Source organism: Sphaeramia orbicularis, chromosome 7 (genome assembly GCF_902148855.1).
Source record: "Sphaeramia orbicularis chromosome 7, fSphaOr1.1, whole genome shotgun sequence".
Lineage (NCBI taxonomy): Eukaryota > Metazoa > Chordata > Actinopteri > Kurtiformes > Apogonidae > Sphaeramia > Sphaeramia orbicularis.
In genome coordinates this window covers 32,805,657-32,927,552 of record NC_043963.1, presented here as the reverse complement: position 1 = coordinate 32,927,552, position 121,896 = coordinate 32,805,657, and the positions used below count along the sequence as shown (strand labels likewise).

At 38.3% G+C, this 121,896-nt stretch overlaps 5 protein-coding genes across 9 annotated transcripts; 1 reads left to right on the top strand and 4 right to left on the bottom strand.

The window, feature by feature from the left end:
* Positions 1-1,023: 1,023 nt before the first annotated feature.
* tlr9 (toll-like receptor 9) lies at positions 1,024-5,723 on the bottom strand. The gene is made up of 3 exons (XM_030138099.1): positions 5,470-5,723; positions 2,231-5,185; positions 1,024-2,124 (listed from the first exon to the last, which is right to left on the bottom strand). Exons 1-3 carry the CDS (start codon positions 5,470-5,472, stop codon positions 1,918-1,920), a joined length of 3,165 nt encoding a protein of 1,054 aa, XP_029993959.1. The 5' UTR covers positions 5,473-5,723; the 3' UTR covers positions 1,024-1,917.
* Positions 5,724-6,037: 314 nt separating this feature from the next.
* Positions 6,038-16,205, bottom strand: LOC115422057 (acylamino-acid-releasing enzyme). 3 transcript variants are annotated; one of them, XM_030138101.1, is made up of 23 exons: positions 16,102-16,205; positions 15,538-15,667; positions 15,334-15,460; positions 15,138-15,225; positions 14,885-14,960; positions 14,706-14,797; positions 14,175-14,249; positions 13,914-14,051; positions 13,713-13,804; positions 13,591-13,631; positions 13,354-13,475; positions 13,177-13,237; positions 12,990-13,087; positions 12,804-12,855; positions 12,552-12,640; positions 12,245-12,383; positions 11,780-11,863; positions 10,852-10,932; positions 10,570-10,658; positions 8,875-9,065; positions 6,871-6,973; positions 6,674-6,780; positions 6,038-6,567 (listed from the first exon to the last, which is right to left on the bottom strand). In XM_030138101.1, the coding sequence occupies exons 1-23, from the start codon at positions 16,111-16,113 to the stop codon at positions 6,462-6,464; spliced, it is 2,193 nt and encodes a 730-aa protein (XP_029993961.1). In that variant the 5' UTR covers positions 16,114-16,205; the 3' UTR covers positions 6,038-6,461. The 3 variants fall into 3 exon arrangements, with proteins under 3 accessions (XP_029993961.1, XP_029993962.1, XP_029993960.1); XM_030138102.1 differs by having other exon boundaries at positions 15,538-15,664; positions 16,102-16,181; XM_030138100.1 differs by lacking the exon at positions 16,102-16,205 and having other exon boundaries at positions 15,538-15,881.
* A 422-nt stretch (positions 16,206-16,627) lies between these two features.
* Positions 16,628-22,231, top strand: capza1b (capping actin protein of muscle Z-line subunit alpha 1b). The gene is made up of 10 exons (XM_030138721.1): positions 16,628-16,743; positions 17,934-17,997; positions 18,089-18,140; positions 19,340-19,403; positions 19,502-19,708; positions 19,799-19,878; positions 20,042-20,120; positions 20,231-20,302; positions 20,487-20,549; positions 20,711-22,231. The coding sequence occupies exons 1-10, from the start codon at positions 16,705-16,707 to the stop codon at positions 20,849-20,851; spliced, it is 861 nt and encodes a 286-aa protein (XP_029994581.1). The 5' UTR covers positions 16,628-16,704; the 3' UTR covers positions 20,852-22,231.
* A 694-nt stretch (positions 22,232-22,925) lies between these two features.
* Positions 22,926-42,306, bottom strand: cttnbp2nlb (CTTNBP2 N-terminal like b). The gene is made up of 5 exons (XM_030138719.1): positions 42,184-42,306; positions 39,072-39,176; positions 29,468-29,719; positions 27,582-27,692; positions 22,926-24,562 (listed from the first exon to the last, which is right to left on the bottom strand). The coding sequence occupies exons 1-5, from the start codon at positions 42,187-42,189 to the stop codon at positions 23,285-23,287; spliced, it is 1,752 nt and encodes a 583-aa protein (XP_029994579.1). The 5' UTR covers positions 42,190-42,306; the 3' UTR covers positions 22,926-23,284.
* Positions 42,307-43,736: 1,430 nt separating this feature from the next.
* Positions 43,737-62,274, bottom strand: LOC115422959 (cytochrome P450 3A27-like). 3 transcript variants are annotated; one of them, XM_030139616.1, is made up of 13 exons: positions 48,259-48,528; positions 47,558-47,651; positions 47,398-47,450; positions 47,191-47,290; positions 46,977-47,090; positions 46,760-46,848; positions 46,517-46,665; positions 46,294-46,421; positions 46,071-46,143; positions 45,022-45,182; positions 44,703-44,929; positions 44,454-44,616; positions 43,737-44,370 (listed from the first exon to the last, which is right to left on the bottom strand). In XM_030139616.1, exons 1-13 carry the CDS (start codon positions 48,327-48,329, stop codon positions 44,296-44,298), a joined length of 1,497 nt encoding a protein of 498 aa, XP_029995476.1. In that variant the 5' UTR covers positions 48,330-48,528; the 3' UTR covers positions 43,737-44,295. The 3 variants fall into 3 exon arrangements, with proteins under 3 accessions (XP_029995476.1, XP_029995475.1, XP_029995474.1); XM_030139615.1 differs by lacking the exons at positions 44,454-44,616; positions 44,703-44,929; positions 45,022-45,182; ... (7 more) ...; positions 47,558-47,651; positions 48,259-48,528 and adding exons at positions 54,016-54,178; positions 54,271-54,497; positions 56,241-56,401; ... (7 more) ...; positions 58,949-59,042; positions 62,130-62,274 and having other exon boundaries at positions 43,738-44,370; XM_030139614.1 differs by lacking the exons at positions 43,737-44,370; positions 44,454-44,616; positions 44,703-44,929; ... (8 more) ...; positions 47,558-47,651; positions 48,259-48,528 and adding exons at positions 52,417-53,933; positions 54,016-54,178; positions 54,271-54,497; ... (8 more) ...; positions 58,949-59,042; positions 62,130-62,274.
* Positions 62,275-121,896: the final 59,622 nt, after the last annotated feature.

The window sequence follows — 121,896 nt, the reverse complement described above, 5'->3', positions numbered from 1 at the left end:
ATTTTTGAAACCAAGAAACGTGTATTTACTGATCTACTCTGTGAAAACTATGAAATAAAAACACTTTTAATGCTGCTAATCTGATGTTTTCTCATATTTAAACATAATCTAATACTAGTTATTACTCACTTAATGGAGATAATATCCAAAAAAACCCAAACATTTTGTTAAAGAAAAAATAATTCCAGTCTATTAACAATCAGCAATTGATTTACACTCAAACATCTCACTGCATATCAGGTTTATCAAGAAAAGTTAAGTTACACGATGCGTAAGTGTCCACTGTGTTGACTGATATGGAACTAAAACAACAAAACCCATGAATATACAAGAGAACAGCTGTAGAATAACTGTCCACTGTAGTGACCACTATGCATGAAAGGGTTAATTTTTATTGATATTTTCAACATTTATAAACAATAATAACAACACTGTCTGGGACACACATTATTAATAGTCCATCCATTCTGTGCTTTTCTGTTATCCCTCTTTTGCTTTGTTTTTGTATATGGGTTCTGTATAAAGTCTGTTTTCCCCATTTTTCTTCAAACTGTGCCTCTTGTAATCTCAGACGGTGAGTTTACAGACATTTTTAATTTACCCCTTAAACTTTTGCAGGTAACCTAACAGAAATAGATCCATGCCAAGAGCTATCACACCAGAGAAAAGACGATAATTTGCTAAATCACTTCATTATCAGTTTGCAAGGCGTCATTTCCACAGGTGTCCAGTCAGGGATGAGGATTTTACATGGGTAGCACGCAGGAAGGTGTGGGAGGACGGTCTATGGGAATCCCCTAATATATAGTATGTAAATGGATTAAACAGAAGATTATAAAAATATTCATATTGTGCCCTGTATCAACACATCGCCCAAGTGTTGTTAACACCCAACACAAACAAAACCAGCATTTAAACAAAACTGTGCAGCTTGTAAATATAAAAGTATTTATAGTAAAATGAAAGTGTTCCACTACAAGCAAAAATTGTGCTCTTTAAAAAATGACAGTGGTCTCTAAGATATGGTGGAATACAAGAATAAAACACATTTTAATTACTTTTCATCAGATAATTTGTAATTTCAAGGAGTTTGTTTTTACAAGTACAGTTGTGAAAACGTTAAAGTTCTCAAATGTAACGTATAATAACTCACCACTGTGTCACTTCACTTACACCTGATAGTTATTAATAATAATGGCTACAGGTTTCATTCTCTGTCAATTTTTTGTCAGAATAGGATCCACAGCACAGGGTAAACTAGAAGTACAGGTGTTACTTTCTATTTTTTTGCATTAACTTGTGTAATGAGATCACATTTTAAACAACCGAAGTCTCAGAACAGTTGCCGACATCCTTATTTAGAATTTTCAGTTGACTTTCTCTTTACCTAAAAGCTGTGCGTCCCTCAGACGTGTAAAGAATAGATATCACTTTCATTTCCTCTAAACGTCTTACAAAAAAAGAAGTGAAATTAGAGGTAAGGGTGTTTACGGTACAAAACATCCTTATAATACATTTGAAATCATACTACTCAAGTGAAACCAAGTAAAACATATTTGAATAGTACAATATCAGTGTCAATATCAATAGTTCTTCAAACTCTGAAAAGACATTAGATGTTAAAATTAAATCCTGAAGATGTTTTTGTGGACATATATTATAAAAAGAAAAATACAGATTATATTTCAAACAGTCAAAATGACAGATTATGCATGAGAACATATGGGAATCTTTCAGGATAAATCCTTTACACAGTCAAGTTAAAAAAACAAACACTTTACCTCAATAAAACATTATCCAAACATTTCCATATTTTGGAGGACATTATTAATCAGATTCTAAGTGTGTCACAAGGTTATCAATTAAATAAAAACTGAATCCCTACCAATGTTATTCCCTCATTGACCACTGTAGAGGTCATAGAAAGCTTTCACTCATGTTGTTGTCATAAAACTTCAGGTTGTCTAATGACAGTGCCATTCTCATTTGGTTCCAGAAAAGAGGCTGGGCCCGTGGGTTTTTCGGCCAGGACAACACAGACTTTCTGCACAGTCTCTTCCTCAGCTGAAGATATTTCAGCTTCGGAAACATCTCATCCAACAGCACCATCACAGCGACATCCGCCTATAATTGGACATAATCAGCAATAGTTATGAGTGTCCAAAATTAGACAAAACCTCAAATTTGGATTTAAAAGTAACCCACATAAAAGCAAATATATTTGGCAAACCTTCTCATCCAGAAGCCTCTGCTGCACCATGAAAAAAGCCTGGCGAATGACACCATTCACTGTCTCTCCTCCACTGGACAGCACAAACACTGTCTTGGCACTCCTGGAGACGGCGTTATGTAGATTCTCAATACACGAAAGCCCAGGAATCCAATCCCTCTCTTCCAAGCAGACGCAAAACCTTCTGTGACCTGAGTTCTCCAGATGGATGATTAACTCATTGTAAACCCAGTCTCTCACAGCCTGGTTTTTGGTGTTAAATACAACAAAAGCGTCGTAGTCATATTCTGAATCACTACCAGCCAGCTGGGAGTAGCCCTTGTGTCCTGCCCAAAGCACCTGTAAACAGTACCACAGATCCCAGCCGTAGAGATGCTTCAAAAGGGGAAGAACAGTAAACATCACTGCAAATAAGGAACTCACAAAAAAGGCTAAGCTGCCGTCTATGTCCTGGCAGGAACGCTGATCCACTGATAGGATATTCCGGCCCCCTAGGGACACTGGGAATACACATTTCACGTTGGTAGTGAGATGAGGAATCTCTATAAGAGTGGTGCGCAGGAAGTTGGCGAACCAAGATGTATCACAGTCACATTTAAAGGGGTTGTCGTGCAGGGTGAGAGTATGAAGGGCACTGCTGTTTGATAAAAGGACAGGGAGCAACTGTTGGTTCAACTCTTTGATTTGATTGTTGTTTAGATACAGATATTTCAAAGATTTTGCTTTACTGAATAAATTTTTAGGCAGAAAACTTATCCGATTGTGGCTGAGATCCAAAAGTGAAAAATTGCCTCCGAATTCCAATACTTTATCAGGCAAATAATGGAGGTGGTTTTGACTGAGATTCAGGTGTTGTAAAGCTCTCAGTGCTGTGATGTTTTGCCATGGGAAATAAGTCATCTCATTGTCACTGATGCTGAGCACTTTGATGCTTCCCGGGAGGTTACAAAGCACCTCTGGCGAGATTGACTTCAGCCTATTATTAGAGATGTCCAGGAAGATTAAGTTTGTCAGATTCTGAAAGAAATGAATGTACTTGTTGTTATCAGAATCCCACATGATGTTTAGGTGATTACCGCTGAAGTACAGGTATTTCAAAGAAGTGCTATACAGCCTTTGGCTTATTCTCATACCGATGTTGTTGTTTGCCAAGCTTAGGACGACCAAGTTAGTCAGATTTGTGATGAACCCAAAACGATGACCCATCCCCTTCATGGCAAAATGAAACTCATTGTTACTAAGGTCTAGCACCTTAAGAGTGTTATTAAGCTCACTGAAAATACCTCCATAATAAAGATCAAGCCTATTGTACGACAAATTAAGATAAGCTAAATTTGTCATGATGGTAAATTCCTTACCCTTCAGTGACTGGCTCATGTAATTGAAGGAAAGGTCTAAGCAAACAGCCTTTTCCATGCCTTCAAACATGTTCGCGTCAATATGCACAATGTCATTTTGAGATAGGTCAAATGTCACATTATACCTACAATAATCATCTTTAAAGTCCCATACCTTTGGAATTCGTGTCACATTGACCTCAAATGTCTTAGTGACATTTGATTGGCCATGTCTGCAGAGGTCACTTGTAGATGTTACTTGTGTCTCAACAAACATTACAGGTGTATCAGCTAAATCATTTGTAAATGAGTTCTGGTTTTGAGCATCTTGTGATACAAATGAATGTTTTGAGCAGCTTGGAAGAAAGTTTAGCATGTTTTGGGATAGGTCAATATCTATGAGAGAGGGTAACTTGTTCAGAGCTGTGAAGTTAAACGTTTCAATGAAGTTCATTCTCAGCTCCAATCTCTTAAGACGCTGAAGTTTGGACAGAACTGCATAGCTGTGATTTGAAAGTTTCCTGAAAAAATTACCAGAAAGAAGAAGAGTTTCTAGACCAGACATATTTGGAAAATGTGGTGAAAGAACCAGGGATCTAGTTGTTTTGCCTGGTTGATAGTTGTAGAGCAGGCTAATCCAAGTCAAGCCTTTCAGCTCTGAAAAAAATGTGCCCTTATGTATAGCATTTCCCAAGAAGTTGTCAGACAGGTCCAATATCTTTAAATTTACCAGAGGTTTGAAAAGACCTTCTGGAAATGCTTCCAGAGAATTTCCTCTCAAGCTGAGATAGGTGATTTTGCTGTTTTTAGAATAGAATGAGTTTGGATACAAATAGAGAGGGTGATTTTTCCAACATGGAAAACAGGGTCTGGCTGCATGGTCACAACGCTGGCAGTTCCATTCCAAATTCAAAGATGTGAGGTTAGGCATATTAGAAAATGTGTCACTAAAGACCTTCGAGATGGTATTTTCTTTTAAATCCAGGTACTTCAGTGACTGTGGCAATCCTTTTGGAACTGCCGTCAAATTGTTATACCCCAAGTAAAGAACTTCAAGGTTATGGAGCTCCTTGAAAACCTTCGGAGTTATGTTAAATGACTGGTTGCAGGGGTTTACATAGAAGCAGTTTTTGGTGAGGAGGAGAGTCTTAAGGTTTGGCGTATTCAGAGGCTGGACAATGTTAAAGATCTGGTTATTCTGCAGATCAAGGACCTCTAGGCTTTCAGGCAGCCAGGGTATAGAAGTGAGGCTGTTTCCTGACAGATACAGATGACGAAGATTTAACAGGCTCTTGAAGGCATGACGGTGGATCTCCATTCTGCATGAGTAGCCTTCCGCAGCTCTCACAGGACCAGGTTGGCAGTTTCCCATCATTTTCAGAGTCTGAAGGTTTGGAAGACCGGAGAAATCTTGCTGGCCCACATGACGTATTTTAGTCTGACTTAAATCAATTGATTTTACAGTGGTAGACTTGATCAAGGGAACATGTCTGAGTCGTCTGTTGGAACAGTCTACTGCAGTTTCATTAATATCAGTGTCACATGGAAAGAAGATTGTATTTATGGTCCTCACCAATGGAAGAAGCTGGGCAAGGATCAATATGCTTTTCAACAGAGCCTGAAAAAGTGAAAGAACTGCATTGTAATTATTTGCTATTTGTTATAAATAACTAAATTTGAGTATAGACAATTTACTTTTGCCTTAGAAACCGGCAACAGTGCATCACCCTCATCACCACTGTGCATAATACAACTGTGGTTGCTAATAGTAACAACATAATCAGCTATTTATAGCTTTTGAAGGTAATAAGGGACATTCATATCTTGCATTTTTTTGAAAGATGTGAATGTTCAGTTAAAAATGTATTCAATTCAAATGCACAATAAAATTTTCTTACTTACCATATTAGGTGTATGTGTAATAAAAAAATAATTGAAAACCAGGTAAAGAAGTCTTCCATCCAACTGAGAGGAGAGATTAGAGCGAGAATCTACACATCTGTGCAGCAACAAGAAAGTAATCCATCAAAGCAGAAGTGAAAACTAACACATACACAGCAATCTCATGCAAACAACGTGACTTTGTGAGGATAGTTTTCAGATCCTCAGGTAAAATATAAAGAACGTAGAATGCACAAACTGCATTAGTCTTAAATAAAGCATAGAAAAAATTAATTTAATGACTTTTAAACAAAATATCACTGCCTCAGGACCTCCACCATTACTCATTCACACTAAATAGATCCTCACGACATTCATCCAAAATAGGTGGCATTGATCACTTTATTAAATACAGATTAATTAAAGAAAATCAACAGTTTAATTTATTTTAAAGTAACCCATGTGGAAAAAAAAAAGACTCAATGTGGAATTCTTATTATAATCTGACATAAAATGCTATTAACACACCTAAAAGCCCTTTTAGTATATGAAGGAAAAGGGAAAAAAAAAAAAAAAAAAAAAAAATTTCTTTGCCATTTCAATGTAGGGTATTTATGGATGTTGTCATCAAAAGTGTCTTTAATGAATTTCTGCAATAAAAAAACTTACTTCCCCATTCACCAATTGGAAATAGTGATGTCCAAGAGTACCAGTGACTTTTACTATGTGTATGTATTTCTGAGGAACTCAGCATCAAATGCATCTGCATTTAAGTAACATTTTGAAACTGTTAGTTCTCCATTGACTTGGAAGTAATTATGGTGAGAGTTTATAAAGGAAGAACAATTATTTACATAAAGCATGTTCTAGTTTTCCAGTACAGAGAGTACTTTGGCTTTGGACAGGACCTCACATTGTCCTGGAAACAGAATATTCCTTACATATAGAGCGTCCTCTAGCTTTTGCTAATAGCAATAACATGAGCACACAATCTTTATTTGTCAAAAACACATTCACTGACTCAAATGTTGAATTATCCACAGTGCGATGTTCATAAAACCATCAGACTCAGCATCCACCTTAGAGAGTGAGTGGTTGTTCCCTGGGTACCACAGCAACCTAAACAACAAACATCAGAGCATTAGTGAATGAATCATAAAACCCCTGTTATGCAGAGCATATCTGACATAACCAATAAAACTTGCTGCTCAGACAAGCCGCTTACCGGACTGGAACCTGCTTTGCTTTTAGAGCTCTGTAATACTCAATTCCTTGCTTGCTGGGCACACGTTTATCATCTTCGCCTAATGTAAGCAAAACAGGCGTCCGCACCTAGAAGAGGTTTGAATAAATTCATTATCTAATAACAAACATGAACTTAAACACACATAGTAAAGAAAAAACAAAAAAACAAAACTATACCTGTGTGACGTGTTTAATAGGCGATACGTTCAACATCTGTTCCAAAACAGCAGGGTCAGGTAGACAATCTGTACTGTAGGCAAAACCAGCCTCCACCATACACCTGTAATAAATGAGCAGGATACAAAACACTGAATAGGTTTAAATTCTGCAGTAGTGTGCATCTTTTCCAGAGACAGCGTCAATGTTTGCACCTGTGACATTTTGCATGGATGTACAGGGTGGGGAAGCAAAATTTACAATGAACATTTAGTTGTTTTTTCTCAGCAGGCACTACGTCAATTGTTTTGAAACCAAACATATATTGATGTCATAATCATACCTAACACTATTATACATACCTTTTCAGAAACTTTTGCCCATATGAGTAATCAGGAAAGCAAACGTCAAAGAGTGTGTGATTTGCTGAATGCACTCGTCACACCAAAGGAGATTTCAAAAATAGCTGGAGTGTCCATAAAGACTGTTTATAATGTAAAGAAGAGAACGACTATGAGCAAAACTATTACGAGAAAGTCTGGAAGATACTATTAAAGAAGAATGGGAGAAGTTGTCACCCAAATATTTGAGGAACACTTGCGCAAGTTTCAGGAAGCGTGTGAAGGCAGTTATTGAGAAAGAAGGAGGACACATAGAATAAAAACATTTTCTATTATGAAAATTTTCTTGTGGCAAATAAATTCTCGTGACTTTCAATAAAATAATTGGTCATACACTGTCTTTTAATCCCTGCCTCAAAATATTGTAAATTTTGCTTCCCCACCCTGTAAATTAAAGAATATTTATCCATTTGATGCTAAATCTCTACTCTAGTCAATGAAGCCTTGTTCCAAGAATGGTGTAATTCACAGAAGACCAGCACAAACTACCATACACAGTTCAGCTGGTGGGATCTACACCTGCAGACAAGTGGAGTTAAATACACATAAACTCACCTCTGACACACCGTTTCACTCCACACACTTTCTTTCACATAATCTCCAAGTTTTTGAGGCTAGAGCAGTGGAGATTGTTCTCTGGGGTAATTAATCCACTTTCTTTCACATAATCTTCAAGTTTTTGAGGCTTGAATGATACTGAATTTATGTTTAATGACACTTAGCACAATCTTAAGTCGGATATTGAGGGATAAGGTTTTCATGCGTGGTATCTCTGAGTTTAGGGTCCAAAATGTAAAAAGTGGGTATTTAAATCTAAAAACCACTGACAGAGATCAGACTGTCTTGCTACGGACACTTCACTTCATTATCCTACAGTCCTGCTGTATAACATCAAAACACATTAATTGCGGTCAGACTGTGACTGATCTAGTGTTAATGACGTTACTGCTTCTGCATCACGCGAGTAAATGAACACAGTCTCTTGAAGTACGTAGATACCGTGATGCCAAAAAGATCAGTCCTTGTGTTTCTGTGAAATCTCAGAAATATTCAGTGACACATAATATTATTTTAAGACGCAGACATTATTCAGACCTGCCTGAAGTACATTAATAACTGGAGCCTATTTTGATGGACTTCCCAATGCACTGTGTTATACAAACAAAGGAGCATGTAAGTTGGTTTGTGTTTGTGGAGACCTCCGAGTGTGTGCAACATTGCTCATTAAAAAACATACAACTTAATGGATTTTGAAGTTTATATTATGGGTCGATGTGTAATGAAAAATGGACGCATAACACAAGCAAGTCTGATGCAAAAAAAGGGCAAATTTAACTCAAGGGTAAAACTTTATGGAGCTGTTTGCACCATATCATTAGCACAAACTCTTGTGAACAGGCGGTGATTGGTTGTACAATTTCCTGTAAAATTTGTGGGTGAATCTATTCTTTGTGGATTTGACTCACAGAATCTATCCCATTAAGTTGCTTGCACCAGTAATTTATGCTGATCAAAATCAGGTCTGGAAATAATAAACATTCTAAATATTTAGTTATGTCATAACATAACACAAAAATGAGCAAGTGCGTGAGATATGCATGTGTGCATACCAGGATGTACATACCAGTCTGGAATATCTGTGCTGCCAATCATAGAGACAAAATTGATGACAGGATTGCGAGCTACACAGGCCTTGTAGAACCCTGGGTACTGGCCAATCAAATGACAAGCCAGGAAGCCACCATGTGAACCACCACAAACTGCCACCTTCAGCGCATCAAAGTCACTGCTTTTCAGCACACTTTCCACAGCAAACTGGTTGACACAAAAGCACAAGAGCAAACTTAAGTGGCAGAGAATGAAGCAAGATATGCATGTAGATTAAAACTACCTTCATTGATATACATACACTAAACTGCCAAAAGTATCGGGACACCTCTCCAAATCACTGAATAAAAGTGTTCAGATCACTACCATGGCCACAGGTGTATAAAATCAGGCACCTTGTCATGTAGACTGCTTCTACAATCATTTGTGAAAGACAGGGTCAGCTGTAAGTGGTATTACAACAACATAGATGTAATTTGGAACAACAGTAACTCAACCAAAATTGGGGCAGAATCAGTGCACGCTGAGGCACTCGTGTGCAGAAGATGTCAACTTTCTGCAGTCATCAGCTACAGAACTCCAAACTTAATGTGGGCTTCAGATTAGCTCAAGAACAGTGTGTAGAGAGTTTCATGGAATGGATTTTCACGGGCAAGCAGCTGTATCACAGCCTTACATCACCAAATGCAATGCAAAGTATCAGATGCAGTGGTGTAAAGCTATTGCCACTGGACTCTAGAGCAGTGGAGACTGTTCTCTGGGGTAATTAATCATGCCTTTCTATCTGGCAATCCCATGGATGATTGCCAGGAGAACGCTACTTGCCTGACTGCCTTGTGCCAAATGTAAGATCTATCCTGTGCATTATTAAAACAAAGACGTTTTAAGGATTAAAAAATTATTAATTTGTAAGAAAAAATCTGGAATGATTGTTATCAGAGGTCATTTAAACCTTTGGTGAAATAAAATCTTGGCTATGTTTTATAATGAAAGCAGGAGAAATTCCACACAAACAAAGTGAAAAGAACTCAAGGGAGTGGGGTTAAACAAAAGTATAGCCCTGAGAAAACACAAATAAAATTTAGGCTAGCATCCATTTACCAGGAATCATAAATACTGATGTCTTGAGCAATGAGGCAATGATATGATCTGGGGATGCTTCAGTTGGTCAGGTCCAGGTTCAGCAATGTATCCAAAAAAAGGTCAGCTGACTACCGGAATATACTGACATTTTGCCATCATCATTAATGCCTGTGCCATTATGGATTTTTTTGGTATTTAAAGATGCCATTGTCAGGATTCATCAGGCTCAAATTGCGACAGAGTGGTTCAGGGAGCATAAGATAAAATCTTCATACATGGATTGGCCACTACAGAGTCCAGACCCGAACCCATTGACAATCTTTTGACATGCTGTGAAAAAGTTTACACACTGCTCCAACTTTCCCATCAACACTACAAGATCTATAATATATAAATGTTGTAACATTGCATTACCTTATTGAAATGATGCCTCAGTGAATGCATGCCATAATCACAGCTAAAGGTCATCTACTGGAATACTAGCGTGTGACTTCTATTTTTGCAAGGCACTGTGTTATAAATTAACTCAGAATAAGTATATTGAAAACTAGAATCTGTTTTAACCAGTAGTACCAAGAGCAGAAGATATTTTTAGAATGACAAACACGTTGTCACTAGAAAATCTTACGTGAACATCTTTGACATCTTGGGTGCCAACATTGCCCGGTAATGAGAGGATACTGTCCTGGCCGTAGCCAATAGAGCCACGATAGTTCACTATGAAAAGCAAACACAAACATATATTCATACAGATAAACACAAAGCATTTTAACTGTTATTTAAACACTATTTACTACACTTGGCAAGAAAAAGGTGCTCAGATTTACATCCTTGGTCATTCATTAAATTGTTCAAATAAATTGAGGCAGTGTTTGATATACTAAAATCATTACTTTACATCTTAACTCACCTAGAAATATAGCAAAGCCCATCCTACTCAACACAGAGCAGGACAGAAGCCATTCAGCTACAGTCACTGAGTGAGGACCTCCTAAATATAAGAGAAGATTTCATCAAATACAGAATGTCAAATTTACAATCTGTTACGGTGTGCTTTATTCTATTAGGCATACAGTAAATGGTGCAGCTAATGGTATTAACCCATTAAGGCCCAAACAGCCACTGGTGACCAAAACCATCTACTAATGTGAAATGTTTAATACCTGTTGATCCACTAATCCTATCAATACATGTAAATAATTGGTGTAAAATGCAGTTTGTCATCTTTTCATGGTCATCAGATATGACTCATTTGGATGTTGAGAGGCTCTGTAGTGAACGTAGAAATATATCATCTACTACAACACTGATTCACCAATAAAACCCATGGAGTTTGATAAATGAAAGTGGATGGAGACACTGGGTTTATGTTCAGATAACAACATATCTTACTGAAAATGTCACTTATTGTTCAGTTTTCTCTGTTTTGATATAATACCCTTTGAATTTACTCAGAGCTTTAATGAACACCTACATGATCAGTGAATTCAATATAGGAAAATAGATAATTTACACTGAAAAAACCCAAAATAAAGAGGATAATATTACAATAAATGGTCATAAATCACTTAAGAAATGTTAAATATAGAGAAAAATTAATTTGGGAACTGACACCAAAGTGCCACTGGGTCTTTATGGGTTCAAAAGTACAATGTCACAGGATTATGACAAAACATCTTGATTATAAGACTATGATACGCCATTTTGTACAGTCTTATCTCTAGCAGTGGCTTTTAGCAAACAATGACAAATTCAGACAAGTTCAATCACAAAAATGTAGTAAATTCACTGTGTGTAAATAGTTATATATCAATTTAAACTTTTTGAGAGTAACTAACCATGAGGGATGACAACAAGAGGCAGCTTCACTCCGTCCTTCACTTCCTTTGGTTTGATCAGAACAGCTTCAAAATTAAGGCCAGCTTTAAATAAATAAATAAATGACAATTCATTAGTCCTGTCAAAAGTATATGCAGCAACTTCTTTCTTCATGTGCTCCTATCAGTATATACACTACAACACTACTTTTGTATAAAACCCATTACTGGGGTAGTCGTAGCACATGTAAAAGGATTCATCTGTCCATCAGCTTTGCAATAAATCCTGTTAGATATGCATCAACTCTAATGACATGTTGTATTTCTTAATCCATTCTTCCCCTTCAATGCATGGTAACACAATAAAATATTTATAATGTGTATTTCTTGATGTTAATAGACTATATATTAAATATGAATGCATTTGAGACCTTTATGCTACAACTCCTGTCTAGACATTGCTGAGGTTAAAATCTTTACTCTTACGATATTGACTGTTGTCTTGCTCTGGGGGAGGCGTAAAGGTCAAGATGTTCCAGTCGATATCTGCCATTATCTCAGAGTCTTCCAGAGTAACCCAGACCACTTCCTCATTGGAACCCATGGCTGGAAGGAAGCCCACCCTCTGGAAACAAGATTTGACACAGCAGAACAAGATACACAAAGTCCTTCATCATAACATATTAGTTTTTACCTTTTCCACTTGTCACTTCTCAAAATACAACTCCAAAAACTGTTACTGTATAATATGATATGACTTTAGTCCCTCCACATTTTAAAACACTGATCCTACCAGACATGGAGGACGATTTGGAGAAGAGTAGCCGACCACCATCAGATCTCTCACTATGTTCAGCAGACACCAGCTACCAGCATCAGACTCTGCAGACAAAGAACTTCAATAGACCCTCACAGAAATATAAAGCTGTCCTGGAAAATGTATACCCTTACATGATATCCGTTAAATATCTGTAAACAAGACTGACTAGACCTGAGAACAAGTATGAGTAATTCCGGGGATGAAAAAGTGTTAAGTGTGACTCACTTGAAGTCAGAGAAGTGACGCAACCTGAGCTTATGTCCACCATCAGTAGATCCTAAAGAAGACATCAAAATGATTTTTTCAGTGTTCATTCTTCAGGTGTTTTTGATATTTTTTACATATCAATTAAAAAAAAAGTCCCACTGCATTTTTTTGTCCATAATGTAGTATTTCACAGGACAGTCTTACCTTGCGGCTGTATTGAGGACATGAAACAATAATACGTTGACTGTCAGCAGACCAGCACTGAGGGGACAGCTGAGTGCTATAGATACCAGCAAAGCCATCTGTAAAACAATATTATTAAACTCAAACAAACCGTACAATAACGATGATATACTGACAAGAAAAGACACTTAGAAACAAAATTTCTTACCTTCACCAGGCCTCTTCACTATATCCACAACCACTGAGGTCTTCTTAGTATACCAATCATACTAGAAATAGGACAAGCAAAGAGTAAAACACTGGTTGTCAGATGTGTCTACCAGCTTGAAAAGTACTGAGTGCACTTTGAAAAGAAGAATAAAATATGCCATTAAAAGCAGCATACCATAGAGAGCCTGCTGCACTGCATGTGTGGTCCATAGACAGAACATTCCAAGTACACAATCCGACATTGGTCTGGACTCAGCCTGGGGGAGTACACAGCACTGGTACCCGATGACAGCTGCTCTGAGGGCCACAAACACATACGACATTGGTAAGAATGAGAATAATAGCAAAAGAAAAAACATGGGGTCAAATTCTGGCAAAGCATTACATATTTTATACACTGGTGGTGACTTACCACACTTCCCACCAGTGAGATCCACATAGAACAAAGAGGACCTGACAGACAAACAGAGAAACAAATATTAATGCACTATGCCTAGAGACTCTCTAATTCTGATTTGCATGATAAATAATCACCTCCTGTTGGGGCAGTATTTGAGGCCAAGTCTGAAAGGATCGTGCCACCAGCCTACAAACACCACACCTGTGTCTCCTGGAGCCCAGAATGCCTGCAGAATAATAAATAAAAGTAACAGCAAGACAAAGTAAGAATGGCCATCCTAGTCAACAGCGGTAAATAATAGACCCAAACATCACTTAATAAACTTTAGCGCAGACCTGTCCAGGTGAAATATCTTCAGGCACACCCTCCAACACAGAGACATTGTCACCCTCGATGTCCAAAACACATAGCACTGGACAGCTCTTACCAACAAGTGTCTCTCCCCAGTCTTCATTGAAGATAAACTGCTCCCCCTGCAGGTGAAAAAAAGGAAAACACTACAACTTCAAGCAAAATGACCAGAAACTTAAGAATGCAGAGTTTAAAATTAAACAGTAAAAATGTTTTGATTTGCAAAAGTTTTAAACTGCATTTACTTTCACAGCCTCCTTTTTCTCCACTCTCAGAACGTCTTCTTCATCTCCAATAGAAGACAACTCCGGTGACTCAGTCTACAAACCAAAAGTGAAACAAAGAAAAAAAATCAGTTTAACTAAACTGAGCAAAAAAAAGAGCAGAGAACTAATTCTTAGTCTTGTCCAAATCAGTGATCTAGTATGTGGTGATATTTTGCTCTTGAAGGCTTAAAAAAATACCTAGGTTGTGATCAAAATTCACCTATTTACAGCGGCTGTGTAATATCCTTGGGGATATTTCTGATTTAGCATTAAATAGTCAATGACTCACTTAGGTAACTTCACCTCATTAAGTATGTTTAAACAACTGCAATATTAACTAGTCTATGCAATACAGAATGTGATGCCTATTTATACAAAAAACACAAAAAAATTTATGAACCTCAGGGACAGGGTACTGGACACTTCAACAATGCACAACAGTACAGTATGACTTTGACTCTAGTGATTTGGTGGTGATTACTGTCCTTTAAACCAGTGTTGCCTACAGACCTGAAAAAATGACTCTGCTTTTGGTTTTTTCTTCTCTGCCACGTACAAAAGGTGGGTTTCTGAATGGGACCAAACCAGGCAGCCAAACTGCTCTAAAGGAGGCAAAATACAGTTCATTTTAATGGAATGCGAACACAAATAAAAACAAAACGTGGCTGTAAGAAGTGTGAATAACTCACCATCATCATACACTTTGCCATGCTTCTTTAAGGCTGTTAGATTGATACTTTTCATTTTAATGTTCTTACTCCAGATCTGAATGACAGTGTAATGAGTCAAAATACAACCATAAGTGAGTTTTACTGCATAAGCTACAGGTAGAAAAGTTCAAATAATAGAGACATAGACGTTCAGAGTTAGGTAAAAGTTAAGCAGTAATACACACACATTTTTACAGGACTACTGAGAGACATAATGAAGACAATCACACACCTCCAAAAACTGTTTGTCCTCTCCCTTGACAGTGCACTCTCTGACAACAGCCTTCATATCTCCCGAAGGAGAATCTTTACTCAATACCCTGACAAAAAAAAGCAGGAATGCATAAGATTTTGCTTAGTTTCCCCCAGGTGAGGACAATGACAAATTTTAAACCCCAGTCTAAGGTTTTGAGTCAATGTTTACATACTCTCCTTTGATTTCAGTGCAGTTTCCAGAGGCCCCAGAGTACACCACAGATTTGTCATCGTGGAATACAATGTACTGCCTGCAAAACCTGACATTTTCATTCCTTTCAAAGTCACGCTGGCTCCATTCTGTGAGGAAAATGCAACACTTGAGTTTTGATATGAAAACAGTAATAGGAAATTCTTCTTGTGTGACAGCTACTCACCTGTGTAGATGTTGCTGTATTTGCCCCCATACTGAGAGGTGATAACAGGTCCCACATCAGCTCTACTCAAGGAAGGGAAGAGACTGAACTGTTTGTAGAGTTTGGCAATCTCCTCAGGATGGGTCATCACCTGACAACACGCAGCAGAAAAACTCACATTACGTCTGAGTGACACAAACTGTTTTACAACGAACAATGCTCTATTCATTTCCAAGCCACTAATGCTAGCCAGCCACGCATGAATAGTTTAACGTGAAAAATAAGTATGTTAGCAGTAGCTGAACCCTAAACAAACCATGCGTTTGCTGTTTGATATGAAGCGCCGAAAGTAAAACTGACTGTATGGCGGATTTAACGATACCAGGAAGTTCCTGTGCCAACAATCGGTAGCTATATAACCAGACCCAAAGTCTGCTAGCTTGACTTGACTGGCTAGCGCTCATTCAGTTAGGAGTGACAACGTAATTAGCACTAGCTACATTAGCGTCAAACTCAAGTAAAGTTAAGTTATATACCTATTCTGATAATAAGTAGGTAGTTAATTTAGTCTGATAAGGACCATACCTGTGACTCCATGTTTATGACAGAGTGTGTCGCTTGTCTGCTATTGTCAAGCGACAGTGGGCACAGAGGAGTGGACAGTTCAGTACAAAGGTAACACTAGCTAGAGTGACCAGTTAGAGCTTCCGTTCACTACCAAAAATAAAATAATCTCTATTAAACAAAGGCGATAATGAGAAAACAAACGAACAAATAAATGCTAATGAATAATAATGAAAAGAGCATATACAGGGAGATAAATCAGGATTTAGATGATGTATAAAACTTCCTACTGCATAAAACGAGGTTATTAATATTTGATATACATGATGGGGCTTTTATTTTGTAAGAAACCTCTGCAACACCCAGCAGGAAAAGCCAGACAATGAAATTAAAAAGCTGTGAACGCCCTCTTGTGTTACAAAAAAGATTTTCTTCTGAATATGTTACCAGAATGCTATTTAGATTGACCCTTTTATCTGTTTAAGCACAATAAAACATGTTTTTTGACACATGCGTTTGTGAACCTCGTTAGATATGAATATTAATGTGGATTGGTATGTGTGTGAGAGGAGCAGCAGCGGTGGTGTCAGTCAGCTGGGGTAGGTGGGGTCACAAAGAGCCAAGATGGCTGACTTTGAGGAGCCGCTGTCAGATGAAGAGAAGGTTTGTGGACTGTTAAATGCCTAGTTTTACTCTGTTTCACCGAAATGTGAATTACTCATTGTGTTACACAATGATGCAATTTAACAGTTAAGTTTTGGAAATGTAATGCCAGTCTTTATCCTGGTGCAAAACTTGTGTTTTTGAGCTACCTTTTGCTAACCACTTAGTTAGCCAATGCTAGTTAGGCTTATTATAGTTTGCTAGCGGAACATAACGCTGGTAGATATATTTAACGATTGGACATTTGTGGGCAAAACTTTCCAGTTATTGTATTTAGTTTAAATTAAAAGGGAACATCGATACCTGTTCTCAGAAGTCTTATTGTTACGTTAAGCGCATTTAATACTGTGTTGGGTACGTACTCTTCCCATACAGCTAACGTTAGCAGCTAACGTTACTTTGCTTTGGATTTCTGGGTCAAACAGATTCAGTTGCAGCTCAAATACTTGTTAACCTCACATGGCTTGAGGTCAAAATGTGGGTGCACACAGTTTAAATGACTACTGATAGTGACACCCTCCATAGTACCGCTGCTACTGGGCACAGTAGTTGAAGGAAATGCTCAAATGATTTATTATGACATACAGGTAACGCTGAGTGACTATGTTCCTGGTATGACTACTGTGTTGTTATTCTAAATCACATTCTCAAAACTTGAAACAGGAATAACCTAATTCTTTTGATAAAAATCAAGAACATGTGAGGTTACAGTAGGTGAAAGCAGTGAGGGAATCTCAAGTGGCGTTTATGGTTTGATTTCATAAAACGCGCCTTCGCAGGATTTACATAAAATGGTAATTTACCACCTATAGGAACATAACATTTCTATGTAAACCTTACTATAGATTTATGGTGGAGTTCACCTAAATTACAACATGTGGAATACTATATGTGGAATATGAAAGCTGTAGAATTCTTTTACTTTCAATTGGGCCACATGTGACAATAGTAATAATTACACCTTATCTTTAAAAAAAAAAAAATATTATTATCATTATTTGTAGTAGTAGGAGTATTAGAGATGTGAAAATATGTTACTTAAAAAATGATTGAAACTTTATAAATGATAGAGCCGGTATGAGCTTTGTCCAGGTAGAACTCTAAATTTTGTATTTTAAAGCATGGAAATCCTGTAAATTCTAGATAAAATATTCCTTTGTTGTGGCTGTTGTCTTATGTTGACTCAATAGGTCCGCATAGCGGCAAACTTTGTGACTCATGCCCCACCAGGAGAGTTCAATGAGGTCTTCAATGGTAAGAACCTGTTTATTGCAGAAATCTGGGATACGAAATTGGTGCTTTTAATGCTTTGATAATAACTTCAGTCTTTTTTTTTTTTTGATAGATGTGCGGCTTCTCCTCAACAATGACAACCTCCTTAGGGAAGGGGCATCACAGTGAGTGAACAGTACCAGTTATAACAAACCTCAGAGGATTCACATACTCTTGCTCACAATTTTAAAGTCTGAATTTTGACATTGTTAAATATGCTGTATTTGTAAAGTGATTTATTAATTTCTGATCACTTAAAGCTATACCGTATGATGTGGCATTTTTACACTTTTCTTTTGTATCCTTAAAATGTGTGTCAAAAAAAAGTGTGTCAAACTAAAATGTAAAAAAAAAAAAAAAAAAAAAAAAGACACGAGGTTTTGAAACTCAAAAATGTTTAATTCTCATATATTTCTGATAAGTCTGACCAATCATTTTATTCTGTCCGAATGAAATAATTGGCTGAGCCTCCTGTCAGTCATCCATTACCGCTGTCTCGCATCCGATACTGGTACCTCTGAATCTGACGTTTCACTCGCACTGCTCTTCCTGTCACTGACCACAGTCTCCTGTCCAGGCTGTGAATGGATAGGATTTAAATGCACAATGTTGACGGAAAAAACTGATTTATTAACAGAAACAACCAAGGGGAACAAACAGAACAACCCGACTGCAGCAGTCAGTCTGGTGCATGAAGGATGGAGATAAAATCCGGGAGTCGGGTGTACTTGACTCCACAGATATGTCTGCACAAAGGTCAGCTTTTATGACCACATACTGTACACCTACATGGTGTCAGACAATGTAGGATTTGTAGGATGATAAAAGCATGGACTATAAAACCTCAAATGTCCATGGAAAATTCACAGAGTTTCCGCGCTCATAGTATGCGCGCCCATCGCCTGGGCATCTCATCGCCCAGGTGATGAGGTGCAGTGAAGACAATGAGTAAGTGCTGCACAGACCAGACCCTTAAATACAGGGTCTCCAAATGAAACAAGAGCCACGGCAGGTGGGTGATGTGTCTGATTGCTGAGGGAGGGGTCCACGGCCACGCCGAAGCGGAACAGACCTCCACCTCCACTTCCACCGTACGCATCAGGTGAGAGGAGGGGAGCATCAGAGCTCAGGCAGGAGGAAGCAGGCGGTGCTTTGGAGGGAGGCAGGTTGTTCATGTTCAAATTTTTACTAAGTGCATGTAAAATGCCAGATCGGTAGGTATAGCTTTAAGCACAGCAAATATTTTTGCGTGCAAGCATATGTTGATGGCTTTACATTGTCACACTATTGCTGCTATAATGTTGTACTACTTCCATTTGTCTAGCTCTTTTGCCCAGTACAACATGGATCAGTTTACTCCTGCCAAACTAGAGGGATATGATGAGCCGGTATGTTTCATCTAATTTTTTTTTATATTATCTATATCAGTATGTGTCAAAGCCCCATGTTCTTCATTTTACCTTTTGCATTTGATCCTGTGCAATAGGTCTTGATCACAGAGCATGGGGACTTGGGTCAGGGACGTTTCCTGGATCCCCGCAATTGCTTGTCGTTCCGCTTCGACCACCTTAGGAAAGAGGTGAGCGATGTGCAGCCATATGAAGGAGACACAGCGCTGAGAAGCTGGAGAGATGCCTGCGATACTGCCCTCAGTGCCTATGTTAAAGAGCACTATCCTACTGGAGTCTGCACAGTAAGACCCATTAAAAATTGTTACGCTAAAAACCCAAGCTTTACAGATTAAGATGTATGCATTATACCCATTTCTGTGTGTCTGTCACAGGTATATGGCAAAATGGTTGATGGTCAGCAAACAATCATAGCCTGTATTGAAGGACATCAATTTCAGCCCAAAAACTTCTGGTATAGTGTCCTCCTTTTGAATATATTATAAATACTTGTATATAGAATATGCTGTCACCAAGGGTATAAATAAACCATTTTGTTTCAGTTAGTAAAGTCAAACACATATTCTGTTGGTTCCAGAATAGTGTGTGATATAATTGTCTCCAATTCTTGAGCACAGGAATGGCCGCTGTAGGTCAGAGTGGAAGCTTACCATTGGTCAGCCCACTGCTCAAGTAGTGGGTGTGCTGAAAATTCAGGTGAGTAAAATTCTGTCCATTCAAGTACTGTGTATGCGTGCTAATAAAGTGCAGACAGAATGTACAATGAAAGCACAAATTTGCAAGTTGAAATTCATCCCTGTCTGTAGGTACACTATTATGAAGATGGGAATGTGCAGCTGGTTAGCCATAAGGAGGTGGAAGAGTCAATACCAGTGAATGTAAGTTGAATGAAGCACAACAGCCACAATCACAAAATAAGGGAATGTTTTTCAGTTTTGTTTATAAAACACTGTGTTGCATAGAAACCATAGGAACATTTTGTTAGCTTATGATACTGCATACTGTATAACTCAGCTCTGTTAGTGGAGGATAAGGTGTATTATATATATGTTTCTGAAACAGAATGAAAGCCAGACAGCCAAGGAATTTGTTGACATCATTGAGAATGCTGAAAATGACTACCAGGTAAGCTGCCATTGAGTGATAACACATTTTTTGTCCTCATGTCCACAAAAAAAGATTTTATTTTTACCAAAACACAAAAGAGACATTTTGAGAGAAGAGCCTTTATATTAATAAAAATGTCAGTATTAGGCAACCTTGGTTACTCTTTCTTTTATCCTCAGACTGCAATCAGTGAGAACTACCAGACCATGTCTGACACCACCTTTAAGGCCCTGCGTCGCCAGCTGCCTGTCACACGCACTAAAATCGACTGGAACAAGATCCTAAGCTACAAAATTGGAAAGGAGATGCAGAACGCCTAGATGGAAGGTCAGGGACTGACCAAGGAGACACACACTCCCCTGGGCTGATGAACCACCTATAAATGCTCAAGGACTAACCAAAGCAAAACTAAATCAGTATGGGGCAAGGAAATATAAAAAAAAAAAAAACCACAACAAAACTCAAACATACAAAAACAAAAAAGAAACTGAAGATTTACAGACTGTTAGGCACAAGTTTCCAGCTGCTGTAATGAAGCTGTGGTTGTGGAGATAATTCTGGTTTGGAGAGAGTGGTTACTTCTGGATGTGTGCTGTGACAAATATGTGTTGGGTCAGTGTGCAGGGCTGTGCTCAGGACCGCTACATTAAAGGGTTACATCTTTCTTATGTCATCTTGAAGGAGCTGGTATATGATTCTGGTATCAGGAATTACTATAGGATACAATTTGAGACTGAAGATCTCAGCAGACGGACAAGAGGCAGGACTGTCCAGGGCAGCTAATGGGAGAAATGAAGCACACTATCACATATCAGGGTTCATTTTAGGCAGATATAAAGGTTTTGTTTAATTGTTTGGCTGGTATGATGGAATTACAAATGAGGCGCATCAATTGGGACAGTAGCAGGAAAAATGTCAAACATTGTATCTAGTCCCGAACTAATAATATAATTGAACTGACATGGAGTTATACTTTACTAATACATTTGATGGGATTTGTACCTCTGAACATTTAGCAGTAGCACAATCCTTAGCATAGCTCTGTTCCTGCACTGTTGACCTGTATGATTGTCGGTGTTTGTCAGGGGTAAGGGAATGTTTACTCGTGTTCTGTTGTACTCCACTGATGTACTTGTCTCCACCCATGCAAGCTATGACGACTGAAACAAGACAAAGCGACTTATGCGCTTCTGCATCTATATTGTATTCTCTGTTCTCTTACTTTGGCAACAACACCTCCATTGCTGTACAGCTTTTCCTTTGTGAAAGGAAAACATATTCATATTAACCAAGATTTATTTGCCAAAATCTCTTTCCTATGGTAAAGAACTCCATCCTCCCACCCATGTATGCAAATTTCTATTTTAATACGCTGTTATTATAATTTTTTTTGTTGGAGTCTTAGAATATTGCACTCTTAACTGTAACAAACTGTTTGTGCATTGGTCAATGCCAAGTGGACACAACGCAGTTGCCATGTAAGGCAAGATCATATACAGTATGTGTTACATGACGTCTGTAAGGCCAGGTCATATGTGTTACATGACTTCTTAGTAGGCTGACTCTGGATCAGTTACTTGTTAGCTGTACTACGTGCTGTGTTCAACCCTCACACTATACTACAACTGTGTGCTGATCAGTTATAAAGTTCAAAACTGTACTGCCCCATTCTGTTGTATGAATAAATGGATTCAACTTCATGGCTGGGTATTTACCTTTTATGTTGTCAGATATATGTAGTTACCAAGTATCGGATGTGATTCAGCAGAAAACACTCAAGTTTTAAGGCAGAGGCAATTTATTTAAAATAGCACTAGTTTGTAGAAGTGTTATGCAAAGTTAGTAAGAGACAGCTGGGAGAAATTGTCCCATAAACAAACATTGTATGATTGACTTAAATATACATTTCTTACAATTATTCCATGGTATTTAAAGACAGTTAGCCAATGTAAAATAGCCATCTAAAACACAATACTAAGTAAATTATTTGACAGATAATATGAAAAGATACAGTAGCAAGATTCTTAAGTCTCCATTATGTTCATGGATGGAATATCCCAAAGAGTCGTTGTCGTAAACATGACACATGGTCCCTCTTGGTTTGGATGGAACAGTTTTTAACCTTCCCTGAATAAAAAAAACAAATCTGAAACTGTAGACATACAGTATCTTACATTAATGTAGTGCAAAGTGTGCTTTCCCTTTACAGTGTATTTGTGACAAGTATAGCAGACAAAACTGCACATGCATGTGATCTTTATTTTCAGTTCTTTAGTCTTTTATACAGTACTGTTTTCATGGACCACATCCAAAAACAACTGCAGATGAATAATTCAAGATACTACATATTCACTATTGAATGTGGACTGGTGCACAAAACATTTGTTATCCTCATTTTTTTTACTCACCTACTATAGTTTTGTGTCTTACTAATGACTTCTCTATGGAGTCGAACAGTAAACATTGAGCTTTGAAGGGAAGTATACTGTCAGTGATACATGGATTCTTTCTGAAATTTTAAGATTAAAAAATCTCTAGAGACATGAAGATGGGAATGTGTGTCAAAGAAATATTGAATTATTTTAAATAGTAATTTGAGATTGTGGAGTGTGGTCTTAAATGTGACTGTCTAGCTTTGCGGTGTTTAATTGTTTTCTACATATCTAAATATGACTGCTACAAGTGGGTTTAGGGGCTAGTGTCATTAAACAATTACAGTAACTGTGGACATCTGGTCTGTATTGTTGTAACTGTTAGCTGCTGGATGATAGAACCAGGTCTGGCTCCTTGGCTCCTTCCTGTCCACTGTGCCCACAGTTCCCAGTCACCTCTGGGAAGAGCATGGTCCGGACAGAGTGACTCGGGGAACCTGGAGTTGGACTCATGCCTGGCTTTTTAGGGGGTACTGGAGGGGGAGGGTGGGTCCGCTCAGAGCGCGGAGTGAGTGGGGAGCGGATCCCTGGAGATAAAGGCCCCGAAGACGGTGACCTCCCTCCAGGAGGGGATGCTGCTAGACTGCGGTAATCTGTACCAAATGGAGAGCTGCTGATGGGTGCCAGCTTGACCCCGGCCTGTTGGCTAGTGAACCTGGACAGCACCTGAGTGACAGTGTTGCGGGCCAGCTGCTTCGCTGTGCTGTTCTCTGGTGGGGGAGGAATAGAGGAGGTGGTGGGGGAGAGGTCCCTGGGAGACAAAGGACCTCCACTGCCATGCTGTTGCTCCAGCTCAGCCTGGGTCTGGAATTTGTGTCGTGCAGCCTGGAAGCGCTGGTTGACTCCGGCCTGGTAAGAGGACTGATGGAAGCCTGGACTACCAAGACGCTTGACAAGAACTGGGGAGGAAATGGGGGAGGAGGACAGTGATGAAGAGGCTGTACTGGAGGGAGAGTGAGGATGAGGGTGAGGGTGAGGATGAGTAGAATGCAAAGCTGCTCCATTTTCCACCATCGCTCCATTTTCTTGTGCTGTTGTTTCTGCTTCTTTGAGTGTGTGAAGACCGTTGACCTTTGACAGAGAGGCTGCTTTAGGTGTGATCTTCCCATCAGGCTCAGTCTGAACAGAGGTGGACTCAACCATCACTTTAGAAGGTGACTCTTTCACCTCTGTGACAGCCTCATTTGCTTCATGTTTACATTCTCCACTGGTAGCCAGCCTCCTCTTCAGCTCCTCCACCTGCCTCTCCAGCTCCCTACTCCTCTCCATTTCTTTGCTGATTTTGGCTTTCATCTGCTCTCGTTCTGTATCAAACTCAGCCAGCTGTCTCTCCGAGCTGGCCTCTAGCTGGGCTGCCCGGTTCTTCTCCTCTTCAAGAACACTCTGGAGCTTATCCAGAGCACAGGTTTCTTCTTGGAGCCTGGCGCGGAGCTGCGAGACCTTTTGAGCCTCCTCTTGTGCTTGGCTGCTGGCTTTCTGGAGCTCCAGAGTCAGAGTGGAGTAGAGCTGCTGCTGCTCAGACAATGACTCCTCTGCCTGGCTCATTGTCTGGACCTGTTCCTTCTCTAACCTCTGCACAGTTGCACGCTCCATTTCCAACTAGACAGAGACAGAGAAGAGAGAGACATGCTAATGTCAGGCAGTTTTTCACAGTTTGACCACAAGGAGGCAGACATGGCTAATGCTGAAAAAGAAATTGCTCTTTTCTGTTAAAACGTTAAAACATCTGTTTTTATGAAATGTATTGAAAACTATACCTGTATAAGATGGCAGTGAACATTCAGATGAATCTAACAACTTTCTAATAAAGTCAACTGTAGATATTATACAGGCTCAAATGAACAAAAATCAACATTAAACACTACTTGCCTATAAACTGTATGGTACAGCATCTCATTCATTCATTCATCTTCTGAAAAGTTTTGTCCTTGAGAGGGTCATGGGGTGCTGGAGCCTATCCCAGCTACCTACAGGCGAAGGTGGGGTACACTTTGGACGTGGTACAGCATCTCATCCCATTGATTTTCCATTTCAGCGGCACATTCAAAGTAAGATATTGGCAGGAAAAGAGTTGGATTTAAATGATAGTCTGTAATTTTTATCTCCCAAGTTTGTTGACACACACACAGACATCCACGTGGGTCATACTAAATTAAGAAAAGAAGTGTGGTGTGCATTTTTTACTCAGCAGGAAGCAGTTGTTCCTTGTGTCATCTTAAAGAATTATTTGCTTGCTTATGGGAAAGGTCTGTTTATCATGAGGTTATTACGGGGTAACTACGCTGCTTAAAAGGCTTTGATAGATGGAAATGGGAGGTGATGAAATGTAGTTCAGTGTGTGTGATTACTGTACAACAACAACACAGGCAGGAAAGCTTGAGGAAGACTGGGAGACACTCAGGAAGACTCTTACATAAGGCTCCTGCACAAAGTTTGTATAGTGCCTCATGGAGTGTTCACAGTGTGTGTGCGCAGGCTGACCTTACATTAGTCATGGACATCCATTATCTCACGTTTCCTGAGGCCATAACGCCCCATGGCTGCTGGACAACTGAACAATGGACTCTTCCTCCTCTGTTTCCTATGGAACAGCCCTGTACTTGTGCGCATGGTTCATGTGAGTTGTGTGTACTTTCATAGTCCGAGCCCTCTCCTCCCTGCTGAGTCACACAATGGAGCTCCACTGATGCTTCCCTACTCTTTCTCTGGGTTTTAAATCACAGCAGTCAGGTATACTAGATTTACTGCCTAAAGGTTGAATTCCTCCACCAAGCAGTCAAGTGTCAGTTTACATCCACGTCTGTCCACACAGTGAAATTCAGACTGACCGTCCCAATGTTTGGTCAATAAAGCTGTTTCTGACGGAACACAAAGATATAGCCATAACCAGAGATAATACTTCCAATATGGCTGCTATGAATTCTAAAATGTGGATGTTAAAGATTTGTGTTACCAATTCCGCATCTGACCAAATGTGAAATATGGTCACATTCTTCCCTTCTGTTCCTGAGTTATGGTGTTTATTAATGGCACAGTGTTGACCTTTGACCTTCTGAACTTCAAGTGCCAGGTTTACAAACGCTGTAAAAAATGTGTGAGGTTGCAATCCAGAAACACTGCAGAAGGGAACAGCCAGTTTTCACAGAAGATCTACAAACAGTACAAATAATGATGAGCACTGATGCAGCCAGTTCATTTCAATAATGACCTGCTGCTACTTTACAGATACCAGTGCCAGTGAACAGAGCAGATTACATATAGACACATTTAATCAGGGCATAGTTGTTCTATTGACTTAACAAGCACAGTTGTAGGTTTTATGTATGTGCTTCTGTCTCATGAAACAACAACACAGACCAAGCACAGACAGCAGAGGGAGTTTTCTGCAAAAGAACTGGTAGGGTTAGTAGATGAATGTAGCTTAATCTAAAATAGGCAATTAAATGCTTTAAAATGGTAAAGTCTAGCCTGTTTGTAAAGAGGTATCAGTATCACCATTGTGATACAGGAGGGGGAAGTTCATTTCACAGAGGAAATTAAACACGAAAGCACCGTAAACATGCAGAGAAATGACATTTTTAAGAGTCCACTGCTTTTATGATTAATCATCAAACCTGAGCCTATATTTCTTCTATATCATGGGTAGGCTATAATTTCTGTTTTGTTCTTTTTACACAATAAGACAAAGGAAATGTGCACTATCTGTATCAACTGCAGAAACAGGAAAAAACTTGGAAATTACTCTTGAAAAATATATATATATATTTTTGTTTTGTACAAAATTTTAGCACTTTCTGTCAAAGTTAAACCTTTCCTTGACTTCTTGTTGAACCTCCTTAAGATTGATAACTTTATGTCAGTGGTTTTTTTCTTGTAATGTTCTCTAAACCAGGAGCGACGCATGTAAAAACATGGACTGTTTCACCGTTAACATCTTTCTCTGTCATTAGAAATAAATGCGCAGATTAAGGTCTCTTTTATGGACCCTCATTGGTCCATAAGTGTTATAGTCAAATCAGCTCCAAATGGGTAAAGACATACTTTTTTTGGTGTAAAATAATACCACAATTGACTTAAATCAACAACTGCAATAATAATCTCAATAAATCATGTTACGCGCTCATTTAAATACCTTCCTCTCCTCTGTAATGGAATTGCAACAGTGGTTTTAATGGCAAATGAGAGTGGTGCAAAACAGGAAAAAAGGAAACCTGGCCCCAAATTTCGTACGTCTATCCTAATTGAGCCACAGTGACCTTGTCCTTTTGACGTCTGACCAGAAAACCCTAATGATTTCATCTATAACTCCCAGCTCCAAATTTAATTAAATTCCCTCATAACATTCCTGAGATATTGCATCCACCAGAATGGGACGGACAACCCAAAAAATTAACGCCCCTGGCCATAGCTGTGGTTGGCACAGAGGTATAATAAAAGGATACAGAGGGAAAGAAAGGGAAAAAAATCTCTTCTACCACATGAGCTGATCTTTCACTGTGAGTTTACTGTGAGTTTGCCATCCTCACTACTGTACACATACAAATACAATCAATAACATAATAATAATACAACAGTTTGAATCATTTGGACCATTATCTCTTTTCATGTCAGTACATACCTGTTGCAGCAGATTGTCTCTTTCTCTTTGCAACATGAAGGTGACATCATCATCATTTCTGGCAGAGCACTGAGCATGGCGCCGTTTTTCCTCCTCCAGATCAGCTATCATCTGTGAAATATGCAGCCAAATAAAACAGATGACATGATACATAAAATGTCTTTATCAAGCACAGGATTTTACATCTTTTCACGCTTAGAATGATAAACGATCATGTGTTGCCACTATGCATCTTCTAACTGTGTTCATCATTCTGCATAACAGAACATCGTCTGGAATACAATGTTTATTTTATTAATTTATTTACATAGGATCACCATAAGTTATTATTGCGGTAACAGCTATTCTTCCTGGGATCAACACAAAAACAAGCGAAACATTCAAAGATCACTGACAACAACTGACAAAGAATGAAAAAAATCCAATGTTTAGTTCACACACCAATAAAAAAATTAAACAAGACATTCAAATATCTCGTCATCGACAATAAAAAAAAATCATTTTTCCATCATGGTCATATGTGGCTTAAACTGATTTCTTCCTGAAAAACAGGCCATTCTGCTGTTCTTGCTTCTAAACTGAGTTAAATATATTCCTGGGACCCAGTAACTAAAAGTTTGGGCTTTTTCACATTAAATAATTGCCGTGATTGGGAACACCATAATGCAACAGCTCATTTCAGATATATTATTTATTTATATTATATTATATTTAGATATTCTATTTATTTGTATGGAATTTTCTTTGCCGTGGACCTTTTTTTTTTAATCCATAAGGACCCAGTGTGACATTTGTTGCAATTCCAAAATGAATTTTTCTCTATATTTAACCATCCTTAAGTTGTTTATCATCATTTATTGTAATATTATCTTCTGTATTTTCTGAAAATCAGGTATTTTCCGATATTTAATGTACTAAACAGTTAGATGTTCATATAAGGTCAGAATAAAGTTGAGGATTATTATATCAAAAATCAAGAAAACTGAAGAAAAAAGTGAATTTTTCTGTCAAATCTATCACTAACTGAACATAAAACAAGTGTCTCCATCCACTGTTATTGATCCAACTCCATGGATTTTACTGGTGAATCAATGTTGTAGAAGATGACGGTGTTTCTACGTTCACTACGGAGCCTCTGAACGTCCAAATGGGTCATATCTGATGATTATGAAAAGATGAATAACTATATTTTACACCAATTATTAACATGTATCGATAGGATTAGTGGATCAACAGGTATTAAACAGTTTAGATCAGTGATGATTTTAGTAGATGGTAGATGTTTGGGTCTTTATGGGTTAAAATAAATAAAGCTGTGAAACTCTTGTCCACTACAGAGGACTAAAATACATTACTGTGTCTCAGGTGGATATGGTGGTGGGTTGTTCCAGGTTACCACAGCCATACACTGTACAATTCTTTAAATCATTCATTTTTGGTAAAGGTAACATAAAACACCCCATATAACCATATCTTGCATTATTACTGTGTCTATCAATGTGTTTTAATAGTTTTCAAGAACTTCATCAACTGAGGCTCATTCCGATGGATTTATTCCAATGCATTATACTCCCACCCCAGACTTTGAACTTTGCTGAGCTCCATATCAACCCTCTAAGCCTTGGGTGCGGCTGTCTGCCTGCCATACTCCCCTAAGCCATGTCTAGAGTGGCAGAAACATGCAGACAAATTGATACACAAGTACAACAAGCCTATTGTGCAGAGAAGTGTGAGCCCCGATGTGACAGTAGCTTGATAGTTGGGTGGTTGCAACACTGTCTCACACACATACACACATCTAAACTCCAGACAAGTGAGCTGGACATCACAATGTGACTGTGTGTGTGTGTGTGTGTGTTTATGACAATGAAAGTACTGACTCTTACCCGCCTGTGTCTGCTCTCAGCAGCTGCCAGCTGTCCCATCATCCTCTCCTGCATCTTCTTGCAGTGAGCCATGACCAGCTTCAGCACAGCCAGAGGGTTCGGACCCACTGCCCGTCCCTGCAGGTGAGTGTGAGGCTGGCTGAGGCTGTTCTGACGTTCCACTGCTTCACTGTCCCTTTGCAGAGCCAGGAAGGGATCGCTGAGGTCATACTGGCCATAGCGCTCTTGGACGAATGCATCCCTGTGCTGAGCCTATGTACAAAACAAACAACATACATTAACCCTTAACCCTTTCATGCATAGTGGTCACTACAGTGGACAATTATTCTACAGCTGATCTCTTGTATATTCATGGATTTTGTTTTAGTTTCATATCTGCCAACACAGGCATCATCCCATACACCACAACTGATAAGATTACTGTAACTTTGCTGTTCTTGATAAACCTGATCTAACATGTTTGAGTATAAATCAACTGCTTGTTACCGTTATTAGACTGTAATTAACAACAAAAAGATGTTTTTTTTGCATATTATCTCCATGAAGTGAGTAATGACTCATATTAGAGTTTGTTAAAATGTGAGAAAACATCAGATTAAGAGCAATAAAATGTTTTTATTTCATAATTTTCACACAGTATATCAGTAAGTGGGACCTTTGTCCCTGGCAAACCTGTGACGAGGAAAGGTCAAGACATATAAAAAGGAGGATATGCTCTGAATTTATGGTTGTAGGCTACAGGAGGAAGACATATTCAGAATATTCAGTGGCACAGAGTCCTGACTGAGCAGAAAACACACTCCTAAATGGATCTGATTGAATGATGTATCTACTCTACTTAACCACACAGGAAAAATGTGTAAGAAGATAACACAGGACCAAAAAAACACACATTAACTCATCAGAAACATATTCATAAGGCGATCGCATGTTCACTGAATGAGAGAGAAAAGTGTGTGCGTGTGTGTGTGTGTGTGTGTGTGTGTGTACAGGAAATCTGCGTGGAGTGATGTTATTGTCAGTGTGAGCACAAGCAGATGGTCCTTCCTCTCAACCCAAACACAAAGAGGTGAGGGGTACGGCTGTCCAACCCCCACCAGGGGCAAATGTTAATTCCTCCCAAGGGACAGCCAGGGGTGAAGGACCGGGCCACGAAATTTGACACATACAGAGCCATTTGTAATGAAGTGGTTAAATTATACCTACTCTTGTTCATGTGGGGTTGTATACATGATCCAGAAGTGTGGAACTTACACTAGCAGCAAAGGCAATTTGTCTTTACCTCAAATGAGTCAAACTTAAGTGAGTGAAACAGGTTTTGTGACAAATAAATTAAACGGAATGTAATAAGACCCCATTACCCAGAATCACCCTGATATCACTAGGAGGTCTCATTAGCTACATACGTAAGGCGCGTAAGGCCGGGCACCAGCGGCATGCGGGGTCAGCTGGCAGTGCTGGTGATGTAAGCACATGCCAGTGAGTCCATTCCACATGCCTTTAGGACACTCATCACTGTCTCCCCTCATGCAGTCCTCAACCGATACCCCGGTCCTCTGGCCCCCGTCGGCCCCTGCCCAAACACGCATGGCACTGCATTCCTCTGCCTGTTCATCATTTCTCAGAAAATGCCTGTCTTTACTTCCGCCTTTCTGTCATCCTCTGTTTCTCACACCCTCTTAGACTGTGCACACAAACACACACACACACACATGTGCAAACCCTGAGGGCATCAGTAAGGAGGCTGTATTGGAGGCTCTTTCTATGGCTGAACAAAGAATGTGACCCTCAGTGAAGAGATTACAGGACTCACACAAAGACACTGTCTCAATGCCTTCAGTCTCAGGCATTGTCTCAGTGTCTGACCCAGAAGGCTTCAATATGAGAGTGGGTGCAAGTGTACAGCTAACTATGTCTCTCTTCCTCCTGGATGTATTTGGGAAAGCGATTCTGTGTGTAAGCTACGGTGTGTAAGTTTTTCTGAAGCTTTGTGCGTGTGTTTTTATGTAGGCGAGGAGACAGTAGTGTGGCTTCGGGAGTTAAATAACTGTTTAAACAGACCATTAAGGGCTGGGCTGAGATTGGACTGCGTGTGTGTGTGTGTGTGTGTGTGTGTGTGTGTGTGTGTGTGTGTGTGTGTGTGTGTGTGTGTGTGTGTGTGTGTGTGTGTGTGTGTGTGTGTGTGTGTGTGTGTGTGTGTGTGTGTGTAGCGGTCCTAGCCCAGGGCCTGAGCTCACATGGTTTTCTTGGGATAGCCCTGATCATAATGACAGAGTGTGGTTTCCTTTATGAGAGGGAACAACAAGTAAACCATCTCTGCTGCAAACCTTCAGTGCTTCCCTAAAGTTTCTCTGCAACTAAGCTGTAGGAGGAAATTTTCTAATACTGTGACATTTTACTATTACAGTTGGGTTTTTAGAATTTGCAATAAAACATATGAGTGCCTTTACATATTTTGCACAAGTTTGTTTTTCTTTTTAGTTTAGTTTACTTCGAATATGCAACAAGACAAAGTAATCTTTCTTAGTCCTTAGAATAAAACAGGTAGTAAGAAGTTATGGAAGAAAACAAAAAAAAACAAAAACAAAACTTATAGATTTACATGACTTCATCTGCACATTCGAAAAGGAGTGGGAGGAAGTATAACTTATTTAATCCCACCCCTTCTCCACACAACAAGTTAAGTTCTTAAAATGTGGGTGCTGTTTTTTTCCCTGCTTTTCTTCAACAGCATCTATTCTCTAATGAGTTCCTGCAGCTGAAATGAGTTGTGAAAGACAACCTGACTCTTTTCACCTGGTTAAATGCTCTGTCAGTCGGTTACCTGCAGCTCTAAGGCACAATCATGCCCTTGTGTGAGCTGAAAAGAGGCAGGGAGTAATGTTTCTATCATGAGCCTCTATAATGACCATCACACAATGAACCCAGCAGCTGGCAGGGACAACATTACAGCTCTGCACTTGATCAGGTTCATATCTCCTGTTACTAATGCACATTTAGCTGTTAGGCTCAATTCTAAATTATGTTGTGGCTAAAAGGAAGAAGTGCAAAAAAAAAGAAAAAAAGAAAAAGAGAGCATTGATAAGCATGTGTATGTCTTTATGTGTGTGTCTAAAGTGTGCAACGGACATGCTCGACTGAGACTATCTGCACCACGCTGCATAAGGTTCTTAGCATAAACAGCTGTCTCCAGGGTAACGTCTCAAGTCCAAAAGCTTTGCAGTGGGGGTTATGGGAAATGTACGCATTCCTGGTGAATTAGTTTGCTTCTCAGTAGCTCGACAGTTATAGACAGACACACAGAGACACAAAGGGACAGCAGGACCAGACCTGTCAGATATGAAAAGCCTCTTTCATGCAACTAAAACTTAAGAGTCTTGTTGCAAGCAATGTTTCCACGACAACAACAGAAAGGACAATACACCATGGTTGGTTGTTGGGACATCTTAATTTCTATATAAAACTTAAAAAAACACAAACACCCTGTGGCTCTGCTTGGTTGTTTTTCAGTTCTCTGTACATTTTCACCTCAACAGTAGTTTATTTAATGTAAAGTCCAAACTTTCTGTACAAGCAGGTGTTAAGTAATTGCTCAAAAGAGACTGAAAAAAAAATCATCCAGGCTGAAGATGATTCACATTAAGCAAAGAACAAGTAGTCCAAAGGAAGGCAGTAGGTCAGCTGTCAACCCTCCAGTGTTAGATCCTGTTCAGATTTCTCTCCCTGACCTAAATTTATTTTATTTTCTGTTGAAGACAGGACAACTACTCTGCATTATTTAATGAGGAGGATTTATGATAACATAGCCAATGGACCAGCAGGCCTGTCAGCTTGTCACACCTGAATAAGCAGTGCTGGTTAACCCTGATTCTACGAAGTCACTTATTTATTCCACTGAGACAAACTCTACACAACACCCATGCATTAAACTAGAACAAAAGTATGTCTCTTCTCCTATCATCTGCCATCTGAACAGTACAAACGCCTTTGTTTTTTTGGCTGAGAACCAACAATGTAGTGTCATGCGACAACATAATCATTAACTAAACAACACTATGACTGGATCTGATTCTGCAGTATTGTCCTCCTAGGTTTTCAGCGCAAAAAATACCATGAAGTTTTATTCCACTCCGCTGAGGTGGTGCACAGGAAACAGCCCAAACCACTGCAGGCACCAGTATTTAATGCCCTCCAGTGCCACGTCCAACTTTGTACCATCAAGCACAGATGAAAATGTGGCAAACCGGTGCAGGATCCTACTGCTGATACATTACTACAGGGTGTCCCATAAGTCTCCATACATAGGAAAATAAACGTTTCTTGACGTAAACCCTTTTTATTTATATAATATGCTCTATATGACTGCCATTTTGTCGGGAACACATTTCAATGCGTGTCTGCTGAAGAACTATAAAGAAGAAATATAAAGAAATACATGTTAGAACCATATATGTATGGAATGTATTATGTCTCCTATGTATGGAGACTTATGGGACACCCTGTAGAAGGGTTTGTTGAAGCTGTTTTCATATATTTACACAGACAACTCAATAAGCAAATCTTATATATTTACTTTGCTACTATTAATAACTAGCATTGCATAAAAATAGACTTGAAAAACTTGTATAGGTTATCTAACCCACAACATATTTGTGTTCTGAGAGAAACTGTGTCCTCCCAAGAGCAGGGAGGTAGAGAGGGAGTGGGGGGGTTGGCTGAAAATGCTTTCTGAAGTGTAAGCTAAGGTGTGTGCTTAAGGCTTAAACTGTATCCTCCACACCTCCCACCCACACATTAACCACAGATGGCACTGAGATAACTGGGCAGACGCCAAACAAACCTTGCTTTACTTTACAGACCGTGCAATAAGACAACTTCCAAGTAATGTTTAACTGTCTCATGTTATCTGTGGTTAGTGACGAAACTTGGAAGCAGGTGCCCTCACCCTTTAGTCACACAAGTACAATATGTCATTAGGCACATAACACTTGACTGGGAGATTTACTGATAGCCTCTGGTTGTCTGGTTTGTGCAGTTGCAAGACAACAACATGCCACTGAGAAAGCAGTGATTTTTCTGTTATCACAGACCGGCCTGTTTGTTTTTTTAGCCTGACCTTAATAACAATTTTATTGTAGTGGGCAAATATTATGTTGAGAGCAAACAGTCATGGGTGGAGTTGTTTACCATTAGAGATATAACCCTATTTCCTTTGACCAGAGTCTAGTAAAAAGCAGAAGCTTCCACCTCTCAACCTCAGTGGTAATATTTCAGTAAAAGCAACAAAGAAAGCGCAGGTGCTTCAGTGTTGTTTTTCAGGTCAAGAAGCTTTACTCTCTCAGGCCTCTGACTCAAGCTGTTGATATGGAAGAAATGCACTGACATCACACACTACTGCATGTGTGGATTACAGTGTTACACTAGATACTACCTTTATTTTAAGGGCACCATCTATGTAGTTTCTGCATTTTTTTAAAAAACATCAAATTTCCCCTAATCTTGACAACATAGCCATACTGGGCAATGATCTCTTGTAGAGTAACAGAATATACAATCTTATCGCAGCAGTGCACTCTTGCCAGGGCTCTATTGTTTATGGAGTCAGGAAACCATGTCACCCTACAAAAATAGACAAAGCATTTTAGGATTACAGGATATGATATCATAGGTAAAACAAAACAGGCCCTGCTGAGAATGACTACACTGCTTTAACCACAGAAATCTGAATGGTTTAGGTAAACATAAACACCTCAATCCTTTGTCGAATAGGGATCTGTGTTTCCTTACTCATGACACAAGTACATATTTGGAGTTAGAAACATTTAAATCCCTATTATAGACAAATATTTTCAGTGCAGGTGCTGTAGTCAACCCTTTTTAACTAGATTTTTTAGGTGATTACTTTGTGTTATAGACAACTGAAGGCTAAGTGTGCTTGAATGTCTGAATCAATGCCATTTATGCCTGACGGAGAGAAGATAATAACAGCATTTGTTCCCTTGTAGATTGCCAATCATCACCTCAAAAGATATGCCACTCCTGCAGGACGGCAGGACCTGTTTCTGATGTCATGTTCTCAAGAATGTACCCTCCAGTAAAACTGCTTATCTGCGTCCATGGTGATGAGAACCTGAAACCCAATCAACAATCTGTAGAGACACGTCCTACAGGTGCCGCCATCTTAATGAGAAAGCAAACAAAGTTCCAAGTTTTCACAGGTTGTGAGTAAAGAAAGGGTTAAAAAAAAAAGAGCCTGAATGTGGTTGTCCACAGCAGCCTACAGGCATCCCAAGTACTCACTGCAGAGCGGGGAAAATATTTAATGTTGAAAAAAGAGCAAAGAGGATTTGAGAGGCTCTTTGCAGTTTTCAATCACCCTCACATGCAAGTAAACATTATTGGCACACAATGTTATTTGGTAAAAACACTGAGGGAAGAGCAGAAAAACACTATTAGACTTTTAGCTTTTTGTGTAATCTTGAGCAAAACCACAATGTATAAATAAACATACAGACAAGACAGAGAGAGAGATTATTGCACTGGCACAGATTAGTTTTGTGATAGCTTGCTACCACCCAGTGACACCCCCCTCCCCCCTTGCAGCCACATGTGTACACACAATCATCCCAAACATGGGCTAGTCATTAAAAAAAAAAAAAAAAAAAGGTGTACAGGCCCCGAGTGGGAACAAGGGAAGTGAGTGATTTGAGCCTCCTGCTTTCCTCTCCGCAATAAACACTGCAGCTTCTAACTGTCCCACTAGAGACCACAAGAGTGAGTGGGCAGATAGGGCACGGGCCATGGTCAAACATGAAAGACCGCCCATAATGTGGCTGTATGTGAGGAAGTAAAGAGGAGGAAATGGGTGAGAGGGAACAAAATCAGTAAAGCACGAGAAGAAGCCCAGACTACAAGGCGGCTGTACATTTGTCCAGAGACTGAGCATGTGCACAGAGTTTGGGGTCAAACCCTGCGTGTGTCCAATCTGGACAACTGCCACTAAAGACGCATCTGAGCTGATGTAGTTACAAAAGCTCCTCTTTAGATCCTGACACTAAAATTGGCTGCATTTGCTGAAGAATCAACATTAAAGGGGTCCCACTTTTATTAGTCTTTGGTACGTTTATTTGTGTATTTGGGGATGTTAATAGCTCCAAAAGTTTGAATTTGAACCCTCCAGGTGCTGCAAAGCTATCTTTATATTCATTTAGGCAAAAATTTAGTGGATTTCTACAACCTGTTTTAATTCCTGCTTAATTTGTTACGTCTATAACTAGTTACATCACGATATTTGCACATATAAGGTCAAGACTTCTGATGAACATTTCTCCAAGTATGTCATAACTGTTTATCAGCAGCAACGGTTGTAGTCCACACTGAAAATATGTCCAAACTTTGAGTTGATTACCTAAAATGTTCAGTTGTTGGTTGAACAGGACAGAGCAGCACACTCAACAACCTGGAGGGGGTGGGGTGTGAAGTGGTTCATGTGCATTTAAAGGGCCAACACTAAAAACGACCTTTCTGGCGTCATTACTCAGAAATAGGGTTGAAGATGGACCTGTGGAGTTGAATTAATGAAGAATTCAGACCCAAGCATAGCATTTACAGTTTATGTAGACCACAGGGAAATGTTTTAAAATGCATAATTCTATTTAAAAAAGCAAAATATTAAAACTGATGCTCCGTCTTATAAACAATGGCTTTCAATAATAGATGATATACTTGTCATGGAACATCTTGCATTTAGACTGAAGTTAAAAGAAAATATCTTATGAAAAACTTGGGCAAATGGGCAACATTCAGGGACAACTGTATCTATTAAGGGACCTTAAAATATTCTGACACCAGCACAGGATGCTCTTTTCATTTGTTTGTTTTTCTGTTCTTTTGTTTCTTTTCCTGCTCCTCAACTTGAGGAGATTGTATTGTACAGATAAAAATAAGAAAAAAATAAAATTGTAAAAAAAAAAAGAAAAAAAAAAAAAAAAAAAAAAGAAAGCAAAACGTCACTCCTTTAAGACATTGACGATTTCTGCCTGTTCTTATCACAATCTCATTTTCACACATTCAGTCAAAAGTGTGTCTGAAAAACAGCTGACTAGACTAGTCTTGAACACAACATGCCAGCATGGAGTTAGTTTGTATATATATAAGCACAACAGGCTGCACAGAACTGAGGGTTGTTAGATGAAGGGAACAAGTCATGGTTGCTTTGTATAGACATCTGCATTGTGAGCCTGTTTGGCCATAGCAGCTGTTCACACTGTGCACTGGAGTGATATAAGCTGTCCCCAAAACACACAAGAGTTATACTGGACACCCGTGAGAAAATATTAATTGCAGTTAAAATGAAGGCGTGAAATGTTTTCTGATTATCTTGATAGATTAGGGTTTTCCGTTTCCATTCCAGCTGCTAGAAAGTGATTTGCCAGAGCAGATAAACTTCAGCTGAGTTTAAGATAAGTGTTAAACAGCCGCAGCAGTTCTTCTGCTTTGCTATGGGTAGAGTTTATTTCCGTTTGGTAGCAACTTGAGTTTGATTGATTGATTGATTGATGTATTTATTTCGAATATGAAAGTCAAAAAAGAAGAAAAATTAATAAACAAACACAAACTTAAGACACAAGACATATAATACATATTCAAAAAGGAGTGAGAAGAAGCATAACTTATAAACTCCCACCCCTTCTCCTTAAATAATTAATACCAATAATAAGCTTCCTAGTCCAAACGTATCTATAAACATACTTATTGTAAATTTTGTTTCATATATTGAATCAAAATTGAGCACTGATGGTGACGTAAAATTACTAATGTATAACCAATGTACCTATGAATTCCCGAGCAATCATTGTGGAATGTAAAACAAACCATAAAAAAAAAAGTTCTAATTGAAAAGCATGTATGGATAACATGGCCAAAGTCTAGAGTGACCAATAGTGATATTGGTGTTTTATTGGAATGAATGGCCTTGGAAACCATTTCTTTTACCATTGTCTGTGTTTTATCCTTTTCCTGTTTACACAATCCTCCCTGTTAGCCCACATCCTTTTGGGGGATTTAATGCTGACAAGGATACATTTTGTGTTTTAGAATGTCTTCAGGATACCTACAGTTACAGTTTTCACTTAATATTATGTAGTAACAGTGTTTTACTATAATAATAATTACACTATTGCGCATAAAGCTGGAATAGAATATTTGTACCTCTTCTCTTTTTGTGACAATATGATTTATTCTTGGTAGATTAAGTGTAACTGGAACTCAGAATGTAATCATTGTGCAAGGTCAAAGGTGATTACTGATGTGTATAAACAGGAATAAAAAGAGGAACGTGTCTGAAAAGTGTATTCCATGGGTAACAGTATATTACAAACCCTTGTCACTTCCTGGATGCTGGAATAATTAGATTAGATTAAATAGAACTTTATTGATCCTTTGGTCAGAGCACTCAGGAAACTGAGGATAATATAACATCATTTGCTCTAACATAATGGAGCTACTGTAGTGGAGGATAATAAAGTGGGCAGCAGGATCTTAAATAAAGGTGAGATGTCTTTCATTTGGGATTTTTGTCTTCCAGATGTAGTGGCCAACTTACCCGGAGGGCATGAATGACTACATCCTGGGCCTCCAGTTCTCCCTCCAGGATACTGAGGAGAGTCAGCAGCTCTGCTCTGCTCAGAGCCTCCACATTCATCTTCTCCTAAAGAAAGAGGCCAAGATGATTATTTCACAGGTGTAGTCACAGAAGTACGATACAATATGTGGCTTATTACATGGTGTCTTTACAAAATACAACAGAAACTATGACACATAATACAATCTGGGTGATCTACTGACACAATGATTAAAAAAAAAAAAAAAAAGCCTCTGCGTGTTAGAAATACACATGTGTCTTGATGCAGTTTATCAGCGCTGATATAGGATAGGACTTGGATTCCCATCTGTGGCCTCGCTGGGTTGTGCTCAGGGTTATAAACAGGAAGTAATTAGCATATGTGCATATTAAGTTGCTGAGGAACTGAGGACAGTTGTCTATTCAGGCATAACTGTCCACTGTGGAAAGTCTGCTCTGCTCCGAATACCAAAATTTGGTATTTGTTGTGAATATAAATGTCCTTTAAACTATTACAGATTGACCAATTCTGTGCTCTACACACTACATCCTGTGAATCATCATCCACGTCCAGTCTAGTCATAGGGTCCAGACACAACCCACCTCACAAAGTTGACATCATCATCCTCAGAATTACCAGAAAGCCAAAACACTCATCTCATGACTGACTTCATCTTTTGAATTAGGGGTGAAGGCACATTTAGATCACAATCACTGTCTTGTTATAGTGCATCACAGCATAGAGTGTTAATCATGTGTTTGACACGGTATGTGCAAACTGTGACGCACAAGCAGTAACGATCAGCCTGTCCTCATGTTGTTTTCTGTCATACACCATGAATAAATAACATGAAACCAGACATTGAGGCTCATAGCAGGATATCACACTGTAAATTGGCTCCAAAACCTACAGATAGGTGTCAAATTAAAGCAGACACTAACATTAAGTGTCAAAATGTTACTTGCTATAACATACTGGAGCTACTGTAGTGCAGGGATGAACACACATTCATTTATGAGGGTAAAATCTACCATTGGTTTGCAGTTGGGTTGACATCTACTGAATATAATGGACTTAATCCAGTCATTTACTCAGTTTTTTCCTTTTATCATTTACTTGTCTGCATAATATCTTGCCTGTCCTGTTCACTGCCAACAAAAGTTGAATCTCAAGTGTACTGTTTACTTTCTTTCTGCAGTGGCCCGGAACATTCACTCTCTCTTTCACAAATTCCTCTGTGCATTCTGTGGCTCACCGCACATTCACTGCACAGCATAAGTGTGAATCAGTCGTTATTTACTGGATAAATGCATGATATGTATTACAAGTGAGGTTACTAGTATTCCTTAACCCTACCCTTTTGCATGATATTCTTATCAAAATTATGATCTTCTGATTTTATTTCTCACGGAGTTCAGTTGCTTACAAAGTTGCCCAACTTGCTGTGTGTCACCCAATATCTGTACATAAGTATCCATGGAAAACTATTCTGCATTCCACAGATGACCACACCATGGGAATCATCACTCCAGAGTGCTGAATCCCACCCTGCAGCACATTTCAGATTTTTTTTTTTTTTCTTTTTACAGATTTCCATCCTCATCTGATACTTTAGGTGGTAACAAACACATGCCACTGTAGATCCATCTAAGACACAGGTATCAAACAAGCGGCCCGGGGGCCAAATCCGACCCACCAAAGGGTCCAATCTGGGTCCTGGGATGAATTTGTGAAATACAAAAATTACACTGAAGACATTAATAATCAAGGATCTTCAAATCATTTTAGGTCAGTTCAATCTAAAGTGGATCAGACTGGTAAAATACTATCATAATAACCTATAAATAATGAAAACTGCCAATTTTCCTCTTTGTTTTAGTATAAAAAAAAAAGTAAAATTTGAAAAAAACACATTACAATTACAGACTATCCTTTAACAAAAAATATGAATAACCTGAACAAATATGAACAATCTGAAATGTCTAAAGAGAAGTATGTGGAATTTTTACAATATTTTACTTGTTATTAAATCTTTAAGTTGTGATGCACATGTATAAATGATCAATTGAGGCACAATATTGTTAACATTGCACTTTTTTTCTAAAGAATTTTCAGGTTCATATTTGTTCATGTTATGTTCAAGTACAGTTCATAGGTGTAAACATTTTCATCATGGAATTTTACTTTTTTCACTCGAAAACATAGAGAAACCTTTGGAGTTGACATTATTTATAAGTTCTTATCCTATTATATATATATTATTTTACCGGTCCGACCCACTTTAGATCATATTAGTCTGTATATGGCCCCTGAACTAAAATGAGTTTGACACACCTGATCTTAGATGTGATGTCCAAACTAAAACAGAGTCAAAGCAGTGTCTGTATCACCCATCTTTGCCTGTTCATGTGGTAATCTGAGCTTGTACATTAATACACAGTTCATTGTTTTTTTGTTCCTTATATCTCGTCCTCTTTTACCAGTGGTATTCTTCTCATATTGCATACACTGAATTAAACTTATCCTTGCCTAGAAGCATGGAAGGACCTGTTTCTACTGTGCTCAATGTGCAGGATAGATTGCTCAGGGTGTTCGGGGCAGGGAAATGACCATGGTGGAGCAGAGGATCCACCTGCCGTTCTGGGCCTTTGTTTGACAGAAGGGACAGTCTTTATTTGCCTTCTTGCAATTGTTAAATGAAATTACCAAGTGCCAAACACGCCAGAAAAAAAAACATCCAATTACCAATTATCTGTATAGATTACCAGCAATGAAAATGGAAAAATCAATGCGGCATCAATATCACAGAAGAACTCACACCCATTAGCCTGAAAATGAACTCAACATTACACACCTCAGTCCAAACACTCCTATTTTGTATGCATCCACAATCATTTTTTGTACAAAGCTGCTAAAACCACATGCACTACTCAGTTTTGGGTTAAGTCTAACTTAACAAGACCTGACAAAGCCCCATAGACGAGCAAAAATATTAGATGGAGCAGACCTGTATGGACTTTAATATTTACAGATTATTCACAAAAGCAAGAACTCCATTTTTTTTTTTTTTTTTTTTTTTTAAATATAGCCTACCTTCATGCGCTCTTTTCTGGCCGCATTAAAATTCTACAAATCCCCATAAAAAAAAGAAAGAAAGAAATGAGGCTCTACGACAGCATGAATCAGTGTAGTCCACTGTCACAGACGCTCCTGCTCTGAGGCGAGGGCGAACAACAGACCTTCAATGACGAGGCTCTCAGCCAATCAGAGAGGCGTAGTGTAGCGATCGGACCAATCATATTTGGGTTTATCCTTAAGGGGCGGGGACAAAGGCGTTCCCTTGAATGTGGGATAAACCTCTTTGTTTCGGACGTCCAGTTGGTGTTTATTCACGTCCAGTCCCTGTGTTTTTATTGTATAGTTTGTTTTTTTGTGGTTTATATGGAGACATAACGCAACATAGGATTCACTATCATCTTATTTACTCGTCTCCACATGTAAAGATTTAAGGTTTTGTGGCTTCTTTAAATTTCCCATGATTTTTCCTCAGCTATATAATCACAATTTTAAACAAATAAATATTGCAAATATGTAAATCGCTACTTTAAGTTGCAGATCAGCTTATTTGACAACGCTCCAGTATAGAAAAAAAAAGCCCTAATCTTCTCACGCTGTGTTTTATTTCCCCCTATCGACCAAATGAAAGCAATACATGTTTCAGCTTTCTGATCAGAGGAAAAACCAATCTGCCCTGAGCAACATGACTTGCTGAATATGAATATAGCGTCTCAAATGAGCTTTTGTTCAGTTTTCAGAGAACTTTGTAGGCTATTATAGACCTGAAAATGAAAGCAGATGCAACAACCAGATAGCAAAATCATTATGGCTTAAATCTGGCCCAAAACTGGCATGCCATTTTGGCAAAGTTCTGGGCGGATGTATGGGCCCTAAATGGCCTGAAATAGGCAAGCCAAAATCAAACCAGAAGGAAGCCAAAATTCACCCAAACTAATTGCAGACTTCCAAAATATAGCCATAATTGTCCCAGAAAAGCCCCAAATCCCCATAATCCAACCAAAAAGTAGCCAAAACTGACCCAAAGAGAGGCCAAAATTCACCCAAAATTTGTGTTGATCATACTTTTAAAATGAAGTGTTTCTTCTGGGTAGAAATTCTCGCTCTTTGCGCAGTGTTTTGGCTTTACAGAAATATGCCAAAACACAACCAAAAACACATCCATACATGCAATAAGATGTTGCCACTCTTTAGTAAATCTCCTGGCTTGCCATAAACATGCCATACCATCCCTGTACTTGATCCTGCTCTTTGCCCAGTCTTTTGGTTAACCAGACATATGCCATAACTCAGCCATATATTGCTGGTGCCTCCATATCTATTATGGATAACCTTAATCATACCATAGTTAAGCCTAAAGGTTTTCATAATGCCAAAAGAAAGCCAAAAATGTCAAATGTATGCCATAATACTGCCAAAATATTTGCCATCTGGGAATATTCTCCATTTGTGTGTCAGGTCAATGATTGAAAAGAAGAATTGAGGGTTTCCAAAATTCCAGATCAGTGAAATGATGTTTTTGTCCAACAACCACCAGAGAGAGTGCAATATCACAGAGGAATCAGTCTTTAAATGGTATCAGTTCTATTTGGTTTTATTTATAAAGCACCAGTCATAATCTCAAGGCACATGACAAGGTCTACTTTTCCTCTAAGTAGACCAGTGGAAACTTAAAGCTTTAATTGTTCCCTTTTCGCTTTCTTTCCTTTGTTTCCCCTTGGCCTTGTGCACACCTTAAACGACTTACACGTCCAGAAACCCGATAGACTGCATTCTTATGTTAAATGGGGCAAGGATGTGTTCATTGTACAACGCTGTAACCTATACTCTCACACCAGAAGCCTGTTGTTTCTATCTTTGTCCACATCTCACCCTGGCCTCCAAAGTAAAGGAAGCATTCATCTATGTTTTCCATCCATGTTTGTTTACATTTTTCCGCAGCAAAGTAACCAATTACTGATTCAAGCAAACCTTTTAGGTAGGATCATATGCAGAGTAGCAGGTACATTTCAATAGAATAACAGAAAAGCTACCTGAGGCACCATCATGATTTGATTGTTAAACAGAGTAAAACAGTCATTGCATGGTTACAGATTATCATGTTTCGCTTAAAGGAGAATCTGCAGGAGTTTATCTGGGCTCCAGCTTCAGTTTTATAGGAACCTTGGGTGTAGTAAATCCGTCATTGGAGAGCTCCATTGGAATCTAAGAAAAGAAACGTCACAAATGAAGTTTCACTAAGTTTCAAACAAATATGAACTTGTAAAACCTATGTCATCTTTACTCACTTCTGTCTCCTTGCATGTGACAAAGCTGTATCTCTGAAGGATCTGCACAAGGGCCAACTTCATCATCACAAGAGCAAATCGCATCCCAACGCAATTCCTTGGTCCGGCTCCAAAGGGTAAGTAGGCGTAGGGGTCGATGTTGTCCTTGTTTTCTTTGCTGAACCTGAAAACACAAGCAGAGCGTCAACAAATCCCCAAAAAATGACTGTTTCCATTTAATATTTTGCTGCTGTGAGTTTTTTCTGGTACCTCTCGGGTTTGAAAGCATCCGGCTCAGGCCATAAAACTGGGTCACGGTGGAGAGCGTAAACCGGAACCATAACAACAGTGCCCTTAGGGATGGTCACACCATTTATTTCCACAGTAGCCTTTGACATCCTTTCCACTCGATTTGCAATGGGGTACAGCCTCATGGATTCGTTCAATGCCATGTCCAAGTACTCCATCTGCATCACGCCGTCATAGGTTGGCTCAGTCTGTAGAGGCACAGTATGAAGTTATCACTGGTAGGGTTCAACCAAATGCAAAGAAAAAGTCTGTCAGTGAGAAAAAAAAAAGATCAAGTAACCTTATCTGGGAAAGTCTCATCAATTTCCTCTTGCAGTTTCTTCTGGGTGTGAGGGTGGGTTGCCAGGTTATAGGCCAGAAAGCACAGTGTACTGCTGCTGGTTTCATAGCCAGCAAAGATGAAAAATATGGCCTGAGACACGATCTCGTGATCAGTCAGCCCTGAAACACAGATACAGTATAATTAAAACTATAATACCTTGCATGACAGGACTCGAAGATTAACCCATAAAAACCCAAACATCCACCTTTAACCAGAACCATCTATTGATGTTAACTGTTTAATCCCTGTTGATCCACTAATCCTATCAATACATGTAAATAATTGGTATCAAATGCAGTTTGTCATCTTTTCATGATCATCAGACATGACCCATTTGGACATTCAGAGGCTCTGTAGTGAACGTGGAAACACTGTCATCTTCTACAATATTGGTTCACCAGTAAAACACATGGAGGTGGATCAATGACAGTGGATGGACACACTGGGGTTATGTTCAATTAGAGATTTGACGGAAATAGTGACTTTTTCTTCAGTTTTCTCTGTTTTTGATATAATAATCCTTAATTTAAATCTGAGTTTTTATGAAGATTTTTATGATCAGCAAATGAAATGTAGGAAAATACCTGAGTTATAGTGATAAAATGCAAAAGACAGAGGATCATATTATAATAAATGGTGATAAATCACTGAAGTTTAAATAGAGAGAAAATTTCTTTTGGGAACTGACATAAAAGCAGCCCTGGGTCTTTATGGGTTAAACATTTTTATTGTTATGGGAGCTACAGAGAGGAGAATATTGGTGATTTAGATTTGTTGTACTTTTGTAATCTGAATTAAAATATTTGTAAAGGGGTCAACCCCTCTGTTTAAGAAAGGGAAATGACAGAAACAGAAAAAAATGCCTCAACAAGTGTTACCTTTTGATGTTGTGGAGACCAGGAGGTCATGTCATCCTCTGATAGCCCCTTGTTTACTTTAGCCATGACTGCTGTTCACATATTGCACACATTGCAGTGAACACTTCTCAAAAGGTCTGTGTGTTTTACCTTTTTGTCCATTTGTCTCCGTGTTCTCTGAAATCTGAGAGTCCACCATCAGCTGCATAAAGTCCACTCGGTTCTGTCAAAATATTATATATTTAAGCAACATAATATAAAATAACCTGGTGATGTGGTGTTAAATACATTGAGAGCCATATTTTAATGGAAAATATCATACAAATTTAAAAACACAAAACATAGAAACCAACATCTGTTGTTTCTGAATTACCTTATGGTCATTTTTTTGTCGGCCTGCTTTGATTTTCACCAGGAAGTTGCTGAAGAATGTATAAACTTCAACAGGAAAGAATGCCACATCCATCTTATCAAGAATTGGTGTCAAAAATGGAAAAAGAACTAAAACATATGAGAGATGAGAAGATATAGTTAGTTAATTTAGTATTTAAGAGGATGCAACTGACATTTTGTTTACAGCATAATATCTGACCTACCCACAAGTACAAGCCATGGGTTAAAGAAGCTGAACTTGACCATTCTCTTAATGTTTGCTACAAAAGGATCAGACGGATGATTGATGGAATCGACATCCACACTAAAGGCAGTGCTGGTTACAACATCCATACTGTAAGGGCCAAAGACTCTGCAAGAAAAGGCAAAAATCATATTGTGATAGATTATAATTTTATTTTTAATATCTGTAAAGATCCGATTACATACACCCAATAATGACTCACTCTTTGACCTCTATGACTTTATCTGCTGCTACCATCTTGTCAAGACTCTTGATCAGATTATTTGAGTGCTGCAACATTATTGTGTACATCTGCCAAAAGATAAGAAGTAATTAGAAATTCTTCTCACACGATTGTCAATACATATTCTAAAGGGGGTTAATAATGCTGTAAAAATACACAGTATGACTAAATGTTACAGTGGCTGTGTGCTGTGTACCTCCTTGAGTCGTCCACTGGTGAAGGAAGGCGACAGTACACTACGGATCCTCTTCCATTCCTCATCATGTACTTCTGAAACAGCATCTCGGAAAGGTCCATTTAGACCGAAATCCTATGTCAGATTAAACCCAAACACAGAGGATGGACTCTTTAAATGATATATTAGGAATAGAAAAAATGGCCTTAACTAAAGAAAGTCTCTCAATTCTTACCCGTCTGTTGGTGAAAATGGAATAACACTCCTTAACCAGTACAGTTTTGATCATCGTTGTGTCCATCACAGCCATCACAGGCTGTCTGCCATCGTAGAGCCTTATATAATGCAAACACAGTTATTGTAGCAATAAAAGGTCTTTGCTCTCAATAAACTGAACAATATGGCACATTCTTTACCAATACAAGTCAAATAACACACTTACCCCCACACCCTTCCATACTTCTGAAAGCAATTTGTGTCAAAATTGTGAATACCCTGATGAATGAAGTAAGAGAGGAGTGAGAAATGGTCAGCCTCTGTTATCAATGTGCAGGTTTAGTCCGGTTAGTGTGACCTAACGTCCATAACAGGAGGTGACTTACATTCTTATACTCCATAAATGTCCCAATAAAGGGCCAAGGCTTTGGTCCCTGGATGCCAATTTTCTTGAAAAATCCATAGGGAGCATATCCATATCTGAGAATAAAAATGTGAAATCCAGTCATTTAGTATTCAATCTCCTGTATGAGAAGCATCATCACCTGAAGAACTTTCATGTTGCCTGTCTTGTGCTTTTCATTCTTTGTAAAATAAAAGATGAGCTAATTGAAAAACCTAGAACTACTATAAAGACTACATGAGAATACTCATCATAAAACTCCATGTTAATGAGGTAATCGTCATTTTTATTATAAATGATTTACAACCCTCAAATATATTTCTTATCTGACCTTTGTTACACCTGTGTGGACTTGACCAGACTTGTCAATCAGCCACTGTCTTGCCTTTACAAATCACTGCATGAAGACCTGAATATCTATTATGGGTAATCTTACATCACATAAATGATACAAAAAATAAAATTAAATTTAAAAAAAGTACTTAAAACTGTAAACTGTAGTCTGTAGTACATTTTAGTAACAAAACACCAAACACCAGACACATTAAAAACTCTAACAATCTGCACCTACTAGATGACTCCCTATGGACGTCACATGATCAATGAATTTTCTCTGTGATTTACATGTGAGATGTAAATGTACCATTTCCAAAGACAGCGCTAAAGTCTGTGGTCTATACTTACCCTAGGATGAGGGTGATGATAATTGCTATTATTGTCCATGTCTCAATGGAAAAGTCAGGAAAATAGCCCATGATTGTTACTGTGTGAAGCTTTCCCTTCAAATGCCCGTGGGTTCACTTCTCTCTGTCTTATGTAACAGCTGGAGGCAGGCTGAACTCCACAAAAACAGGAAGTTAGGACATGGGCAATGAAATTACCTTTCACCTGCAAAATCAGCTAATCTTCCTTTAACTTCTATTTCCAATAATGAATACTTTTTGTGTCTCCCGAACATGAGCTTGCTTCAGGTTAGATCTTTCTGTTCTTTCCTTTGTTATTTAATGTTTATTTAACCATGATGTCCCCTGAGAATAAATCTCTTAAAGGGATACCTGCCTAAGAAGGAACACCAGTCAATAGAAGTTGGATAGAATATGAAACAAATAAAAAACAAGGATGAAAAAACAGAAATAAAGGTAGATGAGAAAAAAAAATTAAACTACCGTAGGACAGCAATTCTTCAGTAACATAATATCTTAACAGAGTTCTAAAATTCACCTGAAGAGACAAAATCCTTTAGCTGTGGATTATTCTGAAGGTTATTACAAGACCAGGAAGCAAAATAAGTTCTGTATAGAAAATGAAATTCTTTTATAGGAGCCACTTATTGGGAATAAAATTTATAACTACTATTGATCTGTTGTGCCTTTTGTCTGGTATTTGGCCTTCAGTTTATATTTTTAGTGTTAAATAAGGCCGTGAAAGGGCTGGTCATATTCTTATGCAGGACACAATAATAAAAATTCATTCAATCATGCCCCAGTGCATGATCTGTTGTTCACTTGGTTCCTGTTTGTCTCATACTATTGATAGAAAATTACACAAATAAGATTGGAGTAAATAGATTAAAAAAAAAAATAATACCAAGGATGATGTGTCCTCAAGCATAATGAAGGTCAGGAAACCATATCATAAAGTAAGTATGAATGATACATTCAATATGAAACACAAGGTACTGTAACATATAGAATCCAGACATCACAGTGTATCAGAGGCAGAATTTGTATAAATCAGGGGTGTCAAACTCATTTTAGTTCAGGGTTCACATTAAGCCAAATTTGATCTGAAGTGGACCGGACCAGTGAAATAATAACATAATAATATATAGAAATAATGTCAACTCCAAACTTTTTTCTATGTTTTAGAGCGAAATAAGTAAAATTATACGATGAAAATGTTTACATCTACCAACTATCCTTTAAAATAATGTGAATAACATGAACAAACTGAAATTTCTTAAGAAAACTAAGTGCAATTTTAACAATATTATGTCTCAGTTTGTCATTTACACATGCAAATTACAATTTACAGATCAAAGTGGATCTTCCCATACATAAAACATTTAATAACAGGCAGAATATTGGTAAACTAGCACTTTATTTGTTCAGGTTATTTGTGTTTTTGTGAAATGGTAGTTTGTTTTAGTGTAACTATAGTAAAATGAAATGAAAATGTTTACATTTACAAAGAAAAAAGTTTGGGGTTGTGAGTATTTATAGATTATTATGATAGTATTTTACTAATCTGACCCAATTGAGATTAAATTGGTCTGTATGTTGGAACCTGACCTTAACATCTTGTGTAATTTTTGCATTTCACAAATTCATCCCAGGGGCCAGACTGGACCCTTTGGTGGGCTGGACTTGACCCCCAGGCTGCATGTTTGAGACCTCTGGTATAATTAATGCCTCCATAGTCGAGAATAATTAAAAATGGAGTTTGTACAAGCCTTTTCTCAAACTAAAACAGTCAATAGTAAATAGTAATAACCAACAAATAAATAATAAATAAATAGTAAAAACCAACAGTTTAAACCTCCGGTGAAGGCAGCATATCTGTATGTAACCATTGTTTTTATTACCATTATACAACTAGGGTTTTGCAAATGCATCACCTGCAACTCTACACCAGAGGTCACCAACTAGCAGACTCTGATCCAAAGCCATTCTACGAAACTATTCGACACAGAAAAAAGGGATAACACTGAAGTGCGATTTTCTGTATTGTCATGAAAGAGACCTTTTAACAACAGGCACATCGAGGCCATACAGAACTATCCATGTCCTCTAACTAGGGAGATTACTGTGTACTGCACATAAACTGTCAAGAAAAGGTAGTGAACCCTTTGAAGTTGTTTCACTGTATGAATTGCTCATAAAATCTGCATCAAAGTCAATGTTTTTGGAGTCTTCAGGCTGAGGATTGACTTATTTTTTCCAACAACACTCTGAGTGTTTAACAGCTGTGTTCAGTGAAGCTATGAAATGATATATTAGGTTAAGAATGTTATGTTTATTTGTACTTGTGACTTAGATGTAGATCAGATCACATTTTATGACTTTTAGGAATGAAATCACTTATCATATATATATCATATAAATTAGCATTATTTGTTTGTAAAGCCTGGAAGAAACAGCAGATGTGTTTGTTTAAATAGATCAGTACATTGTCTTGTTTATATCTGTTGTGCCTTTTGTCTGGTATTTAGTCTTCAGTTTATATGTTTAGTGTTTTATAAGCCTGTGTAAGGGCTGGGCATATTTTTATGCAGGACACAATAATAAAAATTCATTCGTTCATGTCCCAGTACATGTTCTGTTGTTCACTTGGTTTCTGTTTGTCCACAGATAACCCTTATTCCCACTCAAACTCCTCACCTGTAACTGCTCACAGAGAGGGGTTTCAATCCAGAAACAGGGGTGGGTGTACAGTTCACCTCCTGCCTCACAAGTTCCATCTTCCACTCAATTCATAATCAACATTGATAATTAAAAAAATCAACAGGTATATTATGTAGTCAACCCACTATTACAATTATGTATCAAAACTGAAAACCTCTGTTTTGCTCCGCTACTGTAAGTCGCCTTGACAAAGACAAAAACTGACTAAAGGGTCTTTCATTTCTAAATGTGCATTCATTACCTCTGCCAAGGAGGTTATGTTTTTTTTTTTTCCAGGGTTTGTTTGTCTGTCTGTTTGTCTGTCCGTTAGTGTGCAACATAACTCAAAAAGTTATGGACAGATTTTGATGAAATTTTCAGGGTTTGTTGGAAATGGGATAAGGAAGAAATGATTAAATTTTGGTGGTGATCGGGGGGGGGGGCGCAGACCACAAAATTTCATCAATATCTGTCCATAACTTTTTGAGTTATGTTGCACACTAACGGACAGACAAACAGACAGACACACAGACAAACAAACAAACAAACCCTGGCAAAAACATAACCTCCTTGGCGTGGGGGGGCCCACGGGGGGGACCACTGATCAGCCTTGGCGGAGGTCTGCGCTCTCTGAGTGCTTCTAGTTGTAAATGCATTGGCTGATTGGAGTATATGACTGCAATCAAGAGCCATCTGTCCCTCTGGTTTATTTATAAAGACACAAAATTAATCACAAACTCAAGCCTTTACTTATTTGTTACTTTTTGTAGTGATTGAGTGTTTGCATATGAGTGTATTTTTGCTAAGAATAAGAGAGTTTTAGAAATCACATACTCTTTATTAATAATTATAGTTATGCCAAAAATACATGATTTAAAAAATGAGTTTAATTATATGTTGTTCAATAAAATGTATCACTGATCTGGTAAAAAAAAAGCATAAACTCTACCTATGTTTGTAACTCAGCTGGAGGGGAGGGCTGACTTAGTGGATTTCTATAAATTTTAGATGAATACTCCTACTCTAGACTGAGCAGTTGAGGTACTGATGTTCTTCATTATCAGATCATCCTTAGATATGTTTCTAAGCAGTAGTGAGAAAAGTAGACAGATGAGCTAGAATGGAAGAAGATTAAAGTAAACCAAAGCTTATATTTCTCAAATTATTTCCAGAACTTTTGCTATGATGAATCTTGTGTGTCAGATGTGTTTATTCAGGGTTTATTTGAGTTTTTATTGGCCAAAACAACAGTAGGATTTGTATGTTTTGGCCACTATCAATAGAATGAAAGCATACTTAAATAAAGGGTTGGACATACAGGGGATTTTCAGTGTTGTGCAACAGTCAAGTTCTGTTTTATCCAACAATAATGATCATAGCAGGATTTACCACTCATCAAACAATGCCTTGACATGTAAAGGCAGGTCCATTAGTCAGTGAAGAAGAATGAAAAGAAAGCTGGCAGTGAAAGCATTAGTGTTTAATCTTTAGTTTTCTTTGTTTCCCCATGACTGCTGTGTTTACCTTAAGGTGGGACAAAAAACGTGATGGGACCAATGTTTTTGTGAAACAGGTCAAAGATCTGCAGAACTAACCCTGGCCTTAGATCATGCACTCTTATCATTACAGAGTACACAATCTGCTCTTTTTATTTATTTATTGTATTTACAGCTGTTGGTATTTTTACAGCACTAATGATACCTGATTGAACAAATACTGCCCTTATTATTCTTTTATTTGCAAAACTACAGATGGTTAATTGAAATACAGCTATTAAATGCACTAATATTAAATTCACACGGCCTACTCTGTCCACAGCTCCATGGTTTCCCCACATACAACCCACTATCGAGCACTTTTATGGCAAACCTGGATCTCCGCCTGCTGTGACTTGGTGATATCAGGACCAAAGTGCACTGCATATCAGGAAAACAATCCACAAGAAGTGAGTTAAGCTGTGGCGATAATCCGCTGGAGATTTAATGTGAGCTAATGCATGTTCTGGACAGTGAATGCAGCATTTGTGAAATATCAAAACAGCACTTGAAAAGCATATTTGCATATTGTAAGAATACTGCAAAAGCACTCTTTAGAAAAGTATGGCAGAATATCATAGAAAAGTGTGATTTTTACAAACTATGCAAAATTATATGGCTTATTTTGAGGTTTGTTAACAAAAAATACAAACCTCACTAGAGATGGTACTTGTTAGAGCACATACTGTACCTCTGACAGTCCTGTAATTCAATCAAACACATTACCTTAAAATGTTATTAAATGCAATTTCATGAAAATATGTGTGATATTTTAAGGGAAGTCCCACCAAAAGAAGTATCTCAATAGTACTCAACATGGCAAAAAAAAAAAAAAAATCCAGTCAATGTAGCATGATTAAGACACTTGTTCTTATACTGTTAATTATTGTAAAATGACTTCTGAATCCAAATGCTAGCCTGTAGATTAGTTCAACTCACTAATCCCCCATTCTTTGCCCAGAGGCAACACGAACATTAATGTGGCCAAGCCGTGTTAAAGTAAATTTGTTAATTCCTTTCCACTGGATCATTTCACACAGCACTGTCCCAGCAGAACGAGTCAGAAGTATAATTAGTGTTGGAGCCAAAGTGTTTGACCAGAGGAAAAGTATGTGTGGAAAAGATGAAGCACAGTGTGTAATTTACATGTCTGTATTCAACAAATATATGTGTTTGATCTGATGTTGAAGAAAAAGATGCAGATTACAGATTCACAGTTTAATTAGTGCTGTGTTTTAATCTTAAATCATATCCATAGTGGAAAATAAATGTTAGTTTAGTACCACTTTTCAGTAGAATATATGGTAAACAATCATTGCATGGTCACTTATAATCTCGTTCAACACAAAGAAGAATCTGCAGCAGTTTATCTGGGCTCCAGCTTCAGTTTTATAGGAACCTTGGGTGTGGCAAATCCATCACTGGAGAGCTCCAGTGGAATCTAAGAAAAGAAATGTCATAAATGAAGCTACAAATACATCCTAATCATACACAGAACCTGCCAATATATCCCGTTTACTCACTTCTGTCTCCTTGCATGTGACGAAGCTGTATCTCTGAAGGATCTGTACAATGGCCAACTTCATCATCACTAGCGCAAATCGCATCCCAATGCAGTTCCTTGGTCCGGCGCCAAAGGGCAAGAAAGCATAGGGGTCGATGTTGTCCTTGTTTTCTTTGCTGAACCTGAAAACACAAGCAGAGCATCAACAAATCCCCCCCAAAATAACCATTTTCATAGAATATTTCCTTCATTTGATGTGAGTTTCTTCTGGTACCTCTCGGGATTGAAAACCTCAGGCTCAGTCCATAAAGCTGGGTCTCGGTGGAGAGTGTAAACTGGGACCATAACAACAGTGCCCTTAGGGATGGTCACACCGTTTATTTCCACAGTAGCCTTTGTCATCCTTTCCAGTCGAGTCCCAATGGGGTACAGCCTGCTTGATTCATTTAACGTCATGTCCAGGTACTCCATCTGCATCACTCCTTCATAGGTTGGCTCAGTCTGTAGAGGTGCAGTATGAAGTTAGCATCGCAGAGGCGATTTCTCATAGACTGCAAGGGAAGCTCGGCTTCCCCTAAAATTATGAAAATTAAATGGTTAAATATGTACGGTTGTGTTGACATTTCATTGACTACAAATGTGTTAGAACACGTTCATCTCAAAGACAAGTTTGTTCAGAATCAGCTTTATCACAAATCAACGGACTTGATGTTGTTCACTTCTCATACATTCCCGTTGCGCTTGTCAGTGCATTTGCCCGTAGACGCTCAGCATCCATGCACTTCAATGGGACTGCGTGGAACAGTTTTTTTCATTGCCTCAAAACTGGATGGTAATTGGATAAATGCCACAATGTTGTCCCGCCCCCGGACGCTCAGCGTCTCTGGGGGTGAATGGAGCTGTGGACGGAGCTCGGCCGGGCTGGACGACGGGATTCCATGTGCTGATTGGAGGATCAGTGGAAAGGCTGAATCCCATTTGACTGACAGCTATTTTGAGATCTACTCCTTCACTTGACAGAGTTCAGTTTAATACCGTTGCACATTCTGCTTGTGAAAGCGAGAGAGAAACCATTACGGAATTACTTGTTCATTTCTTGCACTGTAAATAAAACACACTCATTGTACTTCCTTGTTTCAATTTAACATAATTTCAGTGTTTTCTTGTTTACTTGGTACAATAAGATCACTGACCATTTTCTTAAAAAGGAACGGAGGGCCGAATATATGTTTAAATAACTTGACATTTTTTTTTATGTAAGCCGACATTGAGCTTCCCCTGTCTGAAAGACGAGCAGCCACCACTGTAGCATCGGTAGGGTACAACAACTGTTGCTGCTGTTGACCCTATTGCCATCATACACCTAATTTTGGCCCCATATTCCTACATTTAATCCTGTTTTTTTTTTTTTTTATTCAATCCATTTTACACCAACAGGTGCAATGTTTTTAATGGTGACAAATAAATGGCACTCATACATGCAGCTAAAAATAATATATACACACAAAAAGAGGAGGGAGGCTAGGCCAGGGGTGGACCTACTTCTGGAAGGGCGACCACTTCTGGCAGTAGGCTGACCAAACAACCTTGCATGTTTTTAAAGCAAAGTACAGACACTTCCCTACAAACATTTCCCAATATAGGCTAAGAGTTTATTTTCACTATTAAAATAAGTGGCAACAGTGCTGTTATGGCAAGGTGAGGCAGTGGGGGCAATGGCGTTAACACTGATGCTATCATATTTAGATAAATTGTAATCTCATTTGGTTATTTTCATGTACTCATTTACTTAATCATTTTTATTACCCCTCGTTTTCCTCCTTTTTTCTCTCTCTCTTTTTCCTTTCTCTTCTTCTCACTTAAGTTTCAGTTACCTAATGATTATCTTTGGTCATATCTTTGATTTTTTTGAGAAACCCACATCACAACATTTTCACCACATACACATCTTACACACTTCACCACACAAAACATTTACACAACTCAGACAGGACATTGACTGATACTACCTAGTCAGTCATACATTTTGTGTCTTTTGTACATTACATGCCATATATCCTAACCCCAAACCTCCTTCCTTCCCCCACATTATGATGACTTAATGTAAATATTGTATATTGTTTTACATACATTTCGTTGTCACTTGGTGTTGCTTAAATAAAGGTTATGGGAAAAAAAAGGTAGGGTTCAACAACATACTAAGAAAAAGATTGTCAGTGAAGAAAAAAAAAAAGATCAAGTAACCTTATCTGGGAAAGTTTCATCAATTTCCTCTTGCAGTTTTTTCTGGATGTGAGGGTGGGTTGCCAGGTTATAGGCGAGAAAGCACAGTGTACTGCTGCTGGTTTCATAGCCAGCAAAGATGAAAATCATGGCCTGAGACAGGATCTCATGGTCAGTCAACCCTGCAACACAGATAGATCAACAATCACTTCTTTACATCCTCCACATTTTAGGGTCAGTGTTACATTTGAGCATGTTTAACCCATAAAGACCCAGTGCTATTTTTGTGTCAGTTCCCAAATGAATTTTTCTCTATATTCAACCTTTCTTAAGTGATTTATCACCATTGATTGTAATATTATCATCCCTGTTATGCATTTTTTCAGTGTAAATCATGTATTTTCCAATATTTAATTCACTGATCATGTAGATGTCCATAAAAGCTGATTAAAGTTGAGGGTCATTATACCAGAAACAGAGAAAACTGAAGAAAAGTGACTTTTTCAGCAAAGATATCAATAACTGAACATAAAAACAAGTGTTTCCATCCACTGTCATTGATCCAACTCCATGGGTTTTACTGGTGAATCAATGTTGTAGAAGATGACAGTGTTTCCATGTTCACTTCGGAGCCTCTGAACATCCACAAATGGGTCATATCTGATGACCATGAAAAGGTGACAAACTGTATTTTACACCAGTTATTTACATGTATTGATATAATTAATAGATCAACAGGTATTAAACAGTTTAGATCAGTAGATGGTTTGTGTCGCCAGTGGCTCTTTGGGTCTTTATGGGTTAAAATCACTTAGTCTGGGTTGTGTGTCAGATACATGTTGAGTAACGTCTAATTACATGTCTTTAAGTTAGCTGTTTTTTGTGTCCAGAGTATAACTAGAAAATTAACTGTTTTTTTTTTTTTTTTTTAATGTAACAACCTTTATACAAGAAGGGGGCGCTAGAATGAATACAAATGCAGCCGAAGCTGTCAAAGCATAAATGCAAAACTATTACATAATGTTTTTTACAAAACCTGCAGCAATTAATCATTTAGATTGGAGTGGTGCTTTGTCTGTCATCTATCTGTGTCATCCATCATGCTATTTATCTTCATTTTTATACTCAATTGATATTTTTACAGTAAACAACTTGTAAACTACACAAGACTCCTCTGCTGTCATGGGGGAAAATCAAGGAAAATTAACAAACATCACTGAAAAGAACATCTTTTCCTTTTTGTGGAGGCCAGGAGGATATACCTTCTTCTGGTGGTACTGATGTGTTTTAGCCACAACTGCATTAAATATATTTAATACAGTGTATAAGGTCCGGGCTTTTTACCTTTTTGTCCATTTGTCTCCTGGTTCTCTGAAATCTGAGCGTCCACCATCAGCTGCATAAAGTCCACTCGGTTCTGTCAAACAGAATATCACCTCATTTAAAAAGGAAAATGCAATTTAGAAAACCACCAAAATTTGATCCACTGTTGTGTCTTAATTACTTTGCGGTCATTTTTGTGTCGGTCTCCTTTAATTTTCTCAAGAAATTTGTAGAAAAAAACCAACACTTCAGCAGGGAAGAATGACACATCCATCTTTTGAAGAATTGGTCCCATAAATGGAAAAAGAACTAAAACATATGAGAGTTGAGAAGATGTAGTTGGTTAATTTAGTACTCATGAGGATATAACTGATATTTTGTTTACAGCATAATATGTGACCTACCCACAAGTATAAACAAGGGATTTAAGAAGCTGAACTTGACCATTTTTTTAATGTTTGTCACAAAAGGATCAGAAGGTTGATTGATGGAATCGACATCCACACTAAAGGCAGTGCTGGTTACAACATCCATACTGTAAGGGCCAAAAACTCTGCAAGGAAAGGCAAAGATGACATTTTGATAAATTTTAATATTATTTTTAATATCTGTAAAGAAAGATCTGATTATATACATCCAATAATAACTCACTCTTTGACCTCTATGACTTTATCTGCTGCTACCATCTTGTCAAGACTCTTGATCAGATTATTTGAGTGCCGCAACATTATTGTGTACATCTGCCAAAAGATACGAAGTAATTAGAAATTCTTCTCACATGATTGCTAATATATTCTTAAATGTTTCAGTGGCTGTGTGCTGTGTACCTCCTTGAGTCGTCCACTGGTGAAGGAAGGTGACAGTACACTACGGATCCTCTTCCATTCCTCATCTTCTACTATCGACACAGCATCCGCTAAAGGTCCATTTAGGCCAAAATCCTACATCAGATTAAACCCAAACAAAGAGGATAAAATCTTTAAGTAATATTTGAGAATTAGAATGAAGGTATTATTAATGAAATTCTCTTAATTCTTACCCGTCTGTTGGTGAAAACAGAATAACACTCCTTAACCAGTATAGTTTTAATCATTGTTGTGTCCATCACAGCCATCACAGGCTGTCTGCCATCGTAGAGCCTTATATGATGCAAACAGAGTTATTATAGCAATAAAAGGTCTTTGCTCTCAATAAACTGAACAATATGGCACATTCTTTACCAATACAAGTCAAATAACACACTTACCCCCACACCCTTCCATACTTCTGAAAGCACTTTGTGTCGAAATTGTGAATACCCTGATGAATGAAGCAAGAGAGAAGTGAGAAATGGTCATGCTCTGTTATCAATGTGCAGGTTTAGTCCGGTTAGTGTGACCTAACGTCCATAACAGGAGGTGACTTACATCCTTATACTCCATAAATGTCCCAATAAAGGGCCAAGGCTTTGGTCCCTGGATGCCAATTTTCTTGAAAAATCCATAGGGAGCATATCCATATCTGAGAATAAAAATGTGAAATCCAGTCATTTACTATTTATTCTCCTGTATGAGAAATATGGTCACCTGAATAACTTTAATGTTGCTGTTTTTGTGCTTTTTTTCCTTTTTTAACACATAAAGACCCAGTGCTACTTTTGTGGCACTCCCCAAATAATGTTTTCCTGCTATTTAACCTTTTTTTAAAAGTGATTTATCACCATTTATTGCAATATTATACTCTGCATTTTTCACTGTAAATCACATATTGTCCTACATTTCATTTCCTATATTTAATTTAGATGTTCAAGAATACTCAGTAAATGTAAAGGTTATTGTATCAAAACAGAAAACTGGAGAAAAAGTGACTTTATCAGCAAATATATCATTAACTGAACATAAAACAAGTGTCTCCATCCACTGTCATTGATCCAACTCCATGGGCTTTACTGGTGAATCAATGTTGTAGAAGATGATGGTGTTTCCACGTTCACTATGGAGCCTCTGAATGTCCAAATGGGTCATATCTGATGACCATGAAAAGATGAATAACTGTATTTTACACCAATTATTTACATGTATTGATAGGATTAGTGGATCAACTAGTATTAAACATTTTAGATCAGTAGATTTGATTGATTTTGGTTGCCGGTGGCTGTTTGGGTCTTTATGGGTTAAACTAAACAACAAGCTAACTCAAAAAATCCAGACCTACAGTGTAAAGACTACATGAGAACACTCACCATAAAACTCCATGTTAGTTAATGAGATAATTGTCATTTTTATTACATAAGATTTACAGCCCTCAAATATTTTTTCCACACCCGACCTTGCATACATACTGTACACCTGTGTGGACAGTATTCACGTGAAAAATCTTTCTACCATCATAGGTCATCGATGAAAAAGTGTGTGCGTGAGCAACTTTTGGACCTCCTACATGGACTTACTTCAGCAGGTAAACAGGCTGTTACAGTAGTCCAATCAGGATGAGATTAACCCATAAAGACCCAAGCACCCACTGGCGACCAAAGTCATTTACTGATATATAAAGTTAAATAACTGTTGATCCACTAATCCTATCATTCATTCATTTTCTGAACCCGATTTATCCTCTCTAGGGTCACAGGGGTCGCTAGAACCTATCCCAGCTATTTATGGGCAAAGGCAGGGTACACCCTGTTTGAGTCGCCAGTTCATCGCAGGGCTGACAGATTGATAATCTTATCAATACATGTAAATAACTGGTGTAAAATGCAGTTTGTCATCTTGTCATGGTCATTAGATATTCATATACGAGGCCCATTTGGACCCATTTGGACCTTCAGGCGCTCCATAGTGAATGTGGAAACACCGTCATCCTCCACAACATTGATTCACCATGGAGTTTGACCAATGACAGCCGTTGGACACGCTTGTTTTTATGTTCGGTTAATGATATATTTTACCAAAAAAGTCACTTTTCACTCCACTTTTTCTGTTTTTGATATAATAACCATCAGCTTTAATTTGAACTTTCATGGACATCAATCATGATCAGTAAATTAAATGTAGAAAAATACCTGATGATCACTTAAGAATGCAAACTACTGACCATATTATTAGAACAAATGGTGATAAATCACTTAAGAAAAGTTAAAAATAAAGAAAGAATAATTTGGTAACTGCCACAAAAGTAACACTAGGTTTTTATGGGTTAAAGCATGAATTATCATCTCAAATTTAACTTTGGATACCATTAATCTAAGCTTTGAAATGTTACTAAACTGGAAACACTGGATAGTTTTGAATGATGCTCCAGGGACATGGCTTGATCAGGAACAACACCCAAGTTCTTTAGGCTGTTTTTGCTGAGATCAAGACACCTTAATGCTGTTTAATCAGAAATGGCATTATCAGGAGTGATAACACATGTTTCTGTTTTATCAGTACTGAGTTGAGTGTGCATTTTAGAATTGATTTCAAGATTTTACTGATCACTTTTAAAGCCCAACTGGGCCTGGCCCCTAGTTACATAGCTGACATGCTAATCACTTATGAGTCAGTAGAAAGCCTTAGATCCTTGGTTGGGGGCTCCTGGCTGTTCTAAGGTTGAAGTTTAAATCCATCAGGGCCCGTCGACTTTGGAACAGCCTGCCCGAGGAGATAAGGCTTGCAGAAGCAGTGACATCTTTTAAATCGCTTCTTAAAACACATTTTTATAGACTTGCCTTTATGTGATGTTTCTTTTTAATGTTTGAATATTTAATTTTGACCCTTTTTTGGATACTCACTTATATTGACATACATGATGTTGTCTTATTCTACTCCATTTTTATTATGATTTGACAGCATCAAGTTATGTCTCCATAATCTCTGCCCACTCTACTTCAATATATATAAATTTATTCGGAGTGTTATGTTTTTCTAGTTTGCTGTTCTTATCTCTTTTACTGTGTTGTGTTGTTTTTCTACATTTTAGTGTCTTTGCTTGCGTCTTGTTTTATTTCAGTATTGGCTTAATTCTGTCCTCCTGTTTGGCCCTCTGTTGTTATTTTGACTCCTGGGCATCCTGCTGCTGTGTCCTTCTGCTTTGTCTGTCAAAGCACTTTGGAAACTCAGTTTTAAAGGTGCTATATAAATAAAGTTATTATTATTATTATTGAGCTGAAGGTATCATCACTCAACCACTGCCTGATTCTCTCCAAGCAATTTATCAAGGAGGACAGTTTGTGTCTCAGAAGCCTTAAATGAACTCTACAGCTGGATGTCTTTAATGTATAAATTATAGGAAATATCTTTGAACTGTTACATTATTTGGCCAAGGGGGAGAAAATATAATAAAAACCAAATTGGACCTGGGATATACTGCATTTAGTCATTTTGCCATATGTTATAAGGGGAATTAACATTTTAAAGTCTACTGGAGAAGACAGAAACCCAGAAGTGCAAGTAAAATAAGATAAAAGATCCATCAGTAAGGCTGCCAGCACTCACAATGCACTTTACTTTTTATTGACTGTGACGCAACAAAAAGAAACTAACGCAGTAAAACAATACCAGCCGTGATCAATGCTGAGTTTTCATTGTTAAGTTGGAGTCAGAGGTGAACAGTGTGGTCTGTACTCACATTAGGATGAGGGTGAGGATTATTACTATCAACGTCCACGTCTCGAAAGAAAAGTCTGGAAAATAGCCCATGGTTGTTTCCCTGCGATAATCTCCCACTGCACCACCCCTGGATTTTAGTCTCAGTTTTATGTAATAGGTGGAGGCTGTCCGAATGAACTCCACAACAGGAAGTCAGAACACTGGCGGTGGGTTCACCTCTTACACACTTAAAGCTGCAGCCACGGAAATGTGGAGGAAAACAGACATAGGATACACAACTAGACTGTATTCGCCCTGTTTCTGCAGCTTTCTCTTCTCGGTCCATAGAAAATAATAATAATAATAATAATAATAATAATAATAATAATAATAATAATAATAATAATAATAATAATAATATCCTGAGAATTAACAATGCATTTTTGTCCTCTGTAGTGGACAACAGTTAAATAAATAAATAAATAAATAAATAAATAAATAAATAACTTTTTCTTTTTGTCTCAGGACGACGATATGTCATGCTGTCGATGTAAAAGTGGATCTACATTACAGTCAGTTCTAAAGAGATAGATAGATAGATAGATAGATAGATAGATAGATAGATAGATAGATAGATAGATAGATAGATAGATAGATAGATAGATAGATAGATAGATAGAAGCTGAATTACTCCGCTAAGCAAAGCAACAGCAACAGACTGTAACTGGTTTTTATGATCATAACTCGTTCATAGGTGTGAAAACATCACTGCATCTGAGATAGTATGTTTTCAGATTATCCTGCGAACTTTTCAAGTAGTGAGGAAAGGACACAGATATGCTACAATGAAGGGGGGAAAATACTTAAAATTAATTATACCCAACATACATGCATACATACACACATACATACATTCATACATACATACATACATACATAAAATGGCTGCCTGTTTGTTATGACTAGTGGTAGCACGCGCGTGCACAGATAGACCCCTACTGGTGCTCGTGCACCTGCTCTTTTGTCCTGGATGATAAAAATGCCCTTTCTGCTGGAGACCAAGTGTTTCTTCATTCATCGATATTTAAGAAAAAAACAAAAAAACAAACAAACAAAACTCTCTCTGTCATCACCCCCAAATGTGTTTTGATATATAACGGGGCTGGCATTTATTTGAGTTCTTGAGAGAATTCTGCCCGACCTACTCCGCTCTCCACTTTGCACTCAAATAGTGCTGAACCAGGCCAGGCCAGGCCAGGCCAAACTGCTGCAGCCTACTCCTCCTCTGACCTGCAACATCATACAGACAGGTAATGACAGTGTTTGGTGCTAAATTAACCATAACATTCATGCCGTTGAAAATATTATGTTGCGACTGGCCCGACTTTACTGAAAAAACAAAAACAAAAAAACCCTCAGAAATCTGTGAATTCAAAGCCTTGTTCAGCTGTTGGCTTGTGTTAGTTATGTTCAATGAAGAGAGAGATACAGGCAGACAGAATTCAAAGACAGTTTAATGTTCTACAAATTAGACAAGTTCACTGTTTTGTTTCATTTAAAATCGTAATTATTGTATGATGTAAGTTGAGCTACATGACAGTCTGGTTAGGTTTATTGTGTGGCATATTACTAATGTAATGTTTATGCTTCAATTATGTCAGAAAACGGCAAAAAAAAAGAAGAAGAAGTGTATACTGTGTTGTCAGCTTTATAGAGATTCTGTCAGTCACTCTTGATTATGTGCCCTTATTTTTTTTATTTTTATGTTTGGCTTGAGCACCTTCGCCCCAAAATGTTTGTGCATGTGCCTGTGTGTGGTAGTGTAGAATCTTATTTAATATTGGTGAATTATATTGTGTGATCTGATGTGAAATGACTTTTTTTGTTTTTACCTTCCATATCACACAGATTCTAATGACCAAAACACTACCTTTCCTTCATACAAATTTATTTTCAATATTTCTCCTTCATATCAGTATTTATTGTATAATACCTGACAGCTAAGATAAATATTCAGAATTTACCAATAAATGGATTCTTTTGAGTGAAAAAAGCTGATTTGTTGATGTTTTAAAGTAATCCCCACAGGTCTAAGAATTTACAGGATACAGAATTTCTATGTTAAATTGTTTGACCCATGTGATATGCAAAGGGAGTGATTGGATTTAGTGGGATTTACCTCTCAATGTCTCAACAATGCTTTGACCTGTAAAAGTGGGTCAGTCAGTGAAAAGTCTTTCTTTCTCTGTCCCCACCTCAACTACCTGTTTACCTTGATGTGGGATCAGAAACCTGATAGACCAGATGCTTTTGTTAAACAAGTCAAAGATCTGGTCATTGTGCCATTATTGCTGTAGTGTACTCCGACACCAGAGCTTACAGGAGTGTGGAAAACTCACTCTGATCTTGGAATGAATGACGCCTTGGTTTATTATTCACTCTGAATCCCAGTAAAAATTTATAATTCAGTAATCTGTTTTTGATCTAGCTTTATTTAGAATCTATTCCCTGCCAATAATCTTAGTTTGTTCAGTTAAATCACACACTGTATAATTTCAGAGCATACAACTCCCTGCATTTCACTGGCTATGGTATTTTAACTGTACTGATGATGTAACCAGATGAAACAAATGGTAATCTTCTTAACCGTACTCTGTATGTTTAGTACCACAGGTTGTTAAACGTATCTAATGTATTCACCTCTTGGCACAGATTTGTATTCTGCATAAATTGGAGACCATATATGATCAGAATTAAATACAGTTCATTTCCATTCATTCTGCCAACACACACAGAGCCTACTAAATCTAAATGCATTTCGTGACTTGATAAAATCAACATCAAAACCCAACATATCAGGGGACAGAAACACAGGCAATCAGTGAGTGAATTAATGTGAGCAAATGTTTACCCTATACAATGAGGACTGCATTTAACAAAAGCACATAATAGCATTTTCTGTCAGATCTGTATCTCAAGGCACTCTTTCCAAAAATATCAGTTTTTCACAGACTAAGATGTTCAGTATAAGCCTAAGTAAACACAATTAAAATCCATTCATCACTAGGAGACACAGTAAAGTACATACTAAGGCCATGGTCCCACAGTCCTGTATTTTTATTTTATTTTATTTTATTTTATTTTATTTTGTTTAACCTTTATTTAACCAGGAAAGTTAGCTGAGAACTGATTCTCATTTACAATAACGACCTGGCAAAGAGGCAGCACACAAACAGAATGAGTAGCAGCACAGGTTGCATGTACAAATGACACAACAGATTAAACATACAACAAACAAACAGGATGGACAGCAGAACCAATCACAATGACATAATTCAATCAAATCGCATTTTTAGAATAAAAAACAAAAGGGCCCAAAACACATCATTTTTTTAAAATAAAAATCAAATTTCTTTAAAATTGATGCAGTATTTTTGGGTGATCTTATTGACAGTAGGTTGTCAGTAGTACTTAAGATGACAAAAAACTTAAGCAATCAGTTGTTGGATAGAAGTTGGAAGAAAAACTATTGTAAATGTCAAGCAGTGAAGAGCTCATGGTGTAAATGTAGAGAGTGAGCCTGCGTACAGTACTGTGCAAAAGTCCTGGGCCAACATTAGGTTTGTTGGTTTAGTACAGTTGTAACCACCACACATATGCATTTCTCAGTCTTTGTATTAAGATATAGTTTGGATATATGGGAAGTATGTACAGCAGTAAAAACAAACGTTTCAGGGAAAAAACAGCTTCTATAAACCAAAGTGGTAACAATTAGTGTGATCTCCCTTTGCACTTAATGTGTATTTAACTCTTTTGTTCAGACAATATGAGATTTATAGGATTGTTTTTCTGATGTTTTACACCAGGTTTCATTCAACACATGTCAGATATTTTCAACTGCTTCTTGTCGTAGGGTCAGGGGTTACACTAAATAGTGATTTTGACCTTTACAACTCACTTAGTTGAGTTTAACTGTGTGTCTTTTAGGGCTGCGTACATATTTCCCATATTTCTTTGTATGTTAAGAAAAGAATATGAGAAATATGTATGTTCATTTCCACCCTACAAAAAGGTGACCTATGAGTTTTACATGGCACTGTTTTATATCTGTGTTGCATTCAGATCCCAGATCACTCTTGAACAGATACATTTCCTGGTTCATTCTTCATAGTTTAGACTGTGAATAATAGGGCTGGGTGATATATTGAATTAAAACAATTAATCAAGGTTTTGCTTTCTGGAAAAAATACTTAAATCACAAAATCACGATTATTCCTCTGGAGACCTTACTTGCTCAACAAACTTGTTTGTTCCATTTAATATAGTAACCATGGATATATTTCTCAGGTCATTTAAGGTGTGGTTTAAGTATTTTTCAGTCATGTTTTGTCTTAAATGTGTGTAGCCAGAAAAAAAAAAAAAAATTAAAATCCTTAGGTTTTTTTGTTTGTTTGTTTGTTTGTTTGTTTGTTTGTTTGTATGGCCCAGTTCTAATAAAGAATGATACTACTAGTGAAATATTGATTGATATAAAGTGTGTCTACCATCAAAAGCGCAACAGTTGTTGAAGGAGAGTATGCAGGAATGTATTCAATCAATGTGACTCAACAACATGTAGAACAAATTTAAGAGTTTGCCATTGTACGGTAGTTGAGTTTGAGTTGTTATTCTGAGGAGAGAGGGAACTTAAAAAAAGCGTAGCAGCAGCTGGGTGGGCAGTGTGTCCTCCAGATGTTGTCTGGGAAATGTTAATTGACCTGTTAATGAAGTCTGGGCTTGTCGTGCCAGTTTTCAGCCGTAGAGAGTCTGTGACATTGGAAGGGACACCTGCCTATCTGATCAGATGACGGCCAACCTGAGTTGGAACGAAACAACAAAGTGACCACATTAACCCCCTCCTCTCCACGTCACCACACACCTGTTCACATGCTGGACACACACGTACACAAACCAGTCAGGATACATACACTAGATCCATAAATCCAAACTTGACATTGTTTTATGTATAATTTAGATTAATCTGATACTGTTTTTGTTGGATGGTTAATTTGATACCTAGAGCAGTTTTTTTTCCTTTTTTTTTAGCACTCTCATATTCGTATACCTCACATAATAGGAGCACTGGCAGGACATCTATCGTTAAGTTTGCCCTTGTGTAGCTGGCTGTGACCACCCAGCTTACTAGGTGATTTGGCACAGAGCCTTGTAAAAGTCACCTTTTAGAACAGGTGAGCATGTGCGTAGGTGTGTGAGTCGATATACACTTCACCTTCTCCAATCCTGCTGCGTATGTATAAGTAATGCCTGGTGAGTCATGTTGGGAAGGGATGGGAATCACCGGTTGCGACAAGAAAAGGAGGGCAGAGGTGAAAAACAATCAAGATGAAAAGTGAGAGCAATGACACATTTTAGTTACTTTAATTACCAGATGAATTAGAATCACAACAACATTTAGAGGCTGTAAAAGTGAAACTGAAAATGTTTTTCTATTCAGCAATTGCTGATTATAGTTTTTACCTTGAATATAACACTTTGGTTTGTCTATCTACCAGCAGAGGGCAGTGCAGGGTAACATTTGTAATAGTCTCATCTGTTAGCAGGGAATTAAACAACTATAACCAACTTTTTGCAATGAAATGACATGAAGTAAAAGTGACCTGCACTTTGTAATGGTTGTCAGTGTTGTATTATCAGAACTTCATTGGGGTGAATGTCTATAGGTTTTCTTTGCTGGCTGCTTCACCTCTTTAATTAGTTGCAATTACTTTTGGTCTTCTGAGCATCACTCTAGTTGTTGAGCCCTCACAGTAGGAGCCGATCTGTAGTGGAGTCACAAGGGAAGGGTCATACAGGGACAGTTAATGGCAGCTGTGCTGGTACAATGTGTCTCTGTGCAGCAGCAGGTACAGGGACCCCCCACTCCATCCCCACACCCACTCCAGGGAGCTGAGTAACATTGTGAGTGTGTCCCTGCTGTGTTACTGCAAAGTCAGACGCAGCTGCATCACTATGATGGCGCACCGCTGTGTCTGGATGCTCTTTTTGCTTTCACATATTTATGTGATGGAAAATAGGTATGTAGGTGCATCACATTTCCTTTGGTTTGTTAGGAAGAGAGGGAGACAGGAGGCAAGTGAGGGAAGTCGAGGGGTAGAGGAAGTAAATCTGTATGCAGTAATGATGAGAATGAGAGTCTGATGCAACATTCTGAATGTGTGGAGAATGTTTACTTGTTTGATGCCACTTCTGCTGTCCAATCTATGCCATTAATTTAGACAGGAAATCATGTCCTCCATCTGGTGGTGGCTCTTAGTGAGTTATAGCTGCTTGTCCAAGCACAGTCTTGTGATGAAAAGCAACTTTGCAGTGTGGCAAGAAACATACAGGGATTTACAGCACACTGGTATACACACAGTACAGTGACAGGGTGATTTAGGACTTTTAATCTTTCCTAAATTGCCTGACATTCGCTCTCCCAGCAGCTCGGTGAACCACATGAAACGTGATCTTGTCCCTGTCAAACACCGAGAGATGGTCGACCTACAGTTATGTGAGAGTGATCAGGCAGAGGGTCTTGTACAGGAGCACAGGAAGGGCAGTGAAAGCCTCTTAGATCTCCACACTAAAGACCACGAACTCTAAGACTCCATTACTGCCATCAGCTGTGCCTGTTATATCGCTGATTCTACTAAATCCACATGGTCCACATTGAACTGTCTTTCCAAAGGATTTCTGAGAGGTACAGAGCCAGTTACTTGTGATTCTAAATCCCAGCTCTGTGTAGTGCCAAGCTGATGTTTGAAACAGCCCCAGGGCAGAGAGCTTTGGTCGGAGCTATGTCCTTATCTGCCTGCCTTTTTCACTTTAATTCAAGTAAATGGAGTGTTTACAGAACCATACTTTTGCTTCTGCCAAACCTCTGCTTTCTCATTGTTCTTTCTGCAATGAGTAGTTGTGAGATGAGCTGATGTTATCCATTTTAAGGTAAGTGAGATGTTCCAGTTTTGGCTTGTAACCTGTGACACAGTTTGTTTTTTTCGTTTTAGAAGACTAAAGGTAAAACTGGCAAGGACATTATTTCATAAGAAACGACACCAAGTTAAGAAAGGTAAGAAAAAATACATCATGTCGTAACAAATCAATTTACATTATTATGCATTCACATCTTGTTGATGGTCAAAGTGACTAAATTTTCCCCTAAAATTACATAACCTACACTAATGTTAATCTTCAGCGGGTGTGTTACATGACTCAGTGAATTCTAACCAGCTTTAAATAGCATGTGCTGTATGCAGAATCTGCTAAGAGCGGATTTTAGTTGTTATCAACCCGACTGACAAAAACAACATATGTGTTTTGGCTGCAGCTCCGGCTAAAATTTGCCAGATGCTTTTTAGGGTCATATTTGCAGATTGCGATCTAATACTCAGAGCATTTCTGAACGTGTCAAAGCTGCTGAGAGATTATATTTCTTAATCTGTCAATCCATTTTTGGGTTGTTTTGAAAGGTTAAAGCAACAACAACTTTTAATGTCAAAAAGTTCCAGAGTTTTTGTTTTTATATTGGATTTGTTGACTTAAAGACAAAGGCCAGCACACTTTTAGAAAACTTTAAATCATTTTGGACTTTTATAGTCATCAAAAGTAACATAAGTCCAGAGGGTTTTTAACACTTAAAATGCCCCAGGGCATTCGAGATGCAGTGCCCTTATCAAGAGAAAGATACAATCAGCTTTGACATTCGAAAGCAGCAAAAGTTTTTTTTTTTTTTTTTACTTTCCTCCTTGCTTGCTTCAACAAGGACCTCTACATGCTTTTATGTTCGCAAGGCTTTACTTGAAACGTCCTCTTTAAGTGCGTTTTCATTTGACATAAGCCTTCTGATGCTCCTTTGTTTACAAGACAAGACACAATTAAGGTGTCACTTTTATCCTAATCCGTCTTTCAGTAATCTGTAAAATGTGTGTGGTGGGACTGGCTCGTCAGACCACACTTCCCTCCCTCCATCCTCCTCCCATTTTACAGCACGGGTGAATCCCGTAAAAGACTATCTCTATTTATGTGTATGTCTCTAACCCGCTTTTAATGAGCCCCTCCCTCGTTCGGCCTGCTGCTTTGTGTGTGTGTTCCCGTATCTTCCTGCAGCTGGTGTGTGTGAGTAAGTCAGGGGCTTATTGAGATGTATAGGGTGACACAGCTGTTATCATACTAAAGCCCCTAACTGTGTCAGCCATTCTGACACTGATCCCAGTTTGGTATTTTCAGAAATGCACATGAAATATAAAGTACATCCCTCACAGATTCACATATGCTGCACATCCATCACAATACCGAGGCAAACATTTAACTGTGTCTTCTTCTTCGTCTGCTTTTGTGTGTTTGTGTGATATGTGTCGCATTCCTCGTTCTTTGCTCTTAGAGGTTGATGCTCTAATCCTCAAAGAACTGAACAGAAAGGTCCTGCAAAATGCATTATTGGATTTTGGCTGTGTTACTTATGCAAACCAATGGATTTATTGTTGGCAAGTCTGGTAATTCTCTCACTTCCTCTGTTCTTTAACCCCACAACCGGTGAAAGCAGCAAACGTAACGGATTAGACAAACCCAACCAGGCTTACCTTGTTGGCTTCTGATGTGAGAGTCAGTTTCTTCTGACAGAGTGTGAGACAAGTTGAAAAGTCCTATTGAAGCCTCCCCAAATTTTACACAAACATTGACATGACTAAAGTATTGTCTTAGGTTTTGCCAGGATAGTAGAGACATTGCCAAAAAGCAGCATGATGAGCCGAGGAAGTTTGTATGAAAAACACAGGTGAGCTGTCTGTGTGCTGTATAGCAGTAGTTTAGGCTGGCTTGCTGGAAGTACTCTGCAGGAATAAGGGTGAGCATTGAGTTGAGTTGAGTCATGACAGCGTGGCGGGATTTTATCCCAATATCTGTGTATTACATCTTTAAAGTATCCCTTTTTACAAGAAAGAACAACCTCTGATTTCCAACTACACCCTAACAATGTCAACTTTTAACCAAGAAACACTTCTTTTTATGTATTATTTTGTTTTGTAGGGATTTAATCATTGTAATGGAGCTATGTGTTGTATAAAAATATTGAAAAATATTGAATAGGATTAATTTTATTTATTAGCACATATTGAAATATCTGATGTTTTAATGTGACTGTTTTCTGCCTTAAACAGAGCTGAGCTAACAGCTTTAATGTAAACTGTCAACTGATGCGGTGACTCGTGAAGATTCTAAGACAGTGTTATTTTGATTGGCTGTAAAATAACCAACAATGAGTTTTTTTGAAAGAGAAAACTAGATATTACCATAGTTAAGGTGTGTGTAGCATTAAACATAGAGCTGCATTCTTCATTCAGTGAGCGATACAGTCGAAGAAGAAGAATCTTTCTGTTGTCAATAGGTTCACACACATAAACATGTGCCACACACTGCATACCAGGAGCAGTGGACTCGCCATATCAGGCAGCTGGGGAGCAAAGTGCCTTGCTCAAGGGTGCATCAACCAACAGTTCTCCGCCGGTCAAGGGAACCGAAGCGGCAACCCATCAGTCTCCAGCCGACGCTCCAGCTGACGCTCCAGCCAACTCTCCAGCCATCTAGGCCACAACTGCCCCCATAGCATTGATTTGTTAGTGGTTTCAGTAGCCATGAATGTGTTCTTTTGCACCACTTCCCCCTGCTGTTGATGGTTTGGAATTTTAACACTACTTATCCTTTTGATACCACAAAAGACTTTCCAATTTGCACATTCAGCTGAAAAAACTTGTCTCTATCCAGACTGATCAGCAATACTGACACTGTGTTGACAAAGTGTGCAGATCCAAGGCCATGAACAGTGTTTTAAACTTACTTCTTTGTTCAGCTTTGTCATAACATTAGCCTCATAGCATAACTGCCTAAGTGATATTTTGGCTAAATTGTGATATCTGCATAAAATGAAAAAATTGGAGAGTAAAGTTACACAGATGTCACAATTTGACCAAAAATGTGACTTAGGCAGTTATGCTATGAGGCTAACGATAAGTACACAAGTGCACAGAGGCATTATTACCCCACTCCCCAAAGGAGAGGAAAAGGGGTATTGTTTTTGGTTTGTTTGTTTTTTTAACACTCTAGCAGAGAAAAACTATTGGTTGAATTCACATCAAATTTGGTTTATAGTTTGCTAGTGACCCAGAATAGATCTCATTACATTCTGGGAAAAGTAGGTCAAAGTTAAAATTTTTTTATGAGTTTAAAAAAAAAAAAAAAAAAAAAAAATTCCCCCGTTTACTTATAATGGACAAACTTTCAAATGCTTGTAGCAGCAAAACTATTGGTTGACTTCATACCAAATTGGGTTTATAGATTGGCAGTGACCCAGAATGGATCTTATTACATTTTGGGAACAATAGGTCAAAGTTAAGATTTTTTATGATTTTTTAAAAAATATTCCCATTTACTTATAATGGATGAAATACAGGGTGTCCCAAACAAAACATTATGCACACTTTAAATAATTGTAAAGTAGGTGTTTATTAAAATTAATTTAATTTCCAAAATGTAATAGAATTTAGAAACATCATTTTATTGTTTTGTCACCGCCTGTTCTTAAACTGACGTCTGTTCTAGTCCAGACACTGCTGACAACGCCCAGCAATGGAATCGCACACATCACCGCACAATTCCCTCGGTATTTGCATGCATTCACGTTCAATGGCTGCTCTCAATTCAGCGACTGTTCAGGTCTTATAGCGTAGACTTTGTCTTTTAGGTATCCCCATAAAAAAAGTCTAGTGGTGTGAGGTTTGGTGAATGCGGATGGTATTCAATGAAACCCCTCTGTCCAATCCACCTGTTTGGCAAGTTCACCAGACCTCCCACCACTAGACTTTTTTTTTAATATGGGGATAGCTAGAAGACAAAGTCTACACTATGAGACCTGAACAGTTGCTGAATTGAGAGCAGCCACTGAATGTGAATGCACGCAAATACCAAGGGAATTGTGTGGTGATGTGTGCGATTCCATTGCTGGGCATTGTCAGCAGTGTCTGGACCAGAACGGATGTCAGTTTGAGAACAGGTGGTGACAAAACAATAAAATGATGTTTGTAAATTCTATTACATTTAAAGTGTGTATACATTTTTTCGGGACACCCTGTATGTGTGAGGAGTGGGGTTTGTTGTGCCTGGCACCACTTGTTACCAATGTGTCACTTTCCTCTAAAAAACAGTAATAACGTTAAACTGGTGGCTTTTTTGATCTCCTGACCACTTGTTTCCTTTTTTTTTTTTTTTTTTACTCCTGCTCTCAGAGCTCAGTAACATTTTTCATGTGTACAAATATACAGAGGAGCTAACAATACAAAGATAAGACCCAGTTGTAAAAATAGCCAGCAATCTACAAATTAATTTCCACGAGAAAGACTCCTGTTGAACTATTGCACCGTTTTCACAGTTTTCTCTGCATATTATGTGAAATGCGTATAATATACACACAATGCGTTGAATCTTCATGACAAATGCCCAGTGGAAGTGGGGATTAATCATTTTTCAGCCTAGCCTGTCAGTGTGGTGACAGACTCACACTGCTCATGGATCACACAGTCTCTCATACTGACCCACCATCCATCATCACCATTGCCATGCTGGAGAAACATGTGTGGTGCAGTTTCACACATGGACACACAAACAGCCACGTGCATGAACAGTATTACTTGTACGCTGCGTGTTTTCAAGAGGAGCAGCGATGCATTTGGAAGTGAAAATCTGATTGAAAATCTATTTATGTATGCATTTAAAAGTGGTGGAAATTAGTTAATAATTAAAGTGTAACCAAGCAAACTACAGCACAGGCAGTATTTTCTATTGAGTGACACCAGCATCTGATTTTTAATAAAAGGTGCATATCAGCCTTATACACACAGAGGAATGTGTGTATGTGTGTTTTATCTCATGCTGTCATATTTTCTGTTTGCCAAGACGGGCTCTGATGCAGTTATGCTCTTTTTTTTCTTGTTGCTGTGTGAACACTAGTGTGCTTTTGTTTCTTTTGCAAACCCCTTATGTTACTGTTGAGTGTAGTGCCAGTTGGTGATGCATGTGTGCATGTGTGAGAGATATAAGGCCGTGTTTCTGACTTATTTATGCTTCTCTGACAGTACTCAGCTGCCTGATAGAACAGCCCAAGGTATGCGAGAACACAAGAACATACCTATAAATAATTGAGGGTTGCAACACTAGATACAAACACACAATCACATAATAAAAAAGAAGAAGAAACAACAAACCACTTTGGAGGATATGATATTTCTACAGAATTCGTATTTCTTTCGCATTAAGTCATCGAACAACGCATTGTTATTAATGTACATTTGCTCCAGAAAGTAATAGCATGTATTGCAGTGGGAGTGAAGTAGTGTGCATTAGAGGATGAATGTACAGCTGTGAATGTGTGGATGTGAGGCTCACATCAGTGGAGGGTGGTACATGTTGAGTACAATCTCAGACTGATGAACTACTCTGCCAGAGTGACAGTGTTGCTTGTGCAGGTTTTTTTTCTTTTGCAAAGCAGTTTCTTTGTGTTCCTTCTCTCTTATAGTGCAGAGAAAAGAACATATTACACCTGAGCAATCTGTGGTCTAGTACATCCAGTGCTAGTACTAAAATGTAGTGGGTATGTCTAATAAACTGGTAACAAAATTTACAACATCATTGTACATCTGCAGAGGTTATATAGTAAAAAGTTGAAAAACAGTGTATCTGCTTTTTCTGAAATAAACTGGAATAGCTGTTCTGACTTTGGGGCAAAATTCCTTATAGTGCTGTCATATTTTTCTGTCAACTCTTATCACAAGGGGAAAGTGATAAAGTAAAGTTCCTGCTGTGGTATCTCAAATACACATTTGCAACTCTTCATGTCAGTCATTTTGACATTTAATCGATCATTCATTTGGCTCGCTGTTCGTATTCCCAGAACACTGCAATTATTGTTACTTTTCTTGTCTTTTCTCCAAAGTATGAAAAAAAATGTATCACTGGTCAAAAATTCATGGTGTTATTTTTTTCATCTGAAAGATAACTTTGTAGAAAGATTTGTATGATTTTGGTGGCCCAACTTTTCAGTACACTGCAAAAATCAAAATCTTACCAAGTGTATTTTTCTCATTTCTAGTCAAAATATCTCATCACACTTAAACTAAGACATAATCACCTAAAGAACAACTTGTGAGATATAAGAACTTGTTTTTAGACAATAGATCTTGAAAATCTTATTTCAATAAATCTTACCAAGATAGTTTTCACTTGTTCCATGGGCAGATTTTTTTTGCTTAATTCAAGATTTTTTTGCTTAATTCAAGCATTTCTTGAAACAAGATTTTCATGATCTGTTGTCTAAAAATGAGTTCTTATATCTCACAAGTTAGTTTTTAGGTGACTATCTTATTACCTCTGCCAAGGAACAGCGGAGGTTATGTTTTCTTTTGGGTTTGTTTGTTTGTTTTTATTTGTTCGTCTGTTAGCAAGATAACTCAAAAACTTATGGACAGATTTTGATGAAATCTTCATGAAATGTTGATACTGGCACAAGGAACAAATGATAAAATTTTGGTGGTAATCTGGGGGAACTGATCTGCTTTGGCAGAGAGGTCTGCGCTCTCTGAGTTCTTTTCTAGTTTTAAGTGTGATGAGATATTTTGACAAGAAATGAGAAAAATACACTTGGCAAGATTTAGATTTTTGCACTGTAAATGACAAAACTTCTTCTGGCAACAATGTGTGTTACATAAATTTGCACTATTAGATAGTTTGTGCTGTCATTTATGATGTTCTGTTCATGTTTTCTTATTTTTCATTTATTAGGTCTTATTTATTTTGTTTTACTTTATTGTATTTTTTTTCTTTTTTTTCTGCCTGGTTTACTCAGTTCTGGTTCTAGTTATTGTTACCATTGTAATTATCGCTATGGTTGTTATTGTTAGTACTGATATGTTCTTGTGAGGGTTTTCACCACCTTCTTCTTCCTTTTTCTCTCTCCCTTCTCTCCTCCCCCTTTCTTCTCCTTCCCCCTGTGTCTTCATGTCAGGTCTGTCTTTAAAATGTGGTTCAACAAAACTCAAAATAAAGACAGTAGAATATCAAGGGGAGCCTCATATACTTTATGAAGTTTCCCTTGGCAAAGCACATTTGTTCAGCACAAAAAGGCATTCAGACTACCATTCTGCTGTTATGATGCTGGACAAGATGAGTTAAAAAAAAAAAAAAAGATAGTTTGAAGCATCATTGGTTAAAAATTTCATAAGTAAAATGAAGCATGTTGCAGTTGAAGTGGTCTGAGAGGACCTGTGTTTTCAGGCTGCAGAAAATCTATCTCAATTTTGTCTCATAACAGGCATTTTCAGACATGTATTTTACTGACAGCCAGTCACTAATAAGATTCTGTTAGAGGCATCATGGACATGAATCTACAGTTCTACTCCATGTCTCAACATAGAAACTTAGACAAGTAATTTCATCGATTTTCCCAGTTAGTCTGAGTGAAGACTGAGAGCAGAAAAGTGCAGAAAGGAGTTGTATATATTCTTTCTGGTGTTTTTTATCATCTGATTTTCACCCCTGCAGCTTTACATAAATAATGTTGAATGCAATGTAGTGATAAAAATTAACAGCTTCTAAAAAAATATGTTTTCCTGCACTGTTTGGCTTTCCAAATACACTGAACAAAAATATAAACGCACCACTTTTGTTTTTGCTCCCATTTTTCATGAGCTGAACTCAAAGATCTAAAACTTTTTCTATGTACACAAAAGGCCTATTTCTCTCAAATATTGTTCATAAATTTGTCTAAATCTGTGTTAGTGAGCACTTCTCCTTTGTCCTTTGCTGAGATAATCCATCCACTTCACAGGTGTGGCATATCAAGATACTGATTAGACAGCAGGATTATTGCACAGGTGTGCCTTAGGCTGGCCACAATAAAAGGCCACTCTAAAATGTGCAGTTTTACTGTATTGGGTGGTCCAGGGGGGTCAGAAAACCAGTCAGTATTTGGTGTGACCACCATTTTCCTCACGCAGTCTTCTTCATGAATTCTCTGAAACAGCTTTGGAGATGGCTTATGGTAGAGAAATGAACATTCGATTTACAGGCAAAAGCTCTGGTGGAGATTCCTGAAGTCAGCATGCCAATTGCATATTCCCTCAAAACTTGTGACATCTGTGGTATTGTGCTGTGTGATAAAACTGCACATTTTGGAGTGGCCTTTTATTGTGGCCAGCCTAAGGCACACCTGTGCAAAAATCATGCTGTCTAATCAGCATCTTGATATGCCACACCTGTGAGGTGGATGGATTATCTCAGCAAAGAAGAAGTGTTCACTAACACAAATTTAGACAGATTTGTGAACAATATTTGAGAGAAATAAACCTTGTGTGTACACAGAAAAAGTTTTAGATCTTTGAGTTCAGCTCATGAAAAATGGGAGCAAAAACAAAAGTGGTGCATTTATATTTTTGTTCAGTGTAGAAAAGTTTTTCAGTTATTTCACCTCAGTTAAAGCTGTATTATTTTTTTTTTAATCCATCTGTTTAAGGAAATGTGTTTTCATTGCAGCTATTTATGCAGTCCAGCCCAGTTCCTTGACTGTTTCTAGCTGCTCTTTTCTGTTGCATCACTCCAGAGCTGTCACTGCAGGCGCACACAGCTCTGCATGTAACATACGGTGAGATGATTACTAATTACCAGGCCTCCTGCTCTGCAAAGCACGGTATTACTCATAGAAACACACAAAGGTGAATATGCATACATCGAGGTAAAGCGCAGAATTTCATCACGCGTGACTCTTAGTTCTCTGCAGAGAGCTGGCTGAGGTGATGCCAAGTTGAATCTTTATCTACAGTATTGCAACAGGCGAGTTACTTTCTGATGCGGTCCATCTTGGATGTCGGTAAGCCTGATCAAAGGATAAAACCTGCTCTTCTCTGTAGAGACAACAAGCGCTTGCAACCTAGGGGAGAATCTGTGTCTCCATGCCTGGAATAAATGAAAAGCAGATATATAATCAGTGAATTCAACCAGAACTGTGTAATTGTAATTATTTCTCGATGCCTGTGGTTTTCACAAATAATATATATACAAATATGGGATATTATGGATATTAAAATGGACAACTTTGAATTCTAGTTTTGCAGGCAGACAAATGGAGGCAACCACTAGTATGTATAAGAAAAAAAAGCAGAATAAATATCCTTCTTTCTTCTGTACCATTTAATCCATACATGTTTGTCACAGAGAAAACTAGAAAGCACTTGGAGAGCACGGATCTCCGCCAAGGCAGATCAGTGGCCCCCCCAATCACCACCAAAATTTAATCATGGAGACGGACGGACGGACAGACAGACAGACAGACAGACGCTGGCAAAAACATAACCTCCTTGGTGGAGGTAATGAGAATGCAAGCAGTGAAATGGAAGAAATAGCCAAGTTAACAGGGGAAGTTCAGAACATGGGTGTTTTGAGGAAATGAAACCCTGTCCATTGAAGAAAAATTGCCATCCATACAGGGAATGAAAGGAGCTCTAACACTCCATCCATTTGCAGTGCATTTTACCAACATATGAGAGAGAGAGAGAGAGAGAGAGAGAGAGAGAGAGAGAGAGAGAGAGAGAGAGAGAGAGAGAGGAGGAAGAGAGAGGAAGAATGAGTGAGAGAAATTACAGAGTTCAGAGTATAGATTGCAGTTCTGTGTCACTCTCGTCTCTCCATGACCAAATCTATTTCCTCAAAGGAGCCTGAAAAAGCTTTTAGCTGGTGCTCAAAAATGTACACCACAAAAGACACAGTCATGCTGTGATCGAAGGTCATGCTATAAAATGTCATGTGGAGAGCAGAGCCTTTGTAAGGTGCTCTCAACCTGCTGCTCCACCACTGAGACCTTTCCACCTTCCAGAGCTTTTTCCTCCACACCATAAGGCTAGTAGTGGGAAAACCGCATGAATGATACCACAGCTGTAACACAGTGTATAACTCTTGCCCTGTGACTTCTAAATGATGTATGGCCTAAGGGTTAGGTTATAAATCACATTAAATGATTTAATGAACCTGCAACTTCCTGTGGTTTCAGGTAATAAAAAAATCTACAGACCCTTCTGAAAGCCAGTATAAAGACCTTGAAAAGCCATGTTTCTACATCTGGTGGGAAAAAAAAATATATAAATGTTTCTGCTGAGCAAAAAGACAGCTCCTATGTCACACTGCATTTGTTTTCCCAGTCCTTCAAAATAAATATATTACTTATATATTGACAAAAACTACCAGAGGTGGTCAGTTACTGTTGATCTTAATTGTTTTCAGGACGGTGTCTGAAACTTCAGACTTGGTATTTAATTGCATTTAGCTTTTTCAGTATGTTTTCAGGGAAACTAAGTCAAGAAACGTACATATATATCTACCTTGTATGCATTCACAGTGGAGAACACACACATTCTCACAAACATCTTTTCAGACAAAGGTTGAACTCTTGGGAAATCACAGTAGGAGGATACGTAAAGTCATTAAGGTTGAAAGAAAAGCAATCAGCTTAGTGTGGACATCTGAACTGATCTGTATTGCCCACAGACAACCCAAGCAGCCCTCTCAAGGTCTCATTATAGAAGCAGAGCAGAAGTGCAGAGCAGGAAGATCACAGCAGATACAGCACTCCTATCTCCAATAGTGTTTGAGTTTCAACAGAAACATTTAATTAATTTCAGTTAAGTCCATTAGGATTTCATTGGAATTTTTAATTGAACTTAATAGAGATGATTTCAGATTGTGTCTGATACCAAACGATAACTACAGGTGAACATGAACCTGACTGCACACACCTGAGCCACTCCTTAGTGTAACAAAGGTCTGACAATCAGCTCAGGCCAAAGATTTACAACTAGACAAACTGCAAACACTTGCAAAGATACAGTCTGGAGCTTTCTGAAAATACTCCAGTTCCCATAAATGCAAGAAAACAAGTCAGTGTATTGTTCTACAAGCAGTTCTATTAGAAAAACTATTAACAGATGAGCACTAAAGTGGTTTTCTTTGGCCTATTCCTTAGTCTTAACTGGGTTTTAGCTCTAATTTTTTGTCAGTTGGTACCACTGTTATCCTGGGGTTCTCCAGAGTTAAAGAAACTGAAAAACCTATTTTCATGGAGCTGCACTGAATTTTAAGAGGTTCATCCATGGCCCTTGTTGTAAAGTTACTTCAAGTTTCATGGAAATTTCATGCAGTTTCTTTTTTTAATTTAATTTAATTTTTTTATATAATCCTGCTGTTAGACAGACTGAGGGGCAGTCAATATTGAAGTGTTTTACTCATGAAACCACAAAGTTACTGTATCTGATATCATTAATGTAATTTAGTATGTCTTTCTGCTTTGACATGCCATATTTGCTTTGAAAACACTCTATTGCCTTATGAATGATAGACCTGAGTTGGAAAATACACACCGTCTCAGAGGTCATGTAATACAAGACAATATATTGCCTCGTCTCATTTCTATCTTGCTCAGTGGAGATATTTTTTTCCTTCAGACACCACAATCATTCTGTCATGTCACTGTGTATGTCATAGAGCTGTGTCACAGTGACAGCAGGGATGCTGGTGCTGCTGCAAAACAGTAACATGTCATGGTTTTGTGGGTGCTGGACAACACAGAAACAGTCTGACACATCTGTCTCTCTCCACCTTTCCTTTGCAGCCGTTACAGCAAAGCCAGAGATTTTAGGAAGATGAACTGTGAAGAAGAAAAAGAACAGGAGCAGATGGCAGTAAAATAATTGAACAAAACACCAAAAACAGCCCAAGTATCACCTTAAGACATTGTTAAAGGATTTATATGTAGTATTGATTTTCCTCTCAATACTATTTCCCTCACCAAAACCACAGTCAAATCAATGCTGTGTATTCCAGTGGCAGCTGCTGGTCTTTAAAACAGGGGAAGCTCATCTGGTCGTCTTGTCGTAAAACTTGTCATATTACAGCAAAGCAATTAAAAATAAAAGGAATGCTTAATTGAGGCTGTTATGTTTCATCTATACCACAGGTGTCAAACATGTGGCCCAGGGGCCAAATCCAGCCTGCCAAATGGTCCAGTCTGGCCCTTGGGATGATTTTGTGAAATGCAAAAATTACGCTAAGATATTAACAATCCTTTTAGTTCAGGTCCCACATTCAGCCCAATTCAATCTCAAGTAGGTGGGACTTGTAAAATACTATCAGAATAACATAGAAATAATGACAACTCCAAATTTTTCTCTTTGTAAATGTAAATATTTACATGTGTTTACACTAAAACAAAGTATAATTTTGCAAAAAAAATGTGAATAACCTGAACAAATATGAACAACCTGAAATGTCGTAAGTACAATTTTAATAAGATTCTGCCTGTTATTAAATGTTCGGTGTGTTTTTTTATATTATAATGCAAATGGTAAACTGAGGCAGAACATTGTTAAAATTACTTTTATTTTTTCAGTTTGTTAATGTTATTCACATTGTTTGAAACGATAGTTTGCAGATGTAAACCTTTTCATAGTGTAAATTAACTGCTTTCACTCTAAAACACAGAGAAAAGTTTGGAGTTGACATTATTTCTATATTGTTATGTTATTATTTTACTGGTCCGGCCCACTTCAGATCAAATTTAGCTGAATGTGGCCCCTGAACTAAAATGAGTTTGACACCCCTGATCTGTACCATAAAACCACAGTAACACACACTTGCAGGTGTGTGACTTGACCCTTTTTCTCTTCAGCAGATGGACTCATGGCACTTTGGAAAATGACCTCTTCCACTAGTATCCAAATGGGACTGAGCTCCAACGTGCTCCGATACCGGTATGTTTCAACATCGCTGTCGGTCAAAATGGGTTCAGCCTTTTGGATCAATACCTACTCTTTGGAACAGTTCATCCAATCCAACATCCAAAGTCCGGCGTCCTGGCCCCGCCTACTGACCCATTCACCCCCAGAGATGCTGAGGGTTTGGGAGGGTTTTACGTGGGATGATTTTATGCATTTAGCCAATGACCACCATGCTTCCCTGCAGTGACAAAAACAGCTCAGTGCCTCATAGACAACCCAAGGAATTCAACTGTGTAGGCTACTGATATGAGAATGTATCGGGGAATTCACATCTGAAAGCAAACGATAAACAGCTGACCAGAACGACATAGCCATAAAATGAAGTGCATGGTTGTGTAGTTCTAATGTAAAAGTAATTGTATATTTATTGTAAATTCAACAGTGCAATCCTGTCCATTCATATCCTGAAATGTAAGATAAAGTTCAGCTTCCCTTGCTGTCTCAAAGCAATCACCTCTGGTGTATTCACAGACTGTATCACACTCTGAATTAAGTATAAAGCTCATTGTTAACCAGTCCCTCCAGGAATTTGCGATGTTGTGATCGCAACTATTAACGCAAATTCAACCAATCACCACGAATTCTGCGCAGCGCTGCAATTTCATCCAATCACCGCAAATTTTCCGCAAATTTGACTAATCACCTCAGCCCTCTTTCGCCCACCCCTGTCTATGTGACACGTACGTCATCACGCTCTCTTCCTTGTTGACGGTTGAGAGGATGAAGACGTGCGATTCAAAACAAACATATTCTCATATGACACTGCACTCTTATTGGCTGGCATTCTGTGACGCTGCGCTCTCATTGGCTGATGTTCTGTGACACTGTGCTCTCATTGGCTGATGTTCTGTGACGCTGCGTTCTCATTGGCTGACGTTGTGTGACGCTCCGCTCTGATTGGCTGGCGTTCTGTGATGCTGCGTTCTCATTGGCTGACGTTCTGTGACGCTCCGCTCTGATTGGCTGGCGTTCTGTGATGCTGCGTTCTCATTGGCTGATGTTCTGTGACGCTCCGCTCTGATTGGCTGGCGTTCTGTGACGCTGTGCTCTCATTGGCTGATGTTCTGTGATGCTGCTCTCTCATTGGCTAATGTTCTGTGATGCTGCGCTGTCATTGGCTGACATTCTGTGACGCTGCGCTCTCATTGGCTGATGTTCTGTGATGCTGCGCTCTCATTGGCTGATGTTCTGTGATACTGCGCTGTCATTAGCGGGCGTTCTGTGACGCTGCGCTCTCATTGGCTGACGTTCTGTGACACTGCACTCTGATTGGTTGACGTTCTGTGATGTTTCGCTCTGACTGGCTGATGTTCTGTGATGCTATGTTCTCATTGGTTGACGTTCTGTGACGCTGTGCTCTCATTGGCTGGCGTTCTGTGACGCTGCGCTCTCATTGGCTGACGTTCCGTGATGCTGCGCTCTCATTGGCTGATATTCTATGACGCTGCGTTCTCATTGGCTGATGTTGTGTGACGCTCCACTCTCATTGGCTGACGTTCTGTGACGCTACGCTCTCATAGGCTGATGTTCCGTGACACTGCGCTCTCATTGGCTGATGTTCTGTGATGCTGCGCTCTCATTGGCTGACGTTCTGTGACGCTGCACTCTCATTGGCTGACGTTCTGTGACCCTCTGCTGTGATTGAATGACATTCTGTGACGCTGCGCTCTGATTGGCTGGCATTCCATGATGCTGTGCTCTCTATTGGCTGACATTCTGTGATGCTGCGCTCTGATTGGCGTTCTGTGATGCAACACTCTTGCTGGCTTGTGTTCTGTGACGCTGCACTCTCATTGGCTGACGTTCCGTGACGCTGCACTCTGATTGGTTGACGTTCTGTGACACTTCGCTCTGATTGGCTGATGTTCTGTGACGCTACGTTCTCATTGGTTGACATTCTGTGACATTGTGCTCTCATTGGCTGGTGTTCTGTGATGCTATGCTCTGATTGGCTGATGTTCTGTGACACTGCACTCTGATTGGCTGGCGTTCTGTTACACAACGCTCTCATTGGCTGGTGTTCTGTGAGGCTGCGCTCTCATTGGCTGACATTCCGTGACACTATGCTCTTATTGGCTTGCGTTCTGTGACGCTGCGCTCTCATTGGCTGATGTTCCGTGACACTCCGCTCTCATTGGCTGACATTCTGTGATGCTGCGCTCTCATTGGCTAATGTTCTGTGATACTCCACTCTCATTGGCTGATGTTCTGTGATGCTGCGCTCTCATTGGCTGACGTTCTGTGATGCTGCGCGCTGATTGGTTGATGTTCTGTGATGCTGCACTCTCATTGGCTGGCGTTCTGTGATGCTGCGCTCTCATTGGCTGGTGTTCTGTGACGTTCCGCTCTCATTGGCTGCTCAAAACAATTAAATGAATGAATGAAAAAAAGCCTGTTTTGTTTAAAATTATTGCTTCCTGGTGCCTTTTAAGGCTACAACCTCAAAAAAGACTGTTCTAGGTAATTTGCAAATGCCCATTTTCCTGTGACTTTAATAAAAGAAGCCTCAAATCATTGCAACTTTCACCGAAATTTTTTGGAAAAGCTGCCACAAAATCAGGCATTTTAGGCCGACACAATAAAAAAAAAAAATCCTGCGAAATTCTGGAGGGACTGGTTTACACACATCTGCATTACGGTATTATCAAGTTTTCTTCAATCTAAAACTCGCAGCCTGTTTAACAGCTGGTTAAATTTAAACTGTGTGTAATAATCTTAACGTGCTTCATCAGCTGATAGTTTACATTATAGCTTTGTTAGCTTAGCTCTGTTTTTAGACATAAAAAGCCACAGTAAAACAACCAGTCACCACTTATGTTATTAGTAGCTGCACTGAAAATCAGTTAAAAATCATCCAGTCAAGGTCAGAACTGTCCTAGTTTGGTGTGGACCATGGATCAACCAAATGTAAACTGAACATCACATAATAACTTTACACCATCAGGAGCATCATGATCAAACTCACCTGTGTCAAAGAAATGCTGTGGTTTCAGCATCAAAATCCATTCTTTTCATTTAGAGCTGTGTCCAGTGGTGAAAACAACAAGGCTTCTTGCTTTTATCCCTTTGTCCCTTTCACTCCTTTCACTTTAAAAATTGTTTCTTAATGGTTCTCATCTCATCACTTGCTTTGATTAAAGGCCCCGTGGCGTTAGTCCTACTCCTTCTAGTGGTCACATAAATCCATCAGACCATCCGCTGCAAATATATTTAGTTCATATCTGTACAATCCAATACACTGGCAACACTGACTTAACTTCAGAGCTTTTACTCTAAACCAGGGGTGTCAAACATGCAGCCCGGAGGCCAAATGCAGCCCGCCAAAGGGTCCAATCCGGGCCGTGGGATCAATCTGCAAAGTGCAAAAACTACACTGACGATATTAACAATCAAGAACATCAAAGTCGTTTTTGTTCAGGTTCCACATACAGACCAATGTGATCTCAACTGAAATAATAGCATAATAACCTAGAAATAATGACTCCAAATTTTCTTAGTTTAATCTGAAAAACATAATATTACATTACATCTATAAATAAGAAATGACAACTCCAAGTTTTTCTCTTTGTTTTAGTGTAAAAACTTACATTAAGTAATGGAAATATTAACATCTACAAACTATCCTTTAACAATAAAATGTGAAAAACCTGAAACTTTGTAAGTGAAATTTTAACATTATTCTTCCTGTTATTAAATATTTTGTGCCTTTTTGTAAATCCAATCCGTAATTTGCATATGTATAAATGGTAAGTTGAGGTGTAATATTGTTAAAATTCCACTTATTTTTATCAAGAATTTTTTTTTTTTTTCAGGTTATTCACATCATTTTTGTTTGTTTTGTACGTATTTTTATAATTTAATTTTGATTGCACTAAAACAAAGAGAAAAATTTGGAGTCGTCATTATTTACAGGTTATTATGCTATTGTTTTACTGGTCCGGCCCACTTAAGATCAATTTGGGCTGAATGTGGCCCCTGAACTAAAATGAGTTTGACACCCCTGCTCTAAACAATCTAATGATAATTTTTGGTCTTTTTTTTAAATGTGAAAATAGAAATACTACATTTATTCTATTTAACAGCCACCATTTTAGTTTCATGGCAGTAAATCAAACACCATGCCTTATCTAACTAATGAGAAAATTATGTGTGTTGTCCTCGTCAGGCCATTCATTTCCTCTTTCAGAGAAGAGAAACAGCAGATAAAACTGTCACAGTACCTGAGGAGCACAGATTGAACCTGTTAGCTGCTTCATCAGCGCGGCAACAGCACACTCATGCACCCCTGATTGAGATTCTGATGACCTGTCTCTTTTAATCCAACATGCTTCCACAACCCTGTGCTAATGCAATATTTGTTAACTGTAGATGTCTGTGACTCTGTCAATTTACTTCAATTTTGGCTTGTTTGTCAGTGCAGGATGGCCCTGGTTCTGTCTTTGTAGAAAATGACAGCTGTGCCATAATCAAATCAGCAACACTGTTGTTCGTTATGTATGGGTGGAGATCATTTTCTTAACATTTACGAAAAGGTCTCCATACTTGCCTCTATTGTCAACGGTGTTGTAAAAATGAAATGATAAGAAACAATTTTCTAAAGGCTAAGTTGTGTGAAATTGTCTTTTACACAGGCGTACAGTAAGTACAGTACAGTGCTATACATGCGTTGCAAAATAACTGAGCGTGAATCCGTCTCTTAAATTCAGAGGCTTATAGTCAGCTGCTCGGCATGGTTGACCATATTAGCTTTGCAGAGAAGGGGATTTTGCTTCTGCAAAGCTTTCTAAAGGACCATATAAAACAGACTGCAAGCATTCACGGTAATGCGATAGGGCCTCTCAGGTTTTAGCCATTTGTATGGCAATTTATATTCCTACAAACAATAAAAAAGCTCGGCTGCATACTGAGCTTAGGGTATTGAAAATGATGCACCGTGCATTTAGGTATTACGGTAGTTAAAGCATCTCTTTGAAATGGTAAAAAGAGACAAATATGGACTTTTTCAAATGGTGATAACACACTTAGGAGGAAAATAATAGAACAATTGAAGAAAAAGATGCTCCTTGAATGTTAGTTACAGATATGGATGGAAAATATGAAGCCAGATTGAGATGGAAAACAGACTAGGAAGCAAAAGCACCATGAGAAAAAAAGAAAGCAATATAATAGAATGAAAGGAAGTGACAAAACCACAAATCATTGTCACTCAACTCAGCAATTTCCTATAAGTATTTTTCAGCACATTGTTTAGGTTTTATGGCCCAGATCCACCTTTTTGCTTGACTAACCCTGTCTTCAGCCACAGCAGATAGACCTGCTGTAAACCACCAGCCCAGCAACAAATGACAGAGAAGACTGGTGATTAACTGGTGAGGAGGATGGGACAGTAAAATATGTCTTAAAATGGAGACTAGAATGGAGCAAAAACAAAGTCGCTTTCATATGATGTGGCCCAGTAGGCTAGGTTCCAGTATTCAGATTTAATCCCACTAGAGAAATTTCAATATTTACCCTCATGCTCTATCATGCTATATTTTTATATCTATATTTTCAGTTCAATCAGTACAGTTCATTTATCTGCTTCTGCATAGATACTCTTTGTGGTGATCAGACTTTACTTGGCATTGTTTTCATTTTATTTGCATTTTGTAAGTACAGCATGTATACGTGGGGTAAAGTGAAGTGAAGAGGTAGCCAAACAGAGATGAAGCACTGTATGCAAATCTGAGTATAAAGCTTTCTGTTGTAATGTGGGTTGTTTTGTTGTCTCTCCTACCTGAGTTGTTAATAAACTGATAAATGTCCAGAGAGCAAGAGGGTGAAGGCTACTATATCTTAATAAGTCAAAATGCAAAAATACACATCGATGCAGAGGTAGACAGAGACTGGACAGAGACTTTATGCAGATAGAAAAAAATTGCATCACCTTTCACTCTAAGTTCATTAACATAAGGATTTCTTAGAGGATGATGTGATGAGACATGGCTTCTGCAGTTTTCAGTTCTGCTCAATTTCATTTGCCGTTTCAGTACTTTGCAACCCCTCACTTGCATTTCTACTTTAGACTCTCTGCCTCTCTCTTTACTTTCCCTCTCTGTCTATCAGAGTTTAGAGGAGTTAGGAGGATGTGTCAGCAGCTTTAACTTGTCTGTCTACTGTGTTTGCAATGCCTAAAAAGACTATTGACAAGTAGTTGGTATCTGGTGGATTGATCTGAGGTCTTGAGTGAGTGGTACAGGAAGAGCCATTTTTACAGCCAAACTGGCATATTATCTATGATTTATTCACATTTTTAGCAAATAACATTACAACAGTGTTTTTATATTATCTATTGTTATATGTCAAAATAAAAATAAAATAATTCAGCATAGATTTACTTATATATAACCTTATCATACACAAGTAAATGTGTGGAAAAAATGTAAATACATAAAATTTACATATTTTGTAGAGTAGTTACATGTTGTGTATTGAACCAAAAACACAGACTCCACAATACTCCAGATACATTTGTGTGTCATTGTCCAGTACAACAAATGTGTGGAAGCAGGTAATTGGCCATGTTCAGACCGGGCAATAACATGGCTACTTGACCATCTCTAATGCAAGGTGTAAATGTACTCAAAAAGCACTGAGGGCATATCAATATCCAATCCCTTAGGGCACATTCAAAGGACATCTAAAATTCAGATACCTATATTCTTTTAAAATTCTAAACACAAATGTATCTTGGAAGAGACTGAAGGACTGCCTTTTCAGCTGACCTGTAAGTAAAAATATTAAAATGATTTAAAGACCTAAAGATTTTACAAGAGCCCACAAAGTATGTGCAGCTGTACTGCCTCTATTCTCTCAATTGTCTGAGACAAATTTCTACTGAGGGAGACAATAAAGACTAATTCACCCAAATCTAATCACAATGATCTCCTCGGTCTCCTCAGTGTTCAAGGTTAGGTTGTTGTCTGCACACCAAGCAGCCAGATGTTGACCGTCCTCTCTGTAGGCCTCTTCATTCTCAAAATTTTCAATCTATGTGCAGGGACCCCGTCATGAAAACGAAATAGAGAAGAGGACTGAGTACACAGCCCTGTGGGACCCCAGAGCTCACTCAAACTGGAGGAGATGTGGCTATCTCATCTAACAGACTGGGAGCCGCTCCCCACAAATCTATAAACACCATCCGAATCAGAAGCGTTGTTTTGGCCCATGTGTATTATCACACAGAGTAGAAGGGAAGACATAGCATCCTCCATTGATTTGTCGGGTCTACAGGCAAAGGAGATCAGGGTGTGAGGTAGGCAAATCCTCAGTCAGGCCACGATTAACCTTTTCATTTTATTTATTTATTTATTTACTTTATATATCTGGGAAAGTCATGTTGAGAAACAAGATTCTCCAGGGAGTCTAGGCCAAAATGACAGCACCAAATTGCTCCACATAAAATACCCTACATTCAAAAAAGCAACAGAAAATGATAGCAAAAAGAAGAATAAAACAGTTTTGGTCTCTGCTTTTTCGTTAAGGGCATCCTACAGGTGTTCTATGGCTCATTTCAGGCACTTTGTAAAAATTAACTCAAGATATACAAGAGAACGTCAAGCCATGTTCACAATCATTACAGTTCTAACACAAAGGTGTGGACCAGGGAAGAGTTGAAACTGTCAAGACCCAGCCCCCCCCCACCCCCCCAGAAAGCTGCACTGCACATGCCTTGAATACTTGGTCAAGGCTTGCATCAGGTCCTGCAACCCTCTGTAACTCTGTTGTCTCCATCAAAACAAGCATGAAAGTGGTCTAGATGTTTCCAGGGGGATGGGCTGTATGGAGGAGCTGCCCTTGAGGGTTTATAATCCGAAATGTTATGTAAGATACTGAAGTGGTCCTCAGTCCTTTGGTATTTGTTTGCCTCTCCTTTTAACCTGGCACAGAAGTATTGTTATTCTTAGGCTGACAGTACGCAAGCTCATTCTATATGTTTTAATTGTATACATTTATAACCAATGGGAAGTCTACTCATATTCTCTGGTATCTGAGGAATAATGAAAGCTATACTTATCTCTCAATACAGTGCAATAACATCTGATTGGTGGATGATCAGTAGCTCTAATATACTTTCTATCGAGGCACTGATTTAATGAGACTAGACCTCCTTGCAGCTGCTGGCAGATTTTCAGTTTAGTAAGAGAATGACAGCATCAAGGGTTAAAATCAAGCACGCTTCTGTTTGAGAAAAGACTCCCTCTGTGCAGCCAACTTCTGTCAATCCGCGAGAATCAAAGGCGTTTCTAAATTTAGCTCTGACATAGAATTAGTGAGACATTCTGTAGTAGAAAGCAATGGGCTGGTGGTTACTAAGCAACTGGTGCTAGGCAACCTTGTTGGTAAGCATCGATTGTGCTTTAGGGGAAGTTGGGGGCTGATTGAGGGTGGGGTGTCTTCAAAAGCTAAAAAAAAAATCTCTTGCTGCTTTGAATAATCTGGGTGTTTGCAGTGGCTTTTTCAGGGAAAAATGGGTTGATGTAACAACCTTGGATGGCATGGTGAGCTCCTAATAACTGTTTTCCTCAAGTATCTGCTAGGATATGGTGTCTCTGACTGAAAATAACTTGTGTCTCAAAACAGACAAGAGAATAATAACCGACTCGCCGTGTTCTAACCGATTGAGTGCTTCTAGTAATGGCATTTGTCATCATCTGCTGCAGAACTGATAACGTCATCAATTACCAGTCCATTTCTTATGTTCACAGAAGCTGTGGCGCATGCTAATGAGTGTGTGAAGCTTTGATGTGGAGCTGTACATGCACATCTTATAGACACAGTGCTGCTTGTGATTGTGTGTGCGCATTTGACTAAGTTGCGATTCCCTGGAGATGCCAGTGAAACCATCGATTTGTGGGCATTGTGACAATGAGCAATGAGAACGGCAGTGAGTGGGCAGGGATCGCTCTAAGATTAGAGTTTGGATGTTCCTCGTTAGAGCAACAGATTTGTTTATGCTCAAAAATATTGATCAGACTGTTAGGATTTCTAAGAATAACAAATGTGAAATCTTAAATCAAATCTTTCATTCTTCTGCTAACAGAAAAAAAAAAAAAAAAAACGAAAAGACATCAGTTTTACTCATAGGAACGTATAGTCCGGGCTCAGGCACATGTCCTAGAGCTGGTGCAGAAAGTAAGAAATAGTTCAAGAAACATTATTGCTACATTCATGAATAATACAGAGAATTAGAACGCAGACACGACAGGGCAATTTTATTCCTATTAAAAATTCACATTTCACTGAGAAGGTCATATGTATGTTGAGACATAATGCTATTTGAGACTGACACTGACGCCAGGCTGAGCTTTACAACCACCACTGTAGTGTCACTGAATTCATTTTCAAGCAGCACAAACTGTATTAGATGATATTGATGCACAACCACACACATGTTCGCGCGCACACTCTGTATCAAGTACACAGGAGAAAAGCACTTTCAATATAAGGTTTTAGTGCATGCATATATTTAAAAAGCTTCTGGGAAATACAAATCTAACCATTACCTTGATGCTGCCATTTACGGGATGCACCTGGATGTTTACAGCATATTTCTACCTTTACTGATACTATTTACTGATATGACCTCCAGATGGATGATTGCTATCGCCACAAGAGGACAACATCACACCACCTGCTATTCTCTAAGTGGTTAAATGTGAACCTATATCCTAGTGCTGCTTTTTGTAAAATTTGAAATGTCAGGTTTGATCAATATTGTTTTTCATTCATCATTTCAAGGAGAGATAAGAGTGAGAGAGAGGTTTAGACTGAATGAAAGAGAAAGACAGAGAGAGAGAGCTGATGTACGATAGCTGGGTGTCTGACAGGATTTCTAATGGTCAATTTTAGACGGTAAAAGGAAAATATAAAAAAGAAATGCTCATAACTACAGTGTAAATGGATGAAAGGAATGGAAGTGCATGATTTATCAGACGTTTCTGACTTGCCGCACGTACACAAACACAAAACAAAACACGGGTTAAGTATTTGAGTGTGTACTATACTGTATGTGTGATTCAAGTCCTGAGAATAGTCATTACAGTGAGATTAGCCTCTCATCCCCTGTGAAATAGGCTATTTCCAGCATGTTGGCTGACACACATAGCTCTGATTTAGGAGGTTAACACTCTGGCTGCACTGTAACGCAGAGGTCAGACAACTACCCTTTCATTGGAGATGTGTGAGTAGACGTGCATGATGAAGGGCCTGGGTTCAATTTGCAGGGCCGAGTGCAACATGTGAAAAGGTGCCCCAGCTTGTTAAGGCCCTCCCAATTTACAATACTGACAGTCAATAGAAACTTTGAGGTAGAAATGTCTGCATATTTCTACTTGTAGGGGGGTTGTAATTATTCATTATGGATTTATTGATGACTTAGTGCTCAGGTAATTGAGATAATGATGAGATGTCATGTTGTCACGGTTCATTGCACATGGGTTGGTCTCTTTGCGAAAGTGGACCAAATACACATTGAGCAATACTCAGTGAGTATCTGCACAATTTGAGGATTGGTTTTGAAGGCCTATATAAAGGCCACCACTGTTAGTCCAGTGAACGGCATCATGTCACGTCTATCACGTGAACAACGTCTCTGGGCACTGGGTATGGTGGAGGCCGGTTTGAGCTACAGTGATATAGCCAGGTGTATGGGCTGTTCCCAACCCACAATCAGAAACCTGGTTGAACGCCACAACACGACACCTAGTCCGAAGCATGCGCCAACGAATCGCCACCTGCATCGAAGCAAACGGAAGCCATACCCAGTATCGACTGTTGTGACTTTGTGTTTGGCAGGTGCCATTTTCTTTTGTTAAGTTTTTTGTTTTGAAATTATTCTTGAAACTTTAGATTTTTGTTTCTGTATGCCAATATCCTAAACAAATGATTCATATGAAAAAATTCCAGTTTAGGGTTTCAAAATAAAAATTATGTCAAAAGATATGGTGTCAAAGTTTTCATTGACTGTGAGTGTATGATGTCTCAAAATATGGCAACTACAATGACCACAACCACCTCCTCCTTAACCCCTTAAGACACTAACAGCCACTGGCAATCAAATCCATCTACTGATCTAAACTGTTTAATACTGGTTGATCCACTAAACCTATCAATCCATGTAAATAATTAGTGTAAAATACAGTTTGTTGTCTTTTCATGGTCAGAGGCTCCGTAGTGAACGTGGAAACACCGTCATCTTCTACAACGGTGATTCACCAGTAAAACGACAGTGGATGGAGACACTTGGTTTATGTTCAGTTATTAATAGATTTGCTGCAAAACTCACTTTTTTCTCACTTTTATTTTGTTTTGTTACAATAACTTTTGAATTAAATGTGTTTTTATAAATCAAATGTAGGAAATGACATAGGAAATATGTGATTTACAGTGAAAAAGGCAAAATACAGAGAATAAAATAATAAAAAATGGTGATAAATTGCTTAAAAAAAGGTTAAATAGAGGGAAAAATTCACACAAAAGTAACGCTGGGTCTTTATGGGTTAAACATCTGATGGATGATTTGTCTTTCCTTTAAAATCTCCTGAACATTCTTGAATCTTGAAGTCAATTAAGGAAAATGAAGAGGTGTTATTTGTCAGGAAGTGAAGAGAGGAGGAGGGAATGAGAAAGCACGACAGAGGTTGATGGAGCCGATAATGATAATAAGGTTTAACAGTAAATAACTGGATGCAGTGATTTAATCTAGCTTTATCCACAGGTGCAGCATCTTTTCGGTTTTAAAATTACTTCAACTTAATATAATTTATTGTATTTATTGTAAAAAAATAAATAAATAAATAAAATAAATATTAGCTCTTTTTCCAGAAGGAGGGCCCCTACCCTGAACCAAAAATGTCCAAAAGCAGAAAACCCTCACATGGTCTAAATAAATATAATTTTGTGCAACCTTTAGAAATACCACAGCCAAGAATAAAACGATATACAGTTTCACAGGTGTGGATCTATTTTAGGACACTTTGCTCTTATGAATTTCATCTTAGAGAGTAATTTATTCTCATTTTAAGACAATTTACTCATCAAGCTACTGTGCAGACTAATTTAAGTTAAAGTATAAAAATGAATGATGAACGATTTTTACTAAATTCAAATAGTCATGTAATAATGTGTGTAATCTATCATCAGCCAGATATTAAGTACTGGGCAAAAGTTTTAGGCGGCCTTTAGATTTGTTGTTTTTGCAGCGTTGAAATGAACATGCATATTTATTTCTCAGTCTTTTTTCTTCAGATACAACAAGAAAATACAAGAAATATGTGCACAGCCTTAAAAGACACACAAAAAATGCAACTAACTGGGTTCTAAAGGTTAAAGTCAGAATATAGTGTCACCCCGTGACAAGAAGCAGCAAAAACCGTTAGAAACGTCTGGCATACATGATACTTGGAATACAAAATCAGAAAGTAAATGCCAAAAATTCCATATTGTCTGAACCAAGGATTAAAGTTATATTAACTGTAAAAGGAAGGTTACACTAAATGCACCCGCTTTGGTTTATAGAAGCTGGGTTTTTTTTGTTTTTTTTTTCATTGAAACCTTTGTTTTTACTGCTGTACATAGAACAGTAAAGAATAGAGACTGAGAAATAAATATGCATGTTCATTTCAACGCTGCAGAAACAACAAATCTAAAAGCCACCTAAAACTTTAGCACAGTACTGTATTTATATTATTCATGTATTTTGTATAAACATGCAGCCTGGATGATTTTATTGCAGGTTTTCTTTTTCTGTTTTTTTACTGTGAGATCATAGTATCACAGTATGTAAAAAAAAAAAAATCAACCAACCAACACTAGAGATGTGTTTTGTACATAAAGTGTAAGTTAAACAATCTAGATTTTATAAATGTAGTCTTCAAAATTATGAATCTGATGAGATGTGATCATTTAATTATAATAATAGTTGGATTTTTAGCAAATCAGATACCCTTTAAGAAATATTTAAGGAAATCGAGAGAAAATTCAGACTAAATTTGGAATCAAACTAACCCTAAACCCTGAAGGTTTACATTGTCTGGATCCACATGAACTAACTTCAGTGAAAGTTACTTTTACTCTCACGGTGCTTATTCTATCTTTTTAATAGAAGTTATGTTCTTTTTTGTCGAAATGTATTTATATTACACCTACTTGCTGGCTGTTTTTCACTTGAACACAACTGTCAAAGGTCTGCCAGAGTTATTCCCTGCTGCCATCTGTCAACAGGTAACATAAAACACACATTTCAACAGAAATCCAGAGGTTTGGTTTTAAACAAGGTGCTGAATTTGAGATGACTTTAAAAAAACATAACCAGTGAACATACCATACAGCTACCGTCTAAAGAAAAAAAAAAAAAAAACAGTAAAAAATATTCTACAATGTATTTTGTTTTTAAGACATAAAACAATGTAAATGACACATTACAAAGAGAAATACACACAAAACTTTCTTAATATTTCATTCTCTTTTTATAACTATTCATTATTTGTGCAAAGCAGTCATTTAGGAACACCAAATTATGTCAAATAATCACTTGCTCCCCCTGCAAACCCACACCCTATAAACTTAGCATTCCATTAATTCCTTAACCCTATAACACCAAGCGTATAATATTTGATACATGAGTTTTGAAGTGCTCTACATGATCAGTGTGATATTTTTTTTCTTGAAAAACCTGATGTATACAATTAGATACATGCAATACACAGATAATCCACCGGGGGGGGAGAAATTCCTTCACCAGAGGCCTTTCCACTGACACTACAAGACTGTCATTAATGAGGAAGGAGGCAGAACTTTGGCAATTTTGAAAAGGAATTAGCAATTTGTTCGATATGTTTGTGTTATATTATGTTTTTGTTTGTTCAAAAATAATATTTGGGCATTGAGACCCAATGTATCAAACATGACACAAAATTGAAACTACATAAATGGAAATTAATATTTGAAAAAGCTTTTCTTGGGTTGTTCAGAAGGACCAATAAACACTCCAATTTCAAAGAACTGGAATTTTCTGTTAGTCATTTAATGGTTCAGACTTTACGGGGTTAAAAACGCATCTTACATTTACTCCAAACTCTGACTCTGGCACCAGACAAAAAATCTTCAGTGCTTTGTTTCATTACACATGTTACACGCTCTAGTTGAAATGTACTAAAATGGCCGAGCCTCTTCCATTCTAACCAACACAGCAAGAGCATGTGCTGGATTTTCAGAATGGAGAGTTTTCCTGCAAAAAGTTTCCTCATTTGATTGCAGCGAGTTGTTTCCTGATAAATAATTGATTCATTTGGATAATAGGATGCCTGGGCTTCATCAAGTCTATTTTCTAAGGGCACATCTTTTTATGGTGTGATACTCTCCTGAATCACTGCTGTTGACAGTTTTTAAAATAATTTATTCCTATTGTTGGGGGACCTCAGAAGGACAACTGACCTCCCTGAAAATAGCACACAGGACCATTGCTATTAAAAGCTCTGACATCCTGCTGCTGCACCTGCCAATGTATTATTTTATGTATAGTAACTATGGTACAAATAAGTAAGAACTTTAAAACAGATGTGACAACCACCACAACATTCACTGTATCGCTATTAAAGCTCATGAAATACTGTTTAGTCTAACTGGCTCAATTGAATACCAATAAAAGATGTTTTCATAAACCTTGTGCATTACCCAGAAGATCCAGGTAAACCGTCATCCATGCAGCAATAACGTAAACAAAGCTAACTCTGAACCACGCTCATTCTTCAACATCAAAGCAATTTTTCCCCATTGCATTCAAATGATGACAATACATCTACCATCCCTTCGTGATGCGTGTGATTTATTTCTGCAGTTTCCCTTTCAGAGTTCTGAGATTGTGATTCATAAAGCCAGTGTTTGTGTTTGTGAAAAAGGGTTGCAAAGCCGAACAGAATGCTATCCATCCTCATTAAAGTGATGCGAAGATCACTCATTTTCTTCCCTGCAAAACGTCGCATGGTTTTTATATTCCTTCTGTTAAAGCAGACGCCGCCACACAGCCGTTAACACTGTGAGGTTAAACACACATTTTAAAGCAGGATAATGATAGAGCACCTGTTTTACCTTAAAAGCATAATAACCAGCTCTTTTAACTGTATTTCATACAGTAATGTCATTTTTCATTTTAACCTCGCTGCATATAATATGTTATCTATTAAAGTGATGCCTTTGGCTATTTTGTCATTCATCCATCGCGTCCTTCAGCAACATGTAATCATTTACATTTCTATTTTCATGTTGTTGACTGATTCGAGGTGACATTTTATTAAAGGACTCAACTCGTTTATTGTCATTGGGCCACATCAATGAAAATAAGGTAACATTAGTAACAACTACCACTTTTCATTTTCATGGGTGCTGTGGGGATGTACCGTCCTCTGAAGGCTCTTATTATTAGTGATGTGAGGATCGACACTGAAATATCAATATCTCTGATACCAGATCCAAAATCACTGTAGAATCAAATCACAAATCAAAATATTGATACTTTTGATACTTTGGTTATTTGTGGTAATGTACAGGGTGTCCCATAAGTCTCCATACATAGGAGACATAATACATTCCATACATATATGGTTCTAACATTTATTTCTTTATATTTCTTCTTTATAGTTCTTCAGCAGTGGAAGACACGCATTGAAATGTGTTCCCGACAAAATGGCAGTCATATAGAGCATATTATATAAATAAAAATGGTTTATGTCAAGAAACGTTTATTTTTCCTTTGTATGGAGACTCATGGGACACCCTGTATATCAGGAACACAGTGGAAAGTAGCTAAACTATTGGGATCTGGTCCAAATGTTTTTTTATCTCATAATTTAATCATGCTTTTAGATGTAAAACACTTTGGGCTTCATTATGTTGTTGTAAAGTGCTATAGAAATAAACTTTGATTTGATTTGAAATGATAGGCGATTGGTGGGAACTACTTCTTCTTCTGCCTGTGGAAGTGTGTACTGTGTCAGTCAACTCTGTCTCACTCAGTCTGTGCTGAGCAAAAAATGGAACAGACTAAAGGGAGAAACAGTAAATATGCTAACAAAAACTTGTGAATGAGGGAAAGTGTCAACTTTGGATGCTTTTGTTACATATTCAGTATTTTCACGTTTCATGTTAACATGTTCATGTAATGTGAATTAATATGCAAGTTTTCATTTTTATAGTAATTCTTAATAATTAAACAATAATTATTGTTCTGTCTTGTGTTCTTTATGAAGTTGTAGAACTACACTTTGTTTGTTTTTTTGTTTTTTTAGATTTTCCAGATATTAAGTGTTTTTGTACAAAGTATCGGGATCAGATCAGTATTGCCGATACCAACCGGAATTTTACTGTGTATCGGATTGGAAAAGAAATCTGTGGTATCGAACATCACTACTTGTTATACTTAAACTACAGTTACAGTGTTTTGTTTTGTTTTGTTTTTTTTGCTGTTTAAGACAACATTGACAAGATGGTTATAGTTAAAATTTTACAAGCTCTGCAGAAATGCAGATGAACAGTTAATTTGGCATAAAATCTATACAACACTCCAAGTTCAGTGTGTGTATGATTTACACTTCTACTTACTTGGCTGAAGTTTGTATTACAGTCTGCGCTCTGCATGGAGCTGGCATTTACTGACTCCATTACTAAGCTAATGTTTACTGTTGCCTGCATGCATGATGAAAGCCTGTTTGCTGATATCTATGAAGAGCTTAGTTCTTCAGTGAACATCCTTAATCTTCCAAGTTGTTCAGTGCCTCTCTTACACCAGTAAGAGTGACTATATTTGCATGCACAAAATATTCAGGTTTTTTTTTTTGCCTGTACTCTGACAAAGACAAAATGCCTAATAAACTTTTTAGGTGATAGATCAGAAATGAATATTCCACTAATATTGTAGCTGGATATACCCTGATTGAAAAAGAGGGTCTTCAAAGTTTTCAGCTAGAGTGTCAACATTTTCAACATTTGCATATATTAATAAATGTGCTGATACCCTCTTTTGTGATTCTTAATGGTAGAACTGTTTCTGCATCTGATCTGAAATGTGTATTTTTCACTGGAGTACCCATCTCAAAAAGAGAGGATTTTTGTCTTTGAGTGTAAACATGGACTGTGTGTTGTAAACTCAATTCAAGTATGTAAATTTCCAAATGCACTCCATTTATGTCCAAAGAGTCACCATGAAGCTGGAATAACATCAGTATATCCACATGTCTTAACCCTGTAAAGCCTGAACCATAAAATCATTCACAGAAAATTCCAGTTCTTTTAAACTGGAGCCTTTATTGGTCCTTCTGAACAACCCCAATTTTTTTGTTTTTTTTGTATCATATTTAATACATCGGGTCTCTATGCTCAAATATTATTATTTTTGAACAAACAAAAGCATAATATAACACAAACATGTCTAACAAATTGGTAATTCCTTTTCAAAATTGGCAAAGTTCTGCCTCCTTCCTCATAAATAACAATCTTGTAGTGTCACTGGAAAGGCCTCTGGTGAACAAATTCCTCCCCCCTAGTGGATCATCTGTGTATTGCATGTATCTAATTGTATACATCAGGTTTTTCAAGAAATAAAATATATCACACTGATCATATAGAGGGCTTCAAAACTCATGTATCAAATATGATTTAAACGGAAAATGCTCCATTCAGAATCCAGAATATCCAAATGGAATGTGCTGTTTACTTGATACTTGTCATATCAGAATAATAGTGGAATCATAGTGTCTAAACATAAAACACACTTGGTTCTACATAGGTAATTGTCTATCATTAGCTTAGAAATGGAGTCAGAGAATGTCAAAAACAACCAGCGCCTACAACAACACAAACCACAACAGCCCTGCTGAGTGAATTACATACCGAATCTTTAATAAAATTGCATTTCAGATGTACAACTGCACTTTTTAAAATATTTTAACTGCATTTTTTACTTCAAATTACACCCATTTTATAATATCACATAATATATATATATATATATATATATATATATATATATATATATCAAAATATTTAATTGCAGGCCTTTAAAAACTTATAATACCCATAGAAGTCACTGAATATAAAAGAAAAAACATCTCGGACACAATTTGTTGTTAAATCCACAGACAAATGACATTGGGTGATGTACTGCATGTGTGGAGGAGAGACATCACTCCAGCTTTAGTGATCTTAGCGGCGAATGCCAATTATTGGCCTCGATATCCACCATCAGCCTCAGAGACAGATGAGGTAGGATTGCTAGATTACAGCAGTGTAACATGTGCATGCACACAACCACACACATTGTGACATTCAGCCAAAGATAAACTGATTTAAAAATAATTTCTGTTTCTGTGGTCATGTACCTTTCTACTCTAAGTACAAAGTGTATCTGTCCCACACATGACCTTGGTGCCTAATAGAAATGCACCTGACAGTGGCATGGGTGCTGCCATCACAGGTCTCCTTCTATGAAAGCATTACGTTTATCAAATCTATACGTAGCGTTCTATTTAGTTTGTAGTTTTTGTCCTGTGCGTGCATTTGTTACTAGGGGCTGTAGCTTGATATGAAACAACCTGGATCATAAATATTTCTAAAAATGCTGCCGGAAATCCTTTTATATTGTGTAACAGTCGATTGTTAACTGAAAGTCATTATTTAATATTTAAAGAACAAAAGTGATTGATCGCCTCATCAAAAATGATTCTATTTTGATGTTTAATATCTTCATTAATATTCTGTAATGAGTTTTACTTCCATGCCAAGCAATCATTGTGTCAGAGAGGCTATCTCATTTTGAAATAGGCTCTTCTTCTGCCCTTTATATCATATTTAATTATCGTTCTCCTTTTAATCTAGCAACACACACATGCACAGACAAAGGTTAGAGGTATGTATGCACACACAAAACAGGAAGAACCTGAATGCACACATATTGTGTTTCATGGCTCCTTGTCATTGCAGGACATTTGTCACTCCAATGTCTTGTCAATATTTAAATTTATTGTAGAATTAACTGGAGGCAGAACTTTCATCTAAACATGCAAGAAAGTAAACAAGGCAGTGCATCATCAACCTTCATTCTCTGGAGAATTACGTGAAAGGACTCAACATAAACATGGTCTGTTGGATAATTGCTTGCCAGAAACATCCCCTTGCAGCATTTGTTATTGTGCTTGACAATGATTAATATCTCTTGTTCATGATGAACTGCATTATGTTGATAAAACAATGATGAGGCTCAAATCTTTTATATGTTTCTGATAGACTTTGTCCAGCCATTATCTCAGACTGTGGTATGTAGACTGAATGGGCTGTACCTGTCTTCTTGTGTTTTTGTTTTGTGCCGTTATCACACATCTCTATTGCCTCCATGACCTGGTATTTCAACCTGGAATTAATCACTGTCAAAACCAAGGAGGTTTACAAAATATCCAAGGTCAAAAGTCTCCATGCTCTTCTTAAAACATTGTAGTTTTCAGATGTGAAGCTTGGGAAACAGCTGTGCATTCTCTATTTTAACAACAAAGACAAAGAGGTGTTTTGTTCTAAATTCTGTCAAGAACAAAAAGCCAAAAAAAAGAAAAAAAAAGAAAAGAAAAAAAAAAAAAAGAAAATCATAATCATCATATTATTCGTGGATCAGGTGGAACAACCTGGAAACAAACTTCAAGAATCATTCATTTACTTAAAGGAGTGATATTTTGCTTTTTTTAAATAGAATTATGCATTTTAAAACATTTCCCTGTGGTCTACATTAACTGTAAATGCTCTGCTTGGGTCTGAATTCTTCATTAATTCAACTCCACAGGTCCATCTTCAACCTTATTTCTGAGTAATGACACCAGAAAGGTTGTTTTGAGCGCTGGGCCTTTAAATGCACATGAGCCACTTCACACCCCACCCCCTCCAGGTTGTTGACTGTGCTGCTCTGTCCCATTCAGCCAATTGTGTTCATTAATACAACCAACAACTGAACATTTTAGGTAATCGGCTCGAAGTTTGGACATATTTTCAGTATGGACTACAACCGCTGCTGCTGACAAACGGTTATGTTGTACTCAGAGAAATGTTTGTCGGAAGTCTTGACCTTCTATGGGCAAAGGTTGTGATGTAACTATTATAGATGTAACAAATTAAGAAGGAATTAAAATGGGTTGTAGAAATCCATTCGATTTTTGCCAAAATGAATATAAAGAGAGCTTTGCAGCACCTGGAGGGTTCAAATTCAAACTTTTTGAACTATTAGTGTCCAAATACACAAATAAATGTACCAAAGACTAATAAAAGTGGGTTTAGCAAAATGTGACCCCTTTAATGAAAAATACCTTTATCACATATAATGAACACAATGGCTGTTTACCATATTAAAGTGTACCTGTAATAGTCAGGCTTGCAGCATTAATTGTGCTTTGTGTATCAATTATAGACAATAGAGGCGTAAATTTAATTTTAAAAAATCCCCATAAATGCACCACACTGGACCATTTTATTACATGAATTACATGCAGGGACAGAACCTATGGGGAGCAGCCATTGTCATCTGGAAGTGACGTACCCTCGTGGATTCCAGGTGATTGAGTGCAAGTAAACAAGCAGCGATCAGTGAGCAAGACTGAGTGGAAAGCATGTGTTCAAGACGCAAACTATGGCTAACAATTTTGAGGAAATGGGTGTAAATGGTTACCTATTTGGTCCAATAATGTGTCATCATAGACTGGTGTCTGCTGCATGTACTCAGTGACCAGTTCATCACAGCCCAGGTAATCAGACAAATGAATGAGTCGGAATCACTACCAGTGCTGGAACAAACCGTGAAAGAGGCAACATGTTGCTGATCATGCCTGATTGACGGAGCAGCGACTTAGGACTTGACAACTTTAATGCCTGTTTTTGTAATCCACAAATACATAAATTATGTGCATTGGGAATACTGCTTTAAACAGAAACATAAATCATATCAATCTCAAAAATAGGGATGGCAGGGGAGAAAGTGTCCTAGTTACAGATGTCCAGATGGTACAGTTTCCAACAGCTTCTCCAAAAGTTATGCAAAAGTCTGCACCGCCTGAAAACTAAAGCCATCAGAAGTAAATCCTCCTCACATCACTAGATTTCATAAAATGCTTCCAAACTGACCATTTAGGATTTCCTTCATACTTTGAGAAAATACTGGTATTAGTCCTTGTAAAATTCACCTTCATATATTCATTAGGCTAACAGATATCTGATCTTTGAAAAAGGGTATGCTAAATCTAGTAAATTATTACTTTTGTGCAACATGAGAAATAACTACCTAAATGTGACAGATCTGATGTACTTCAATATGTAAATACACTAGGCAAAAATTTTGAATTCATGCTTTTGTTGTTAATCCGCATGATTTTGGTTTTTGGCCCATTTATTTTGAGTCCAAGGTCAGCTGCAGCTGTTTTCAGCTGTGTTGTCTTGTCCTGCATCTGTTGGTGTGTATGTGAGAGCAGTGTGATGTCATCCACGAAGTTGAGATCGTTGAGGTGTTCTGTCAGACTCCACTGGATGCCATTATTTTTGTTGCTGTTTGTTTGTTTCATGATGCAGTCAATACAAAGGAGAAAGAGGAACAGAGAGCAGAGGCAGCCCTCGCTCACACCAGTGAGCACTTTGATCTTTTCATGTGGGGATCCCTGGTGGAGCATTTTACATTGCATACCCTGGTATGTGTTCTTGATTATGTTTATATTTTTCAGAGTGTTAGAAAAATATAATATTAGACTATACTCTGTGAACACCAGGTGTCCAGAGCACGAGTCACGGATGGGTTATGATGACATATACTGTAAGAATGTCCAGACATATCCACTCAGGATATGTCTACCATTTCTTTGCTATCTGCTTGTTTTCCATCCAGTTTGGGACCAGAGCAGCCTGCTGCCCCTGAGGAGATCAGGCCATGGTGTAGGTGGGAGAAGAGTGCAAACACGGTCACTGAGCCCATGCATCACCATGTTTTGAATACCTAAACCAATGGTGAAATTGATCATCGTCATTATGTTTGTACATTTGGACCAATGGTTGTAATATTCATGTTCTTATATAAGATCTTAAACTTCCTGGTGTGAGTCAGTCAACTGCTGCATCTCACTGTATGTACTTGACTCCTTCCAAGTAAAATCTTCTGATTCCCAAATCCAGTGACTCCGTCTTTTTTCTCAGTGTTTATCAGAGAATTTTTTTTATCACAGAGGAATACCATAGTGAACCATGAGCTTCCACAGCAACATGCAGTCTATGCTGTCAAATACCTTTTCAAGGTCAATGAAACTGGCATAGATAGGGGTGCTCCTTTCTATGGACTATTCGATGATGATCCTGACAGTGGCAATTTGGTCCCTGCACGATCTTCTGTTCCAGAAACCAGCCTGGTTCTCTCTCAGTCTTTCGTCTTTCAGCCTCTCCAAGATAATGGGATTGAACACTTTGCCAGGTGTTGATAGCAGCACAATCCCTCTATAGTTGTTACACTCCCTGAGGTCCTTTCTTGGGTACAATTGCAATGAGACCATCCTTCAGTCCATTGGTATGATCTTTTCCTCCCATATCTGTTTGATCAGCTGGTGAAGCATGGTAGTTGAGATTTCAAAAGCAGCTTGTAAGACCTCTGCAGGGATCTTGTCTGGCCCTTCCGCCTTGCCATAGCACAATCCCTTTATTGTCTTCTTTCCTTCAGACCATGTTTGTTGGTCGCAGCTTACTTCCAGCATCTGGGCAGCTGGTGGGATCTCTACCATCTGGACAGGGAACTGTCTGTTTAGCAGTTCCCTGAAGTGCTCTGTCCATCTTTGCTGCTGTACTTTGGTGGTCAGGAGTTGCCTCTGCTTGTTGTGGATCTGTGTGTTTATCTGCCTAAACTTCTCTGCTAGTTTCTTTGTGGTCAGGCAGAGATCTTTTAGGTTGTTCTTGGAGGCTGCGACCTCCACTTGCAGTGCCAATTCTTTGATGTAATTTCTTTTGTTGCATTTGGCACTTATTTTCACCTCCTTGTTTGCAGCTTCATAATCTTTATGGGCTGCCACCTTTTGTGCTCGTGTTTTGCAGTTGTTTTTTACGTGTTTTTTTGCCCTCCTCTCTTCTGTTCTTTTCAGTGTTTCTGTTGACAACCATGGCTTGTGGTTTGTTTTCGTCCTCCCCAACACTTCTGAACAGGTCTCCTTCCATGTGTTTTTTCAGGCATTTCCAACGCTCCTTCACTGGTGTTTTGTCCTCTTCTTGCAGGGCTTGGAACCTGTTCTGTAGGGTGGTTTGATACAGTTGAATTGCTCTTATGTCTTAGAAGAGGTAGATGTTGAATTTGACTCTGTTGTCACAGAGGTTGTTGCAGCGTTTCAGCTTCAGTTGTATTTTAACTGTCAGTAGGTGGTGGTCTGACCCAGCTTTTGCTCCCCTCTTCACTCAGACACCCAGGAGAGCATCTGAACTTCCTGTTTATGCATATGTGGTTGATCTGATTTTCAGTAGTGTGGTCAGGTGATACCCAAGTGGCTTTGTCAGTGGGTTTATGGGGAAAGAGTGTTCCTCCTATGACCTGGTTGTTGTCTGCGCAGACGTCAGCAAGAATCTCTCTGTGCTCATTCATGGTGCCAATTCCTTGCTTTCCCATTACCAGATGGAATCCACTTTTGTCCATTCCCACGTTTGCATTCATGTCTCCCATGAGCACAATGATGTCTCTTGCTGGTCTGGAGTATCTTTTGTCTGGGGCGATGTAGCAGGTGTACCATAATGTTGGCATTTTCACACCATTTGATTGGACGGTCAAACAGTAACTAGTCAGACCAAGTTCAGCTAGCAAACTGCACCTGTAGAGACTTACTAAAGATAAAGATAAAAGCCACTTTTACAGAGATCCCGGAAATAAAGGCGAGATGGTGATCCCACCTTTTTTCCTCCATTGACCGATTTCCACAGCCAAGCCAAAGGAGTAAAAGAGGTGAGACAGGCTGGACTTTCACACAGCTAACCTGCATTCCGGAATCAAAGGGACGGTAACACAGCGCAGAGTGTGACGTATAACTTGCACGTCGAAAATACCCTGAGCATAGTGGTGTTGCTAACTTCTCCAGAGTCGGCCTGGCTTTCGCTGTTCCACAAATGTTAGCATGGATAGAGTCCTCCGCCTAAAGTGACAACAGCTCGCAGATCTCGGTGTCTCCCCAGTTCGACATCTTTCTGGTTGTGGTGATATGTTTGTTTACTGTACATTGCACACACAGTACATCATCAAAAAGTCACACCTTGGTTGTGGAATGAGAGGTGTTCCTTTTACATAGCGTTCCAGAATCATGATTCCACCTTTATCACAGCTCTGTTACTACCTCCAGAGGTGTTACAAAGTCGCGATAAAGATGGGATGAAATGATCCCACCATTTTGTTTACACAGACGTCAGCCCGGTATAACAAGAATAGGATACCAAATTATTTATTACTTGAGTGTTGATTTATTGATTAATTTAATTATAGATTTATAACCAAACTTAAACTTAAATCAACTCAAAACAATAATTTGGAAATCTTGCATAGGTGATAGTTCGTTGACTGCACAGTGAACCCATGTGTGAATAATAGTACACAAAGCACAACTGAGGCAATGGATTTATATACATATAAATACTTTATTAACTAAACTAAGACACACAAATAACATAAAGACAAGAGACAAATACAACCAAAGGAGCAGGAGATTATGGACAGGAGAATATGTAGATTAAGCTGGCAGACAGCTATATTCAAGAGATTATAATGTTAGTGAGGTTACGTTGAGGTAAACCTACTTAACTTGGAATAACACCAACTCAGATAAATCAGGAGCAAGTTTTCTTACAAGTTGTTGCGGTGCAGATGTAACAACTGGCACGGCCTTGACGGCGGATGGATGAAGTCTTCTGACGTAGTTCGAAGCAGGAACAGGCTGTGAAGCGACGTGCTTGCGCTGGAGGCCTGAAGGTCTGGAGTTCTGAAGTTCTGAAGCTCTGAAGTTCTGAAGTTCTGCTGGCTGGAGGAGGTTCACAGCTGGCTCTGGCGGCTGGTTCTGGAAAGCTCGCCAGGAGAAGATGGAACAGCACTGAGAGCCAAGGAGATGGTCAAGACTCCTTGGAGAAAGCTCTTTGCTCTTAGGTGAGAGCTCAGAAGAGGTGGAGAAAGCTCTTTGCGTAGGTGAGAGCAGCGAAGGTGGAAAAAGCTCTTCTCTTTGCGTAGGTGAGAGCAGCAAGGGTGGAAAAAGCTCTTCTCTTTGCGTAGGTGAGAGCAGCAAGGGTGGAAAAAGCTCTTTGCGTAGGTGAGAGCAGCGAGGGTGGAAAAAGCTCTTTGCGTAGGTGAGAGCAGCAAGGGTGGAAAAAGCTCTTCTTGTAGGTGAGAGCAGCAAGGGTGGAAAAAGCTCTGCTGAAAAGTTGGTTTCATTTACTTTTATAGTTTGTCCAAAAACCAGCTTGCCACGCCTTCCTCGTGCATATAGATGAGTTATCGATGCCTTGGGGCGTTGCCTTCTTTGTCTGTTTTCGGCGGGAAAACGCCTCCTTTTGCCGGTCATTTACATATTTCAGAGTATCATCTCTCTCTCCCCCCCTTAGGAGAGGGAGAGAGGACCTCATGCAGACTTGTAAGAAAACTTCTCCCAACCTTAAATAAGATCCTGAAATAAGATCCTTAAACTTTGTACATCACCTGTAACCTCACTTAAGCATCAGTAAATAATAGCATGATTATTCAGACATGCTATAAGCAGTGATACTCTTACTTTCACATAATTTACCGTGAACATGATCAGGACACACATATGTGAAACCACAGGTCAGGCAAATGGCTTAAGTATTACATGCATAAAAGAGTTAACGTGCTGAGTTAATCAACATTAACACATAATGTAATACATTATTAACATGGCACATATAGGGATTTTATCATTCAGTCCTTTGTTCGTTTCTGGGTTCATCTTCACCTCTGGATGAGCACATAATGAAACACAGATGTTGAGAGGACAACAGTCACTAAGTGTAAGCAAGTTCCATTAGGCTCATTCCTTAAGATCATCTGTCTTCGTAAATGTCATTTGCAAAGGATGTCCGGGCATTGACCTGCTAAACAACCAATCAGCATGGTTGTTCAGGAATTTGGTTTGACACGGAGAGGAAGATAATGTAATTTATAATTCTGTTTTTGAGTCTGTTCACTCACTCCACCGTCATCCGGCTACACCGGAATAAAGACGAAATATTCCTGTAACATTGGTGCTGTGTAAAAGGGGCTACCCACAATGTGTGACAGAGAAGGGGAAAAGGATTTAAACCCACTAAAAACTAAGCAGTAGTTTTGGTGAGTATAATGTATTTTATTAAGTTTTTTTCCTTTTGTTAAGTAAATATTGAAGATTGTGCGTGAGATGATGTACATGGTGTAGCTGTGGCTGTTGTGGAAGAGATAATGGCATTCATTCACTAGGTGACGTACTTGTCTATGATGCAACGCCCTGTCATATTATGTTTTTTGTATAGTATTGATGGGATGGTATTGATATTAAAAAAGTGGATTAGGTAGTGTAGAACACCACTGAAAGTCTAGGTGTGAAATACAGAGTCCGCCACTCTGAAAAATTCCTGAAAATTTCAAAAACAACTTGGTGTTCCCTGTTCTGTTTTGTTGTGTTATTGCTTCAACTGGAAAATAAGTGGTCCGTAAAAGGAAATTCTGGAAGAGCAGTATGGATATAATCACTCAAACATTCTGCATCCATCCTTTTGTATGTTCTTGAATGTCTAAGGCTGTAATTAATGCATGTGATGGATATTTGCCTTTCCAAATAAAAAGATAATTACAAAAAAAAAAAAAAAAAAAAACTGACTTGGTGATTTTTTGTTATTTATCAAGGGGACATTAACTCTTGTCTATACTCAAACATACATCATAGGAGACAATACTGTAAGTGAGAAAACAGTGCTATTAAAATCTACTCTGACTTGCCTAATGTATTTCTGTATATAACAACTTCTTGCTTACTGTTGGGACTTTTTGATAAGACACAGTAATGACACCATCCAAAGACATGTAAAATGTTACACAAGTTCTCAGTGAAGGTTGTCGTTTTACTGTGTCAGTAAATTTAGCATTTAGCATCATCTCACCCATTAACCCATAGCACTACCATAGGGTTGAATATAGTCACTTTTGTCTCCAAAAAGCCAAAATAGTGAATACCAAAATCCCCCCAAAAGTCCCAAATGGCAGTTTATAAACCAATGGCTGATGTTATTGTAGCTTCATCTACTTCTTGAATACAGTCAATAGAGATGAAATGAAGTTGTCCAGACAAAACTTGCTTTCTTTTTTCCAAACTTTTTCTTCTTTGGGGTTTTGCATTCGTGGACTTTTAATGAGAAGTTCTCTTAAGTGGAAATCCATATATAGGAGGAACTGAGGAAGCTGCAGATTTAAAGGTTATAACCCTTCTCTCATTTTATGCTGTTGCTCTCCCCAACAACATGAAAAGAACTGAACGCTGCCTCCTGAAAAATACCTTTTCAGGGCTTGGATGTCGTAATATGAAATAGAGTGTTTTGGCTCGCATTTATTTTTAAAGAGGTTTTTTTTTTATCTGTCAAAGTGTGGGCTCAAATAAAGTATTTTTGCAGTAGAAATAAGGGAATATTTCTTCAACTCTTACTGCATCAACATGAGTTAGCAGCTGACTGATCTGTAGGGGGAGGTCATTTCTGCTTCACGAGTGACTCATTGGTCTCAAAATGTGAGCGACCTGTGCCTCTGAAGGTAATGTGTTATATGAGGGGTTGAATCGAGGAGTGGACCTGAAGGATGTAAAGGAAACAAAGAAGGAAAGTGAATAAGGAGGTAACCTAGCAGTGGAGAAATGGCGTATTACCCAGAGGTAGGGTGATATTTTCAGTGTGAAGGTGATTGTTCCTGTTCAGCGACTTGATTTGCCAGAAAAATGACCCTTTTACAGGCCTGGCAGGCTGTTACGCTATGAAGCAAGGAAGGATAAAGTGAGGAATGAATGATGGAAATGATGGAAAATGTAAAGGATGTAGAACAAAAAAAGATTGAGAATGAGAAGAAAGTCAAACAAAACTCACCAAAACAAGGAAAAAGGTGAGGAAACTAATAATCAGATCATAAATACTGAAAAAACAAAGTTTGGTGGGTTATTTTTAAGCAGAGGAGTATTCAGGACTGGTGGTTCAGCTGCAAACACCATTGTTTTTTTATGCTACATAGAAATTTCCTCTCTAGGGTTGCCAAGTCGAGTCCAATCAAGTCTGTTTTAGTTACAGTATATACCCTCCAGAACCACAAATTCACCTCTTGGGGCTTTACACTATGTACAGCACTCAGCACCTTCTATCCATTGACCTTAAGGAAATCATTTCAGAGTGAGAGTATTTTCACTGGTACGTACAGCCACTTGATGTAGGTCTCGATAGTTTTTAACATCACATATGTCTGTCCCAGGAGGATGTGTCGGTGTGCTGGACTGGCTTGTCAGACTTCATTTTCACATGCAATATCCTCCAACTCAGCCATTAGTTTGTTGGACACACTCTCTGCCGCAGACTCTCACTTGTTCTCTTGTGTCTGCCTCCTTCTCCGTCTTCGGTCTCCGTGACGTGCACAGACAGCGGACCACAAAGCGTTGTCTGACAGCGATAAAACAGTCATTCTGCAGCCTGGACTTGTCATTTATTTTCATAGATCTCTGCAATGAGTCACACTTTAAAAACTTTTGTTTGTTCCACTTTCTGATGGGAGTGGAGGACGGAATAACAACACTGTTGAGAATTAAATTGTTATATGCATCAGGTTTTACTGTGCTCTGTTATTTTTGTTGTAGTGGGAAGTGTTACCCCATAACAGTCACCTTTTGTTTCTCTTGCTTTCATGACTCTGTTCTCCAAATTCTGGTTTCTTACAAATTATTGCTCAGGCGACTCAGTTTTATCTCTCTGCTCTGTACTTTGGATGCCTTTACATTTCATAAGCATTCATTTTCAGCGCGGGCATACTTGTTGGTAGTAATTTACTGCTACCTTCAGTCAAATTTACAATAAAAGCAATGTCTGCAATGCTCAAAAAGTTTTATTTTCTTTCCCTTTGGTAGTGTTGTAAAAGCATAGGGTAATTTAAAAAAGAAACCTAGGAAACTACTGTGACTATCTAGTGATTGTGGACGGCAGTGTCTGACTTTTTTGATAATCACAAGTAGTGCCTATTGTAGATTCTTTTATTCCGGTGTGGTTTTTGTGAAAATGTAATCGAGTCTCAGAGTCACACTCTGCTGCAGGAATAAACAAGCAGTGCATTGTGCTGTGATGGTGCCGCTGCCTTCTCTGTATTAGGAAATGTAAATGCGAGAAAGCAGCCAATGATTGAGACATAATGCAAAAGAAGGAGGCATTAAATGACTCCTATTCATCCACAACCTTACAACCCAGATTTATAAACATTAATAACATCGCATCAAACAAGAAGCATCTTTTAATTTCTATTGAAGCTTATGTATTTGGATAGCAGCTCCGGATCGGCTCCAAGCACATTTAACATGTTGATTTGATTGACTGAGTCTCTTGCACCTGATCACTTGCTTACTCAGTCCGTTCCTCGTAGTCAGGGATTCAGATAACACCAGCATCACGGTAGTGTCGCACAGGCTTCTGGCTGGTCACCCTGTCAGTAACTGAGACTCTGATAATGAGATCGTTATTTCTTTACTTGCCTAGATTCACTTGTAATGCTATACGCGGTGGAGCTGTGGTGTAGATTAGCTTTGTTTTGGTCACCTAGCCATATCCAGTGCCAGTGTGACAGGACTTAACATACTCCTACAGACGCACATTCGCAGTCATTTTGCAGACACTCGTTATGCCATGCAGGAGATCTCTGGCATTGCCCTACTTACATGCGCTATAAGCATCTGTGCATACTTTTTTATGAGGGGCATCATTACAAGACACGATATATATACAAATATATACACATTCGCTTTCATTAACACATATATTCATGCACGCAAACACAGTCTTAGTCCAGACATCAAAGCAATGAGAGGATGCCTTGCTGAACCTCCACAGGCTCTGCTCGGCAACAGGAGACTAGCAGCCAAATAAAACATTTAAAAATCTAGGTTACTGGCACGCATGAATATCTTATGCAGCTTTTTTTATGTGGGAGGGTGACACAGTGATTTAAGCTGGGGGAGAGATGCTGCACGCCTCTGCATAGCATAGCTCGATTTTCCTCTCCTGCCACATATTCTAACACAGAGATGCCTTACTTTGCATCATTTCAACTGATGTCAATGTGTTGTCGCAGAGTTTGCTAACATCAATACACATACAGCGTCGAGGGGGATTTGCAAGAGATGTCAATCAGCCTGTTTATCTAAATACTGCACGTCGTCTTTAAAAACAAGAATAATTAAATTCCATGATCACGGTCATAAAAAAAACATATTTAAACTGGTGCTGCAGCCTTGATCAATGACTCCTCCAGTCAGGAAACCGTTGCTAACAACCCTGAGGGCAGAACTAAAATGGTAATGTTGTTTATCTGGCAATCAATCATTTGTGAGTGAAGACACAGCCAATCTGTTAACGTTGATCTTTTCTGCTACCCGGAGACTTTTCACTCACATCATTCACTGCTGGGGTTGAACACTGTGATTCAGCCTTTAGTAGAAGATTACATTTCCTCCAACTGAGCCCCAGTGTTTGGAACACACATGGGATGCTTTCACCATCCTGTGTGCTAAAAGCCTTTCCCCTCAGACACAAGACATTCAATTACTTTTGTCTGAGAGCAATAAATAATTGCAACATCAGCAGTCGACAGGATTAATATTGAATATTTGGTCCACGCGTGTGTAAAAAGCTGCACTGTATTCCTGCACTCTAAGTGGGAGATGAATTCACGTCAGTCCTCAGTATTTTTTTTTTTTATCAGAGAACCATACATTTTTTATACTCACACACAGTTTTTTATATGCATATTTATTCTATCTTCTATCTTCTTTTGTTTTTATATGCATATTTATTCTATCTTGTATATATTATGTCTATAGTGCCTCTTTGTATTTATTGCTGTTGCATGCTGAGCCAACTGCATTGAAATTTCATTTGTGATGTAAAATCTGGAATGACAAATAAAGTCTGTCTAAATCTAAGTTTAAAAAGTCTAAGTATGGCTCTTTTGTGTCATTACCAAATGTCTGTACCTTACAGTTCTAAATAATATTGTAAATTATAGTCTGTAAACATGTTTCTATTAATACTACTCTATTAATAGTGTAAATATTTTGTACCTTTAATAATGTTAACATTGTGGTAAGGATCAGACACCTTCTAAGAGATCATTTCCCTCCACATTTTTTTTTTATCTACCTTGTCTTTTAACTTTGCATTTGTCTCTTTGTTTTGCTTTAGTTGCTTAAATCTTGGTTCATGCATAGTTCATACACTTTTTAGCATAGTGTGACAAAAGAGTTTTACATGAAAAAGCAGTGCATTGTTGAGATCTACAATGATGTAAAACTGCTATGGCATCTTATTATTATTTATTTTATCCATTAAACACTTATTGGAAAATCTTTACCTTTTAATCTGCTTCATTACTGGTTTTTGCTCGACTCGCTTTGACAACCCTCTCATGCTTGATGCTCCATGTGTTCAGTCTGAATTTGGAAAAACTGCTTTTAATTTCAGTGAATCACTGTATAAAATACAACTTCCCCTTAAAATGAGCACACTTACACCTTTTCGCTCTCCCTTACTCTAATCTCTTTACATTATAACCTAAACTAGTGCGTTGACTCATGGGGATCCAGGGGTTCTAGATGTGGTAGTTTTTATGCTGTTATGTATTTGTGCATGCTGTACCGCATTTGTCCAGCAGTCACCACCAAAGTGTTCTGGGCATAGCAACGTGATGGTAAGGCTATTGTATTCCAAAATTGCTAATATCTCCCAAAATACTGGCCCTCTGAACTTGCCGTTTTTGCTAGCCTCTTCCTTGACCAAAAATACAAAAGTTTGACAAACTGCAGCAGTCAGCTCTTTCCGGATTTTGTGTGAATCCCCGGACACACGCACGCACACAGAGGCCACTTGGCTTTTATAATGTAGATTCTTTTTTATTTTTACATAGCTTCTTTAGATTATTTTATACTGTATTAATCTAAATGTATTTTAGCTCATTTGTGTTGATACATTTCTGTGTGATATTTTTTCACTTCATTATGAACTCGAGTCTATGCCCCATAATAATTTATTGACTATGAATAAGAGTGGCTTGACTGAATGAAAAAAAACAATAAGGAGTAAAGAAATAAAGCAGCACAAAGATCAAATTATTATTATTATTTAAATTTAAAGGAGCAATATGTAGTATTTATACATTTAAATATAAGGTGGGGGTCCGTTCAGCTCTGGCAGGCTGGACAGCGCATTTCACAGGGGGGCCGAGCTTGTCCCTTGGGGGGCGTAGTGCTTGTCCAGGGGGGGCCGTGCCCTCCCTGGCTACAAGTATCATTAGAGTGTGTAGAATAAAGAGCTCTGAAGTTCTGCCAAAGATTTTAATACATGAAATGATTTTATTTACACTGAGGGAGAAGGAATGGTGGATAACTTGGCTGGTCTTCCATATTATTGAAAACTAATACTATGGGGAATTTTTAACTAAACAAAGACAAGCTGGGATGAAAACTTCTAAGCAACAAAGTGACAAAGTGATCAAATCTAGAAACACTGTTGTTTTCACCACTTTGACCCTAAAATCACAGCGTTTCTTCTACACAGGTCAGTTTGATTATGAGGCTTAAATTATTATTATTATTAAATTACTATGTACAAAATTACTATGCAATGTTATTATCTTTTCTAAATTTTAATCCACATTTCAGACTAAACAACAAATGTCTTTGATGAAGCTACTGACTGACAAGACAAACTGTACAGAAAACAGAGGTGATTTGTGGTTTTACTGTAGCTGTATTCAGTCTAAAAACAGAGCTATAATGTAAACTATCAGCTGACACAGTAACATACTCAAAGATTAAAAGACTGTCAAAATATCCTATAGGAGAGGGTTTTTTTGAGGGAGAAATCTTGATGATCCTATAATACAGATGTGCGTTTTCCACTTAATTCAGTGAGTGATAAAGTCTCTGGATTTTTTTTTTGTTTTAAAGGTGGGGTAGGTGATCCTGGAAAAATGATTCAAGCAAGCTACATTTTGAAAATACACAATTCAAAAGTCCAAACCCCTTTCTTCAGACTTCCCCCCAAAGCCACGCCTCCAGAGTACGTGCAATGCTTGTTCCCGAGAGTTCCCGAGTGCTGCGCAGCATCAGTTTGCCCATTCCACAGTTGACTGAAATTTTTCATTTTTGTGTTAGAGCATTTAATTAATTGGTTGCAGTCGGGGTGTGAAGGGGATTTTAAGCAATATAGTAAAAAATGCTCCGGGAAAACATCTCCTACCCTACCTTTAATTTGTGGTTTTAGTCATTCTGGTATAAATCCTACATATACTGTAGGTGATGATTACTGTGGTTTGAAGCTCTTAAACCTGACATTCCTAATACCTCTCATTTTTTTTACTAAATGCGCAGTAAAGATAACCATCATCAGCAAAGATGTGCTTACTGAGTTACTAAAGAAATTCTAAGTCCTCCTATCGTGAAATTATACTCCACCATTTGATTTTATAATCTCGTAAGATAAAGTGATGAATGTAAGCTCAGAAGGTGTTTTACTGCTCGCGTCTTAATGAAGTGTGGGAGGATCGGCGTGGCCTTTAAGATAATGTAGTCCACCTTCTCTTTTGATCCTTCGGGGTATGGGACAGGTTCATGTTGAGCAACACCACTCAACCTCAACCTTATGGTAATGTGACTCATTATGGCCATAGCCTTGAGGCACGAATCTGCACGAGTTTGTTTGCATGTGCATGAATGGAAATCTCTCGTTGTGCGCACATGTACAGTATCTGAGAGCTGAATGTGTGCAGCTCATGTCGGGTATCGTGCAGATGTATTGCAGCCTTAGGCATTCATGAATCCCAGATTGCAATATACACGCACACCAGTGTAACAAGTTATTACACATGCTGAACTACTCATCACTGTCTTCTGCATATGAAGTCATTCAGCATGTCCCTTTGTCTTTTCCTCTCCTTCTGCTGTGTTTTCAATGTCCCTGCATGCATCAATGTCAGCTGCCCTCCCTACCGGCTTCTGATTTATGAATCCTGGTCTGTCGTTACTGCCTCAAGAAGGGAGCACTGATGGACCAATATGTCGAGTCTGTCACCAGGAGAATCCCTTCATGTCCACAAACATCATGAATATTTTTCTGACAACCTGTGGCCTGCAGCTGCTCAGACTTAGATGATGTGAGGTGATATATTGAGATATTGCAAGAAATTCTGGGTTATTTTATTTTGTAGTACGATGTATTTGTCTGGCTGAGGTCCTCCCAGAAACATATTTTTTGCAGGACATGTTTGTGTGGCTGTCGTCGTTCTCCACTCCTTGATTTGATATATATTCAGAGCCACATGACATACTTTCTTGCTTTTTGTTCAGTAATAATCCAGCTAAAATAGACAGCCAGAGTCCATTCCTTCTGGTTATCCCTAGGGGTGCTTTATTTGGAAAGTCATTATTTTTTTTATCCTCTTTTTATGCTATCATTTACACACAAGATGTTTAGGAGTTAAAAAGATATTTTTAACAGCAAGAAAGTCATGGTTTGTGGTAAAACTGTTAAACCATCAGACTGTCAAAATACAGAAATATAAAGAGTATTCAACCAAAAGCCATGGAGGTGACTGATCTCACTGGAGATGTCTCTACAGCTTAAACATGACCAGACTAGAGTGAGTTTCACCTCTTTCAATAGTTTTTCATGAAAATCTTGAAGATTGAGTGAAAGTGTGCCAAGTAGCGGCCATTGTAGTGTTGATGGAAAAAATTATTAGACCATCAAAAGTCATCAAAAACAATGGTTATGCAATCACGTACTAACGCCTGTGTGTATCATGTGACTAAAACAGACAGAAAAGAAAACATGGAATGCCTAAAAGCACTGCTTTTGTCAGTACAATATTGATGTAAGAACTGAAGTGATTTTGGTTTTTATCAAGAAAACGTGGGAAATGACTAGATACCAGCTCTGAAATTAAACTCGTATGAGTTATTTTTGTTGTGATCATTATATTTGTCCAAACAAATGTACCTTTAGTTGCACCAGGCATTAGAATGAACAAGAAATTGAAGAGAACAACGGTGGTCTAATAATTTTTTCTGTGACTGTATATTGTTATGTACGTGGATATGTGTTCATTTATAGCTTGAGAATTTTTTATATGTTCCTGTTGATGCTTCATTGTCCAAACATTTTCATTTTATAAGACATGTTTAGTGTTCACATCCACATAATGTTCTTTATATGTCAAACTACTTCACCGCTCTGTAATTTTTTTATTATTTAATTTGCATATATTTCAGATCATATTCAATTTCCCATTCACGTTTCTGTACATGTACCAGTTGTACCAGGCATTAAAATGAACAAGAAATTGAAGAAAACAGTGGTGGTCTAATATTTTTTTTCTGCACCTGTATTATATGTGTGATGAGGGTATAGTCTATTGAACTATTTCACACAAAGCTAGATGTTTGTTTTTTTTCTTACTACCTTTGCCACTTTTACTGGTAAAATGATCTTTGAACTTCTTAAACATCATGTTTAAATGGTGGCAAAAGTCAAAAAAGACCAAAAAGTTATTTGTCTCTTTTCATTTAGCATTGTTCTGATTTTTCTGAAGTTATGTCCCACGGAAGGGGTTGGACTTCATGTATGTTCAACACATTTGTTGCACTTGTTGTTGGACCAGGTGACATCTTCCTCTCTAGCTCTTTTTCTCTCTTTGTAGTTGTGACTTTAGCACCTTGTTCTCATTTTTGCAGACAATTCCACCAACAGCTGCCGATCCAAACTATCATCCCCAGAGGAGTGAGCAGTAGGACAAAAGGGCAGCCTGGACTAAAAATATAGCAAGATCTAGTCTCTGGTGCATCTTTAATAACGCCAACCCAGGGCACGATACAATGTAATTATCACAGTCTGAGGCTTGAGGGCAGAGCAGCCAACACCGTACACAACACAGGTCATGTTTGACAGAAACAACTCACAAAGAAACAAATCTATGTGACAGCCTTAGCATCCACTGTGGCTCAAGATGCTCTACATGGACAAAACATTCATGTAGCCAATGGCATTTTTCACTAATTGTGTCTTTAAAGCCCATGTATTCATGACGTTTCACTGCACTCATGCCCATGTACTTACAGCATAGACTTCCCTGTCCAAGTAACATAAGTCACTCTTGGCCTCTTTGTACAGTATGTGTGCACCTTGGTGTGTATTTTTAGTGTTCATGTCTGTCCGTGTGTGTGATCCCCCAGGCTTACTTATCCCCACATGAACTGAAACCTTAGAATGGCAAAGTGGTCATTTGTGACACTCAGTGTGTGTGCACAGCCACTGGTCTTCTATTTTGCATATGTGCATTTAAGCATGTGTGTGTGAGCTATCCAGTGTGTGTGACTGTATGCAGCAGGGACATATAAGATGACACTTACTGTAAGTGTAAGTTCACTTCAGGCAACTTGTTTCCAGTAAACTCTGCTGGCCTATTGTTGCTTAGTTATCCTGAATCTGCTCATAACATCAATGTTTTTTGACTTAGTGTTTTTCAGAGGCCTTGATGACAGAGTTGTTTGTGTTCATGATTATAAAATATTGATTTGAAGAACTTTTTTCCACTTTGCAATTTATCGTTTTTATTTTACCAGTCAACCTAAGGCTACCTGAGGTGAGAGCCAAAACAGCACCAGCTTAAAAGAACCACCAACACTAATAAAATATTTAACGGTTCACCAAGTACTGGCAAGAAGTGGAAAAGACAGATAGCCACAGGTCTGATGTCATCACGTTGCCTCGCATTCACTGGCAGGCACACAACTTGGAAAACAGTGACAAAAAAGACTCACAGCTTAAAGAAAAGACTAAAAAAGTAACCTTACCACACACATATACCCTCCATCACCTTTTCCACAGACAAACCATGCCAGTATTTAATGTGTCGTTCTCTCCCAGGGTGCTATCAGCTGTCCTTTGCAGATAATGTCTCAAATGTTTCCATACCTTTCCCTGTACACATGCATTCACCACACTGACAGAGATACAATGGGCTAAAAGATAGAACCGATGATATCCTGGCTCCCCTATTCAGCCTCTGTCCTCTTCTCAAAGACTCGATTATGTGTAACCCTATGCCAGGCAAACACCACCAACTTGGACCCATTCACCACTGTTTCCGACCTCGTAGAAGACAGCATTGCTATTTATCCACCGGCACATGCCAGCCTTTTTTCCAGCCCAGCCACCTATCAGGGATGGCATGGGTAAGATGGTGTAATTAATCTGTCAAAAGCCTCATGCCAGAGGGTTGCATTTGGGGATCAGACAATCCTTCTCAGTTGCTCTCGGCAGCACAGCCCTTGATCAGGAATCAGGCCAGCTATTATCTGTAACAACAGAGATAGGATTGCTCTCAACGTCATGTTGTCTCCCTGACAACCAAGGAGTGGTGGACTAAACACTTCTGAAAAAGGGACGTCTTTGAAGAGACACTTTCTGCTCTTTCCCTAAAGTTGGATCCATTAAAACAAACTGTGTGAGCTGTTTCTGGCCCCTTTGTTCTCCATAGAACAAAAAGAAACAGACTGGCAAGACAAATGCACTGGTCAGAATGCAGAAATGTTCCTTTAATATACAATGTGCATATTTAAGTGTGACATTGGTTTGATGGTTCAAACCCAAATTATGCCTTTTACTACTTATTATTAAAAGCTATATTATATGCTTTAATTAAAAGATAAATATTTAAATCATTTGATCACTGTGTTGAATGGTATATGTACATTAGACTATATTATATATAATTTCATCATTTTGAAACTCAAAGACCTAAAGTGCCACAGGAATCTAAAAGCATCTACTGTTCTAAAATGTTTAAGAACTTTTAAACCACTAATCCTATCAATGCATTTAAATAATTCACATAAAATTCCATTACATAGGTCTCATTTGGACTTTCAGAGGCTCCATAGTGCAGCACTGATCATCAGTAGAAAGGGTAGTAGTAGAGAAAAATTCCTTTGGAAGTCAAAAACATCACAGTAAAACTTTGTACATCAAAAATCTCCTGCAGTGAATTCACAGCAAGCGTGACTATAAATGAACCAGATGAAGCTTCACATTCCGCTGAATCACATGATGTTTGACACTTGATGCGGACTGAAAGAACTGGTCAGAAAAACACCCTAACGGAGAGTCAGGTGTCACAATTAGATTCGGTTCTATAAGGTTAATGATGTTATTTCAGTGTTATGAAAAGAAGGAATTCAGTCATATCATACCATCAATTACATAAAATTTGATGAACTGTTTTGCATAATTCCCATGCAATGTCTGGTCTTGTTTCAGTCTCGTCCAGCCTTTCAGAGTCTTGGTCTTAATTGGGCTTGGTCAGTCTCAGTCATAACTTGGTCTCAGTTCAGGTGGTTTTGACTACAACACTACGAGAAATGAAGCAGACAAAAATCAACATATGTGACTGATGTTGTCCCTCATTAAAATTAAGTTAGTTTCTAACCTCACGGGGCTTACAACTGAGCGGCTGTGGCTCAGTTGATGGAGCAGGTCGCCCAATGACCAAAGGGTTGGCAATTCAAATCCTGCCTCCGGCTGTCCACATGTTGAAGTAAGCAAGACACTGAACCCTAAATTGCTCCCAGTAGAGGAGTGTATGTGTGAGTGGGTGAATGTGGAGGTTTGCAAAGCGCTTTGAGCACCATGAGTGTGGAAAAGCACTATGTAAGTACCAACCATTTACCATAATTTACAGATCTAAAATTCATCAAACTACAATCTCAATTCCTTTAATTAATTGATTAATACAGAAGACAGTGAGGGTGACACGGTGGTGCAGTGGATAGCACTCGTGCCTCACAGCAAGAAGGTCCTGGGTTCGATTCCAACACCAGTCGACGGGGGGAAGGACCTTTCTGTGTGGAGTTTGCATGTTCTTCCCGTGTCTGCGTGGGTTCTCTCCGGGTACTCCGGCTTCCTCCCACCATCCAAACACATGCACTGATAGGTTAATTGGTTAATCTAAATTGTCCATAGGTGTGAATGTAATTGTTTGTCTCTACATGTCAGCTCTGCGATGGACTGGTGAAATGTCCAGGGTGTACCCCGCCTTCGCCCGTAAGTAGCTGAGATAGGCTCCAGTGACCCTAGTGAGGATAAAGTGGGTTCAGATAATGAATGAATGAAGACAATGATATGCAAATCTCTTCAAGAATATGCACCTTTTTTTTAAGTAGAAGGTAATTGTAAGGCATTTCTGATGGTATGGGGGTGTATTAGAGCATAAGGAAAGGACAGCTAGTACATCTGGAAAAGCTCTATAACTGCTGAGAGGTACATGCAGGTTTCAACGCAACAGACAGTATTATTTTTCAAGGCCTTGCTTATTTCAGCAAGACAATGCTAAAACACTTACCGCATCTATTACAACAGCAGTGCTTCATACTAGAAGGGTCTTGGTACTAAACTGGTCTGACCTTTCACCAACTGAAAGCATCTGAGGCATAAAAATGCAACAAGAACACCCAGGGCTGTTGAGCAGCTGTAGTTTGATATTGGACAAGAATGGACAATGTTCCCCTCCCAAAAATGTGG

What these genes read in the sequence shown, in the direction of transcription:
- tlr9 (XM_030138099.1), bottom strand. An exon ending in AGAGGCTTCTGGATGAGAAG is followed by an intron (nt 2,125 to 2,230) that starts GTTTGCCAAATA and finishes GTCCAATTATAG; the next exon opens with GCGGATGTCGCTGTGATGGT.
- LOC115422057 (XM_030138100.1), bottom strand. Translation starts at nt 15,745, where the DNA reads ATGAATAGAGCATTGTTCGTTGTAAAACAGTTTGTGTCACTCAGACGT. An exon ending in CGTCACTTCTCTGACTTCAA is followed by an intron (nt 12,641 to 12,803) that starts GTGAGTCACACT and finishes CTTTGTCTGCAG; the next exon opens with AGTCTGATGCTGGTAGCTGG. An exon ending in AGCACAGATATTCCAGACTG is followed by an intron (nt 6,974 to 8,874) that starts GTATGTACATCC and finishes CATTTATTACAG; the next exon opens with GTGTATGGTGGAGGCTGGTT.
- capza1b (XM_030138721.1), top strand. Translation starts at nt 16,705, where the DNA reads ATGGCTGACTTTGAGGAGCCGCTGTCAGATGAAGAGAAG. An exon ending in CTTAGGGAAGGGGCATCACA is followed by an intron (nt 18,141 to 19,339) that starts GTGAGTGAACAG and finishes CCATTTGTCTAG; the next exon opens with CTCTTTTGCCCAGTACAACA. An exon ending in AAGAGTCAATACCAGTGAAT is followed by an intron (nt 20,303 to 20,486) that starts GTAAGTTGAATG and finishes TTTCTGAAACAG; the next exon opens with AATGAAAGCCAGACAGCCAA.
- cttnbp2nlb (XM_030138719.1), bottom strand. An exon ending in TAGTCATTCATGCCCTCCGG is followed by an intron (nt 29,720 to 39,071) that starts GTAAGTTGGCCA and finishes TTTTGTACATAG; the next exon opens with GCTCAGCACAGGGATGCATT. An exon ending in GAGACAATCTGCTGCAACAG is followed by an intron (nt 24,563 to 27,581) that starts GTATGTACTGAC and finishes GTCTCTGTCTAG; the next exon opens with TTGGAAATGGAGCGTGCAAC.
- LOC115422959 (XM_030139615.1), bottom strand. Translation starts at nt 62,200, where the DNA reads ATGGGCTATTTTCCAGACTTTTCTTTCGAGACGTGGACGTTGATAGTA. An exon ending in AAAGTCATAGAGGTCAAAGA is followed by an intron (nt 58,096 to 58,193) that starts GTGAGTTATTAT and finishes CTTTCCTTGCAG; the next exon opens with AGTTTTTGGCCCTTACAGTA. An exon ending in TCCCTTGTTTATACTTGTGG is followed by an intron (nt 57,852 to 57,946) that starts GTAGGTCACATA and finishes CATATGTTTTAG; the next exon opens with TTCTTTTTCCATTTATGGGA.